Source organism: Hyperoodon ampullatus (genome assembly GCF_949752795.1).
Source record: "Hyperoodon ampullatus genome assembly, chromosome: 13".
NCBI lineage: Eukaryota > Metazoa > Chordata > Mammalia > Artiodactyla > Ziphiidae > Hyperoodon > Hyperoodon ampullatus.
This window is the reverse complement of record NC_136926.1, coordinates 16,072,106-16,194,001: the sequence shown is the minus strand read 5'-3', so window position 1 is coordinate 16,194,001 and position 121,896 is coordinate 16,072,106. Positions and strand designations below refer to the sequence as shown.

The 121,896-nt window shown below is 42.6% G+C and overlaps 1 protein-coding gene across 1 annotated transcript; it reads left to right on the top strand.

The window, feature by feature from the left end:
• Positions 1-940: 940 nt before the first annotated feature.
• Positions 941-75,290, top strand: PTPN11 (protein tyrosine phosphatase non-receptor type 11; the record flags this gene model as incomplete). Its single annotated transcript, XM_079717059.1, has 15 exons — positions 941-1,019; positions 19,621-19,743; positions 25,543-25,737; positions 27,768-27,960; positions 31,025-31,141; positions 31,797-31,910; positions 49,388-49,484; positions 51,915-51,994; positions 52,121-52,279; positions 56,707-56,838; positions 60,951-61,105; positions 62,198-62,265; positions 62,765-62,916; positions 73,110-73,222; positions 75,221-75,290. Exons 1-15 carry the CDS (start codon positions 1,006-1,008, stop codon positions 75,288-75,290), a joined length of 1,782 nt encoding a protein of 593 aa, XP_079573185.1. The 5' UTR covers positions 941-1,005.
• Positions 75,291-121,896: the final 46,606 nt, after the last annotated feature.

Sequence of the window (121,896 nt, the reverse complement as noted above, 5' to 3'; positions counted from 1 at the left end):
TCTCTGAGCTTTAAATGTTCTTCCCCTAAATTATTCCCACTGACTGCTCCTTTACTCAAATGTCATCCTTAGCGAAGCCTTCCATAACTAACCTATTTAAAATAATATAAAGGGCTATGGAAAAAAGAAGGGAAATGAGGACTGGAGTATTATCTTGTGTGTTTTATTTATCTTGATTACTGTAGCTCCTCCCATGAGAACACCAGGATTTTTGTCTTTTCAGTTCACTGTTGTATCCCCATAGTCAAAAATCAGTGCCTAGCAGATAGAAAACACTCAGATGTGTCCTTCTAATGATATTTAATACAGCTAATAACCACAAAGCACTTATTAAATAGGCCAGGCCTAGTTCTAAACATTTTACGTATTTAATCCTCCCCATAATCCTACGAAGAAAATGCAATTACTATTTTCATTTTACAGAAATGAAGGAATGGAGGAAACTGAGGCTCAGAGAAACCAAACAACTTTCCAAAGGTTACACAGCTAGTAAGTGGAGCGACTATTTGTGGAATGAAATGAATGAAATTCGACTTGGCGCCGGGATGGAAATTGACACGGTGGGAGCGGATGCGATCAATTCACGCGAGTGCGTGCAACTTGAGCGCACAATGCACCGCCTGACGCCAAAATCTAAAAGAGGATGAGAGGGTGCTTTGGAAACAGCGCGGAGAAGGCTCCAGTGAGCCACCGAACTGCCATCACCAGCCACCGCTCAGTCCACGGCGGCATGGAAGCAGGAAGTAGCGGCGGGCGTCGCGTGGGGTGACGTCACAGTGGCGCCGGCAGCGAAGGGCGGGGGAGGAGGAGGAGCGAACCGGGCTTGGGGGGCGGCTGCACAGTCTCTGGGATCCCCAGGCCTGGAGGGGGGTCTGCGCGCGGCCGGCTGGCTCTGCCCCCCGTCCGGTCCGGAGCGGGCCTCCCTTGGGCCAGCCCGATGTGACCGGGCCCAGCGGAGTCTGAGCTAGGAGCGGGTCCGTCGCGGAGCCGGAGGGCGGGAGGAACATGACATCGCGGAGGTGAGGAGCCCCGAGGGCCCGGCGCGGGCCTCGGCCCGGCCCCCGCCGCTTTCGTTCAGCCCCGCCCGGGAGGGGGCGGCCCGGCTGGGCTTCGGACTCCCGCCCGGGGTCGCGGGGGCAGGCTCTGTCCCAACCCCCTAGCCCTCCCGGGCCCGGGGGTCCGACCCCACCGCGCCCCCACCCCTCGGGTCCCCATTCATTTCCTGCCTCCCCGAGTTCCGGCTCCCGCAGCCCTGGGGATGCCCGTCTGGACGGGGCAGGTAGAACCGCCCGGGGAACCGCGGACGCCAGCGGCCCGGCTCGGCGCCGCATTCCTGACCCATTGCCTCATGAGAATTGCCTCATGGTGATTCCGAAATAACCCCGCTCACTTGGGGAGGCTCCTCGGCCTGGGACGCGGGAGGGGAGAGTAGGGGCCAGTTGCGCGGGGCCAGGCCCCCGACGGTCGAGCCGCTCCGGGACTCTCTGCTTCTTGCGCGCATTGGGGGGCTTTACTCAGGATCCCTGACCCCTTTATATCCCTCTTTGCATCTCCTTTCCCCCCCACCCCTCACGTGCCAGAAATGGAAAAACTGACTGTATCTGCAGCTATTAGAAGTATTTCCTTCCTCTGCGATCTTCGCTTTGGGAGATGGGAGGGAAGGGAGCTGTATGTCTAGTTATTTAATCCTTCACAACCTTAAAAGTCAGGTAACATTAATCACCCCCGTTTTACGGATGTGGAAACTGAGGCTCAGAAGAAACATGCTAGTAAATGATAGGATTTGAACCTAAGAGTCAGAAGGAAGGTTAGTGAATTAATGAGATCCTTTAAAAGCTCAGGGTAGTCATACTACTAATAGCTAACATTTATTTAGCTCTTACTGTATGCCAAACAAGTTTAATCCTTGCTATAACTCTATGAGGTAGGTATTGTTATCCCCGTTCTAAAGATGAGTAAAGTGAGTTTCAAAAGTTAGGCAACCTGGGCTTCCCTGGTGACACAGTGGTTAAGAATCCACCTGCCAATGCAGGGGACACGGGTTTGGGGCTCGAGCTGTGGTCGGGGAAGATCCCACATGACCCGGAGCAACTAAGCCTTTGCGCCACAACTACTGAGCTTGTGCTCTAGAGCCCGCGAGCCACAACTGCTGAGCCCATGAGCCACAACTACTGAAGCCCGCACGCCTAGAGCCCGTGCTTTGCAACAAGAGAAGCCCACGTACCACAGCAAAGAGTAGTCCCCGGTCCCTGCAACTAGAGAAAGACCGTGCGCAGCAACGAAGACCCAATGCAGCCAAAAATAAATTAAATAAATAAATTTAAAAAAAGAAGGCAACTTGCCTAAGGTCACTCAATCAATAAATGATGGAGCCAGAACCCTCTTGTTAATTACCAGGTTACTATTATTTTATAAGTATTGCCAATAATTTGTAAGCCTTAATTTTGTTGTTAAACAGTAGTGTGATCTACTGTTTTCAGATAATGATCCTGCTATTTTGTATTTCCACTCTTTATATACAATTCATATATAAGACCCATTGTTTAGACTTCATTGTCCTGTTATGGTCACTGTCTTAGACATTTGAGAAACTGTTTCAAGCTGTTGGAGTTATTTGAATGAGAGACTTTTCAAAATATTAGGAATGTCTTCTCAGAAATACCTGCACATTATTCATTCATGGAATGAAAAGAGAGAGAAAGAAGAAAACTGAAAACTTAGGAAGTGAGTGATTTGGACAGGTCTGTTGGCAAGTGCTTACAGATCTGGGTAATATATAATTGCATTTCAGCAAAACAGTGTATAGCCTCAAATGTTCTAATTCCTTAGGGAGCTTTTAAATAAAACAGTTGTCTATTTAATCTGTCAAATAGTCATTGAGCCTTTTGTTCCTTGTGTCTGCTCTTCCAGACAAGTAAGGATCTGCTTCTTTTAGGAAACAAAGACTGGGGGCTGGGAGTGGGGTAGGGGCTGGGTAGTAATAGACCCTACATTGTCCAGCTTGTTAGTTTAGAAGCCAGGAAGTGTGGGTATAGCCAAAGCAGCAAGTGGTAAAGATGACAGCTTGAAACGGAGTAATTCCTCCTCTCCTCCAGCCCTCCCTTACCTATTATGGAAAAGAAATGTGTGCCACCTAAAAAGCAGATTATGAATGTAACACACATAATTGGGGATTATTTATTATTATTTTTCAGATCATAGGTCTATTTTATTATTTTAACCCAGCTTTATTGAGGTATAAGTGACATGCAACAAATTGCTTATATTTAAGTGTACAATTTGATAAGTTTTGACACGTGTATACACTCGTGAAACCATCACCACAATCAAGATAATGAACATATCCGTCACTCCTTTTGATGGCTCCTCGTGCCCTTTATAATCCCTTCCTTGTTGCCAGGCAAACACTCTTCTGCTTTCTGTTACTATACATTAGTTTGCATTTCCTAGAATTTTATGTAATTGGACTTTTATGTGTGGCTTCTTATGCTCAGCAAAATTATGTTGAAATTCATCCATGTTGTAGTGTGTGTCATATAGTTCCTTACTTTTTATTGATTAGTAATATTCCATTTTATGGATGTACCACCGTTTATTTATCCATCCACCTGTTGATGGATGTTTGGGTTGTTTCAGAGTTGGGCTTCACAAATAAAACTGCTCTGAATGTTCATGTACAAGTGTTTGTATGGATGTATACTTTCATTCCTCTTTGGTAAATACCTATCAGTGGTATGGTTGGATCACATAGCAGATGTATATTTAACTTTTTCAGCAATTGCCAAACTTTTTCAAAGTGGTTATACCATTTACATTCCCACTGACAGTGTATTAGAGTTCGGTTCCTCCACATCCTGGCCACCACTTGGAATGGTCTGTTTTTAAATTTTAGCCATTTAAAGGGTGTGTCATTGTATCTCATTGTAGTTTTTTCCCCCATATCAGCACTTTTTAATTTTTTAATTTTACTTATTTAGTATTTTAATGGAGGTATAATTGGCATAGAACATTAGTTTCAGGTGTACAGCATAATGATTTGATATTTATTCATTGTAGTTTTAATTTGTATCTTCCCTGGTGACTAATAATGTTGATCATCTTTTCATGTGCTTATTTGCCATCAGTATATCTTCTTTGGTGACACGTCTATTTGATTAAATACTTTCCCTTTTAAAATTTACTTGTTAAAAAAAATAAAATTTACTTGTTTGTTTTCTTATTGAAATTTGAGAGTTTCTTATTGATACAAGTCTTTGATCAGAATTGCAAATATTTTCTTTTAGTCTGTGGCTTGTCTTTTCATTTTTTAAAGTGTCTTAAACAGAGGTTTTTGGGCTTCCCTGGTGGCGCAGTGGTTAAGCGTCTGCCTACCGATGCAGGGGACACGAGTTCGTGCCCCGGTCTGGGAAGATCCCACATGCTGCGGAGCGACCGGGCCCGTGAGCCATGGCCGCTGAGCCTGCGCGTCCGGAGCCTGTGCTCCGCAATGGGAGAGGCCACAACAGTGAGAGGCCCGCATACCGAAAAAAACAAAAAAAAAAACAGAGGTTTTTAATTTTGCTGAAGTCCACTTTATCAGTTAAAAAAAAAAAAGGATCATGCTTGTGGTGTCATTCCTAAGAAATTTTTGCTTGACCCAAAATGTCTCAAATGTTTTCTCTGTTTTCTACAAGTTTTATAGTTTTAGGTTTATGATCCACTTTGAGTTAACTTTTGTATGTGGTATGAGGTGTGGCTGTATCTTCTCTATTTTGCATATGGGTGTCCAGTTGTTCTAGCACCATTTGTTGAAAAGACTGTCCGTCTTTATTGAACTTGTACCTTTGTTGAAAATCAGTTGTCCATTTATATGTGGGCCTATTTCTAGACTCTCTTCTGTTCCATTGATCTATTTGTCTTTCCTTATGCCAATACCACATGATCTTAATCATTGTAGCTTTATAACAAGTCTTGAAATTAGATAGTGTTAGTCTTTGAACTGTGTTCTTTTTCAAATGATTTTTAACCTCAGAATTAATTCATTCAACAAGTAGTTATTGAACCAGGCAGGATGAAGCAGTAGAATAGGCAAAGATCGTTGTTCTTATGGCTGAGAGAGAAAGTGGACAAACACATGAATAAATGAGACTATTTCAGGTAGTAATAATTGCTGGGAGGGAAAAAAATAAACCGACTGTGGAGAACGTGGTTAGTTTTGATAATGGGTTTAGGAAAAGTCTCTGAGGAGGTGATCATATGAGCTGACTCTTGAATGACTAATATTCTGAATTTTGTTTTGTTTAATTATCAAAGTAATTCTTTTTGGTTCATGGGTTTAGGGTTTAGAGTTTGTATGCATTTAATAATTACAATGTCATATATTCAGTATGCTGATACATCTCAACATCACAGGTAAGGAAAGGAAGGTATGAGCAATTATATGATTCTCCCTCCCACCCAGGTAATATAGCAATGCTAGTGCTGAGTTTAGATTTTGAGATTGCTTGGCTGCCCTACTCTGCCTTGTTTAGCTGACAAAACTGGCTGTATTCTTCAGCATCTGGTGCATCTTTTGCATTTGCTTTTGTTCCTCTGGAAGGTAGTGTCTGAGGGCTTGAACTGAGAGGGCCAGGAAATTTAGCTTGTTCTCAGACTAGGCTTTTGATTTATCTGATGCAGGTCAGGTACATTTGTCCCAGGCTCTCCTTAGTGGCCCTGTTTGTTTCTGTCCTGTGGGAGTAAATAAACTTGCCTTACTGAAAAATAACAGTTCTATGTCTTTCCAGTTGAAACTGGGTTGTCTTTATTAATGTCTTGCCCCGATGTAAGCTTGGGTTTTTGTCCAGAGCTGCTCAAATGCAGGGGCCACTGCTAAGATCACTTACCCTTCTTGCAAGTGGTCAGTGTGGCGAATGTTAGAGAGTCGCACCAGAGCTGGAAAAGCAGAGCCACCCCTTGTTTGTAATTGTTACTAGCGGGCCTTGGTGTACTTGGTTAGGCGGCTATGGAACAACAGAAGATACTGTGCTTATTCCTCTTTCCCTTTGGGAAACACAGACAGCACTTCCCCTCCAATGCTTTACCTTTTTAAGGAAGGGAAGGCAAATACTGATGTTTGGCAGGTTCTGTGGCAGTTGTGGCCTGCAACCAATGGTTTGAGACCCTCCCCGAAATGGATTCAAACACCCTAAAATGCAGCTCAGTTCATTACTGAGTTTTGGAGGGTTGTGTGCATTTAGCAAGCTTGTATAGGCTGTGATCCTTGGCAGCACTGAAATATGAAAGATACGATTCATGTTCACAAGGAGCATTGAATTTAGAGAGGGATCCGACTTGTAGGCCAGCATCAAATGAGTTTGATGAACGTAGTACCAAACTGAAACTGAAATTTGTCAGTATAGAGCATACTGTTTAGAATACGTACATACTTGTATACTGATATACACATTCATGCACACTGTATATATGTCTGTCTATATGCACATACATATACACACACGCAATATGTTTATTTTAAAAATAGTAGACTAGGGCTTCCCTGGTGGCGCAGTGGTTGAGAGTCCGCCTGCCGATGCAGGAGACACGGGTTCATGGTCCGGTCCGGGAGGATCCCACATGCCGCGGAGCTGCTGGGCCCGTGAGCCATGGCCGCTGAGCCTGCGCGTCCGGAGCCTGTGCTCCGCAACGGGAGAGGCCACAGCAGTGAGAGGCCCGCGTACCGCAAAAAAAAAAAAAAAAAAAAAAAAAGTAGACTATAGATCCAAGTCTGTGTCATTCCATTGACCCACCGTAATGAAACACTGACCCATTCATTCAAGAACTTGGGATTTAACTTATTTATCGTGGGATTACTAAGTGCGGGGGGCACTGTGCTAGGCATTGGGTGTTCCAGGTTTTAAGGAAACAGCAAGTGCGAGAGTGCTGAGGTAGGGAGTTCTTGGAGTGCTTGAAGGACAGAAGCGAGCACGTGGAGGAGCTGAGACTGTGGCTGTAGGTGGGAACTAGACCACACAGGGATTTTTAAGGTCCTCACTGTCACGTGGACCATGGAGAGGAGTTTGGGTTGTATTTTAAGAACAATGCAAAACTATAGAAGGATGTGATCAGGGGAGTGGCGTGAGCTGATCTATTTAAAAATATCCCTCTAGCTGCTGTGAAGGGAGGATTGTAGGAGGCTGGAGTGGACCTAGGGAGAGCAGACGAGAGAGAGAGAGAGAGAGAGAGAGAGAGAGAGAGAGAGAGAGAGGCTTTGAACAGGGTAGAAGCCATTTGTGGAAAGACTTTTGGAGGCAGTTTCCATTTATTGTCTTGTCATCAGAGCAGAGATGCTGACCAGTGAAACTCTATGAAAAGATAATGATTTATAAAGACATAGCTACCCACTACCATTAGAAAGCTAGCTGCCTTAACTTTTTTTCTAGCCTCTGTTACCTAGAATGCTTGTCCCTATCGACTGCCCCTCCCTTGTGACTCATCCTTTTCCCATAGAAAATTAAAATTTAATTGGAAAAGAGGAATATTCTTGTAATCTGCAGAAAGTACCAAACTCTAAACTTTCTCCCCAAGGACAAAGATAATGATTTTTCTGGAGCAGCGGGTAAGAAAGCTATACCCAGTATCACTTTATATTTAGGCAAGAAACTGAAATAATACTTCGGATCCCTAGTTTAAATTCCCTTCTTAGCATAGCAGCCTTGAGAATAAGTTCCTGAAATTATTGGCCTGCTTGACTGTTTCCCCACATCACTGGGGGAAGGGGACATAGATGAAATATTCAGCATCATTGTATTTTCTTTTTGGTTCATCAGCATTTTTTTTTTTTTTAAACTCACTTGACATAAATAAGGTCCTGGCGTCAGTGAGCTAAGCCTTTGCAGAATCTGTATTCACTAATGAAGGATTTAGATTTCTGGTAGGATTTCTGGGCAAATAGTTTGGGTTTGTAAACTCTCTTGGAGGCAGGGATTCTGTCTTTCCTTTCTTCAGGCCCACTCAGCACAGGGCTGATTTGATTTAGACATTGATTTGAGGCTCTTTTTTGCAAGTGTTGGTGTTGTGTGTGTGTGTGTTTTCAAGCTCTTTCTGTGAGATGGGTGGTACCGACCTGGACCATGTTATGACCTGAGAGTCTTAATAAATAATAGACAGTGCCAGAGGATGACCGATTAGAAGGGATTGTCAAGCTCTGGCAGGTTTGCAGGAGTTAGAATGTGCAAGAGGAGAATGCTCTTCCCCCGCTTCCCTGTGTGACTTTTTCGCTATGCCCTTCCTCTCTCTTTTCTCCTCCCTGGTTTTTCTTCATTCCCCGAAGTTAATTCAGGCAGCAGTCGTTCACCAAGTGCCCACTGTATACATGAGGAAGACTGAAAATTTATCTGTTTTTTCTCATCCTGTATGGACCCACCTTGTTGACAGACCCAAATGTAGATATACTAATTTGCCCTTTTCCCCTCCTTTTAGGTAATACAGATACATTTACATTACTTTTTGGGGAGACTAACCTCTGCTATTTGAATTCACACTAGGTGGGAGATGAGGACAGGGTTTAGAGATGTACAGCCTCAGTACCTAATATTACCAGTGTAATAATCCTTGAGACCAGCTCTATAATATCACATTAGTCCTATTAACTCCACTATTCTTCCTTACCGTCTCTCACTAAGATCTCAGGGGTTGAATGAACTCTAACTGCTCTGTGTTAGCGATAAGCATGTTGCAAATCACAAAACTGCCAGTAATTGCACTACAAATATTAAACATGTAATTGGGAAAGACTTTTTTGGTAAATACAAAGGCTTTTTGAAAAAAATAGCCAAGGAAGGAGAGTTTACAGTATATCAAAACTCAAGTGGGTGGGTTATGGAATAGAACTTTCCATTTCTAATTATATACTGTTTGAGATAATGTAGGGACAGCTCCTGAGCTGTGAAGTTCAGTTTTTGAAAAGGCAGTGTAACATAAATGATTCATATCTCAAAATGGTCTGTGTGAAACTAACATAATTATGCAGGAGAAGAATCTATCTGCATATCTTCCACCAATAATAATAATGATAACAACAGTGATAACAAATGTTTATTAAGCCCATACTCTGTCTAGCCTTTGTGCTAAATGCTGGTTACTAAGTTTCCCCTGTAAACATCACTCTCCTGTGTTCACTCTTTTGTGTGTGTGTGTGTCTGTATGTTCACTCTTAATAACATGATAGGTATAATTAGAAGTTGGAAATGAAATAATAATGGTTTATTTAATAAAGGGCTAAAGAGACCACCTGCCTTATCTCCTCTGCCAATCTACTTGATGGGTGCTGGTTGTAGTTACCTAGCATCACTTCAGCAGTGGAAGTCACTTTTATAATGTCCCTCAGCATCAGCAGGATACTCTACATAAGTGATTTTTTTGTAAAATATACAAAGGTGAGAACACATGGTTGTGAATGAAGACCATCTACAGTCAGAGTTCTGCTTTAGAAAGTTTTAGAAATAAATAGCAGAGTGTGATGGTTAAAAGTTTGACTTCTGGAGTCTACTTTGCACACTGGCACATGGCAAACAGTAAATGTAGCTACAATTTTAACCAGCCATAATATATAATGGCCAGTAAATTATTTTTTTCCTTGCTATCAGAGCTAGTTGATAATTGAGGGGGAAAAAGTGTATGTAATAATATAAGCATGGAGAAGTCTTTTCTATTTTATAATTTATAAATTTTTATTAAATATAAAATATTATTAGTAGTAAATAATAATTCTGTCTTCTCTTTGTCTCCATACTCTTTCTTCCCTCTTTTTTTTTTTTTTTTTTTGCGGTACGCGGGCCTCTCACTGTTGTGGCCTCTCCCGTTGCGGAGCACAGTCTCTGGACGTGCAAGCTCAGCGGCCATGGCTCACAGGCCTAGCCACTCCGCGGCATGTGGGATCTTCCCAGACCAGGGCACGAACCCGCGTCCCCTGCATTGGCACGTGGACTTTGAACCACTGCGCCACCAGGGAAGCCCTCTGTACTCTTTCTTGATGGAAATTCTCATCTCTGTCTTATTTACTTTCTTCTCCCAGTCATCCCCCCCTTTTCAGTACCTATTGCAGGGTCCTGTTAAAATCTGTGCCTTTATTGTGTTTTATTCTGACCTAAAACTAAATTCCTAGTTTCACAGGTGAAACTCCTTGGAGTTTTTTTCTGTGCTAAGCATTTTATATGTATTAATTTATTTCCATTTCACAACCGTGCTGTGGGTTAAGTTTTTCTGAACATAGCAAGAAACCCAGAAGCCATAAAGGAAAAAGCTGATAAATTTAACCATGCCAAGATGAATTTCTTTGGGGAAAAAAAATAACCACAAGCAAGTAAAAAGGGAAAAAAGCTAAGACAAGTATTGTCACATGTATAATAAAGGATCATTTTCTGGTTCTATCAAGAAGAGCCCCTTTAAATCAGTAAGAAAAAAAATCTAATAGAAAATGAACAATGACAAGCTGACAACTCACAGAAAACGAAAAAAAAAGTGGTCGGAAAACATGAAAAAGTGCTAGTCTCACATAGAAATGCAAACTAGAATGGTACCATTTTCCATGACTTAGATAAAAAAGTTTGGTAATGTATGTAGTATTGGCAAAACTGGGAGAAAACGGGCTTTCACACTTAATTCATGGGAGTCAAAACTGGTACCTTCTTTTGAGTGTGGTTTGGCAAATTTGTCAGAGTGAAAAAAAAAACAACTCTTGTCAAAGCAGTTTTATTTCTAAAATTTTAATTTACAGATATACTTGTAAAAGTGTATAAAGATGATTATAAAGGGTGTGATATGCTGCATTATTTGTAATGACAAAAATCTTTGAATAATATAAATGTCCTCTCATAGGGATTAAATTATGGATGGTACATTCTTATAATGGAATAGTGTATAGCCATTAAAAAGAGTGCTCGGGGACTTCCCTGGTGGTGAAGTGGTTAAGAATCCGCCTGCCAATGCAAGGGACACGGGTTCGAGCCCTGGTCCGGGAAGATCCCACATGCCATGGAGCAACTAAGCCCGTGTGCCACAACGACTGAGCCTGCTCTCTAGAGCCTGCGAGCCACAACTACTGAGCCTGCGTGCTGCAACTACTGAAGCCCGCGTGCCTGGAGCCCGTGTTCCGCAACAAGAGAAGCCCCCACAATGAGAAGCCCGCGCACCGCAACAAAGAGTAGCCCCCGCCGGACGCAACCAGTGAAAACCTGCGCGCAGCAACAAAGACCCAACACAGCCAAAAATAAATAAATTAATTAAAAAAAAAAAAAAGAAGAATGCTCCCACGGAAAGATCTTTGCGTCGTAGTAAGTGAAAAAATTGGGGTGTAGATAAGGATTTCATTTGTGTATGTGTGTGTTCCATACAGGCTGGCATAGAGAGAGTAGTGTGTTTGCACACATGCACACGTAGGTAAGTATATTTATGTGTATGCACGAGACATTTCTCAAAGATTAGGAAACTGCTAACTGTAGTGACTTCTGACAATGCAAGGGAAGCTTGGGCTTTTTCTCAGAATTTCATACCTATCTGTACTGTTTTAGTAAATGAATTTTAAAAGGTTTTAGAAAGTTTATGTTTGTGTTCTCAACAAGATTCTAAAGGACATTGAGTCTATAAAAAATTAGAGCTGCCTGAAATAGTTGGCTCAGATAAGGAAAGATGAAACGGGAATGAAAAGCAGGAAGATAAACAAATAAAAAGATCTTGCTAGAAGCAGTAAAGAGTGCCCTTGAGGCAGCCCTCCCAGTGGTGAGGTTGAGGACAAACCTGAGAAATTCTTCTAGAATCTATTTTAAAAAAGAAAGAGGAGATAACAGTGGTGACAGTAAGGAAACAGATCCCCCATAGGTGGTGGCGGCCCAGGCTGGATGACCAGTATTTAAAAATGAAGCGACCTCTGAGCCCGCAGTATTTCATTTAATGAAGACCAATAATGGAGGAAGATGCTGGGAGAGAGCTGTAGAGGGGAGACAGAATGGTTTTTCCCTTCGTTCACTTCATTAACCTGATCATAGTAGGTTTAAGGACTTTTTTTTAAAAATACTGCAGTATAACCATCATTATAATTTTAAAATAATTAGAATCTTATTAGAATTAGGAGCAAGGTGTCTGCCTTCCGTATCACTGAAGTAGCTGTCTTTATGTGGTATAGGTATCCGTGTTATATTTGCTTCATGAAAGGAAGTGGTACGTTTTCCTTTCCTTTTGACTCTCTGGAATAATTTATAGAGCAGTGGGATGGTCTGGTCTTCGAAAGTTTGATAGAATTCCATTTTGAAACCATCTGGGTTTGGTGCTTTTCTGTGGGGTAGTTTTAAAATTGCTTTCTCTATTTTTATATAGAAATTGGTTTGCCTAAGTTTTCTCTCTAATGGACTCAGTTTTGACAGTCTTTATTTCCCTAGATAATTATTCACTTCATCTAGGTTTTATAATTTATTTGCACAGCAGTCTGCAAAGCAGTTTCTTTAAAAAATTTTTTTTCTTCTGTTTCAATGCTTATTTCCCCCTTGTCATTTCTTCTTTTGTGTATTTGTGATTTTTTGTTTTTGTTTTTGTACTCCTGAATAAGTTAACTAGTGGTTTGTCTATTTTGTTAATTTTAAAAAGCAGGATTTTTATTAATTAGATCTACTACTTTTTGTTTTCTTTTCCTTTGATTTTTGCTTATTTATTTATTTATTTATTTATTAGCTGCGTTGGGTCTTTGTTGCTATGCACGGGCTTTCTCTAGTTCTGGCGAACAGGGGCTGCTCTTCGTTGTGGTGCGCGGGCTTCTCACTGTGGTGGCTTTTCTTGTTGCGGAGCACGGGCCCTAGGCGTGCGGGCTTCAGTAGTTGTGGCTCACGGGCTCTGGAGTGCAGGCTCAGTAGTTGTGGTGCATGGGCTTAGTTGCTCCTCAGCATGTGAGATCTTCCGGACCAGGGCTCGAACCCATGTTCCCTGCATTGGCAGGCAGATTCTTAACCACCACACCACCAGGAAAGTCCCCTGCTTTTATCTTTATAAAATAGTTTTCCTTCCTTGTGCTATCCTTTGTCCTTTTTCTAGGGTTTTTTGTTTTTTGTTTGTTTTTTTGAACTGGGACTTTATTTTTATTCTTTTATATTTTTTATTAATGTTAGTTGTTTGTGTAGTGAATTTTCTACTGATAACTCCATTAGCTGTATCCCATAGTTGCTGATATGTAGTGTTTTCATGGCCATTATTTCTTTTTTAAATAGAATCCATGATAAACTTTATTTATTTATTTATTTATTTATTTATTTTTGCCTGCTTTGGGTCTTCGTTGCTGTGTGCAGACTTTCTCTAGTTGTGGCGCACGGGCTTAGTTGCTCTGCGCCATGTGGGATCTTCCTGGACTAGGGATCAAACCCCTGTCCCCTGCATTGGCAGGCGGATTCTTAACCACTGTGCCACGAGGTAAGTCCCGCCATTATTTCTTACAAATTGTGTAATTTCAGCTTGTATTTCCCCTTTTACCTAAGAGTTGTTTAATGGAAGGTTTTAAAATTTCCAGGTAGAAGGGCCTTTCTGTTTTTTGCTTTTGTTAGTGAAGTTCAGGTTTATTGCATTGTGATATTGTTCTGTGTAATAGTTCTACTTATAGGGGTTACTGTTTTCCTTGTGACTGTATATATCTGATCAATTTTTATGGAAATGCTCTGGGCGCTTGAGAAAAATGTGTAATTATTATCAGGGTGTGGAGTACAATATATGCACATAAGATCTACCCTATTTATGTTATTTAGATTTTCTATCTCTTTACCTGTTTTTTTAGTCTATTTTATCTTGTATTGAGTGTGGTGTATGAGTCTCCTATTATAGGTGTGTTTCCATCTGCATTTCCTTGCATCTCCTGTAGTTTTTGCTTCACAAAGGTGATTTCTGTGTTATTTGATACATAAATATTCATAGGTTTGTTGATTTCTTTTAATAGACAGCAAACTCATCCACATTTATTGTTATGACTGATAGGTTTGGTATCAACTCTATCATAACATTTTTAAAAATAAATTTATTTATTTATTTATTTATTTTTGGCTGCACTGGGTCTTCATTGCTGTGCATGGGCTTTTCTCTAGTTGTGGAGAGTGGGGGCTATTTTTTGTTGCGGTGCGTGGGCTTCTCATTGTGGTGGCTTCTCTTGTTGTGGAGCACGGGCTCTAGGCGCACAGGCTTCAGTAGTTGTGGCTTGCAGGCTTACTTGCTCTGTGGCATGTGGAATCTTCCCGGACCAGGACTTGAACCCATGTCCCCTGCATTGGCAGGTGGATTCTTAACCACTGCACCACCAGGGAAGTCCTCTATCTTAATGTTTTATACTTACAGTTGACCCTTGAACAATGCAAGTTTGAACTGCATGGGTCCACTTATGCACGGATTTTTTTCAATAAATACATAGTACAGTATGATACAATCTGCCGTTGGTTGAAACCATGCAGTTGGAAGCAGAACTGTGGATATAGAGGGCTGACTATAAAGTTATATATGAATTTTCAGTTGCGCAAGGATCGGTGCCTCTAAAGCCCATGTTGTTCGTGGGTCAACTGTAGTGTTTCCTTGCATTGTTTCTCACGAGATGTGTGTGTGTATGTACATGTGTGTGTATATATATATATATATATATATATATATATAATATATATATTATATATATATAATTTTTTTCTGAGATGTATATTTAAAATTTTGTTGTTGAAAACAGTTTTTTGAGAGCGTATTTAGGAAGGTTTGTATTTTTTTTAATCTAGTACTTACACCTTTTTGAATGTCCTTAGTCCTCTGTTTTGTTATTTAACTTTTATTATCAGGCTTATCAGATTTTTTTCATTACCCTTAAACACCCATCTATTGCCTATTGCCTATACAACAATGAGGTTTTTCCTGTTTTCCTTTTCCCATTTTCTAGTTGTAGTAGTTCTACTGTGTCACAGTATATAACTGTTGTACATTAGTTTTCTACTCTCATTCCCATCTTTGTTTTAGTCTTACATGACATTTATAGATTATTAAATGCTCACCATCAGTTATTTTGTCAATGTTGCTTGTTACCGTTTGGTTAGATAAAGTTTATCCTCTAGTAGATTCATCAGGAAAGACTGATAAGTACAGCATTCCCTTAGTTGTTGTATGTTGAAACTTGTTTTGTCTGTAGCTCTGATAGTTGAAGGATAACAGCTGGATATAAAATTCTTGGTTTACCCTTTTCTTTCATTGAGTTTTTAAAAAATGCTTGTTCATTTATCAACTTGCTTTATATGTTGGCTTTGAAAAGTCAGGTGCTAATCTAATTTGTTATAGTAAGTTATTTGTTTTTCATGGAGGCTTTGAAGATTTTTTTCCATTTGTCTTTATTTATTTTTTATTTTTTTATTTTTTTGCCGTATGCGGGCCTCTCACTGTTGTGGCCTCTCCCGTTGCGGAACACAGGCTCCGAACGCGCATGCTCAGCGACCATGGCGCAGGCTCAGCAGCCATGGCTCACGGGCTCAGCCGCTCTGCGGCATGTGGGATCTTCCCGGACCGGGGCACGAACCCGTGTCCCTTGCATTGGCAGGCGGACTCTCAACCACTGCGCCACCAGGGAAGCCCCTCCGTTTGTCTTTAAAGCGTAATAGTTTCATTAGAACAAGTGTCAGAGCGATTATTCTGGGCTTATTTTCCCAGGTACCTGATGGACCCTTCCAATGTATAGATTCACATCTTATTTTATTTGTTGTCTCAATTTAGGTTTAAATATTAGTTCTGTTCCATTGTGTTTCCCCCCTCCCCTTCCCCCAATTATATGTATGTTGTTTCTTGTTTGCTTTTCTTTCATATTAACCATTTTCTTTGTGATCTCTTTTATTTCTTTTTCTTTTTTTTTTTTTTTTTTGCGGTACGTGGACCTCTCACCGTTGTGGCCTCTCCCGTTGCGGAGCACAGGCTCCGGACGCGCAGGCTCAGCGGCCATGGCTCACGGGCCCAGCCGCTCCACGGCATGTGGGATCCTCCCAGACTGGGGCACGTACCCATGTCCCCTGCATCGGCAGGCAGACTCTCAACCACCGCTCCACCAGAGAAGCCCCTCTTTTATTTCTTTCTTCATCATATTTTATTCTCTTCATTGTTTTCCTACCTTTCTTTAATGCCACTTACTAGATTTTCATTTGAACTTATTCTCCTTTGGGCGCCTAGTAATTTAGTTTTCATTTCTGAGATGATTTTCTTTTCCTTTTTCTTTCTGAGTTTGATCAACTCCCTCTTCATTTTTTCCTACTTTTTGTCCATTTCTGTTTTTAACTTTTAAATTTCTTATTCAGAGTGTTTGTTCATATCCCTAAATCTTGTTTGAGTATATTTAATTCAGATTGGAGTGTTGTCTTATAGTTTTCTTCTGCATCATGGGTGTTTGTCTGGGATAATTTTCAAAAGCTGACTGATGTGTGACTCTTCTTTTTTGTAGTAACTTTATATAGACTTATTCACTTTTTTCCTATTTATTCTGTGGCTCTTAAATATTTTAAAGGTTCCTAATTCAATGGCATTTTCTTCTGTCAGTATAGAAAAGTCCAGGTTTTTTTTTTTTTAGTGGATTTGTGTATGTATTTGTGTTTGTGGTAGGGGAGAGGTTATTTGTCCTCTGGGTTTTTTGTTTGCTTTTTTGTTTGCAGGTAAATAAATTTCCCCTTTCTACTTCCTTTCCTTTTTGTCACCTAATTGCCAAATGGATCCTGTCTCTTTTTTGCCTTTTTCTTCCCCAGAGACCATGCATTTCTAACACTAACCTTAAATCATTCCCCTTTCCTATAAATAGGGCTCTGATCTACAAGAAAACTTTTTCAGTATTTTCACACTTAGGGTGGACTTTCTCTTTCTGGAGGTGGTTTTACAGCAATTTTAGGCCTGCCACTAGCTCCCCTGTTCTCTCTGACATGCAGTTTTCCTAAGAATGCCCTTGGCTTGGCACAGAGGGTTACAGTAAGAAGATGAGAGATCACTACTGAGATTTGGTATGTCTTCTTTTTTTTACTTACAGGTAATTTGGAAGTTTGGGCATTCTCTGTCTTCTACTTTTGTTGAGGGCATGGTTAGGTTATTGTGTGGTTTTACTTGTTCTTTTTAAAAAATTCCATATTTTAAAAAAATTTCCCCTTAGTTTTTAAATTTTTTAAATTATTTATTTATTTATTTATTCTGGCCACACTGTGTGGCATGGGGATTGAACTCACGCCCCCTGCATTGGAAGCGTAGAGTCTTAACCACTGGACTGCCAGAGAAGTCCCCTGTATTGTTTTTGAAGGATATGTGGGAAGATGTGAATTTAGGCAGTCATCATTGTCCTTGGCTACCCTGAAGTCCAGGCACTGTTATAGACACTTTATAAATATTAACTCACTTTATCCTCTCAACACCCTATGACACAGTGCTGTTGCTATTCCCATTTTATAGATGAGTTAAAACAGTTTAAATAACTAGCCTGGGGTCACACAGAGCTGGGATCTGAACCAAAGTAGTCTGGTTCCAGAGTCCGTGCTCCTACCCATAAAGCTTTGCCACCACATGCCAGCGATTCTCAGCTTTTTTACTTCTGGGGTCTCCTCTTTTTTTTTTTTAAACCATAAACCCAATATTCTAAAGAGAATTGTTTCCTAACCTGTATTTCATCATATAATAATTAGTTTTCCCTTTTTTTTTGTAGAAGAAAACATATATGCCACTCAGCTTCAGACTACCACACCAAGTAACATAATTGTTCTGTAGCCAAAAGCAAGAGAGATTTGACATTTTAACTAGCTTATACAGGTAGACAAATTGAAGATTAACATAAGATTTTCACTATACTTTTTGAAAAGTTAAAAGTAACTGGAAGCCTTCTGTTATTGCTCTTTGATTCCCTAGGGCTGTGGGGACTCAGGTGGGAACCATAGATTAAAGAAGCTGTGGACAAGATTTAAAAAAAAAAAAAAAAAGGATAGTTTAGTAATCATACTGTATGCAAAAGTATTAGATGCTGGAATGATAGGTATCTTATAAATTGAGGTTGAGTTTTCCCTGGGCAAAATTCTGCCTCGATCTTCTGACAAGCTCTCAGAGGGAGTAAAAAGCAAACTAATATTTTTTTCCTTTTGATCTGAACCCTGTGATTTTTCTCTAGGATAATCAGAATGATGTTTAGATTTTCCCCAAAATGCTAGTAAAATGCTATAGGAAAAATTAAAAAGAAAATACATTTCAGTTAATGTAAACAACAGGAATGTTGATAGACTATGTCTAGATTCTTGCCTTTTCTGATTACTTCTTGTCAGAACAATCTTATAGTTATTGTCATGATTGTCAGTAATATCTAACCATTAGTGCTTAGTATGTACCAGACACTCAGATGATTAAGCACCTCATATTTAACATGTACCAGGGCTTCCTTCCCTGGTGGCGCAGTAGTTAAGAATCTGCCTGCCAATGCAGGAGACATAGGTTTGAGCCCTGGTCCAGGAAGATCCCACATGCCACGGAGCAACTAACCCCGTGCGCCACAACTACTGAGCCTGCACACCTAGAGCCCGTGCTCCGCAACAAGAGAAGCCACTGCAATGAGAAGCCCGCACACCACGACGAAGAGTAGCCCCCACTTGCCGCAGCTAGAGAAAGCCCACACGTAGCAACGAGACCCAATGCAGCCAAAAATAAATAAAAAATAAAAAATAAATAAATTAAAAAAAAAAGATTTAACACGTACCAAATCTAACACTTGATTTTTCCTCTCCCCACCCTTTTTCCACATCTCGTACACGGTACCGCCAACCTTCCACTTGCCCAGACATGATGCCTAGGAGTAGTTCTTACTCCTTTCTTTCTTTCCCATCTCATATGTAATAAGTTAGGAAATCCTGTTGGCTACCCTTAAAATATTCCCAGTTGTACCGTTTATCACTACTCCTTCCGCCACCTTGGTCCTTGGTATCGTCATCTCTTGCCTGGATTGTCACAATAGCTTATTTAACTGATGTATGTGCTTCTACCCTTGCACGATAGCTTGAAGATGATTTAAAAATATAAGTCAGATCACGTGGCTCCTCTGCCTAAAACCCTCTAGTCCTTTCACATTTCACAAAAAATAAAAGCTGAAGTTTTTACAGTGTCCTCCGAGGCCCTGCATCATCAGGCTTTTCATTACCTCTCTGGCCTCATCTACCACTCTCTCCCTTGCGTGTTTTGCTCCAAGCATACTGGCCTCTTGAGTGCTTGAGCATGTCAAGTACGGTCTGCCCCCGTGCCCTTGATCTTGTTCCTCCCTCTGCCTGATATGTTCCTTTCCTATATGGCGGCATGTTGCTGCCCTCATTTCTTCCGGGTCTGATCAAATGTTACCTTATTGCTAAGGCCCTCCCCACCACCCTATATAAATAGCATCCACCTCAGCCCCAATCCCACTGACCATGCCCCCAGCCTCATCTACTGTGCTAGCAGGATCCCAGGCTCCTACCATGGGGAAGACAAGGAGGAGGCAGTGACCAAAGAGAGGAAGGGAAAGGGGTTGGGTTGGTGTTTTTATTTGCTACTCTACTAATAAGCATTTTAGCTGTGACGGTGTGGGAAGTAGTGCTGACAGAGTCCTTTGTTTTTCATTGGTCTATTTCTCTCTCTCTCAAGATGGTTTCACCCAAATATCACTGGCGTGGAGGCAGAAAACCTACTGTTGACAAGAGGAGTTGATGGCAGTTTTTTGGCAAGGCCCAGTAAAAGTAACCCTGGAGACTTTACACTTTCTGTTAGGTAAGTTGGAAGAAAAAGAGAGAATCCTGAGAGTGTTTTCCAGGGGGGAAATGTTAGGACCACATTTGGACAACTTGCGACCCTCATTTAGAGTCTGAAGGTCTGAAGGTCTGCCTGCTGCCCTGTGGGTGAGGCCTTGCCACTGCCCTGGCCCACAGATCAGGTATGATTCAGGCCTGCTGTGGGGTTCAGGATGTGGCCTCCTGAGAGTGAGAGGCTTGGGGAATCAGCAGAAGGGGCCTGAAGGTGGGCTTTTCTCTCTGGAGAGACCACTGAGGATGAGCTGGAGCATAATATAACAAGTTCTTAAAGCCTGGGTCGATCCTGGTTCAATCCAAAACAAGGCTCAATCCTTGTTCCCTGCATTTTTCCTTTCCCATCTGTTGATTACTGAATGGGAAAAATACTTTCTGAGAGTTTCTTCAAACAGCCTCACAGACGTAGAAAACAAGCTTATGGTTACCAAAGGGGAAAGTGGGGTGGGGGAATAAATTAGGAGTTTGGGATGAACAGATACACACTACTATATATAAAATAGATAAACAACAAAGGCTTACTGTATAGCACAGGGAACTATACTCAATATCCTGTAATAGAAATCTTAGGAAAGAGGGAAAAGAATCTGAAAAAGTATATAACTGAATCACTTTGCTGTACACCTGAAACTAACACAACATTGTAAATCAATTATACTTTAATTTAAAAAGAAAAAAGAAAGAAAGAAGAAGAGTTTCTTCAGATCACTTTTCTTTTTCAAGAAATAAAACATCACTGAGGAAGTTGTGGTCCCGTTTGTTCCCCTGCCCAGTCCCATTCCCCTCCCTCTTTCCTCAGAGGAAACCACCATCAAGAGGTTGGTATATCTCCTTCCTGAACATGTTTTTATACTTGTACTGCATTTGTACTATGTGTGAATGATATGAGGTTGGTTTGTGTGTTTTTAGAATTCATATCCATGGCTTTATAATGTATGTATTCTGAGACTACCTTTAAATTTTTTTTGAGTTCTGTGCTGATACATATAGATCTAATTATTAACTTTAATGGCTATATAATATTCGAAGGTGTGCATATACCACAGTTTATCCCATCCCCTATTGTTGGACACTGAGTTGTTTTTAGTTTGTTTAAAATTGTTTTGAACAGTATTGGCAACATCTGTTACATGTCTCTTTGAACACATGTGGGAGAGTTTTTCTAGAAATTGACTTTCTCTTATATACTCATTCTCCTTGCTCTAGCTCATTCCAGGAGCCAGAACTGAACTCTATGAATTTGCTTTTATTATTATTATTTTTAAATAAAGAAGTAAGGAAAACATGTTCTGAGGACCCCTTCGGGATTTGGGAAGTCCCTTTTTGGTATCGATTAGTTTCTCAAGGAGCTCACATTGTTGGCTTTTACTTCCCTTTTGCTACAAGGAGAGGGCAGAAGCCTTCATGAATTTTCCCAGGCTTATCCTAGCACAGACTTCTAACCTACAGTTGAGTGACATTTGACCTGTAAGAGTTTGGATGGAGATTATATAATAATAATGATGTTGAGGAGGAGGATGATAGCAGACGTTATTGAGGGCTTGACATATTCCAGGCCATCTTGCTAAGCACTCGCCACATAACATTTTATTTAATCTCTCCAACAACCTATGAATAAATACCACTATTATCTTCATCTTAGGGGTGAGTAAGCTGAAGCACAGAGGTTAATTTACAAAGCTGGTTTCATAGCTAGTAAGTGGCAGAGCCGGGACTACAGAACTGTTGAGGTTTTTTTTTTTTTTTTCTTTTTCCTCACCTTTTTATCTTGAGACATTTCAGACCTATAGGAAAGTCAAAAGATGAGTACAGTGAATACCCACATTCCCTTTACCTGTTAACATTTTGCCATGTTTGCTCTTTTGCTCTGAGTGTGTGTGTGTATGTGTATACTCTCCCCTCCCCCAACCTTTTGAACATAAGTTGCAGATGTCAGGATGCTTATTTTTACCTCTGAGTACTTCAGTGTGCATGTCCTATGAACAAGGACATCCTGTATAACTACAATATCATTATTATATATGAGAAATTTTAAGTGATTCCATAATGTTATCTAACACACAGTCCATATTCAAATTTCTCTCGTCATTTCAATAGTGGATTTTGAAGCCATCCCTTTATTTCACATCAGGAAGCACATAATGTCTGTTTGCCCCATCTTCTGGAGTGTCATTGCTTCTAGGCCCTTATAGTAGACAGAGCTGGGAAATAAATACTTATATATTTAAAACCAAAATTTAAATATATCAGTATCAATAAATATATAAATATATATCAGACAAGTCTGATAGCTCTAGTTCAGCCCAGTTTCCTTACCTTTTCCCATTCCGTATTTGTGTTTCCCTTCTGTAGAGAGAACCGTGTTTCACAGCAGCATCAATGTATGACCTCATTTGCCCAATCTTCTAATACAAAGATAGTTTCAGAATTACTATACCATTATCATTTCTAATTACAAACCCCTTAAGTAAAGTTCATGATTTCTCTGGAGTGTTTCTGTTCACAGCATATATCCCACTACGGGTGTATAATCTGTACTGTGTTCAAAAGCTACGGGAATTAATTTTCTGTGTAGTTACAAACTTACTGCAAAGTTAGAGTCATTTCTTTCTTTCTGTATTCAGTTTTTTGGTTTTGTACTCATTTTTTTGATCCTTGTTGATTTTATTTTTTGAATATGTGAAACACAAGATTTAAAAGTCAAACTGTATAAAAAGGTAAATTCTGACAAATTTTATTCTTATCCCTACCCCGTGTACCTTATTTCCATCCCTGTAGGTAACCAGTTTTATTAATTTATGGTTTATCTTTCTGTGTTTCTTTTCACACATGAAGTGGAATACTAAATTATTTCTTTGTAGTTTACTTTTTTCACTTACAGAAATCTTTTAGTGATCTTTCTCATTTTTTAAATTAACTGCATAGCATGTAACTTTATACAATTTCCTAAAAATGGGAATTTAGTTATTTCCAATATATTACAATGATAAATAATACTGCATCTAATATGATAACATTTTGCATATGTTTTGTGCTTTTGGAAATGTATCTTCAGAGGTGAGTTCCCGGGAGTGAGATGACTGGGGCAGAGAGTCAATATATATTAGTATAGGTTTTCCAAATTCCCCTCCACAGTGATTGTACCATTTTGCATTCTCACCAACAGTGTCTGAGGGTCCCTGTTTTTCCACAGCTTCCAGTTGAGTGTTGTCAAGCTTTTCACTTTCGTCAACCTGATAGGTGAGAAATGGTATCTCAGTGAATTTTAATTTCTCTTATGATTGAAGCTGAACATATTTTAATAAGGTTAAAGGTCATCTGTATATCTTTTTGGTGAACTGTCTTAGAACCAGTGCTTTTAACAACTCTTAAACTGCCAAGTTTCACTTTATATATGTTTTCTTATGTATATGATGTATATTATAGACACTGAGATGCATGTGTGTGTGTGTGTGTGTGTGCATGCATAAATGACAAGTTTATTGTTCTAGTTTTCTACAGGTGATCTAATCTTTTTGTTATGTGTCCATGCTGAAAATTTGATGATTAGGTTGCCTTAGTTAGTCAAGGAAGATCCCCTTTTTTTAATTTTGAGGGAAAAAAATACAGAAAAATACAAAAAATTATGTCCAAGTACCCATATTGTATTTATTGCCAGTCATTTTTTTCTTCAAAATAAAATATAAAAAAAAGCAAAATTTCCCTTTTTTCACCACCCTTCCTGCTGTTCTTCTCTTTGCCACAGAGACAGCTACTTTCTGAGTTTGGTGTATTTCTTTCTAGTTCATTAAAAAAAAAGTACAGGGCTTCCCTGGTGGCGCAGTGGTTGGAAGTCCGCCTGCCAATGCAGGGGACATGGGTTGCAGCCCTGGTCCGGGAGGATCCTGCATGCCGCGGGGCAACTAGGCCCGTGAGCCACAACTACTGACCCATGCACCACAACTGCTGAAGCCCGCGTGCCTGGAGCTGCTGCTGTGCGGTGGGAGAGGCCACCGCGGTGGGGGGCCTGCGCACCTCAGTGAAGAGTGGCCCCCGCTCGCCGCATCTGGAGAGGGCCCGCCCACAGCAACAAAGACCCAACGCAGACAAAAATAAATAAATAAAATAAATAAATTTATTTTAAAAAAGGACATATAATATAATAAGTAACATAACATAAAAGTAATATAATAATAAAATATATATGTATGTCTGTGGTCTGTATCATGAATAATGTATAATATTACTTGTGTGCATTCTGAAATTTTCATAAATGGTACATGCTGAGCATATCATTCTGCATTGTGCTTCTTTCATGCAATATCATGTTGTTTTTTGGCTGCGCTGTGTGGCTTGCAGGATCTTAGTTCCTCAACCAGGGATTGAACTTGGGCCCCTGCAGTGAAAGCGCTGAGTCCTAACCACTGGACTGCCAGGGAATTCCCAGTATCATGTTTTTGAGATCCATCTATGTTGCTTTATAGTCCATACCTGAAATATCTGTTTTTGTGATATGTTAAGTCAAGGTTAGAGATAGAAAGCTGAGGTGTTAAAATAGAATCAGGTGTAGCTGGAGGAGAGAGACCCAAAGTGCCTTTTTTACCCACTGGAAAAGATTGTAACCAAAAATTAGAAGTAGATATTGTTATTAACATTGTAGGACAATTTTTCTTACTGCGTTTCCATTTTCCTTTATCTTTAGTAGAAGTGTGTTTATATTTAACAGAGGCTTCATCAATAACACTATAGGGTCAGACTGAAAAATAAATATAGGTCAGTGATTACCATTTTGGGGTTGCCAGACCCATTGGGTCCACAAAGATGATTACGGGTGTCCTTGAGATGTACTTAGTAGTACAGAAAACCAAATGGAAATCATCAAGCTGCCTAGGCTAACTAAAATACCAAGTTTTAGAAACTTTTGGCCAGTGTTGTCAATTCATTGGGTTGACATACTAGCTATCTCACTTTGGAAACTCTGTTAATTATATGTCTTTAAAATGATTTTTAAAGATACAATTATGTGTAGTATCTTAAGTGTATAGTGAGATGAGTTTTGACAAATGTGTTTATCAATGCAATGAGAACTCTAATCAAAATCTTAAGTATTTCTATCACCCTAGAAAGTTTCTTGGTGCCGGTTTCTATTCTCCCTCCCCCTAAGAGGCAACCACTCTTCTCTTTTTTATCCCCATTGACGAGCCTATTCTACAATGTCATATAAACGAAGTCATACAGTATATATTCTTTTGTGTCTGGCTTCTTAACGTAATGTTTTTGAGATTCACCTAAGTTGATTGTATATATCAGTGGTCCTCTCTCTTTTATTTAAATTGCTGTGTGATATTTCATTGTATGAGTATTTGTGTATCCATTTTGGCCATAAATATTTGACCTTTCAATTTTTTTCTACTACAAAAAGGCTGCAATGAATATTCTTGTACAAGTCTTTTGGTAGCCATGCAGTTTCATTCCTTTGGGGCAAAATACTAGGAGTGGGTTTACTGGATTATAAGGTAAATGTACGTTTAATTTTAGTGATATTTGTCTTGATTAATTGATGAGAAAAATGATTGCCACTTAATATATGCAGAGCCCTTTGTGTTGAAATGGTTGACTGTGTGGTTATTTCACTCACTGCATTTGTTTAGGAAAAGTGTAAACTTGCACATTCCTTGGGTTTGTTTCAATGTTTAGGTGAAATCTGATAATGAATATGAGATCCATTTTTACTAGTAGCTCTTTATTTGTCTTTTACCCCCACTTTTCTAATGGACTATTTTAGAAGAAATGGAGCTGTCACCCACATCAAGATTCAGAACACTGGTGATTACTATGACTTGTATGGAGGGGAGAAGTTTGCCACTTTGGCTGAGTTGGTCCAGTATTACATGGAACATCATGGGCAATTAAAAGAGAAGAATGGAGATGTTATTGAGCTCAAATATCCTCTGAACTGTGCAGATCCTACCTCTGAAAGGTCAGTTACATTTTCGTAACTGCAGAGTCTGCATCTCTCCCATGCCATAGGTGTGAGGTGAATGCATTATGGGGGTTTGACTTCTGTTTCTCAAACTGTAATCTTAAAAGTGTTACTAAAGTAAGGGCTTCCCTGGTGGAGCAGTGGTTGAGGGTCCGCCTGCTGATGCAGGGGACACGGGTTTGTGCCCCGGTCCGGGAAGATCCCACATGCCGCGGAGCAGCTGGGCCCGTGAGCCATGGCCGCTGAGCCTGCGCGTCCAGAGCCTGTGCTCCGCAACGGGTGAGGCCACAACAGTGAGAGCCCCGCATAAGTGTTACTAAAGTAAGAGTAATAGGATCAGATTATTCTCAGAGTGGCCTTTTCTTGCAAAAGCTTCAGTTAGTGTTACTTACACTCGTTCTACAGAAGTCTCAGACTATTCCTGTATATACTTGATACACGCAATAATTTTAAGATTATTGACCTTGAGCGTTATTGAACTTTGAGCGTTAGGAGAGGAAAACAAATGATAATGGGAACACCAAAATAGCAGTTCCCTGTAGTAGCTTCTGACCAGCTATTCAGCAGTGCCACCAACAGATGTCAGTTTAAGCTCAGAAGTGGGAAAGCAGAGAACTCGGTCAGATTTTTCATCAGTTCTTTTATGTTATATCCACGAATGTGTGAGAATGACCCTAATTAGAGGGAATCATATTATTTCAGAGATCTTTCCCCAGTGTTGGAACTAAGCTGATGAAAGCTGGGGCTTGACTTAACTTGCGTTGATTTTATTGGTTTTCTGCATTCCCAGTCTCTTCTCTCTGACTCAGTACCAAATCAGGGTCTCTTAATTCGGTTTGAATATTTTCTGTCTTCAAGTAGGTTTCTTCTACTTACACCTTCATGTCACTGGTATTTTATGCTGATAATTTGTTTTCCAGCCAAATTATTAAGCAAAAGGCTGTCAGTCAACTCTGTGCAGTTTATTTAATTTTACTCTGTTCAGTTGAGGGTAGATGAAAACTACCTCGAAGTATATTCCTTTAGTGTTGAGCCATTAGCACTATGTGCTGTGATCATGCTTGTTTCCTCACCAAGATCCTGAGGGAAAAAGCCACATTATTAATATGACTATGTTAAGATGTTTTCTATAGTAACTTAGAGTAGCAGTGTTTCAAAGTCTGACCTCAGACGGCCTACATTAGGACTCTGGTGTGCTGGTTAAAAATGCAGATTGCTGTGCCCCATTCAGACTTAGCGTATTGGTATCTCTCATTGTGAGGCATGGGAATTCACATTTTTAGCAAAATCCCTTGCCTCTACTCCAAGTCTTACGTGCATTAAAATTTGAAATGATAACCCAGTAGATAGTCCAAAGATGATGACAGCAAACTTGGAGGCTATTGAAGTATAGATTGGAAATCTGGAAAAGCTTGGAATGCTTGAACTAATTTATAATGAAGATCCTTTTTAATGTAGTGTTTGCATGCCAAAGCAAGGGCAAACATTCAAATGATTCTCTGTCACTACCATAACTCTCTATTATAACTTCTTTAAATGACTGTAATTAAATAGTTGGTCCTTTTAGCGTTTGGCAGTGGAGAAATGACAAACTGGCTTTTTAAAAGATGGGGGATTTAAAAGAAAATAGGAAAGATTGAGGATATTTGCCTCCCAATGATTGTGGGCTCATTTAAGGAGTTTAATGTTCATTCTTTTTTTTTTTTTTTTTTTTGGCCGCACCACGTGATTTGTGGGATTTTAGTTCCCTGACCAGGGACTGATCCCGGGCCATGCCAGTGAAAGCCCGGAATCCTAACCACTAGGCCACCAGGGAACTCCCCTAATGGTCACTCTTAATATCTTTGTCATTTTTCCTGCCTGCTTTCGGATGCAAATTCTGTCTTATGTGGAATGGATCAATCTCTTGGAGGAACGTGCCTGTTTTTAATTGTGTTGAGTAGAGATGACTATGTATGGTAGTTTTGTGAAAGAATGTTGTGAACGCATGGCAGAACTCAATTGATTTTTCATTAAAAAAAATTTAGGTGGTTTCATGGACATCTGTCTGGGAAAGAAGCAGAGAAATTATTAACTGAGAAAGGAAAACATGGTAGCTTTCTTGTGCGGGAGAGCCAGAGCCACCCTGGAGATTTTGTTCTCTCTGTCCGAACCGGAGATGACAAAGGGGAGAGCAATGACGGCAAGTCTAAAGTGACCCACGTTATGATCCGCTGTCAGGTAAAACCCGGATTGAACTGTGGGTCTGGCGAAACATCATCTTTCGGTGGTTTTTCTGCTGGGAGAAGACCGACACCATTACTTCCAAAGTCATTTAGTTAAGGGCTTCTACACTTTTAGTACCTTGTTAGTTATAACTGTTTCATCATTTCCGAACTTTATTAAATTACTTATTTCCTCTCTATCTCTGGCAGATTAAGTCATGCCTCAGTATGTCACCTTCTTCCCTGCAGTCTTTTTTTTTTTCTTTGGCTGCATCACGCAGCTTATAGGATCTTAGTTCCCGACCAGGGATTGAACCCGAACCCTCGGCAGTGAAAGCACGGAGTCCTAACCACTGGACCGCCAGGGAATTCCCAGCCCTGCAGTATCTCAATCTGTGCTTGGTTACAGCTGGAGTCTGCCTCTGTCTCAATTTCTAAAGTGATGGCCTCAGCTTCTCCCTTGGGTCAGCACAGTCTAGCCTGTGACTACATGTACTTTCATATTATAGAATTCTGGTTAAGGCTGGGAGAACTGAACTCACCATTTCTTGTTTTTAATGCGATGGCTAGACCAAGGAGGTTGGTTCTTGGTCAACTACATCAAACTTTGTTTTGACATAGTTTCCTAAATAGCAACTGTCTATTCACTTATTGCTTCGGTTTTTCAATAAGATTAAAAAAAAAAACCCCCAAAAAACAGCTTTATTGAGATATAATTCACACACCATACTATTCACCCTTTTAAAGTGGACAATTTGGTGGTTTTTAGTATATTCACAAATTATGCAGCCAACAACGTTAATTCCAGAACCTTTTCATCACCCCAAAAAGAAACCCTGGGTTCATTACCAGTCCCTCCCCATTTTCCCCCTCCCCCCAGCTCTTGGCAACCACAAACCTCTTTGTTTCAATGGATTTGCCTATTTTGTATATTTTATATAGATGGAATCATGTAATATGTGGCCTTTTGTGACTGACTTCTTTTACTTAGAATGTTTTTCAAGGTTTATCCATGTTATAGCATGTGTCAGTAAACTCTTTATTGGCAAACATTTTGTTGTATGGATATATACCACATTTTGTTTATCCATTAAAAAATTAATGGGCATTTTGGCCCATTAATTTTTATGAATAATGCTGCTATGAACATTTATGTACATTTATGTACTTATCATTTTGTGATATTCTCTTTGATGAGACATCATGTTCATATTTTCTTTTAATTTATAGTTTCCTTTAGTTCTTTGAATATATTTATACTAGCTGGTTTAAAGTCTTTGTCTGGGCTTTCTCAAGGACAGTTTCTGTTGAATGCTTCCCACCCTCCCCCCCACCCCCAAGTACGGACCATATTTTCTTGTTTCTTTGCATGTCTCATAAGTTTTTGTTGGAAACTAGGCATTTTAAATAATATAATATAAATCCTTTGCCCTCCTTTCTGAGGCAGCATTATTTGTTGTTGCTACTTTTTATGGTTCCTGTAGTTGTTGTTGCTGTTTGTGTGTTCAGTGACTCTCCTGTCTTTGTCTTGCGTGGCCACTGAAGTCTTTGCTTGGGTAGCTTAGTGATCAGTTAATGATTGAACAGAGATTTCCTTAAATGCCTTGAAACATTAAATCTCCCAGCCTTTGCCAGGGAGGCTCTGTGTGTATGTGTGTGTGTGTATGTGTGTGTGTGTGTTGGGGCACGACTGCCTTCAGTGCTCTGGCACCTTAAAACTCTACCTTAGCCTTCACTTCCTACTTGCACAGAACCTCAGGATCAGCTAGAGGTAAAGATTAGGGCCTTTTTGGATCTTTCCTGGACTTCACACAGCCATGCACATGCACATGCACATGTCCTTCTAGATTCTCAAGGATATGTTGGAGGTTTTCAGAGCCCCCTGTGGATGATGTCTGGATTTTCCTTTTAAGTTTTTGATCAATCTCTTATTTGCTCTGACTGGTATTGCTGCCTTAGGCCACTGTGATATTAAACAATTGCTGCTAATTGTTTTTGGGAGATCCCCTGAAGGCAGGCTGAGTAAGCTGTAAGTCAATCAAATAAAGACAAGCTCTGAAAATAAGGCTTTCCCAGGGAGCTGCTAAACAGACCAGACAGTGATAATTGTCTAGGGATAGGTCTGGAAAGAGCTCCAAATCCATCTGTCTACTCCAGTTATGCTAAGCTGCTTTGTTTTCACAGCTACTGTGGTTATGAGACTATTGGTTTTCAAGGCTACCAAGAAGCTGGGGAGAGGTAGGTGGGAATAGGGCAAGTTAAAAGGCCACAATTTGTTGTTCTCATCAAGGTTCAATCTTTTTCTTGAATAAATGCTCCTTGAACTTTATTGGTTAATTTTCAGAGTTCTGAAAAAGTTGATGACAATTTTTGCCAGGGTTCTTGTTACTTTTGTGAAAGAGCAGATTTTCAGAGGTCCTTACTCTGTCATTCTGAAAGTGCTGCTTCCCTCCTCGCTCGATTTATTTTTAAATAAAAGGTCATACCCAAATATCTTCATGTATCATTTCTAGGGTTTTGTATTTTCTAAGTTTAACCATTTTCCTGTTGTTTTCCTGAAACAGCCTATTCTGGTCTCCTTGTCAGAAAAAATTCCCTGGTCTCTGTTTATAATTTCCCTTTTAAATTTTCATTAGAAGATGAAAGAAAAGGCTTGTATATTGGGTTTCAGTGCTGCCTCACCAGCCTTAGAGTTTGTTGTGTTTCAGAGAGAAGTAGTTATTTATCTTCTGTTTGGCAGCCTTGTGTATAGTCACTTAGCCTAGAGTATAAGTAAATAGTAAATATGGTTTTTCTTTTTTTTTTTTTCTAGCTATTTAGTGAACCTATGAGAGAGAAACTTTTTTGTGGCCTAGTTAATGTTGGATACTTATTTAGGGTTTCTCACACCTCACAATGAACTCTTTTACATTGGATCTGCTTCTCCATTTTCATCATCTTTGTTGCTTCCCTTTCTTTGTTCTCTTACAGCTCTTCAATCTTTCCATTATTGGGGGAGAGTTAGTCTCTGTACTTGAGTTGGGAAAAACAGTAATTTAACATAAAGGTCATGAACATAATTTTTTTTTTGGTCTTGAAAGGAACTGAAATATGATGTTGGTGGAGGAGAACGGTTTGACTCTTTGACAGATCTTGTGGAGCATTACAAGAAGAATCCTATGGTAGAAACATTGGGCACAGTACTACAACTCAAGCAGGTAAGCATTTTGGAAAGCTAAACTCCCCCTCCTTATAGAGTTTAAGAAGTCCGAACATAGAATATTCCAAACAGACAGAAGTAGAATAGTATCGTGAACCTCCGTGTACCCATCACCCAGCTTCAATTACGATCAACTCATCAAATCTTATTTCATTTATTACTCCACTCACTACCTTCTTCTTGTAGTATTTGGAAACAAATTGTAGATATTACATCATTTTCATGATTATCTCCATATGTAATTCTAAAAGGCCTTATGGAGTTTTTAAAGCAAAGTTTTTATCAAATTTTCATTGTAGATGCACCTTTGGTTACCTTTAGGTGATCATACCTTTACATTTTGGAGTTATTGCTGTTTCAAAGCTCACACTTATTACTTAGTGGCAAATGATACCATCTCTAACATTGTGGTCTATTTATAAAGAAAAATAGGTTTGAATTTATATCAGCAAAGTGTGTGGAGATTGAAGAAAGATATATTTCCTGAAGGAACAGAAAGGAAAGTGAAACTCTATTTGAAAATTTTACTGTGAACTTCCTGTCCTTGCCTCTATGAACACCAACATAGAAGTCTTTTTTTTTTTTTTTTTTTGCATTAACACTTTTTTCTGTAATGCTTTCTTCATTTCACACCAACCGCTGAATTTGATTAGCCCCTCAACACAACTCGTATCAATGCTGCTGAAATAGAAAGTCGGGTTCGAGAACTAAGCAAATTAGCTGAGACCACAGATAAAGTCAAACAAGGCTTTTGGGAAGAATTTGAGGTAAGTTATTAAAAAAAATTTTTTTACATGATTTATTAAATCCTGTTCTTAATGGAAGAGAAGTTGGTTTCACGTTTGGGATTGGATCTGAAAGGCTCGGATCTGCGTCCTTTCTTAATTTGGCCATTGATTGACGTGGAACAAGTTGCTGAGGGGGCTTTTTCAAATAGAGCTGCATTATGTTCTGGGAGAAGGGAGTTGGCAGTTAATATTAAATGGATGAGCCAATAGCTCCATTTGGGTCTTTTGGTTTGGACTGCTGGCAAAACCCCAGAAAAAGAAAAGAATCCAGTTCTTCGGAAGATTTCCAGCATTGGCTGGGGTCTTTAGAAAGAATCTATAGCTTTACTGCTGTGAATAAGTGAGAGACAGTTATCTCATGGTGGCTTTAATCTGGGAGTTGAAATTTATATCTTTGAGAGGTTAAGTGAACTGATTTCTTTCCTGAAACCAGCTTGAGTAGGAGAATGTCCCCAGTAGGAGTGGGCTGTGTTCCTGTTGCACTGAAGTTTGTCACCTGCCAACTCATTGTAATCTTATTCTCTCCGTTATCATCCCTGTGACAGAAAACTTCGTCAAAAACAATTTTGTGTGTGTGTGTGCCATATTTACCTTCATAGTTATTCTTAGCATGTAGCACAGTGCCTGGTACATAGCAGAAACTCCATAAATGTTTGTTGAATGAGTATTTACATTTAGCTAATATTTATGTTATTTTATTAATACTACTCTGTTTATGGGAATGATTATTCCATACTTTTTGTAGGACTTTAGAATTCATAAATATTTGTGGAATGAATGAACAAATGAATGGCCACATGAAGCCCTTTTAACCACAGTATGTCAGATCAACTTGGTGAGATATTATTTCCATTTTACAGACGAGGAGCCTCAGACTCAGGGAGGTTAAGTAAATTGTCCAACTTCTGTACCACAAATATTGATTGAATTGCAGCACTGAGGATGTGTACAGAATAGAACAGTCATGGTCATTGCTGAACATTGCTAACCAGGGACTTGACCTCACATTTATTCTTTTATACCAGCATTGGGTTAGTCACCAAAGACCCCATGGTGAACAAGATGGACAGGGTTTCGTCTTTAAGGAGCTTTGAGTTGAGAGAGGGATAAGTACAGAAATTTTAGAAATCTTACATCAAAATTTGAATGAAAAGCTAAAAACTTTTTATTATGCAAAATTTCAAATATATACAGAAGCAGATTGAATTGTATAATTATAGCAATATATACCTGTCACTCAGCATTAACAATTGTTGATATCTGGCCAGTCTTTTTATTTATTTTTTATTTTTTATAAATTAATTAAATTAATTAATTAATTTATTTTTGGCTGCGTTGGGTCTTCGTTGCTGCGCGTGGGCTTTCTCTAGTTGTGGCCAGCAGGGGCTACTCTTTGTTGCGGTGTGTGGGCTTCTCGTTGCGGTGGCTTCTCTTGTTGCGGAGCACGGGCTCTAGAGCACAGGTTCAAAAGTTGTGGTACATGGGCTTAGTTGCTCCGCAGCATGTGGGATCTTCCTGGACCAGGGATCGCACCTGTGTCCCCTGCATTGGCAGGCAGATTCTTAACCGCTGCGCCACCAGGGAAGCCCCTGGCCAGTCTTTTTAAACTATACCCCACTTAACTCCCCTAGCCCTGGCTTATCTTAAAGCGAATCCCAGATGTTATTTCATCTGTAACTATTTCATTAAAAAAAAATTATAACCAGAATATCATTATCACTCCTAAAACTATTAACAATAATTTCTTAATATTAACACATATCAGTCACTGTTCACATTTTCTTGATACACACACACACACTTGCAGATTGTTTGAATTGGGAAGTGTTTTTTCCCCACTTGATTATGAAAAAAATTTGAATTTAAAATAGATTTGTATAAAGAACCCCCATGTACCATTATCAGTTTCACAAGTTACCCCAGATATCACATGAAATATCATAAATATTTCAGTATTCATGGAATTCTTAAAAAATTAACTGAAACACTACTACCACATCTAAAAAAAGATAATAAAAATGCATCAAATAGCTAGTCATTGTTCCAATTAGGCTAGTTGTCTTTTTTTTTTTAATTTGTTTGTTGTTGGATAATTTTTCAAATAAGTTCCCCATGGATCTCTGTTTTTAAACTCTGTTTTTTTGGTTTTGTTTTGTTTTGTTTTGCCATGAGGCTTGTGGGATCTTAGTTCCCCAATCAGGGATCGAACCTGGGCCCTTGGCAGTGAAAGTGCAGAGTCCTAACCACAAGATCGCCAGGGAATTCCCACTGTTTTTAAAATCTTAAGCCTCTTAATATTCTTACTCTCCTTTCAGCCTCTCTATTCCATCCTTTCCCCCTCCCTTCCTTTCTCTTCCACTCCCTTTTCTTCTCACTCTGTATTAGTCCATTCAGCTGATATAACAAGATACCATAGACTGGGTGGCTATACACAACTGAAATATATTTCTCAGAGTTCTCCGAATTCTGGAGTTCTGGAGGCTGGATCTGAGATCGTGGTGCCAGTATGGTCCGGTGAGGGTCTTCTTCCAGATTGGGAACTTCTCATTGTATTCCTTCCTGACAGAAGGAATGAGGGAGCTCTGTGGGCCTTCTGTATGAGGGCACTAATCCCATTCATGAGGGCTCCACCCTCATGACCTAATCACTTCCCAAAAGCCTTACCTTCTAATACCATCACCTTGGGCATTAGGATTTCAACATAGGAATTTTGGGGAGACACAAACATTCAGACCATAGGACCCTATTTTTTGTTACTGTTTTTGTTATTGGAGAAAGCAGGTCCTTTGTCCAGAGAGTTACTTACGATCTGGATTTTTCTGAGTGTGTCTCTGTGGTGGATTTTAACACCTTTCTCCCCTGTATTTCTTGTAAGTTGATCTATCTAGACAATTTGTTAGATCCAGTTTTTCTTTGGCAAGACTGCATATGAGATGGTGTGTCAGGAGGTGCTTATGTCCTGTTGCTTCTCTTTTTATTTTCTAAGCAGCAACTGGTAATTATTGCCTAGATCCATTCACTTATAAGGTGTGTAATAACTTTATCATTCGTCATTATTAGCTGGAATATTTCTATAAAGATAAGCTTTTTGTCACCAAGGCAGGATATATGCTTGATTCTTTCCTGTATACTAAGTAGTTTTAAAAATAGCATTCTCCAGGGCTTCCCTGGTGGCGCAGTGGTTGAGAGTCCGCCTGCCGATGCAGGGGACACGGGTTCGTGCCCCGGTCCGGGAAGATCCCACATGCCGCGGAGCGGCTGGGCCCATGAGCCATGGCCGCTGAGCCTGTGCGTCCGGAGCCTGTGCTCCGCAATGGGAGAGGCCACAACAGTGAGAGGCCCACGTACCGCAAAATAAATAAATAAATAAATAAATAAATAAAAATAGCGTTCTCCAAAAAAATTTTTTTTATCAATATGTACTCATGGGTTTTTTAAACATATTTAGTGTGCTTCTGTCTATGGCATTTATCATTTCTGTTGCTCAAATTATTTTAGCTTTGACCAGTGGGAGCTTCTGCAAGCTGGCTTCTACTCCTTCCTATACAACTCTGGTAGTTTTTGCTAGATTCCTTACTTTCTGGTGTAATAAGTTGTTACAGTGTAATACATTTCCCATGTCAGAACTGGAATCAGTCATTTCTCCAAGGAGTGAGTTAGCTTTTCTCTCATTTTCCTCCCTTTCTTCCTTCCTTCTCTTCCTTTCCTGGGAAGTGGTATTTAAAGACTACAGTCTGGGAGCCAGAAGTGTTTATTGTTGTCAGGTTGGTTATTTCCTTCTCAGTGGGTGGAGCTAGAAAAAATTGTTTTCTTGAAATAAATTATGAGTCCAAATGATACTTCCGATTCAAATTTAGGACTCAGACTAATAAGACTTCTGCTACCCCCAATAATATCATTACTGAAAACAGTTTAATTTTTTTTCCAGCTTTTATTTTTTAATCCTTAGGGTAGATCCTTCAGAGATGTATAGTCAAATTACTGTGCTTTCAACTCATTTGTAATAGTTCTTCTCTATGTGGTTATATACTAACTGGATATACAACTAGGTTATTTGTTTCATTTTATGTTTGGATTTCAGAAATTTCTTTCTATAAAATTTTATTTACAATTATATAAAATATTGCCTTTGATTCTAAAGTCAAATATAAGAAGTACATTCAAAGAAGTTTATCTTCTGTCCCTGTCTTTTCATCCTTATATTTATAGCCATTTAAAAAAAAGTTGAAGTCCATCATTACCTTTCAAAAAGTATAAGCAAATATATATCTGTAAATTCATAACCCATCCTTTCATGGATAAATAGTAGCATAATTGTACATACTTTTTTCCAACTTCTTTTTTTTATTACATTGGAGATCACTCCACAGTAGTATCTACAGATAGTCTTCATTCATTTTTACTGCACGGTACTCCACTGTGTGGATGTACCATAGTTTATTCAACCTATTGATGAGCATTTGGCTAGTTTCCAAATATATTACAAAGAAGATACAATGGATAGCCTTGTGCATGCATATTTTTCTCTTTTCGCTGATTATTGTTAATATTAACATTTTTTTGATATTCTGTGTTAAAAAAAGTGATGATTGTTACTCATCTTTAACTTTTTTTTTTTCTTTTTTTGGCCAGGCCGTGTGGCTTGCGGGACCTCAGTTCCCAATCAGGGATTGAACCCAGGCCACAGCAGTGAAAGCGCCGAAACCTAACCAACTACACCACCAGGGAACCCCCTACTCATCTTTAATTTTTATTATATATCCTACATAATTTTGGTTAGCATATTTAAAGTCTGAAAAGTATTTTTACTTAAAATTAAAAGATATCAAACCTTTTTGGTAAATATAAGAAGTGAGCTAGGGGCTTCCCTGGTGGTGCAGTGGTTAAGAATCCGCCTTCCAATGCAGGGGACACGGGTTCGAGCCCTGGTCCGGGAAGATCCCACATGCCACGGAGCAGCTGGGCCCATGTGCCACAATTAATGAGGCTCAGGCATCTAGAGCCCATGCTCCGCAGCAAGAGAAGCCACCACAATGAGAAGCTCGTGCACCGCAACGAAGAGTAGCCCCTGCTTGCTGCAGCTGGAGAAAGCCTGATGCAGCAACAAAGACCCAAAGCAGCCAAAAATAAATAAATAAAATTTTTTTAAAAAGTGAGCTATTTTTTAAAAATTATTATTTATTTATTTATTTTTGGCTGCATTGGGTCTTTGTTGCTGAGCACGGGCTTTCTCTAGTTGTGATGAGCAGGGGCTACTCTTCATTGCGGTGTGCGGGCTTCTCATTGCGGTGGCTTCTCTTGTTGCAGAGCACAGGCTCTAGGCGCACGGGCTTCAGTAGTTGTGGCTCGCGGGCTCTAGAGCACAGGCTCAGTAGTTGTGGTGCACGGGCTTAGTTGCTCTGCGGCATGTGGGATCTTCCTGGACCAGGGCTCGAACCTGTGTCCCCTGCATTGGCAGGCAGTTTCTTAACCACTGTGCCACCAGGGAAGTCCCAGTGAGCTATTTTGTAATCTAGTCCCATTTTTATGTTACACTTCAAAATAGCTGAGGCCATCATTTGCACAGACCACTTTTCCTATAAAGTGACTATGAACTTTAAAAAAATTACAGCAGCAAATTGGGTACCTGGTGCACTGGTGGATTCTTTAAGTTCACTTAGGCAATGCTTAGAGAAACAAAGTCAAACCTTCCTACAGCTTGTGGCAGTAGGGAGTTTTTTATGATCCCTTTGGCAGGGTCAGGATAGAACTTAGAAGGAAATCCTAGCCTGACTTTTCTGGCCATGGAAAAAGGTTGATTCTAAACGCTGACCTGATAGTTTCAGTCTGTGACATCTGAAATTCAGTTCATCTTTTATACATTATTAACAACAAAATGGGGGAAAACTGAGCTGGCTTTCAGGGGAAATGGGAGAAAATAAGATCACATCTGTACTCTACTAAGTCCTCTGTAGATGTCAGGCTGGGGTGATAAATTGTCAGGCACTAAATCAGGGCATTAACGTTTCATTTAAACTGAAGCTAGATCCAAATAGCTGATGGCCTGCTTTCTAGATCTCTTATGTACCTGCTTCTTAAATCCAGTCAGTTTTCAAAAAATTGCCCTTTAAGGTTGGGGCCAGGGGAGTAAAGCTGAGAACAGAATGAACCATTATAGAAGAACTTAGGTATGTGGAAGCAGAGACTCATTAAAATCTAAATCCTCTGAAGCTGAAGTTTGATTCAACAGCAAGGCATTATTATTTTAGTGGTTGTACCTTAGTTGTTTCCCAGGAGGTGATAAATTTGGGATCAGTTCCTTCTTACTGTGTGTTCTGATGGTCTTTAAAGTGAACCAAAGCTCTAAATTGCAATGCCACTGATCATTTAACTCTGATAGCTATGTTTTGTTTGTCTGTGTGCCCGGCTTCTCGTTTTCTGTGAAACTCTTTGTGTTCTTTTGGGTAATTTTTCCCTAGAAGACACTTATAAATTACTTCCGATTTTGATGCATCTTAAAATACAAAGTCTCTTGTGAAGCTCTTTGGTTCTTTTCTCCTTTGCTCCTGAAATAAATTCAGGTTGGTGGTTTTCTTCTAGGATATGTGGTATGGTCAAAACATTGCAAACCCAAGTTTTTAATTTTTCCTATAGAGTCCCCATTTTTTTTCCTTTCTTTCCCCAATTTTTTTTTACTGTGGTAAAATGAGATTGTCCTTTTCTGTAAACATCTTTTGTCTCCTGCATATCTCTGCCATGACTATAAAGAAGTGGAAAGTATTTCTAGATTTGTTGAAATGAAGTAAAGTTCTGTCAAAATGAGATGGACACTAAATAACTGATGAGGCAGGTTTTGATCCTGCAATTTTGTCCCTGCGATGTGCAAGTTACCCGAAACCTGAATTCAGCCCTTGTGTGTCACCGTGAGAGGCATATCGCCTGGCTACACTTACAGGGTATCTGCCCTCTCTGTGCCTGTTCTTCCCTTTTGAGTCTCTAGACCTGAGTTGCCAAGGGGCACTGTGAGCTGAGCCTGGACATCATCTGACTGCAGGACCCAAGTTGAGGATGGAAATCTTGCTGTTGATAGTCCTTTGGCTGCCAGTCTTTGCCTTCACCCTCCTCTTCCATCTCACTGCCCCCTCTGTATCCAGAACCCCGGCTCTCCACACACCTGCTTCATTCTTCTTTCCCTGCAGAAGGTTTCTTTGCTTCTTGACTTACGAACTTTACTTCTTACCCCTTTCAGATATTGAAACTAGCAACTTTCAGTCATTGTATCAAAGTCTCAGCGATTTTCACTGGCTCAGACGCCATTCACCTCTGGTCCAAGGACACCATCACGTAGAACAAAGACATCTTCATGGACCACTGTGTTTGGGGAAAAATAGTTCTCAGATGAAGGTTATAGGGAGTTGGGCAGACATCCCCAAAATATCTCCCCCAAACAGTAGCCATTGGTGGTGGCGGTGATTAATTTGTTCATTCATTTAACAAATATTTAGTAAGCACAGACTCTATGCTGGAGTCTAGGTTCTGGGGATGTAGCAGAGAACATGTCATAGTCTTTATCCTTGTGGAGTCAATTGGGAGAGACAGACAGTAAACAAAGAAGCAGGTAAGTATTCATTATGTGAGACGGTGATAAATGTTGTGAAGAAAATAAAGTAGGGGAAGATAAAAAGGGTGTGCTGATGGGGGCATCACCATTTTACATAGAGCTCTCGGACAGAGTGGCATTTGAGTGGAGACCTGATGGAAATAATGGAGCAAGGCATGCAGATAACCTCAGGAGGAACATTCCAGGCAAAGGGAACAGCGAGTGCAAAGGCCCTGAAGTGGGAATGTGCTTAATGCACGTGGTGCACAATCAGCAGACAGGCCAGTACTATCAGAGAAGGGTGAGCAAGAGGGAAACGTAGGTGGAGCCATAACGGAGGGGTCAGATCCTACAGGGCACTGTGGTCAGGGTAAAGCTGTTGGCTTTTACTTGGAGTAAGATGGAAAATCTAAGGAGAGTTTTGAGCACAGGACTGAGGTGATCACTCAGGTTGCCACACGGAGGACAGTCTGCAAGGGGAAGGACAGAAGCAGGGAGATGGGCAGGGAGGCAAATTGCAATAATTTGAACAGAGACATAATGTTGGCTTTGACCAGGGCAGCAGCAGCAGAGGTGCTTGAGAACTTGAGACTTTTTTGAAGGTAGAATTGTCAGTATTTGAAGGTAGAGTTGATAGATTGTATGGTTAAGACAGAGGTGAGGCAGGATAAGGTGAAAGTTTTTGGCTTGAGCAATTAATTAGTAGGATGGAGTTACCGTTTGCTTAGATGGGGAAGAATGGAAGGAATGGGTTTGGGGGAGACTCGGAGGGATGAGTTTTGGGGGAAACTGGGAGGGATGGGTTTTGGGGCAAGTGATCAACTTCCATTTTAGAGATGTTAAAGTTTGAACTGCCTATTACATACCTAATGGGAATATGATTCTTCAGCTAATTCAATTGTGTTACAGGTGGGATTGTACTAGAATGTTCTTCCTTCCTCACTTCACCTTGCTAACATCTCTTCACTCTTCAGTTCCCAGCATCAGGGTCATTTGTCATTTCCTCAGGGAAGCCTCCTTGATCCCTGTCCCTATGCCTGGATTGATTCTTCCTGTTATATGTGCACATAGCAGCAGATCCTTTCCTTTGTAGAGTTTACCATCCTTGGAATTCATGAATAATTTGTGTAGTTATTGGTTTAATGTTTGTTTCTTGTCACTGTGAATCCACAGAAGCAGATGGCGATACGAGGTCTGTTGGAATAAGAAGAGGTCTTGTTCAAATGAAACTGTTGGTGAAAAAATGAAGAGACAAACTTTGATCCTGCTGTTTTATGTCTGCTGTGTGCATATTATCTAAAAAATAGTCCGGGTCAGTCTGTGGGCCTCGCAAGGACAGATAGTCCTGTTTTGTTCACTGTAGCCCCAGAATCCAGCAGAGAGCCTGGCACACAGTAGGCACAAAATAAGTATTTGTGTTGTGTTGAATCTGAGCTGTTTTCCATAGCAAGAGAGACTTGTATTGGCTTCAGACCCTTTGCTTATATTCAATAGGGAACAGCTTTCTGATGCTTAAAAAGTGTGGAGGAATGTTCCAGGCTTTGCTTTGAGATGTTCCTCTTTATTCCCATGCAGTTTTCATTTGGAGCCCCTGTTTGAGGCTTGGTGAATGCACATTTTAGTCTCTGAGACCCCTCTACACACTTGCTTAAAAGGATGTCATTCAGGGTCGCAGTAATGAATTTCAGGCAGATTTTAGTTTTGAACCCTCTGTTTCTGATTTAAAAAGAAACACAATACACACAGACAAACCTTCCACAACACCTTTTAACTGGGGTTCTATTTTCTCAGCTCTTTAAAGCTTATTTTCCTTAGTAATTGGTTTTTTTTTTTTTTTAAAGCCCAGCCTCCTTCTGTTATACAAGCCTCTCTTCCCTGTCGTGGTCTGAAGCTGTGCTCCATTTGCACGGGCATCGCAGGCATTTCTCTGACAGCCACACAGATGTCCTGGATTCCACCAGCAGCTCTGCCAACCGACAGAGGAGCTAGTGCCTTTCTTCAAACCCACAAATTCTACTTGGAGATGGTTAGGTTTTATGGAGACAAGGCTTTAACTGCACCCCAAAGCTGTGTCTCAAAAAATAATTCTTGCTGGTGATCTCAAGCAGAAATCTTCTGCATGGTGACTAAGCAAAGCCATATTGAACAGCTACCCCAACCAGGGCTCCAGCCTCATGATTAAAAATGCTCTGGGAGGGCAGCCTTGAGCTGTCACCAGGCTTTTCCATCCAGGCCTGAGCTCCCAGCTGCTTAATAGAAGGGCTGCTACCTTCTGGTGGGCAGAGCATCACAGTGGCTAAGGGGTTTTATTCCACAAGCTCCATTCTGGAGAAATTCCTTTGTTTCCTTTGAACTATTTCTCTTTCAGCCCACTCCACCGCCCCCCCACCCCTTGCTTTTGTTCTGTGCCCCTCCAGTGTCAGGTTTTTCTCTTTAGAGTTGTTTTCATTTGCTGGAGATGCTTGACATCTTTACAGAGAATTGAAGAACCAAAGGTGCTTCCAGGTGCTTTCACATCTCTGCTGTACCTTCCCCTTTGCCTTTGAACCAGCTTGCTGCTTTCCGCACTATGGGCCTGTGCTGCAGCCTCCATTTCTTCTTAGCCCCTTTCTCCTTTAACCTTGGAATGTGACAGCCCACAGTATGCTGAAGTAACACTTTGAGAAGACACCAGTGGCTTTCTTATTAAGATTAGAAAATAGTCTTTTCTCTGGCCTCTTTCTTCCGTGAGCTGCTCTTGAGACAGCTGTCCAGTTCCTCATTCCCACCATTTTCTTGTTTCTCTGATCCTCAGCAGCATGTGCCTGGTTTATTCCTTCCTCCCCTCCCTTGTGCTCTTCTTGCTGTTCGTTGCTTTTTCTTCTCCCAACCAGTTAACTCTGGTGGTTCTCCAAGACGTGGTCTGGGCCCTCTGTTTATCCTGCTTTAAACTTGCTCTTCACTGAGAAGCGCGTCCATTTTCACCCTAGTCTGATTACCACTAAGTTTGTGTTGCTTCCGGGCTCTGGTTCTACCTTTCTTTTTTTTTTTTTTTGCGGTATGCGGCCCTCTCACTGTTGTGGCCTCTCCCGCTGCGGAGCACAGGCTCCGGACACGCAGGCTCAGTGGCCATGGCTCACGGGCCCAGCCGCTCCGCAGCATGTGGGATCTTCCCGGACCGGGGCACGAACCCGCGTCCCCTGCAACGGCAGGCGGACTCTCAACCACTGCACCACCAGGGAAGCCCCTCTGGTTCTACCTTTTGAATTGTGCCTTTCACACTTCTTCTTGGCTGTCATAGCTCTTCAAACTCAAGCATTCACAACCAGACCTGTTATTTTGTTGTTTTCCCCTTCAGACCAAATACCCCCTTTTACTTCTCATCTCTGGTGGTTGTCCTGTGTATTCTCTGACCCTGTAGGCTGGAATCCTCAGAGCATCCCTTAACTCATCTTTCTCTTCTTTCTCCCATACCTTGCCATTCACCAGGTCCGGTTGATTTTTCTTTCCTAGTTGTCTTTGTGGTCTTAGAGGAAGGAAAGAAACTAGCATTTATTGTCCGCTTGGTGCTGCATTTTGGGCTAGGGAAATCATCTCATTGCATCCCCAGATCTTATGCGGTAGGTAGATCTTGTGTCCCTGGGTGCTCCGAGAGATCAAGGCACCTGCCCAGGACCGCCCAGGACCACCCAGGTGGGCAGCAGCAGAGACGGGAATCTCTCCTGATGCCAGGGGTGCAGGCTCTCATCGCCTCACAAGACGCCAGCTGCTCTTTTACTCTCGGCCTCTGCCCTTCCATTCGCCCTTCATGCTAATCTACTCTCAGCATTTCTCCTGTCACTCTTCTGCTCAGAAACCTTCAGTGGCTCCCGATCTCCCACCAGAGGCATAGCATTTTCATTTTGAAGATGAAGACACTGAAGCCCAGAAGAAGGGAGAAAGTTGTCCCCAAGGATGTGGCTAGCAAGTAGTTGGCTGCCGTTTGAACTTCCAGAACTTCTGACTCTAAGTCTACCATGCTGTGCTGCTCAGCCGTTGAAGATCTCCTGCCCAGTTCTCAAGGCCCCCCATTTCCCCACCTAACCTCATTTCCCACGCTGACAGAACTCAGCTTCCAGACTCTTTGACCAGTTTCCTTCACCCTAACTCTGAGGCCACTAACTCTGGCCTCTTAGCCACGTTTGCTTATGTCCCTAACTTGCTGGGATGTTTTCCTTCCTTCCTTGTACCCATCTTAGCCCCTCACTTGCCTCAAGCCTCACCTCCTCCCAGAAACCTGCTTCACTTAGTTTTCATGGATCTCACTCCCTAAATTCCACACCACATAATTACACGCTTAATCATAGATTATTAATGATAGATTTGTCTTGTACTGTTTGCTGCTGTTTCCTATGTCAGAACCTGTTCTCCTCTGGGGACCGTGTCTTCTAGATTTGTTTTTCTGCTTCACCTTGTTGGAGGAAGGAGGTGACTTAACTTCAAACAAGCACCTGGAAAGGAACCAAATCTTGGATTGGTTTTGTCCCTCACGGTGCTTTGTAAGTGCTTGCCCATCACTTGGGACCTTCTCTGGTGATGAGAATCTCCAGCTGCCCTTTCACTCCTGGATGATGCCGCGGACTCATTGGGGACGAGCCTCCCCAACTCCACTGTGGGGAAATGGTGACAGGCCGTGCAGCGTGACATCTGGAAGTGGGGGCTCTCAGCCTGTTACCAGGCTGCCGGTGGTGCCTGGTAACACCACAGAGTTTGCAGTAAAGAGGACGGAGTGAGAATTCCAGTGTTCCTCTGTGCGGAGGGCAGATGCCAAAGGGAAACAGAAGTTCATTCAGACTGGGAAGAAGGCCTGGTCTGGCGCCTGCCTACGTGGTTACTGCTGTCTTATTATTCGTGGCCCCCACACCAGAGAGGCCATCTGCCTGACAGACGTCCTCAGCCCTCTTTCTCTCCTTCAGGTGACCAGCCATGAGTGGGGCAGGGGGAGAGTTAATAGGAGCTTTTACATTTTTATCTTTTTATAATTTATAAAAACCTTTTGTTATTGAAGTTTTCACACACGCCGAAGTCGAGAAAATAGGATGATGAACCTTCTTTTTCCCAACACTCGGCTGTAACACTTATCAGTATTTTGTTAATCTTGTCTCCTCCCCTTGTAGCTTCATTTTTTTGTTTTGTTGTTGTTTGTGGCCACCCCGTGCAGCATGTGGGATCGTAGCTCCCCGACCAGGGATCAAACCCGTGCCACCTGCAGTGGAAGCGCGGAGCGGAGTCTTCACCACTGGACCGCCAGGGAAGTCCCTGTAGCTTTGTTTTTAAAAATACTGTACAGTTTGGTCTGGCCTTAATGGTTAGTGGCGTTATTTTTTTTTCCCTTAGCAATTTGTCCCTGTTGCTCAGAGCAGTGCAGGCAAATGGTTCTCAGGCCACTGTCCTGGCACATGGGGCTGCCTGGCTCTGCCCGTTCATTTGTTGTTTGTCTGTCTTTCTTTGATCCTGTTTCTCCACTTGCATTCGTGACATTCTGGTCAAGAGCCGGTTCCAGTGGTCTTTAATCAGAGGACTTTGGAAGCCTGTGAGGGTCTCTTTCCGTCGTCACAGTGACTGGGGATGCTGCTACTGGCATTTAGGCTGGAGGCTGGCAGGGGTCCAGGTGTGGGGAGCACAGATATTCAACAGCCATAGATGTGAGGGACCGTTCTGCATTGTGAACACCTGTTCCATCCACACTCGGTCATGCTGCTGGGCACGCCTAATGTACAGTGTGGATTGGGGATTGCCTTTCTCTTCACGCCTTTTATAAAGGCTTAAAAGTTTGATATAATCCATTTGTTGATCACCGTTGATTCATGTAATCAGGTGACTGTAACTAGCCTCTGGTCCTTTCTGAGGGTTCATCCTTGGTTGCAAACCCTTTGGTTGTTTTACTTGGGAAAATGGGGTATCTTGCAGCCTGTGCCCCAGCTTTCTAGTTGCCTGTCCCACGCCTTATCACTGGCATCCTGCCAGGCCCAGTGGAGAATGGGGATGGAGACAGTGACATTCAGCCGCAGGTCATTCACAGCTTTTGGTGCCCTGGGGGCAGCTGAGAGGGAGGTTGTGGAAGATCAACCTTGAAGAGATTGTAAACTCCTGGGGGCAGGGCTTGTTGGCTATTCTCCTGCCTCTTCTGGCCATCAGCCTGCTGCTGGGGAGGAAGCGCCCGCCCCTTAGCAGGCGGTAGCTGATTATCTCGGGTGCAGTCGGGGAACCTCTGCAGGCAGAACATGGAAAGTGATAACTTCTGAGTTCTTTTTATTTTCAGTCTCACTCGAGATGGATGGCAGCCTTCCACTGTGGGAAATGAAATGTGTTCAGGCAACTTGGGCCCCAAGCGCGGATGAGAATGGGCTAATGGGCACTGAGGAAGGAGCGGGGCTGGCGGGGGAGAGGCACACTGTTAGTCATTACTAATCCATGACAGCTGCCAGCCGCTGGCGGTTAGCACCCTACTGCGCCTGGGACACAGGGCCTCTGGGCCTGTCCTTTCTGGAACACTCCAGGGCCCAAACTGTCTCAGCTTGTGTGCTGTTCAAACCTCAGATCCGCATGGAAGAAGCAATTGGTAACTTAATGCAGGATGAGGGAAGCCAGAGGCTGAGCTGAGTAGATGGTCCAGCCAACATGCTATGGGTATCGGTGAGGATTTCCCTGGCCTGGAACTCTGGATTATTCTAGCAAAGTGTTCTTGGCGTGTGAGGTGATTTTCGGTGGCACCCCATCACAGTAAGATCGAATTAGCGAGTGAGGAAGGTTTTTCTCTTTTTAACCCTTACCCATTCCTTTTGACGTGACTTAGGAGAAGGTCTGAGTACAGTTTTAATATGCCTCTAACACCTACCTCTAACACCTGCCAGTGTCCCTTTTCCTTTACAAAGTCTCAGGCATGCTACAGTGTCCAGGTAGAATTTGACAATATTTTGTTTTTATTATATTCCTTTTTCTGGTTACCTTCCATATATGGCAAGTCATACTGGTTTTCATGTGTGCTAGTAATATGCAGTTTCCTTTTGAAATCCATTTTCTGAAGGGGAAAAAAGAGGCTGTTAATTTAAGAAAACAACTGATATAACAGGTGATGTGCTGAGATGGCACAGCATCTTGAAGATGCTTTTCAAATGACTAAAGATCGGGAAATGCTGTTTTAATATTTTGCCTACGTGGTTTTTCTTTATGTTGAAGGCCAGGCCGACAGTGTCAGCATGGGATGCTGAGTGTGGGCCCTGTAGTGCCGAGGCCATCGCCATGATGGTCTGTGGTTTGTATGTCTCCCTCCACCCCCTTCTGTATTTATTTGTTCATTCAGCGGATACATTTTGAGTGCCTACTTTGTGCTGGATGCTGTGCTGTTTGCAGGCAAACAAGGGTGGTCCATGCTCTCTAATAGAAGAGACAAGATTGTAAAAACGTAGCTGGGATTCAGTGTGACGAGTGTACTCACGGAGGGAGGTGCTGCAGCCCTTGCACTGGTATTGTGAGCCACAGGGAGGTCATGCTGAGTGGGTCAGGAGAGCTTCCCAGAGGAGGAGGTATTTGCGGTGGGTCCTAATGAGTAAGTAAAATGTAACCATTCATGGGTACTCAAGGCAGAGAAAGGGAATTCTAGGCAGAGGGGATGGCATGAATAAGAACATGAAGGCCTGAAGAAATATGGTGAGTTCGAGACCCTTGTGTATATTTGGTGTGGCTAGAGTGTAGACAGTGCGCCTTAACTCTTAACACCAACCCTGTGGGGTAGGTAATTAGGATTAGCCCCACTTTACACTTGAGGACACCGAGGCACGGACAGGATAGTAACTTGGCGAAGCAGAAGCTGAGGTTAGAGACAGGCCTCCATTAGCTCAGAGAAGGTTTCCTGAGTTGTTCTGAAAAGCGTGCATTTGATCTTGAAGGCAGAGGGAGAAATTGAAGGTGATTAAACAGGGTGGGACTGGGTGAAATTTGCCTTTTCTAGAGATTGCTCTGGCAGTGTGCCCTCCACAAGTGAAGCATCACTTGAAGTTTGTTTCATAAGTGAACACTTGAATGCTTTGCTGTCAAGTTTGTTTTGAATCGAGCACCTAGTTATTTCCTAGCATGTGTCCCGCCCTCCCCCCACCCCATTGTAGCTTTTGTTGATGTTGTTTCTCTTCAGTTGGTTAAGTGATTGATTCAGTTCATAGTGTTTGAACCTCACCTTAATGTCTAATAATCAAGATCAAACTTTCTTCCTAACACAGCAATATTGCACGGTAAGGCTGGCTCACAGTTCAGAGGAAATGCCAGCTCCAAGAAGGCAAATGGCTGTAATTACTTAAAGTGAACTCATTTGAGAATTTTGAGTGACCGTTTGATTGTCAGAGTTCTGCATACATTGTATTTTATTTCTGTCCAGGTTTCCACTGGCTAAACACTTTGGTTATGAGCTGTGTGTCAAGGCCAAATATTGCATTTTGAAACTGAGAGTCAAACTAGCAATTTAAACTCCTGACTTTCATACCTGTCTGTGAAATTCAGATAAATGAAATGGAAATCTAACAGGGCTGCTGTGTTACAAAATACTGACTGCCTCTCCTTGTAGAGAAATCTCTAAGGGAAAATCATTTTAGCATATATAAATATATTAAAAATATATAGAACACGCTTTTTCCCCCCACTTTTTTAGTCTTCCTTTCGCTTTCTTGATTTGCCCCATTTGTGATTTCCCATTCAAATTAGCCTTGTTTGAAACTAAGGGTCCCTTGAAGAGGCACTTCTGGTAATTTTGAAAATGAAACCTACTCCTTGAAAATGCTTCAGCCTGGCTTGTCCACCTTCCTGTCTGTTTCTGCAGCTGGTGCTTCTCACCACTTCCCCACATCCTCTCTTCCCCTGGGGCCAGCTCCGCTGTGGCTGCCTGGTTTAGGCTCTTGCCCTGATCGCGTTCCCCACCTCCTTCACCTGCAGAGGTGTCCTTCCTGACCCCTCGCTTTGGGAACCCGAGAGTCCTCCTCCTCCGTCTCTGGCTGTGGAGAGTATAGGGGCCACCTCCTCTCAGAGCATAGGAGAGCGGGTGTCTGTGCAGACGCAGGCTGGCTGCCCAGGGCACTGACATGGGTTTGAGGCATAGGAGGACTCTAAAGCCTTGCTAACAAAGCTTGCATGCCCATGATCTAGTGGTACCAGAACTACTTCTACTGTCCCCCAGGATCCAAATTTGAGAACTGACTTTCAGCTTGCTCTGAATTAATCGATGGCAAAAGGCAGATCATAAAATCCTCAAGAACATGGATCACATGTATTATTTGGATGCTGTATACCAATGCTCACTGGCTTTCAGTCTTAATAATTGTTATTTTAACAGGTTTCTCTTCTTATAAATATTTATTTATTGTAGCAAATTTAGGCAAAAAACAGTTAAAAAAGAAAAAGAAAGAAAAGAAAGAGAAAAAGCATAATCCCACTGCTCCGAAAAAAATAATCCCCGTTACTTTTTTGGTGTACATCCTTCTGCGATTTCTTACATACACAGGTGCGTGCAGACGTATGGGCTTATGTAATACACTGTTTTGGAAGTTTGACCTGCTTTTCAGTTAATACTTACTCTGATCATCATTCCAAGGCATTCAGTATTCTCCTAGGATATCTTTTAAACGTCTGTAGAACATGTTTTGTATGGATGAACGAAAGTGTTTATTTAGGCAGCCCTTTCTGGTTGGACATTTATGTTGCTTCCAGTGTTCCTGCCACTCTTGATATAGCATTAAGGTGAGCTTTCTTGTAGCTATTGCCCACGACTCTTGAACATTTCCTAGGATAAATTCCCTAAAGTGGAAGTGCTGGGTCAAGCTTTTTTTTTTGAAGCTTTTGGTGCATAATAATATTTACTTTTGTTTCTCTCTAGACACTACAACAACAGGAATGCAAACTTCTCTACAGCCGAAAAGAGGGTCAGAGGCAAGAGAATAAAAACAAAAATAGATATAAAAACATCCTGCCCTGTAAGTATCAGTATATTTCTCCATAATAGTCATTCTTGGAGGTTTTGATTCCCAGTGTCTCAGTAACTTTTCTGGGGGCCATGTGCTTTCTCAGCAGATCCAAGGCCTTAGCTTCTTTTAATTGTAAGTAGTTTCCAAAATAATCAGCTGTTTTGGGGATGGATGGCCTCTTTCACTGAGTTCCTGTGATGTTGATTACGGAGTAAAATTGCCACTGGGAGGCTTAGTGTGTGGTTGTTTCCTTCTGTTAATTAATTTTGTCTGCCGTAGGAGAGATCATCTCAAGGCTTGCCATCTCCCAGGGTCTCACCATCTCCCAGGGTCTCACCATCAGGCTCAAGGGTCCCAGGCTTGTGTCCTTGCTTTGCAGTGCCCAGCCCTTGGGTCTTGGGGATGGCACGCCTCCTTTCTGGGGCTCCGTTCCCTCATCTGGGGAACAGACGAGCTCCTCCTGGGGGTTCTTCCAACTGTTCCCTTCATCTTTTCCGACATCCCTCATCCCTTGAGCTCGAACTACTGGAGATTCAGGTGCATACCTATGCTTTGCTCAGAAGCAGACCTTGTGATATTCATAAAGCAGTACCTCCTTTAACACCCAGATGCTGCCAGGTAGAGCCTGAGTTGAACGGTAGTGAAAAAGAGGCCCAGAAGGATGTAGGCCTTGGGTGAGGATCCCAGAAATGGCACCACGCAGTTGTGATAGCTCACCTCCCCTGAGTGCTGTCTCTGTGCCAGACTCTGAGTCCATATCTCACTGAATCCGTATCCCATGCACACAAAGCAGGAGTTCTTATTATCCCCATTTTAGGGACTATTTTATAGCAAGGGCACAAGTGGGAGTGAGTGGGAGAATTGGTACTGGAGCCCCCAAAGTCACTGCTCTTAGCCCTGAGCTCTAATGCAGGGTCTCCAGAGTGGGCTGGGTAAGGCAGTCTGCTATAGGACAGGGAAGGAACATTTAGAATGTCTCTTGATTTACATTCTTTGTCTACAAAAAAAAAAAGAAAGAAAGAAAACTTTAAATCTGATGTGCAGCTTGATGGCAGAGCGTGCATAATGTTTTTACCCAATTTAAAAATAAGGCTTGTGTGTATCTATAATTGTATATATATTTCAGTGTTCAAAAACTTTATTACTGAAGTTTTTTGGGCAGCATGATCAGATTGGAGAGCACTGCTGTAATGTCTTCTCAGGCCAGAGCTATTTTGTCAGATACTGTAAACCCATCCCATGTGTGCGTGTGTGTGTCTGTGTGTGTGTGCGTGGCATAGTCTTTCTGTATACATAGGTGCGCACACACAGTGTATATGTATATCACATCCATATAGATATTTGTAATGTGTGCAGGTGAGGATGGGAGAAAGTGGAGGCATTTCTAATACTGAGGAGAGACAATGAGGAATTTGTAGAGAATCATTTTGAGCCACAGCATGGTCCTAATGACATTAGGGAAGCATTGCCCTCTTTATGTCTTAAGTTTTCATTTCTGCTCAAGAGGTCTAAATGGTACTCATTAGTAAGATGTGGGGATGTAGGAAAAGATGAAGGGAACAGTGGTATGCAGTATCTATTGATAAATAGAATATTATTGCCCTTTCCTCCCTTAAAGATCCCAATCAGATGTTTCTTCTGATTAACATCATATTCTTTAAAGATGGGGAGTCTGAAGCAAAAGAACATTATTCTAGTAAGACATACAACTTTATTACTATTTCTCAGTGTAAAATGTGTTGCTTAGGTAAAACACTCAGATTTTTTTAAAATCAGTAATGTACTTTTGTATAAAATTTGGTCAGTAGATACTATCATCAGAATCCTGTTGTCTAGATACTGTATTTAATTCTACTTCATTAAAAAAAAAACACCCTTTTTATTATGGAAAGTTTAAAATATATTCAGAAGTAGACAGAATAGTGTAAAGAACCCACACATACCCATCACCCAGCTCCAACAATTGTCAACTCCTGCCCAATCTTGATTCATCTATATTCTGATACACTTCTCTTCTCTCCCCGAACTGTTTTGAAGCAAATCTCAGACATCATGTCATTTACCTGTAGTTTACTCTTCCTCTAAAAAAAAAACCCAAAAAACAAAAATACCTTTTGTTTTGAAATAATTTTAGACTCACAAGAAGTTACAAAAATATGTAGAGGGTTCCCATGTACCCTTTACCCAGCTTCTCCCAATGATAATATTCTATATATCCATAGTACATTATCAAAACCAGGGAATTGACATTGCTACTTTATTCTCTTAAAGAAAGCATTATGAGGCACCATATTCAGATTATTGTTTAGGATTTAGTTTTTAATGTTGTTTTATCATGAAATGAGCAAAACTTGGACTCGTTGAGGATGCACTGATTTGAACTGGTTTGTCCTGAAGAGGCCTCAGTACCTTAGTGACCATGGTCTCTTTTTCTTCCAGTTGATCACACCAGGGTTGTCCTACACGATGGTGATCCCAATGAGCCTGTTTCAGATTACATCAATGCAAACATTATCATGGTAAACTTTGTTTCTCGTGGTGTTTTCTGACTGTATATTGCTAGCCAGTTTTTGTATTTTAAATCCTTCCTCGTGGCCTGAAAGCAGTTTTCAAATGTTTGAAGTATTTTCTTCCTAAATTTCTAGCCTGAATTTGAAACCAAGTGCAACAACTCAAAGCCCAAAAAGAGTTACATTGCCACACAAGGCTGCCTGCAAAACACCGTGAATGACTTTTGGCGGATGGTGTTTCAAGAGAACTCCCGAGTGATTGTCATGACAACAAAAGAAGTAGAGAGAGGAAAGGTATGCTATATACTCTACTTTTTTGAAGTATTGGACGTGTCAGGTTGAACATGTTAAGAACTGAATAGGGACTTCCCTGGTGGCGCAGTGGTTAAGAATCCGCCTGCCAATGCAGGGGACACGGGTTCAAGCCCTGGTCCGGGAAGATCCCATGTGCCGCAGAGCAACTAAGCCCGTGCGCCACAACTACCGAGCCTGCGTTGTGGAGCCCATGTGCTGCAACTACTGAAGCCCGCGCGCCTAGAGCCCGTGCTCCACAACAAGAGGAGCCATCTCAACGAGAAGCCTGCGCACCTCAACGAAGAGTAGTCCCCGCTCACCGCAACTAGAGAAAGCCCGTGGGTAGCAACGAAGACCCAACACAACCAAAAATAAAATATAAATAAATTTATTAAAAAAAAAAAAGCTGAGTAAACACAGTAAGCTTACTCTGACCCTCTGGAAAGAAGAGAGTAGGAGAAATTTGAGTATGACATACTTTGGCGTAGTTTTCTTTGTTTCTTCTTCTTAGGGTTCATGGAGCTTCTTGGGTCTGTGGGTTTATAGTTTTCTTCAAATTTGAATAATGTTTACTATTTCTTCACATATGAACTGCCAACCCACCCTGTCCTGGGATACCAATTGCACATATATTAGGCTGTTTGAAGTCGTCCTATAGCTCACTGAGACTTTCTTCATTTTTTTTTCAGTTCACTTTTTTCCCTCTGTGTCTGGGATAAGTTAGATAAGTTTCTTTTGCTGTACGTGTTTCAGTTCATCTTTTCTTCTGCAGTGTAGAGTCTGCTGTTCATCCCATCCAGTGTAATTTTCACAGTAGACATTGTCCTTTTCATTTAAGTTTTATTTGAGTCTTTTTAATATATCCTATGTCTCTCTTCTTAATATGTCCATCATTTACTGTACCTTTTGAACATATGGAATATATTTATAATAATTTTTTAAATGTCCTTGTTACTAATCCTATTATATATGTCATTTCATTTTTCCATTTTAGTGGTTTAAGGTAGGAGAGTAAATCCAGTCTCTGTTACCCCATTGTGTCCAGAAGCAGAGGTCATAAAGGGAGTGTAAGAAGGCCTGTGTGGTACCTTCAGGGGATTAGAGGACTAATCAGTAAACATTGATTTCACTTGTCATGTGAACTATACTTAGGACTTCTAAGCATTTAAAAAATTAATTTGAACTATCCAGACAATATATTCAGATAAACATTCAAACTCCTTACAATTAAAATTACCTTTGTCACCATCCCTTGTCCACCCAATTGTTCCCTCCTCCAACATAAACTCTCTTATCAGTTTGATGTGTATTCTTCTACACTGTCTTCTTGGCATTTGCACATGCATGTGCGTAATAGGCATTATATACCTACATTTGCACATGTACATGTATTTACACACATACGTGCACCTACAGAAATATATAGTGCTATTTTCGGACAAGTACTGTATGAAAAAGTGCTGTCATACAGTAACTTTATTGTGTATCTTCGTTTTTTCTCCCCACTAAATGTATGTTCTAACTTCTTTTAGTACATATTGGCCTATCTCATTCTTTTTAGTAATCACATGGTATTCCATGGTATGGATGTACCACCATTTGTTTAACCGTCATATATTAGGCATTTAAATGTTTCAGTTATTGCTCTTATAAACAGTGCTGAAGTGAACAATCTTGTTCTTGCTTTTGTATGTGGTAAGTGTTTTTCTAGGTTAGATGTCAAGAAGAATTGCTAGGTCGTAGGGGGTGTGCACGTTGTAAATTTAAAAATTTTTTTTTAATTTTTCTTTTTTTCTCTTGTTTTTCTTCCATTTTTGAAATTTTTGTGTTTATTTTTTCTTGTTTATTTATTGTTTTTGCTTTTGCATGTTGTAAATTTTAATAAATTCTGCCAGCTACCCTCTAGAGTGGTTGTCCCAGTGTATGCTCCCCCCAAGCAGCATATGCCTAGTACCCATCTCCCTGCACTCTTCATGACACTTCAGGTTTTTAAAAATTATAACATCCCACACCTATAGAGAAGCAGACAAATCTCACTGAGTGACAGCTCTATGTGTTATCCCAAAGTGAACCCATCCATTGTGGATTTTTTAATATGGAAAAGTTGTCTGTTTTTGTTTGTGTTCTAGTCAAAGTTCTTTTTTTTAGATATACTTTAACTGGTTTATGTAAAAGTTGCATGGAATGTAGCAGTCATACCCTATAAAAAGACAGGTGGGTGATTTTGGATTTTAGCCCTTCTAATGTAATTTTCATATCAGTTGCGAAGGGTGATGTGATTTTGTAAGATTTTCGTTGTTGTACTGCTAGTTGTTACACTTCTGAATACCTTTGAGGCCAGGTCTGGTCATTGTGAAACAAAGGCTTCCGCTAGCAGCTGCCTGCAGTAGCAGTAGATGTTCTTGAATTAATGGACAAGTTAAAATGTCTTCATAGTTTCTGCTTCAGGTGAGTGTCACCTGCTCTAAGTATGGAAAGGAAAACTGAGCCCTCCGTCCTGCCTGTTGCCTGATTGCAGTTGTAGGAGGCCACCTGTTCTCAGAGGACTTGGGGGCTGTGAAGAGAGGGTTCTCGGGTCACTTCAGAGGGATCAGGATTGGTCCCTCTCAGAAGAGCTGCCAGAAACTCCTAGAATAGACAGACGTTGGGCCAAGTCACTCTGCCCCCTGCTCCTTACCTCCTTCTCCCGGCCTTTGTCTGTTTTCTTATTCTTCCTCTGTACTCTGCTGCTGGAGAGGAGGACATGATGGGCTTTCAGTCTCCCCGCGAGCGTTTCTGGTAACTTGTTCTCTTGGTATCCCCTCCAATGCACAGAAGAAGAACCAGACTCTGAATTCCCTTTGATTCCTGGGCTTTAATTTAAAAGCTAAAGTATTAGCACTCACATTTTATTTTTTATTTTTTTTGCGGTACATGGGCCTCTCACTGTTGCGGCCTCTCCTGTTGCGGGACACAGGCTCCGGTCGCGCAGGCTCAGTGGCCATGGCTCACGGGCCCAGCCGCTCCGCAGCATGTGGGATCCTCCCGGACCGGGGCATGAACCCGTGTCCCCTGCATCGGCAGGCGGACTCTCAACCACTGTGCCACCAGGGAAGCCCAGCACTCACATTTTAGAATTTGTTTGCCAAGGTTTACATCAGAGTTGGGGAAACTGGGAGGAGGGCACAGTAGATTGCAGACATGCAGAGTCAGCTACAATGTTAGGAGTTGTGATTTAGTTTGTCTTCTTTTGAGTGACCAGCAGTCCTCAGAATTGATTGGAGAGTGACAGCATTGAATACATTTAATAGTCAAAGTGTTTATTTGGGTATAATAAAAATTGTGTCAAATCTGTCAAAGAGGTTTTTGGATCTACAGAATCGTGGAGGGAAAGCTGAATTCAGAATAATACATAAAAGACCACATAAGCCATGCTAAGCAGAAAAATAAACACTGTCCATTAATTCTTCTGTTGACCTTTCCTCCTGCCATGTTTTTTTTTCTTTCCCTCAGTCATTGACTGTGGGGATGTCTGCAGCTGCTCTCTGATTTCTTGTTTTATAACAGTGAATGTCTCTGTCTTCCTAATGTACAAGGTAGATTTCTCTTGCTGATATTTGTGTCTTGGTTGTTGTTGAAAGTGAGTGGTGTGGGTGACTGCTCCCAGGAAAAAACAAGACACAAAGGCATTCTCTGCCCAGGACACATCACCAAATATATGCAGAGTCATCTCTCATTGAGCAAAATATCTTCCTCTTTGGCAGCCAGAATGATTCCCTTGGTGCTATATTCTCCAATCTGCCTGCTGTGAAGCCAGCAGCTATTGCAGGCTTCGCGTTCCCAGGCACCCAGTTAAACGAAGGTGACGTGTGTAGCAGGTATCAGATGGATCTGGATATAGAAAAAGCAGCTGGTTCAAAACCCCATCAGCTGCCTTTCTGTGCTGGAGTTATTCACACTTGGGTTAGATAAGGCGGGGAGACCTCCTACACTGGCACGGAAATGGACCAGACAGTCTGGCTCGTTGGGCAGCCCATCCACCTCCAGAGCCCCTGCTTGCCTTCCCTGCAGAGTGACTGGCAGATCTCTGGAATTCAGAACTGAGTGCATGCTAGGCAGCACCCTCATACTGGGTAGTCTCCTTCTTTCTGCCTCTTTGGTTCTTTAGAGAGAAATAAACAAACGCTGACTCTCCTTGGACCTGTGGCTCAAATTAGACAATTTTGCAACAGCGGCTTTCTCTTCCCACTTCTCCCTGGTTCTCCACACACTTGCTTTTCTTTTTGAATTCTTCTTTCCTTCTTTCAAAACCCAACAGTTGGATACCAGACAGGCCATTTTCCATGTTAGTGGTCATCAAGGAAGACTTGAACATTGGTTTTCTTTTGGTTTCGGCTTTCATGTCAGAGTTCACAGAGATTAACTGTCTTTTCTCTGATCCCTTCCAGAGTAAATGTGTCAAATACTGGCCTGATGAGTATGCGCTAAAAGAATACGGGGTCATGCGTGTTAGGAACGTCAAAGAAAGTGCTGCTCATGACTATACATTAAGAGAACTTAAACTTTCGAAGGTTGGACAAGTAAGTATATTGTCGTACTTTAGAGACTTTGGTAACGGCGCATGGTGTGCGCTAATCCAGGCTCGTGCGGTTACTCCTGTCTGCATACCTTCAGGCATTCGTTCACTCATTGAATAACATCCATCTATCAGGCGCCTTCTATGTGCCAGGCACCGTCAAGGTACTACTGATACATCGCAAACCAGACCGGCACAGTCCCTGCCCCCACAGAGCATAGGGAGGTGGAAGGTTAAGGAGTGAATAACCAACTAAGCTTTCCGATTGTGCTCCAGCTGTGAAAGCCACAGGATGGTATGTTAGAGAGTGACTGGGTACCCGAGTTGGAGTAAACAGGGAGGGCCTCTCTGAGGGGGTGCCACGCAAGCTGAGACCTGAAGGTGGAGCAGCATCCAGAGGGTCAGGAGAGGAGTGTTCTAAGCAGAGGGAGCAGCGAGTGCAAAGGCCCTGAGGCCTATTCAGTGACCAAATTCCATGGCATCAGCTTTTAATTGCTTGTAGTTCAGGTCTGTCCCTGGGGTGACTAACTTTGAATCCAACAAGATTTGGATTCATTTTAATTTCAAGGTGAGAGGGGCTTACTTTTTCGAAGTCCTTTGGGGACACAAAGGTAAGCGAAATAGCCTTTGTCCTCAGGGAATTGCAGTCATGTAGCCGAGAGAAGTCACGTATACAAAGTCCTGTGCTGTCGAGCAGGCACCGGCTGTCACACCCGTCTAAGGTGCTGGGGTTCTCCCGAGGCTGGGCTTCCAGCCGGGGCATCAGGGAGACCGTCTCAGAAGAGGGTGGGCCTTTAGGTCGGGGTCTCTGTGGTGGAAGATGGTGGAGGGAGGGCCTCCCAGATGAAGTGTCATTGTCAGCCAGGGTTCTGAAGTGCCAACATCAAGGAAATGGGGTTTACAGGGAATGAAGGCAAGTGGGGAATTGAGGGAGTAAACTTGGGTTGAGAGAGGTTGGGACCAAGTTGGGAAGAGCCTTAACTCTCATGTGAAGAAATGTAAATTTTAGGGACTTCCCTTTTGGTCCAGGGCTTAGGACTCTGTGCTTCCATTGTAGAGGGCCCGGGTTCAATCTCTGGTTGGGGAACTAAGATCCCACATGCCGCAGGCATGGCCAAAAAAAACAAAAAAAAAGAAATGTAAATTTTATTCATTGGCTGGTGTAGGACCCGTGATGGTTCTTGTGCCAAGTGGACACATGTGTGGAGACAGGTGCCAGGAAGGTGTCCTACAGCCCCCCGAGGGAGGAGTGGGATGAAGTGACTCCAGTGGCCAGGACGCCTGTAACCAGGAGGGCTCCACAGAGGCTAGGTCTGATGGCCTCTCTCCACGTTTTGCTTCTTTTTCCTTCCTTTGGAAATGAATATGATATAAAATGCCAGAATAAACTCTAGAAGAGAAGTGAGGGATGTGAGAGACCCCTTGGGGGGGGGGTGAAGTCTGCAGGGTGTGTAGGGATAGTTTGGCTGTTGGAGGAGGAGGAGGAATCAGACATCGTAGGGTTCTGAGTCTGAGTGGACGGTGGCACTGTGGCAGAGGTCTGAGAAGCTGGAAGGTGTACAGGATGGTAGGGCCTGAATCGTTTGGGTAAAAGATGGTAGGGGTGATGGAAGGAAGGGGACCGACGGGAGATAATTGTGGATGTAAATGTGAAGGGATTGATGATGGCGTGAATGCGGGGCGAGGGCTGCAGCAGGTTTGAGGAGGGAGGGAGGATGAGGCGCAACCTGCTGGACACGTAAAGCTTGAGATGCCTTTGAGACGTCAAGGCGAGGATGCCAGGGAGGCAAGGGTGGAGGCTGGACGAGGAGGGGGATGGGATCTAGAGCATCGTGGATGGGTCGGTTTTGATCGATGGGGATAGCACTTCTTGGCCACAGGAGGGAAAGAGGAGAAGGTGGCCACAGGTACAGTGAGGGGAGCTGACAGGGATTTGCTCTAAATTCTCTATCAGGCCCGAGGCAAGGCCATCCATTGACGTTCAAAGGGAATAAGAAGAGGCGAAATGTTTGAGGAAAGTGGGGAAAGGATGAAATAGTCATTGTGTAGCAAAGCAAGAAATCCAGTAAACTTCTGGGCAGTGCTGAGTGCCCATTGAGGTGGTGAAGATGAATATTCAGTGATACCAGTCACCTGGTGTGAGTTTTCTCCAAGGGCACTCTGTTCATTGGGTACAAAACAAAGGAAGTGGGTGGTTAGGTTCGTCCAGGCTTGGGGCTTTGCTGGGGCGGGGAAGGGTGTGTGTGTTTGTGTGTGCAGTGGATGGAGAGAGGGTGGAGGGAGCGGAGGTCTATGATGGAGAGTGGCTGTCAGGAGAGTGCGTGGAATCTGAGCTCGGCAAGCCAGCAGCAAGAGCAGGAGGAGGCAGGCGGAGGGTGGAGGAGGGGCTCAGTGGTCTGGTGAGTTCCATGGGGTGGTCGGGGGACTGAATTGAGCTGGAAGCCTCTGCAGTTGTGGTCCAGGGTGGGATGTCAAACTTCTGATGTCAGCGGGGGTGCAGTTGTGGGGAGAGGGTGGAGGTTCGACTGCAGAGACTGAGAGAGGAGTTGTCCAGCAGAAATGAGACAGAGATTTTGAGGACATCGGACAAAGATTCCAGATAGGTTTTTCTTCAGGTTTAGTGATAAATTACCCATCTTTTCATTATCAGGTGTTTCTCAGTAGCAGGTGGATTTTTCTTCAGTTTTAGTGATAAACCATCCATCTTCTTGCTATCAGAGATCTGGGAGGAGCAGGTACGGGAAATGTTGGCGTTTGGGTTTGTGTTTTGCACCCTCGGATGCAGGTGCTGACATGGGACCGATCATTTCTCCAGAATTGCTGGTCACAGGTTATCTGCTTTTTTGTAGAGCTCGTTCCATGTTTTCTAAAGTGCTATCACATGATCTCATTTAAGCCTCCTGATTGCCTGGGAGGGAGGGGTGGGAGCAGAGACCTCAGTGGCCATTTACGAAGGACAAGGAGCAAGGATGCTCCGGGCGCTGGATCTGTCTCGTTGCCTGTCCTTTCTGTGACCCCGGTAGCCCCCTGATCTTCAGCTCACTGGTAACATCCAGAAAAATCTTTTTCTGACTCAGCAAATTAAATGCATATAATTCAAGAAAGGATCTTGATTGTGGTTCAGATTCCCTGGATGTTCTGAAGGTTACTGGTGGTGGACAATGGTCTAGTTACTCTCTCTCTCTCTCTCTTTTTCTAAATCCCCTTTAAAAATGTTACTTAGCTTGGACTGTCTCCAGATATGTAGGAAGAAGATGTAGTGACGAATGGTGCTGTTACAGTGATCTAATCTGGGTAGACCCAGAACACGATGCTTTTTGGTTTTTTGCGGTCTTGGTACCCTTGTCAACCTTTATTAACGTCAGTCCTCAGAAGAGCACCAGTGTGCTGAGTCTCTTAACTGTCTCCTGTGCAGTGGCTGTGTGTTTAATTGACGTTGTTTAGTCCTCACAATGGTATTGTGACCGAGAGATTCTTATCTCCATCGGCAAATGAAGAAGTTGAGGCTTAGAGATGTCCAGGGGCCGCAGTGAGTGTGAATCCTGAAATTTGGGCCTAAATCCACCCATCTGATTGCAAAGCCTGTCTTCTTATCTGCTTTGCACCAAACAGAGGTTTAAATATCATATTATAATAAAAGTGTGTGTTGGGGGAGGGGAGGAGGGCCAGCTACAAAAAGACAAAGAGGAACAAGGGCTTGAGGGAATACCTGTTTTCTCACCTGGTGGGAGGAGAGCCCTGAGTCCCAGAGGCCTCAGTTGCCTGCCAGGCAGAGCTGCACTTGGATGAAGAGGATCAGGGACCTCATCTGCCCCTGGCTGAGGATTCAGAGACGGATTCAGGCTGTAGTTTCCTGAAGAACAAATAGCCGTACGAGACATCTTGGTTCTTAGGACAGAGGCCAAGCAAGGGTTGCCTCCAGGATTGCTCAGCCAGACCCAAAAGGAGGAGAGGTCTGGGAAACTGGTGCAGGGGACCTGTAAACAGTGTGTGAGGCGGCTCCGTGCGGGCCCGGTCCCCTGGCTCACGTAGGGTCTGGGGAAGATGGGGACCCGACGAGTCCTCAACCCCTTGATTTATTTCATTCTTTTCTGGTTTTTCTTGGCTCTACTCCAGGGGAACACGGAGAGGACGGTCTGGCAGTACCACTTTCGGACCTGGCCGGACCACGGAGTGCCCAGTGACCCCGGGGGCGTGCTGGACTTCCTGGAGGAGGTCCACCATAAGCAGGAGAGCATCACGGACGCGGGGCCTGTGGTGGTTCACTGCAGGTGACCACCCCTCCCACCTCCAGGGCGCTGCCTGTCCTGTGTCCTGACGCCCGGGGGGCTTGTTGTTCCCTGCCCATCCCCAGCTCTTTTTTAATTTTTTTTTGCGGTACGCGGGCCTCTCACTGTTGTGGCCTCTCCCGCTGCGGAGCACAGGCTCCGGACGCGCAGGCTCAGCGGCCGTGGCTCACGGGCCCAGCCACTCTGCAGCATGTGGGATCCTCCCGGACCGGGGCACGAACCCACGTCCCCTGCATCAGCAGGCGGACTCTCAACCACTGCGCCACCAGGGAAGCCCCATCCCCAGCTCTTTAACTGAGGGAAAAATTTAATCTCTGTTTGAGGCCATTAAGGGACCACTTTGACCCAAAGTACATTTCTTCTACATCCTACGGGACCACCGTGTACCTGGGGGTGGTGGGGCACAGGGTGGTAAACACAGGCCTTAATCTCAAGGAGCCCTTAGTCTGGTAATGTTTGCTTGGTTTTCTTTGTTAATATAATAACTTAGGATTCATCTCTTTGATTGTGCTTCTGTTCTCTTTTTCCACGGAAATAAGGTATATTTTTTCCCCTGACAATATACTTGTTTGCTTCAGAAGATTCGGGCTGCTTCCCATCCAGGCTTCTAGAAGCCAGGCCCATGGCCTCTGCACCAGAGTTCGCAGGCTGCTGGTGCCCAAGCTTAGGTTTCGTGATTATACTGGGGAAAGTTTGGTTTCCTAAATCTCTTTCATATGCAAGTAGATGTGTGTGACACGTGCTCTATACCAGCATCTGAGCTCAGTGCTTTTCATCCGTTACTCATACTTGATCCTCACAACAACCTATTTCACAGATGAGGAAACTGAGGGTCAGAGAGGTTAAGGGAGTTGCCTCAGACACATTGTGCTGGAGAAGCTGGACTCCAAGTGTAGGATGGACTGAGTCCAAAGCCCTGTGCTCTTTGCTAATATATTTGCAAAGATAAATAGACAATCTTATAAACACTCCCAAGAGCAGACATTGTTTCTGTTAATATTAATACCTTGGTTTTGCATATAAAACCCTCATGAATGACTCCGTTGTCCTCGCTCTCCATCCTTCTGCCCACAGTGCTGGAATTGGCCGAACAGGGACGTTCATTGTGATTGATATTCTTATTGACATCATCAGAGAGAAAGGTAGGTCATCCGGAGGACAAGAAGCTACGGTTCCTGTTTTCAGTTTATGGAAGGAAAGTGCTAGTGAAAATAGCTGTAGAAGAGAATTGAATGTTAAAATATTTTCATAAAAATCTAGGCCGGAGACTTCAGCTCTCAGTATGTTTGCCAGAGAACAGAAGTGATGCTGTTTGAGCTTTTGGCATAAAACAAAGCCTAGGAGCTGTGGGTGCCACTGCTCTGGTCTTTTGTTGAACATGCAGCTGCCTAATCCTTGCTGATGGTATGAGACGGTGCTGTTGGAACGTGAGGGACCCCTCACTGCTGACCCTTTACGCTGTAATCTTCTAGGATCCTTGGTATTGGTCAGAAGGCCAGTGCTGTAGCCCTTGGAACATGTTCGGTTAGAACATTAAAGACTAAATTTGCTTTATGTCTGAGTCTGCTAACAGTTGTGCATTAAACCACTTCACATTGTCTCTGCAGTTTATCCTGATACTCCATGGTGCTTGCTTTGTAGGTGTCGACTGTGACATTGACGTTCCCAAAACCATTCAGATGGTGCGGTCTCAGAGGTCAGGGATGGTCCAGACAGAAGCACAGTACCGATTCATCTATATGGCCGTCCAGCATTATATTGAAACACTACAGCGCAGGATTGAAGAAGAGCAGGTACCAAGCCTAGAAGGCTGGCGTGTGGATTTTCAGTGGTTTTTCCGGGGCAGCTTGGATATGCTCTCCTTCCATGCAAAAGGACAGGCTCTGATAGATAACTGTCTTTCTTTGAAAAGGAGAAACAAGTTCCCAACCAGGAAGGGCCTCTCTGGAAATGAATTATTCCCTACTTCACAGCTCTGATTTTTCAGTATGGAGTAGCTCAGGAAGGGGCACCAGGCCTGACAGATTGGGGAAACAGCCCCAGAAAAAATTGGGATTTTCCCAGGCTCACATGGCAAGCTTAGAACACAAAGCCTCAAAGTTTCCAGCCTGTTCCACTTTTGGTCCAGGCGATATTCATCCTGATTCCATCTCTTAAATGAACGCCTCACTCACGATAGCACATGGGGGTTTGAACCACCAACTTGGTCGAGTTGGAAACAGTAAAACTTCAATTTCAATAAGCCATGCATAATGAAGAACAATGTGGCATTGGTGCCTTTCCATTGGAAGCTATTCATAACAGACACAAAGCTGAGTTAAAGAGGATTGAGGAGACTGCTCTTTTGGGAGGTTAGGCTTATTACCCTCCCCAGCCCCAGCCCCAGCCCCATTGCTGTGCTGCAGACTGGATAGTGTCTAAACATCAACAGTATTTGCCTGCTTTATTGCCTTCCAGAAAACTCAGCTTCTCAAAATAGGACCTGCCACCTAATTGAAAGATTTCTAGCCTAGCAGCATAGCAGCCACGTTATCAAAGTGTGGTTAGCCAAAGTTAGTTAGTCAGTTTAGTAGGTTCTCAGTCCACACAGAAATACTCACTAGATTGTTTCGTTGTACAAAAACATCTTCAGAAGCAGTGTGTGTATAGAAAGCTACCGTCAAATAGTTAACAAGCTACTGGTTTTGAACTTTACTGCTTTAAGTCTGACTCTGTGTTATATTGTAAGTGCTATGAACTGTTTAGATAGTTACTGTAGGCTATTTTATATTTGTCTTCCAGTTATATTAATTTGGGCCAGGAATACTTAAAGCATAAAGTTGCCCAAAGAGAAGGACTCCTAATAAATACAAGAGAGTATAGTCCAGTTGGTACAAATGGGAAGTTATTCGGGAATATCTTGGAGAACATAATGTAGTCTTGTTCAGAAAAGCTGGGGGGAAAGCTCTCTATTTCACTCAGAAGCTTTGGTTTTTCTTCTTGTTTTGGAGAATTTAGGGACTTTCCCTCCCAGCTTTTCTGGCACTTCAGATCTTCCCAATACCATATATGGTCCCTCTGACCCTGAATTTGAAGTTGTAATTTGGATTTAGGAACTACTTAAAAAAAAAAAACAAACCTTTATTGCTGCTCTTTTATTGGAGGTGAGGGGTAGGAGAGGTAGGATGTAGACAGAATGTAGTCTACAGAATGTAGACTACAGAAACTAAATATCCCTGGTAATCCCATCCCAAGAGTACTAGAATGCATGCATGCATTCATCCACTCAGCCAATACTCTTTTGGTGCCAATATGTGTCAGCACATGAACTACTATTTGGTATATGAGCCTTTGGATTTATGTAGCCTAAATATATGTAGGCTTAGATTATATTTATTTTTAAAAATTAGATCCCGTGATATGTTGTTTTCTGCATTGTATTGTTTGATTCAGTGTAGGAACTTGCTACTTGATTTAGTGGTAAAGTAAGAAGTACTTACTTTATTTTAGCAGAAGGTTTAAGTGGCAGACTTAAGAACATTAAAACCACCTGATTTTTAAATTAAGCAAAAGAACAAAACTCATTTAGGATAATTAATTATTTTGAAATACAGTCATTTCCAAAATTATGAAGCATTAAGGACCTTTGAGAGTGGAAGAATGTGCTAAGAGGGATAAATGAAAAAAAGAAAAGGCAGTAGAGAAACAGACAGCATTGGAAGGAGGAAACGCAGAAACAGAGGTGGGAATCTAGAGTAAATGCAAATGAGCAAGACTGAGAAAATTCTCAGCTCTTTATAACTGGATCTTCTCACACTCCACTGTTTACTTGGAAGTAGATTTCTTTTGTTAACTTCCATCTCAGAATTAAAACAATTTTTTTTTTATTTGCAGAAACAGTATAATGGAATTCCCTTCACCCACCTTTCCTGACTGTTAACATTTTAACACATTTAACACATCACTGATTCATATTCTCTCTCTCTCCATATGTATATATACACAACACACATATATAAATAACTTTATATATACCTATATAATTTTTTAAATGAAACGTTTGTAGGTTGCAAACATTAATGTCCCTTTGCCTCCAAATACTCTGATGTGTATTTCCTAGAAATAAGGACATTCTCTTATATAACCATAGTAAAATTATCAAAATCAGGAAATTAGCACTGTTACAGTAACTATTTTCGAATCTATAGACTGTGTTCAGATTTTGCCAATTTGTCCTACTAATATCCTTCGTGTGGTTCAGGGTCACGTGGTGCATTTAGTTGTCATGTATTTTTAGTCTCCTTTAATCTGGAGCAGTATTCAATCTTTATCTTTCATGACCTTGACATTTTTGAAGAGTTCAGACCAGTTGCTTGGTAGAATGCTCCTCAGTTTGGATTTCTATGATGTGTTCTCTTGATGAGATTCAGGTCATGTTTTTTTTGTTTTGTTTTGTTTTTTGCGGTACACGGGCCTCTCACTGTTGTGGCCTCTCCCGTTGCGGAGCACAGGCTCCGGACACACAGGCTCAGCGGCTGTGGCTCACGGGCCTAGCCGCTCCGTGGCATGTGGGATCCTCCCGGACCAGGGCACAAATCGGCAGGTGGACTCTCAACCACTGCACCACCAGGGAAGCCCAGGTCATGCATTTTTGACAGGACGGCTGCAGAAGTGATGCTGTGTCCTTCCTGGTGCATCACATCATGAGCTCCCTCTTGGTTTGTTTCACTCCTGGCGGTGTTAACTTTGATCACTTGATTAAGGTGGTGTCTGTCTGACTTCTCCACTGTTAAGTTGCTGTCTTTCCCTTTTTAATTAATATTTTGTAGGTAGATACAAGAAACTATATAAATGAACAATTTTTCATCATACTTTTTGCCTACCAGTTTTATATTCATTCACGATTCTTGCCAGGAAAAATTACCACTGTGACATTTGCTCAGTGGTGATTTTCTCTTTCCACTATTCCCTTTTCATTTATTAGATGGAAGCCTACTATAAGAAATAGCTTTCCCATCTCCCTTATTTATCTATTCATTTATTTATTTATGTCAGAATGGGTTATATTCCATTACTGTTACTTATTCTGTTGCTTAAACTGTCCCAAATTTGCCTAGTGGGAACCTTTTCGAGTTGGTTCCTGTGCTTTTTCGATATGTTCCCATTTTTGATTACTTCCTTACTCTTTTTGACACCACAAGATGATCTAGGTTCATCTTGTACTTTCCCAGCCATTTTTCTAAGGAGCCCTGATTCTTCTTATTGAAGAGTGGTATTTTAAAGCCAAGATCTGGATACTGGGTATGTTTGTTTGTACTGGTATAATATTCTTTGAATTGCTAATTAGCAAATTAATTACTCCTCTTGTCCAGCTCTCTCTATATAACCCCCCCTCACATATATATGTGTGTGTGTGTGTGTGTGTGTGTGTACACACATATATGCATGAAGCCATGCCTCCATTTGTCCTGACTATTTTATTTGTTTCCCTAGCCTTGTGCTTCTTCACATATCTTCCATAATCTCCTTGGTTCAATAAAAAGGTGTTTTCACATTTGTTCATTTGTTTATTCATTCCTGCATTAATTAAAGTCAGTTGTATTATGTGCCAGGCACGGTGCCAGATCCTGGAAATATAAGTAGTCATGTTCCTGAAATGGAAATAAATCCGTATGATGGAGTAGAAGGAGTTAGAGGGAGAGCATGGGGCGTGTTGGGTGAGATTAGAAAAGTCAGCAGAGGCCAGATTTCGAGGGGGTGGGTCTTGCAGGCCATATTGAGGATTTAAAACTTTATCCTATGGAAAATGGGAAATCACTGAGGATTTTGAAGCAGGGGAGTGACATAAAAAGATCCTCGGGTTGGGCTTCCCTGGTGGCGCAGTGGTTGGGAGTCTGCCTGCCGATGCAGGGGACACGGGTTCGTGCCCCGGTCCGGGAAGATCCCACATGCCGCGGAGTGGCTGGGCCCATGAGCCATGGCTGCTGAGCCTGCGCGTCCAGAGCCTGTGCTCTGCAACGGGAGAGGCCACAACGAGAGGCCCGTGTACCTCAAAAAAAAAAAAAAAAATCTTCGGGTCTTCCCTGGTGGCACAGTGGTTAAGAATCCCCCTACTAATGCAGGGGACATAGGTTTGATCCCTGCTCCGGGAAGATCCCACATGCCGTGGAGCAGCTAAGCCCATGCGCCACAACTACTGACACTGCACTCTAGAGACCTTGAGCCACAACTACTGAGTCCGCGTGCCACAGTTACTGAAACCCATGCGCCTAGAGTCCGTGCTCTGCAACAAGAGAAGCCACCGCAGTGAGAAGCCTGTGCAGCGCAACGAAGAGTAGCCCCCGCTCGCCACAACTAGAGAAAGCCCATGCACAGCAACGAAGACCCAACGCAGCCAAAAATAAATAAATAATAAATAAATAAATTTATGGAAAAAAAAGAGATTGTCATTTTAAAAAGAGGGCCCTGGCTTAAGAGGGAAAACTGGGTGGGCATGAGGCTTGAGCAGCTGCAGGGGGACCAGCGTCAGTGAGAACCGATGGTGGTTTGGACAGGATAGCAGGGGCTGATAGTGAGCCCAGGGAGAGTAGAACCAGTAAGATTCTGTGATTAGATGTGGAAGGAGTCAGGGTGTTTGTAATCCTGACATTTGAGCCCAGAGCACTCTGGATGCATCGTCTTGTTGCTCCATAACTTAGACAAGAGCATTTTCATTTTACTCTCTCCCTGCTCTGGGCTTTTGGGCTTTTTTGTAATTTAAGGTTTAAGAATAACTGGGGTTACTCACATGGAAAGATAGTTAATACCAGATGATTTTAGAGCCTCATGGTTGGTTCCTCCTTTCAACCTTGGCTGTGTGTCAGTTGACAAGACCGTAAGATTTATTATAAACATTGCAAGAGACTTGGTAACCATGCTATGTCATTGAATTCCAGTGGAGGACAGATCAATTTCAGATCATTTTTTATGATCTGAAATAAAATCTCCTCTGAAATAAATTTCCCTCCACTCCCCAAATCAAAACAAAACAAAATGAAACAAAACAGCCCCTACCCCCTGAGAATTTTTCTTGATCTGTAAGACAGCCTGGGCTGTCATGGTTTCGAGAAACAAACCCATCTGACTTGTGAATCAGTTTTATTTCTTGTTTTTCCAAAATAAGCTAAAAAGCTCCAGCATTTTAATGTTATTCCTCGAGCTGCTCTGATTTTTAAAAATAATTCCTGTTCCATTTGCATTAATTATTCCTCATTGGAAAATTCTTTTGTCATCACTTCATGTAGAAATATTGATTTTGATTTTCAAGAAAGTGTGTAGTAGGGAGAAAGAAAAGGGGGATGGAGTTTCAGTTATGCAAGATGAAGAGGTTCTGGAGATCTGCTGTACACCAATAGCAAGTGGTTAACAATATTATACTGTACACATAACATTTTGTTAAGAGGATATATCTCATGTTTTATTTTAAACCACAATTTTTAAAAAAGTGTTAAGGAGAAAACATCTTTATGCTTCAGTTCATTGTATATTTAAATTTTTTCTTTAAAAAAATGAGTTAGGATTTTAAAACTTTTAAGTGATGTTCTCTGTCAATTCTTCCAGCTAATATTTAATTTTAAATTATATTGTATCTTTAAAAAAATTACTTCTTATGTAAGTCAGCATTTCAGTGCTAAAAAGTGTGTGGCTGCTACTCAGAGGTGATTATTCACAAGGACTTTAAATTTTTAAAACCAGTTCAAAAAATTCAAATACTATATAGACTCAATGAAACATTTTCTCCTCGGATTTCTTTTTTGCAACTTCTTCCCTAGACTATAAGTTCTGTAATGACTGCAATTTATAATAAATTGGTTTGGCTACTTTAACAGGCTAAATAATAGTGCCTTAAACAAGATGGAAGCTTATTTCTCTATAGGAAAATCCAAGCTGGCAGGTAATTTGGGGATCAGAGGGTATAGGGCGGGGACCTAGGTTCATCCAGGGACCAAGGTACATTCGGTCTTGTCCCTCTACTGTCCTTTAAGATGTCTCCTTTTCCACGTGGTTGCAGAGAGTAGGAGGAAGTGGAGGGCAAGCAGCTGCCTGTTAATGTAGGAGTTAGACTTTCTCTGTCGAGGGTCAGACAGTGAGTCTCTTAGGCTTCCCAGTTGCATATGGTCTCTGTTGCATACTCTCTCTCTTTTTTTACAACCCTTTAAAAACTATTAAACTTGTGATGAAGTAACTATTCTTACAAGCCTTGCAAAAGGCCTGGGCTAGATTTATCCCATAGGCCATTAGTTTGCCAACCCCTGTTTTAAGGTTATGACTAGAAATTGCACACCACTTCTTCATCTGTTAAATATGGCTGGGACTTCCCTGGCGGTCCAGTGGTCAAGACTCCATGCTTCCACTGCAGGGAGCACGGGTTCGATCCCTGGTAGGGGAACCAAGATCCCCCGTGCCATGTGGCGTGGCCAAAAAAAATAAATAAATAACATAAATAATAAATAATGTAAATAATAAATAGGGCTAATAATAGTATCTATTTCAAAAGTTGTTATGAGGATTAAAATTAGATAATATATTCAAATAGTGCCTGACACAAAGCCAGTGCTTAGAAAATTTTAACTGTTTTTACTGTAATAATAATTGATATTTAACTCTGTGAAAGAGAATTAGCACATTTTTCTTTTATCTCCTGATTTTTGTCATGGTTTATGACATTTATATCTATAATTATGTCAGTTCAGTGTTAGTGCTGTATTTAGATCAAAACTCTAGTCCTTTTATCATGGTTTCTGTTTCTCTGAATTCTTTGATTTGATTTTGATTTATCTCTTGGCTAGATTTCATTACTAGCTGTTTTTTTTTTTTAAGATAATTGCATTCTAAGTTTTTGCATGCTTAAAGATGTCCAAACATTGGTTTTATATCTAAAGGGTAACTTAGCAGGGTGTAAGATTCTTGGTTTTTTTTTTTCCCCACAGGATTTTTTTGAATTATGTGGCTGTGTTGGAGTCTAAAGTCAATTTGATTATCCCCCCTTATATGTGACTGACTTTTTCTGCCTGGAGATCCAATCCAGGCATATTCTTTATCGTTGATGTTTGGGAGATTGATTGTGAAGTTTTTCCTTTTAAAATGCAGATTCAAAAAAAAATTTTTTTAATGCAGATTCAGATTTTTTTTTCCTTTGAGATTTCAGGAACATTTTCTTGCATTATGTCCTAGAATATTTTTCTCTGTTTTATTTGTTCCCATCTTCAGGAATTCCATAATATATATCAAATCTCTTAATAGCTTTCTCCATCACTTTTATGTATTTTATTAATAGTTTAAAAAATATGTTTTCCTCTAGACTGTTTACAATGTCCCTTTCTATGTTTTTAGTTATTTTTTTGCTACCTCTAGTTAGATTTGAACTTACTATATTTCATGTCTTTCGTCTTTTATTTCCTTTTGTTGCTTCACCAGCTTCCTTTTCATCTCCTCTGTTGTCATATAATCTCTTATTTACGCTCTTTTTTAAGAAAGCTCATGTCTGTAAAGTCTATGATATTAAGGCAGAACTATTTGTGTTCATCTTTTCTTCTTTCTTTGTTGAGGTTCCTTTTTGATGTGTTTTCTCCATCTGCCTTTTGCTCCCTTTTTCCTTTTTGTACCTTCCCCCCTTCTTTTTTTTTTATTATTTTTTAAAATTTTATTATTATTTTTTTTTGCGGTACGCGGGCCTCTCACTGTTGTGGCCTCTCCCGTTGCGGAGCACAGGCTCCGGACGCGCAGGCTCAGCAGCCATGGCTCACGGGCCTAGCCGCTCCACGGCCTGTGGGATACTCCCAGAACGGGGCACGAACCCGTGTCCCCTGCATTGGCAGGCGGACTCTCAACCACTGCGCCACCAGGGAAGCCCCTCCTCTTCTTTATATAGGTTATGTGCTGACCCCTTCATTATCGGATAGTCCATAGCGAGGGGAGGCAGGGTGGCTGAGGAGGTCCACAGCTTTGCTTGGGTTTGTTGTCTCAGTGCCCTGTTACCTTTGCCCTGGGAGCACATCCGTGTGTTGGTGTTTAGGGGGTCATTCTGACTCTTTGCAATGCCTGTAGAGTCAGAGGGGTTAATAATGCTCCCTCCTACCCTGCCTCTCCTCTAGGCCACCTCAGCTGGGAGGGTGGCAGTGGACGGCAGAAAGGGCTCTTCAGACTGTGGGCCTTTCTACTGTGTTGAACTGGCTCTTGACAAGGCTTCCCCCACTTCTCCTATGGCCTGCTGTGGCTCAGCCCCAGGCCTTTCTCTCCTGGGATAGCGACATTCAGGGGTTTCTTTTTCCTGCTGCCACCTGAGGGGTATGTGTTGCTTCTCAGCTTCCTTCTTATTTTGGTCCAGTTTTCACAGTACTATATCAGAGACACTTTATAGTTTGTAGATTGGAGTTGTAGCATTCCCTTGTTTTATGTGTAGTAAGATTTTCCATTTTTTATTTAGCTGTTGTTTATGGTGAGTTTTGAGCAAGGAGAGGAAAAAGAAATTCCACTGGTGGATTTAAATTTCTTTTATGCTTTACATTTTATTTTGAAAAATTTAAAGCATTCAGTACCACACCCATAATAGACCATTTCCTTTTGTCACATTTCTTTCAAATCTTTTTTCTTTTAAAAGCAATCAAGTGTAACCGCTATATGGCTGAGATTCCATTTGACATCCACCCCCAGGGCCACCCCTCATCTTCACCCTCGGAACCCCAAGGCAGTAACTAGCCTTGCAGTCTCTTTTTGTATTTAAAAATTTTAAATACAAATATCTGTATACAATATATGACATTGTTTTTATGTTTAGAATGTTTAGCAAAATGATATACTGTTTCATTGTTTTGCAGTTTGTGTTTTTCCACCTAACATTGTGTATGTAATCTGTTTTGATACACATATACACACACACACACACACGCACTTTTCCTCTTCACTGTTGCATATTATTTCGTGATATGAACATGAGGTATTCATTGTGAGGTAATCAGTGTTCTCTTGGTGAACATTGTTAGGAATAGCACGTCACTGGACATCCTTGTCAGCTCTTTCTAGGCTTGGGTGTGTGAGTTTCTCAAGAAGTAAACATTCAAGGTTGTAAAATATGTGTGCCTTTTCATCATTACCAGATACTAACTAGTTGGTACTATCAGTTGTGTACCAGTGATGGCACCAGTCCACCCTCTCAACAACAGTGAATGAAAGTCACTGCTATACGTCAGTATTTGATATGGATACTCTTTCTAACATTTACCATTCCTTGAATAATCCTGTAATGAAGGCAGCATTATATAATGAAGATAACTTGATGGATTAGATTTTCGGAATTGGTTGTTTCTGGGTGAATTTAGGAGGAAAGAATGATAAATCATCTAACTAGGAGTCCTACCTAATGCAGTTCATTCTGTATCTGAGATGAGATTACATTTTACTGGTTTTCTCTGCCTTTTTTCCCCCAGAGTATCATTAGGCTGAAAGTAAAGTTTTAAATGTGCTAGAGTTTTTTCTGGAGTGGGAGTGGGGTGGGGATGATATGATAAAGTGTATTATTCTGCTAATAGTGCTGCCATCTTTTGTACCTGTGTGCAGTTTTTACTTGGAGTGCGTTTATTTCTGAAACTCTTTTCCCACATGTTTACTTGAAAATCATTAAATGTGTTGCAAGTGAACTATGAAATGATTAGATGCTAATGTGTCAAAGAACGTGTGAATTCTCTCTTAGTCCAGAAACAGGTACATTTCATTTAATACAGTAAGTTGTTAATGCATGACTCTCTGCTTTTGAATTGTATGGTCCAAAGGTCCTTTTCACCCATATGATGTATTTACATGAAGGAGGTGAATTCCCTGACATTTGGTCAACATACCAGTATTCAGGGTCCAACTTGGCTGTCTGTCAAACTCTCTCTCTCTTTTTTTCTTTTTAATGAAATGCCTTTTTGACTTCTTCATTCCCTCAGAAAAGTCACAGTTCTTCATATATGCAATCTTCACTTTTCAGAAAAGCAAGAGGAAAGGGCACGAATACACAAATATTAAGTATTCCCTGACGGACCAGGCAAGTGGAGATCAGAGTCCCCTCCCGCCTTGTACCCCAACGCCGTCCTGTGCAGAGTAAGTAGAAATGAAGGAAAATATTTTTATCTGAACATAATCCTATAGAAAAGCTTAAAAAAACGATACGTTTTTGCAGCACATGCCTTTCCTTGGTGCACATTATTGTTGCCTAACTAGTTCTTGAGTGTGCCAGTGGCTATAGCTAAACTAAATTTTAATTGACCTAAACTGAAGGCTGCTTGCTACACTGGCTAGGAGTCTACGGGACTGTACAGATATCAAGTGCTGGTTCTCCAAGGAGAATCTAATTTTTAAAAAATATTTTTTTTTATTTATTTGGTTGCGCTGGGTCTTAGTTGCGGCAGGCGGGCTCCTTAGTTGCAGCTCGTCGGCTCCTCGGTTGTGGCATGCAAACCTTAGTTGCGGCACGTGGGATCTAGTTCCCTGACCAGGGATCGAACCCGGGACCCCTGCATTGGGAGTGCGGAGTCTTAACCACTGTGCCACCAGGGAAGTCCCAAGAATCTAATTTTTCTTTTGATGGGGTGTGGCTTGTTGCAGAGGTAGGTAACACCCTTTTTGATGAGTCAAGACTCTTTGCTATGTAAAAGTAAGTAAATTGACCATCAGTGTGTCAACACAATCATGGTCTAATTTTCCACAGTCAGCAGAAATCTACTGTGGATATTTAAACCAGGTTAGCAAACTACAGCCCCCAGGCCAAATCTGGGCCATGGCCTGCTTTTGTACAGCTCATGCTTGGTCCTTAAAGGGTTATTAAAAAAAACACACACACACAAAGAATAATACATGACAGAGACCGTGTATGGCCCACAGAGACTACATTATTTTTAGTCTGGTCCTGTACAGAAAAACTTTGCCAACTCCATGTTTAAACTAAAACATGTGATAAGAAAATATTTGTTAAATCGACTATGTGAAGAACAATTGTAAGTTTTTTTTTTCTGTATATCCTAAAGTCACTCTCTGGTATAACATTTACTTTTTATTTTCCCCTAAGAGTCTTATCCCTGTTTGCTTCTGATGTGGATTTTTAAACCCCTGTTGGCTTTAATACTCTATATAAACGTTTTTGATAACATATGTGAGGCTCGTATTTACATTTGCTTTCTATTTAACATTGAAGTGAAATTATATAGCAAAAGTATGCTCTCCACCAAGCTGCCTCTTCCTTCTGCCTGCTTTTTTCTTTCCCAGTGGACTGATGGGGAAAGTTGATTTTAAATTGCTATCTGCAGTGATTTGCAGTGGAAGCAGCGCGTCAGGGCTCCGAGTCCTTGCCAGAAAGCTTTCCCCACATGTTGGCTCAACAGAATTAGCTCTGACGACTCCCTTTTTACCAGTGGCCTGCCTGTGACTAATAGGTTCTCTGCCTGTCTGTTCCCGTTGTCCCCCTTGTAGGGTGCAGACCCAGGAGACCCTGGCCCCTGCTGCTTGTTTCAGCTTGTTCCTCTCTGACCAGCCCAGAGCTGCTGGGTTCCTCGTCCCCCTGGACTTTTCTGGTCTCCACTCTGCTCAGCAAAACAGAGTCTGGGCTCTGATGCATTGGCCCTGCACCCTGGGGCCCTAACCTGCCGGTCAGCTTCACGTTCACCTTCATGTCGCCGGATTGGGGGCTGAATGGATCTGTAGTCCCTGCCTGACCATTCCTACACTTTGCCTTTACATTGCTCTGGCCCATTCAGATCCTTCTGCCCACAATACCATTCCTTTCTCTATGCACATGTCCCACCTCCCTTCAAGGTCTAACCCAAAGCCTCATCGTACAGGCCTGCCTCGCTCCACCCTCCTGGAAAACAGCTCTCCTTCCGCCAAACCCCAGGAGCACAGGGACTCGAGGCTCTTACTTCAGAATTATTTTGCTGTGTGTTGTGTCCGATATCCTCTCCTATAATGTCAGCTCCTGGGGGCAGGAGCTATGTCTGTGCCGCATACGGTCCCCAGAGAACAGAGTACGTGCATTATAACTATCATGTAAGGTTAAACAGTATGTCTGCGTTTTTATTAGTGTCGTCTTCTTTTTCTTCTTTTCAGAATGAGAGAAGATAATGCTAGAGTCTATGAAAATGTGGGTCTGATGCAGCAGCAGAAAAGTTTCAGATGAGAAGACCCGCCAAGACTTCAAGCACAGAAATAGGTATTTCAACAGAAGTGCTCTGCTGGTTAATTGTTTACATCATTTGTGGCATTTTGAAGCAGGCAAATAGTTTGTGACTGTTTTAACAAAGTGAACCATAACTGAATTGAAAAAACCAGCCTCTTTTTTCTTCTGCCTGTATTTCTTTTTCCAAGCTGGATTCATTAAACATTGAAATTAAATACAGAATTAATTCTGTGAAGGGCAAGGTTAGCACTTACAGAAAAGTGGTTGATACTGGTGATGAAGAGCAGGTATCATCATTCCTGCAATTTTTATTAAAGTAGGTTAACCCACGCTGTGCTGGGAGATGGTCTGTAGGGACCTAGGGACTGTGGGGACCTGGCACTGGATGGTCAGAGTCAGGATGCCTGAGTTTTCACCCCAGTGGGCCTCTGACTGGCTGGCTGTATGACACAGGGCACTGGACTTCCTGGGCCTCTGACTGGCTCAACTCCACATCCCTTCCAGCTCTGATGCTGAGAATTCGTCTCCCTTGTATGTCTCCTTCCTTCCAATCACCTTTTTAGACAGAGACCCAATTGTGTGATTTATGTTTAAAAGGTAAGTTTGTAGCATTTCATGTCGAAATTCCCATTTCAATGGATAGTATATTTAAAAGCTCTAAATCTACTTTAAAATGGTTTACTGCCTTGCCAAACTTTTAGATGTATGCTCCTTAAAAATTCTAACTTATTTCTTTGCCAGATGTGGACTTTCACCCTCTCCCTGAAAAGATCAAGAACAGATGCAAGAAAGTTTACATGAAGAGTGAATTTGAATTTGGAAGGCTTGCATTGTGGTTGACTACCTTTTGATAAGCAAAATTTGAAACCATTTAAAGACCACTGTATTCTAACTCAACAATACCTGATTTCCAATTACTCATGTCCTCAGATAAGAAGAAATCATCTCTATGATGTAGACAGTGTTATATTTTACGGAATTTTATTTTAAATTGAGGAAGCAGTTAAATTGTGCTCTATATTTTCCAGATGATGGTGATTCAAATTCTAGTTATTGGCATTTTTTTCTTTTGATAACCTCAACAAATTTAGTTTCCCCCCTGCTTTGTGGGGGATGATAGGGCACTTGTAAGAGGAAAAATGATTGGGGATAATTAAGTAACAACACCCTATAGAAGTGAGAACAATTTCATTTATCATCACATATCCAGTAGTGGATAATTCATTTTGATGGCCTCTTATTTTGGCTAAATAATAATTAAGCCAGTGCCCCAGACTGTCTCCCCTTGCATTGCCATTAAAAAATCATGGGGGCAGAAATCATGGGAACTTAGGATAAAAGGCATGGTTTCTTCTTAGCAGTTGACCAATTACCATTCAGCCTGTTGACTGAGAAACTCGTGGTGGGAAAACGTTTGTCATCTTTTCTTTTCATTTGAGTAATTGTCTTGTATTTAGGAAAAAAATGCATCTATGGATAACCAGTTTTGGGTTATCACTTGTTGCTGACAAACCACCTGAAAACTGAGTGGCTTAAAACAACTTGCTTTTCCCCATCTCTTCCAACTGGGCTGGGCTCAGCTGAGCGGTTCCTCTCCTTGTCTTGCTGGTGTCACACGTGGTTGGCAGGATGGCTGGGCCTCTCCATCTGCATGCGGTCCTCAGGTCTCACCTTCTCCACGTGGCCTCGCCCGCAGGGTAGCTGGACCACATTTATGGCAGCTCAGAGGTCCCGAGGGTATAAAGCAGTAGTGGCCAGGTTTAAGACTTAAACCCAGAACTGTCACAGCATCACTTCTACTGCCTTCTATTGATTAAAACCAGTCCCAGGCCCAGCCCCGATTTGGGAAGAGGGGACTGCACGAGTGCATGAAGTGGAGGTGAGGTTCCTTGGAGGCCCCCAGTGTAACAGACTGTCAGAACCAGTGCCATGGAAAAACAGCTAAAAAAAGAGGTTAGCAAAAGTAGAAGCTGCTAGTGACCTTGGGAAGCTGAAGCTGGTTATGATAGCTGCTGTAAGCTGGAAGTCAGGCAGAAACAGAGGGCCTTCAGCGAGCTTCCTGAACCAGTTCTGCTGGCTCTTAGCATATGTTCTGAACCATCGCTTTGGGAAACTGGTCTCTTAAGGATGGGTGTGTTCGGGAGGGCAGAGCATTTGAAAGCAGAGCCGCCTCATTGCCCTGGCTGCTGCAGAGGGAGGTGAATGGGGTGCTTTCTTCACGCCCCTGGCTTCAGTCGGGCCCCACACCCATGCATGCAGTCAAGGCTGCAGTGAGGAGGAGCAGTCCTCATGAGGCCACTAATCAGATTGAACTAGCAGTAGCTCATTTTTGTTTTAACCAAGCAGTAGGATTTGCTAATGTTCTACCTGAAGTGCCTTCTCCAAAGACGTCCCTCTTTGCCCTGTGTGTTGAATCATCATTCAATGAGTGTATTTCAATTGAAGCCTCATTGGTGGACTTTGTAAAGATAATAAAATGCCACGGCAGCTTTGCCGTTAAGTCATGATCTCCTTAATCGAATTCTTCTGGCTTTGTCTCCAGAAAAGGAAGGGCTAGCTCCAACCCTGTTAGTAGCTCCTTTCTGAGGCCTTTACCTCCTTTGAAACCCTGAGGTTGTTTGAGGAGAGCCTGGCTGCCATTTTCACAGACAAAACTACATTGACTTCCCCACCTCCCCTCCCCCCATCCATTGAACTTAGAATTGTTGAAGGTAATTACCTTCTAAGAGGAATGTAAATGACTGCTGTCTTCTTGTCAAGCCTGTAAAGAAAGAGATTCCAGTTCAGTACTTGCAACAAGGATCTTGAATCCTGTTATTTGTATTGCACTGTCACATTGAATGGTTCTCATTTTTGCGATAATGTTTTGACTCTGGACTTTGGGGGCAAGGTCTTTCACCAGCATACAAGGATTTGATTGTACAACGTATCTGCTGCATTAACGTCTCTGCCTGTAGCTTAAGATCAGTTGTTTTTGCACTTGGAAACACCTGATCCTGGCCAGCTTCGTTTGTAATAGGACATTGATTTCATTTAGATTTCCCTCCACGAAGTCGGCACCTATTATGTGGTGTAAACTGATGCCAAGACAAGATTAATAGTCCCTAGGTTGCCTAGGTTTGTCGTGTGTTTGGTAGAGGTGATTGCAGGTTCTCCGGTAAGATTACACGGGATGGATTCAGGTGGAGGGGCTGTAAAGATGGGGGAGGGGGAGGGGAGCTCGAGGTGCGGGTGTAAAAAAACAATGGAAATGGAAGTTCCAAAGAGGTGGTTTCTGAGGAAGTCAGAGGGCCTGGGACCACAGCAGTCAGTAATAGTTGAATCAGGTTACCTGGAAAATAAGTGTGATAGCTACACGTCTGCAGTCTGCTTCTGGGTTGCTGGTAGACATTAAATTTGCACAATATTCCCATAGCTGGCTAAGTATTTTAAAATTACAAGCATAGGATTTTATATTTGGGGTGAAGAAATTATCTGGCATGTGGTATTGGGTTTTTTTTAAAAAGCCAAATTTCAGAGTCTTAATAGCCTGGTTTTTTTTAAAAAACAAAACAAAACAAAACAAAAAGACACCTTGTATCCAGTGTGTGGTCCTCCTGAAAATTCTGGTCATCTCACCCTTTGAAATCAGTGACTTTACAAATGTGGCTAAATGGGGATGAGGAAATACATATACTACTTTCTTGGTGTTCATGCATTCTTTACGGAGCCCAGTTGCTTTGGAACAGCCAAGAAAATCGTCAAGATTATTTTTAGGGGTGATTAAGGGGTTACTAGGGTTTTTAAGAACTAATATAATGTCCTGGGTTATTCCTAGTTCAGAGGAATGTGGAAAAAGGTATGCAATTGTGAAGTGTTGTGTTGTAGCTTGTTAATCCGAAAGGGAAACTTAGACTGTAGACGTAAGTACAAACCCAGTGCAGTTTTTGTTTTCTGTATGTTGTTGGCGGAATAAAGTTTTACATCGTAAGCACATGGCTTCCCTGATTTCAATATGCCTTTATTAGGATCTGTATTAGCCCTTAATTTCGTTAAAATCTTTTTTCCTCTTCCTCTTGAAAAATAAGTTCCAAAATATAGTTTATTATATCTTCCATCCTTAAAAAGTTTGTTCCTTTTTTACTATGGGCAGTTCACATAAGGCAAAAGTATTAAACAGTTGGTTTTAGTGTGTTGTATAACTTTGCTGTATATCAAACTAATTTTTACAAGTTTTCATCCTAAACCTCAAATCATGTAATTAATAATTTGCCTGTTTATTTATGACCTAATTGTGATTCTTTTATTAATAAAAGCTAATGGAAAAGGATCCTTTATTAAGTCGATGACTAGATCTACAGTTAATTTTCCTGCAGTATATGAAGTATTGTACCAGAGTATTAAAAGATATGTAATATTTTATTGATAAATCTCTCCTTTAAAAGGAATACGTTTTAGGATGTCATCATTTTGATGTGAATCATGTAAATGTTGATAATATGCACTGTTTATTATACATTAGTGTTTCAAGAGATTCACTTAATTGCCTTTTTGCCCACGTATATTATGTAGTCTATTTGCAATTGTTTTAAAAAAATGACATTAAAAGAATAGTTTATGTAGAGAAACATTAGTGGATGTTAATTGTCTCCCCACCTGTATTTATGGGTGTTAGTTCAACTGCTTTGCTAGTTGCAAAGCCGTATTATCGGAGTAAAAGTGTATTTGTAAACTGTATGGGAACTAAAAATTAGGAATAAAACCATTTTCTTATATTATGGTATTTGTCATTTACTTCATCTGAAATGTCCAGGAAAAAACTGGGATTACAGGTCCCTCAACCTCTTACACTAGCCAAATGCTGACATTTTGCAGCTCTTACCTAGAAGGGAACCTGGAATTCAGAATGAATGAATCAGTTCCTCAAGCATTTATTGAGTGCCTATTTTATGAGTAGCTTTGGGAGACAGGGAATTTTATTTGGAAGAACTTATGAGTAAATAGCGAGTAAAAAGTATGTCTGTATAACGTATACAGGACATGATTAGACTTCCCTGGTGATCCAGTGGTTAAGACTCCATCACGCTCCCAATGCAGGGGACCCACGTTAGATCCCTGGTCAGGGAACTAGATCCCGCATGCCACAACTAAGAGCCAGCATGCCGCAACTAAAGAATCCCACGTGCCACAACCAAGACCCGTAGCCAAATAAATAAATAAATAAATAAATAAATATTATATATAAAAAAAGAATCTGTGGGTGGTTTATGGACAAAGAAATTCATGTGTTGCTCAGACTTCGTGTCTCTACCTGGTAAGGCCATAGGCCGTTTTGGGTACAAATTCTCTTCCATTCAGCAAAGATTAAATCCCCACTAGAGGCTAGGGACTGGGAAATGGATGAATAAAACAGTTATACAGGTAGTTATAATTCGATAAGAGTAAACAATAAGGGTATTAACTGAAATTGATGGTTACATAGAGGAGTGAATTACAGGGAGTTAGGATTCAATGGTGAGGGTCACTTAAGCTTATTCTTGACCAGTGGGGAACCTTGTGTGTGTGCATGTGTATGGAGAAAGAGGGAAACTGTCCTTTCATTTTCTTATGGGTTCAGTCAAGGCCAGTTTCTTTGGATCTCTTTTTAGAAATGAACATGCAAGGCAAATAGCTATTTCTCTGTTCAGCTCTTGCTTCTCCATTCATCTCTGAACAAAGAATAACTCTCTCTGTCATGATCTATACCAATGGCAGTTCTAGCACTCTTTTGGACACATTTTGCAACAAAATATAGCACATATTTATGAGTGTCTTTATTCTCTATCCATGCATCTATTTACTGCATTTTTAACCATTCAGTTCTTGATGAAATATAAATTCACTGTTTTAGATGATCTAGGCCAGTTTTGCTAGGACTTCCTAGTATAGAGTATAAAATATGGTTTGGAATGAGCCGTTTCATTCTGAATGTAATCATTATTGAGATAACATTTTTCAAGGGAAGTATCAGGTTCATGTCATAAGGCAAAGGATTTTTTTTCCTGCATTGTAAATGTTTTCATATAAATTTACAAAGTCAATAAAGTTACATTGTAATTTAGTTTTACAATTAACGAATCATCCTTTATTAAGAAAGATAACATCTGTTCATTCAGGATTACCCTAGATAACTCAGGTGATCTAGGTCTTCCAAGTGATGGTATTTTTTTTTTTTTTTGGCCACACTACGTGGCTTGAGGGATCTTAGTTCCCGGACCAGGGATCGAACCTGGGCCCTCGGCAGTGAAAGCGCAAAGTCCTAACCATTGGACCACCAGGGAATTCCCGGTGATGGTATTTGAATGTGGCCTCATGATTCATGAGGTCTTGTGTGCTTGTCTTTACTTTGTTTAAAAAAAATTTTTAATTGTAAAATATGGGTAACACAAACTTGGCCATTTAAACCACTTTTAAGTATACAGTGCAGGGAATTCACATTATTGTGCAACGTTAAACCATGATCTGTTGCCAGAACTGTTTTCATCATCACAACTGAAATTCTGTACCCATTAACCAATATGTCTGCTTAAAAAAATTTCCCCCCACCCTTAGGCTTAAAGCTCTTCTGAACTTAAAAATTGTGTGTATTTTTTTTGAGTAGGTAATACGTTCACTTAGAACAAAGTGTAAAAGGTTCAGAAGAGCATACGGTGGGAAATCTCCTCCACACCTGTCTCCCGTGAACAGTCTTTCTCAATATCCCCAAGGACCAGGAGCAACTTTGAACATATGCCCCACTGTAAGTGCTGGTTCCCAGGGTTTACATTTGTTACTTGGATGTAGAATGTTGAATTGTCCCCCAGTGAGGCTGACCCTAGTTATGTAGCCCTACCAGCTTCTTTCCTCACACCTTTATCAAACTACCTTTCAGACGTGAGCCCTCATCTGTCTGATAGGTGAACAAAGATAGTTCAGTGTAACTAAATTTGCATCTCTCTCAAGAAGGAGTCCAAACATCTTTTCAAATGCTTTGTGTATGCTTTTCTGTGAACTCTTTAGGTCACTTGCCTTTTTTTTTTCTTTCAAGTTCTGGGTCTGTCTTGTTTTGAGTTTAGGAATAAAGATACTTAATTCTCCATGACTGACTGATGACTGAAATTACTGAGTCACCAGGATCAATTTCTATAAACCGCTCTTTAGGTGCATATGGGATACACCTGTCTGTGCATTTTGGTTTGGGCCTTGCTGTGATTGTCATTCTCAGTGGGAAAGAGGGAAAGCATCCTTGCCATCACCAGGATGCTAAAGCTCTATGCCAGCTACCATGGGAGACTGGTCTTCTTAATTATCTGGGCCAGTGAGTTGAGAATTACTTCAGATTTTCTTCAGATTCAAAAGTGCCAAACAATAATGCATACGTGCATCCATTCAACCACTTTTTTTTTTTCTTTTTTGGCTGCGTTGGGTCTTTGTTGCTGCACGCAGGCTTTCTCTAGTTGCAGCAAGAGGGGGCTACTCTTCGTTGCAGGGCGCGGGCGTCTCATTGCAGTGGCTTATCTTGTGGAGCATGGGCTCTAGGCGTACGGGCTTCAGTAGTCGTGGCACACGGGCTCCGTAGTTGTGGCACATGGGCTTAGTTACTCCACGGCATGTGGGATCTTCCTGGACCAGGGCTTGAACCCGTGACGCCTGCATTGGCAGACGGATTCTTAACCACTGCACCACCGGGGAAGGCCCCTCAACCACTTTTTAATGAGTACAGTGAGCCATTGACTAGGTGCTGGGAGGAATACAAAACAAGTATCTGTCTTGATCCCTGTCTTAAATGACTTGTTGGCCCATTTAGGGAAAGGAGAGACGCACAGGCTGAATACAAGATGGAAAATAAAACAGCTACGGATGAGCCCTGGATCAAGCCTAAAAGAGTAAAAGGAAATGATGATACCCTTCATTTACTAAATGACAGTTAAATGTGCCAAACACTACCAGGAGATGATTTCAAAACCTGCAAGGCAGGTACCCTCCCCCATCTGTTTTGCTCACAGCTATGTTCCCAGTGCCTAGCATGGTGCCTGGGTAGCTCAGCATTTGTAGGATGAATGGCTGATCCCTATTTTACAGATGAGAAAACTGAGGTTCAGGGACACGAACTGACTTATCTGAGGTCCCACGCAGTAAGTGGGGAGCTAGGATTTGTTGAGCCCAGGTGGGTCTGACTCCAAAGTCCATGCCCCCTCCTTTTCACCACACTGGCCCCTGAGGAATCCTGGGAGAGACCGAGGGCTTCACACTTAGCTGGAGGTGGGACCCAGTTGAGCATTCCTGGAGGTATGGCGGGCAGACAAAGCCACAGAACAGAAGAGCACATGGTTGGGGGCAGGGGAGGGGGAGGGCTCAACTTGGCTGGCGCCCATACCTGGAGGCGGGAATGGGAGGTAAGGTTGGAAAGGCAACCTGGGGCCTCGGCCAAGAAGGGTGGCCTTTTTTGTTTTTTGTTTGGTGCAGAAGATGGACGACTTTTTTTTTAACTGCTTTTTAAAAATTGAGATGTAATTCACATTCCATACAATTCACCCATGTAAACTGTACCATTCAGCAGTTTTTAGTATATTCACAGGTATATACAACCAGCCCCACAGTCAATTTTAGAACATTTGCATCACCCCGAAAAGAAACCCTGTTCCCTTCAGCCGTCACTCCCCAGCGCCCCCAGCCCTCTTATACCTAGGCAAAAACCCCCCAAAGCCTTTTTAATCAAAAATTTTGGGTTAAATCATAAGATTTCAGGGAGACCTTCCCCATCTGTCTTAGGTCAGGTTCTCGAGAAGTGGAGCCTGTGACAGGAACTCCTGGGCAAGTGATTTGCAGAAGAAACGCCCTCCGGAGAAGGGGAGAGAGGGAGGCAGGGGAGGGTGGGGAAAGCAGGACTTGGTCGCAGGTGGAGGTAGCTTCACTCTGATTCCCTGGGGGCAGCTGTGAGCTCTGAACAGTCACGCCCAGCGCCAGGGGAAGGCTGCGCCTGCCCCTTTAAGATCTGGGCCGGCAGTCTCAGCATCTACTCCACTGGTGCAGGACCTGGCATGGCCACCACCCTGTTATTTTGGCCAGAAACCTAGGGATCATCCCTGACCCCTCCCCCATGGCGTGTCCAACCCAGCAGACAGTTCTGGCCACTCTACTAAAGTATGTCTATCCCTGGCCTGTTGCATCTCCCTACATTTACTACTGCCATCCTAGTCAAGTCACTGCTGTTTCTGAAGGTCAAGGAGACAGTTCAACAGTATTCCTGGAACTGCTGGAAATGCAGAGTCTCAGGTTCCCCTTCAGCCCTACTGAATCAGAACCTGTTTTGTTTTTTTTTTTTTTTGCGGTATGCGGGCCTCTCACTGTTGCGGCCTCTCCCGTTGCGGAGCACAGGCTCCGGACGTGCAGGCTCAGCGGCATGGCTCACAGGCCCAGCCGCTCCGCGGCATGTGGGATCTTCCCGGACTGGGGCACGAACCTGTGTCCCCTGCATCGGCAGGCGGACTCTCAACCACTGCGCCATCAGGGAAGCCCAGAACCTGTATTTTTTTACAAGATCAGCAGGGGACGCGTGGGCACGTTTGGGATGAGCTGCGCTGGAGGATTTCCATGTGGAGAGAAAGGTCGTTGGAAATTATACCCGTGCTTGGGTCAGTTCACGTCTGCAGACAGAGATTTGGGAATCATTTGATATCACAAGAGTAGCCATGAAGAGTAAGAAAAATCCAAAGACTGGCTCTCAAAGAACAAGACAAACGTCATCCCATAAGGTCTTGAAAACAGCTTCAGATATTCTTAGACATTGCACCTACCAAAACTGAGTCTGTGAAATCCCAAGCATATGTTAAATCCATCTAACTATGGGAAGAGAAGGGGAAAAAAAATGTAAAGGAAGCAAACTCTAAAATTAAAATCTGTTTGGGAGGTGACAGATGTCTGGGTCCAGATAGATTTCTCGACTTGTAAAAAGTAGTTTTTTTCATCTTCATTCATACATGTTTGATGGTTGCTTCCCCTATTATTGTTATTTTTTTTTCTCATACGAAAATCAATTTCCTTCTTTCTAAAGTGGATTCTCTCAAGTGCTAGTTTGTATGAAGGCTTTAGAAAATATCTAACAAAGGTTTGAGTTGTGGACAGAAAAGACTCCTGAGCTTTGGCCATACAAATGAGCCTCTAGCAGTGGCCTATTGTGAATTGATTCACTGCATTTAATACCTTTTCCACTTTTGAAAATGGACTAAGATCCTTGTTTGGGACCACATAATTCCTCTCTCTATTTTTTATTTATTTATTTATTTTGGCTGCACTGCATGGCATGTGGGATCTTAGTTCCCCTACCAGGGATCAAACCCATGCCCTCTGCAGTGGAGGCACGGATTCTTAACCACTGGACCATCAGGGAAGTCCTAATTCCTCTCTTTAGATATAAGAATAAACCATCAAGTTTCTGCTAAGGGTAAGTTAAAATATATGTTTTGATACAAGGTGTTAATTACATTTGAGTTTTAGGCTCCAGGAGGAGATGGAACATTCTGTTCTAGGCATGTTGATTTAGTGGGAAAAATCAGGGCTTTGGAATCCCACAGTCTTGAGTTTTTTTCCTGGTTTTGTCACCTCCTGGCTATAGGATCTTAAGACAAGTCAGTTCAAGCCTTTGATCCATAGATTCCTCTTTAGGAAATCTACCTTGTTGTGAAGGGTTGTTGAGAAGTTTAATGGCAGTGGGTGACCTGGCACATAGTAGGTGCTCAACCAATAAACATCTATGTTCTCCCTATAGGGCTTGGGAATGTCTTGCAGGCCCTTGACATAGCCTGTTCCTGTGTTATATGAATTTACCAGCTGATGGCACGTAGCAGGGATGATGTGAATGAAATTCATGGGTTGCATTAGAGTTTACACAGCCCTTCCAAGAGGTAACGGTTGAGCAAAAACCTTTCACTTTTATTATAGTCAATAAGTGGGAAATTGCTTCCATTTGGGAAGGAGGTTGATCTGAAAGAGCTGAGAATGGGGACGGGCTGACAGTAAAGACCAGGTCATGTGTTTTGCCCATGTGACTTTGGCAAGTAACTTAAGCTTTCAGAACCTCGCTGAGAATGGGGTGACAATCATAATATACTACCTGTGCAGATAAAATGAGCTAACAGACACATAAAAGAATGGTTGTTTGTAGGAGCAAAACAATGGAAGACCCTCAAATGCCCCTCTACAGAAGAATGGATGGGATCAATTGTGGTGTTTTCCATACACTGATGTGTAGGGAAAGAAGAGGAAAGGAGTGGATCATGTCAACATGGACGAATTGTAACAAAGGGACAAGCAAATCGTGGGAGAAGATGAACGGGATGAGATCATTTATTTTGCATGCTCAGCCACATGCAAAAACAAATAACACAGTGTTTGGAGAAGAAAATTATTTGTAGTCAAACTCTGAAGGAAAATATGGGGACGATAACCCCCACTATCTGGATAGTTGTTGCTTTGGCGTTGGAAAGGGATGAGGCTGGATGAGAACAGAGAGGGGCAAGTGGGGTTCCAATGGCTTCCAAGATGCTTATTTGAGCTGTTTTTTCATGTTATTAATTTGTATGTCTTATTATATAACCTGTTTACATTATAAGAGCATATGTTCCATATACTTTTGGATTTTATGACATTTTATAATGTATTTACACTATAAGATTATATGTTCCACATTTTTTATGGATTTTATAACATTTTATAATATGTTTATATTATATGTCCCATATATTGTTTTGAATATTTGAAATATTTCAGGGTGAAACATTAAAAAGATTACGCTAATAAATGTGACAAGCACCTTGTGAATAGCGCATTGCTCAAGTCAGCGTGTGTAACAGCCAGTAGCTGCTGTTTGTTGAGTGATTGCCAGATGCAGGCACCGTGCCAATGGTTTGACCTGCATTCTCTGACTACATCCACACACCACCACACCCCATAGGTGCAGTTATTATCTTCATTTGACAGATGAGTAAATCGAGGCAGTTAGCCAACACACATCGACTGAGAACTTAAGTGCCAGGTCCTGTACTGTTACACTTGTGTTATCTTACTTCATCTTTTGGCAACCCTGGGAACTCCACTGAAAACACAACTTTGACCAGGGGTCAGCAAACTTCTTCTGCAAAGGGCCAGAGAGTAAATATTTTATGCTTTGTGGGCCATGCCATCACTGTCACGACTCTGCAGCTGGCGTACGACAGCAGCCAGAGATAATGTGTAAATGAATGACCAGGGCTATGTGTCAATAAAATTTTATTGGTGGACACCGAAGTTTGAATTTCATTTAATTTCCATGTGTCATAAAATTTCCTTTTCCTTTTGATTTTTTCCAACCATTTTAGAATGTAAAATTTTTCTTCACTCACGAGTTATTAAAAAACATGCAGCAGGCTGGATGTGGCTCGTGGGCTGTAATTTGCCAAACTCGGCTGTAGACCATCAGTTTCATGAGGGCAGGAAACTTCCTGACTTTATTCAGCATTGTACTCAGCACACCATCAAGTGCTCAGTACACATTTGGTGGATGAATGAGTGATACATGCTGATATCTCAAAAGTCAGTTGATGGCAATGTTTTCTCTCCACTTTGGGCAACCATCTTGGACATAACTAGGGTAAGCATTTTTTCAGGGGGTGCTGTTAATAATGATGTCTGTCCTGGTCAAACCAGGGTACATGGTGATCCCAGCGTTCCCCATCAGGGAGATGACTCTTTATCACAGTGACAGCAGGACACTGGCCATGTCCTATATGTGTGAGTGCTACTGATTTTTCCCACAATTTCTAATTTGAAGATTTCAAGCGTGCAAAAGAAATGCAAGAATAATAGATTGGTATAATGAACACTCACATAATTGTCACCCTGATGGTGCCATTTTTGACATGGTGCCACATTTATGCCATCTATCTATCTGTTACCTACCTACCTACCTACGTACCTACGTACCTATCTTATCTACCTACCCACCTATCTTTTCTATCTATCTACCCACTTACCTACCTATCTTTATCTATCTATCTATCTATCTGTCTGTCTATCTATCTCTATCACTATTTTCCCTAAGAATCAGGTACAGACATCATGACACTTCATCCTTCAACGCTGCAGTGCCCAAGTCCTAAAAACATCCTCATCTTTCTTCGTAATTACAATACAGTGTTCACCCTCAGGAAATTTAACATTGACACAACACCATTGTCTAACATACAGTCAGTATTTTAATTTCCCCAATTGTCCACCAAATGTCTTGCTTTTATGGGAAGCAGGATCCAGTCAAAGATCACGCATGACATTTAGCAGTCCTTTTGATTCAGTCTCCCGGAGTTTAGAACAGTTCCGAACGTCCCTCTTTCTGTCTTTCACAACATTGGTGTTTGAAAAGCACAAGCCATTTGTCTTGTACAAAGTCTGTCGATTTGGATTTGCTTGATTGTTTCTTGTGATTAGATTGGGGTTAAACATTTTTGGCAAAAATGATGTGGGCAACGTTGTGTCCTTCTCGGTGTGTCCCATTAAGAGGCACATGGTGTCATTTGTCCTGTTATTGATGATGTTAACCTTGATCACTTGGCCAAGGTGATATTGTCTAATTTCTCCCTTGAAAAGGAATCTTTCCCCTTCATAATGAACATCTGCCATTTTTTTAACTCAAGGGAAATATCATTCAGTAGAAGAAATCACTGAAGAGTGTAAACAGGAAAAGACAAACAGGTACAAGGGGTCCTGTCTAGCAGACAGTTTGCCCAGCTTTCAAGTTCTTGCAAGCCCAGGTGTAACTGAATGTAACTGGTGCATAGCTCCCGGCTCCTTGCTTCGTGGCTATATGTATGCACAGCATCACTCTTCGCCCAGCAGCTGTGGATTTATTGATTGTGTTAGCTTTCCACGATTCGGTGGTTTGGGAGGGCTGCTGGGGGCGGCAAATCTTGCCTTGGCCGTTACATTAGTTTTCACTTCATGTAGCTAGAAAGATAGAGCACGTGGCCAGCCTCCCTTCCTCTCTATGGCCTTTCCAAGGGCAGCTGTTTGGACACGTGCCATCATGTTCCAGGCCACCCTTTCTCTCCCCTGATGATTACAGTAGTCCCCATATGGTCCCTCCAACATCTGCCCTGCTCTCTCCCTTACCCCAGTCCATTCTCCTTCAAGCAGCCCCAGTGAACTTCTCAAAATTCAAATCAGATTATTAACCTTCTCCTTCTTTAAACTTTGCCTATTGTCTTTAGAATAAATATCTAAATAGTTACTTTGGCCTACGCTGGATGGTCTGGTCCTTACCTTTCTCTCAGAACTTATTTTCTTCCACTCTTGCCTATCCCTGGTCTCTGCACCCCAGCCACAATGGTTTTCTTTCTGTTTCACAAAAATGCTTCTGCCTCAGGGCTGTTGCATATGCTTCACTGTTCTGCCTGAGATATTCTGCTTTCATTCTCCCACTAAGGTAACTACTTGTGTTGTATGCTCACTAGAGACTGGCTTAATTTCTGGTATGGCTGGATCCAGAGGCTCTAGTAAAGTCACTGGAGATTTATCTCTTGACTCATTGTTGGCTCTATTCAGGCTGTTTCTTTCCTCATGGTGGCAAGATAGCTGCCAATATCTCCAAGCCTACATCATACTCCCTCAGCAAATCCTGTGAAAAGAGAGTACCTCTTTCCTAATAGTTCTTATAAAAATTATGGCTTTATGGTTGGCTTTAATTGGATCACCACAGCTCACATACCCATTCCTGAGTGAATCCTTATGGCCAGGGGGATGGAATACACACACTCACTGGTCAGACCTGGGTCATTGGAAGGGGGTGTGTGTTGGCCTTTCCTAAGCCTCATGGACTGAGAGTGGGGGTGATCCTCAAAAGAAAACGGGGTGCCATTACCAGAAGAAAGGGTGTGGGTGCTGGGCAGCAAAATAAAAGGTGCTCATTACTGACTGTTGTAAGGATTTAAAGAGATCATATTTGAAGCACCCCTAGTCCATTTTTCTGGAAGATAATAAGCATTGTATAAATAAAAGCAAAAAGAAATAACAAAATGAGAGTCAGCAAGATTTGGTGTGCTATGTGGATGAGTGGGATGGAGATAAAGTACTTGGAGGCCTCAAGTCTGGAGTCTGGGTTCCTGGGAGGATGGACAACCTTCAACTAAGAACAATGTGGGAAAGGGCTGGGTGGGTGGGAGGAGCAGCTAGTTTGCCCAGTTAGAGCTCGTGTGTGCATGTGTGCACACGTGTGTGTATGTGTGTGTGTGTGTGAGGTGTAAGTGGCAGTCATTAGAGGCCATTAGTTTTCTTTTTTAATTGAAGTATAGTTGATTTACAAGGTTGTGCTAATTTCTGCTGGACAGCAAAGTGATTCAGTTATAAACATATAGACATTCTTTTTAAAAATTCTTTTCCATTACTGTTTATCGCAGAAGATTGGATATACTTCCCTGCACTATATGGCAGGACCTTGCTGTTTATCCATTCTAAATGTGATAGTTTGCATCTATTAACCCCAAGCTCTCAGTCCATCCCTCTCCCTCCGCCCCGCCCCCTGCCCTTGGCAACCACAAGTCTGTTCTCTATGTAGAGACCATTAGTTTCAGTTCCCTGTTTTTTCAGGTGAGGAGCACAGACCCTGTAAGACGGAAAATAATTGGTTCACCTCCCACAGCAACAAACTCTATCACCTGGTTTCACTCCCCCAAGCCTGACGTTTTTATTTTTATTTTATTTGTTACTTTCCCTTTGTCTTGAGGGATGCTCATTTGAATTTATTTTGAAAACCAAAGGAGAATATCGCAGGCATTTTCAGTGGTGAAAAGAATTACATTTCCTGAGGCTAACTGCGACACTGAATGCAATCTACCAGTGTTCACAAGCCCTGAGGGGGTTGCTAAAATCTTCACGTTTATGGCTGTCTTTTTCATAAGGGCAGTTTGGAGAAGATGAAAATAGTTGAAGCTTCTGGAAATCATTTTGTGTAATGGCCATTGACTGCTTCTCAAGTTTTTTTTTTTTTTTTTTTTTTGCGATACGCGGGCCTCTCACTGTTGTGACCTCTCCCGTTGCGGAGCACAGGCTCCGTATGCGCAGGCTCAGCGGCCATGGCTCATGGGCCTAGCCGCTCCGCGGCATGTGGGATCTTCCCGGACCCGGGCACGAACCCGTGTCCCGTGCATTGGCAGGCAGACTCTCAACCACTGCGCCACCAGGGAAGCCCCTGCTTCTCAAGTTTTTATGAAATTTTATAAAAGCCTTCTTTTACATTTCAGGGCTTTCCATGTCCAGCGCCTGAAGATATGAACCCACTTAACAGAGCTGAACTGGGGCTGTTGGTTGTGCACATCTAGGAGAGAGTCCAGACATCCTTATGTCCAAAGAACCTCCAGCTTGGCTGGGAATGACATCTGTATCAATTTGGCTGTGCCCTTGGGCAGGCCATCCTCATGACCTCTGTTCTCCCCTGTCATTGGAATAGTGGGTATGATACGAAGGATAATTTTAGATGATACAAGTTTGGAGCTTTAAATATCACCAGATCACCTGGTTAAAGTGTTCTACCTTGTTCAATTTTTTTTTTTTTTTCTTTTGGGCCGTGCCCCAGGGCTTACAGGATCTTAGTTCCCTGACCAGGGATTGAACCCGTGTCTCCTGCAGTGGAAGCGTGGAGTCCTAACCACTGGATCGCCAGGGAATTCCCTTCCTTGTTCAATTCTATTTCAGTCTTTTCCATGAAGAAACATCCAGCTTGGTGCTAATATAGTTTTAATGCCTGGCATTGGCTAGTTTCTCTAACAAAGAAAATTTAATAACATTGCTTTTTTTTTTCTTTTTAAAAATTTTATCTTTTTAAATTGAGGTATAGTTGATTTACAATATTATATAAGTTTCAGCTGTACAAAATACACCCCTGCCAATGCAGGAGACACAAGTTCAATCCCTGGTCTAGGAAGATCCCACATGCCTCGGAGCAACTAAGCCCGTGCGCCACAGCTACTAAGCCTGAGCTCTAGACCCTGTGAGCCACAACTATTGAGCACACATGCTACAACTACTGAAGCCCACGAGCCACAACTACTGAGGCCTGCATGCCTAGAGCCCATGCTCCGCAACAAAGAGAAGCCACCTCAGTGAGAAGCCCCTGCACTGCAACAAAGAGTAGCCCCCACTCACTGCAACTAGAGAAAGCCCATGTACAGCAACGAAGATGCAATGCAGCCAAAAATAAATAAATAAATGAAATAAATTTATAAAACAAAAATAGTGATTCACAATTTTTTTTTTTTTTTTTTTTTGCGGTACGTGGGCCTCTCACTGTTGTGGCCTCTCCCGTCGTGGAGCACAGGCTCTGGACGCGCAGGCTCAGCGGCCATGGCTCACGGGCCTAGCCGCTCAGTGACATGTGGGATCTTCCTGGACCGGGGCACAAACCCGTGTCCCCTGCATCGGCAGGCGGACTCTCAACCACTGCACCACCAGGGAAGCCCTGATTCACAATTTGTAAAGGCTATACTCCATTTATAGTTATTATAAAACATTGGCTATTTTCCCTGTGCTTTATAATATACCCCTGTAGCTTATTTATTTGATACATATTTTATACATAGTAGTTTGTACCTCTTAATCCCTTACACCTATGTTGCCCCTCCCCCCTTCCCTCTCCCCACTGGTGACCACTAGTTTGTTCTCTATATCTCTGAGTCTGTTTCTTTTTTGTCATATTCACTAGTTTGTTGTATTTTTTAGATTCCACATGTAAGTGATATCATACAATATTTGTTTTTCTCTGTCTGACTTATTTTACTGAGCACAATACCCTTCGAGTCTATCCCTGTTGTCGCAAAATTTCATTCTTTTTTATGGCTGAGTAGTATTCCATTGTATGAATATATATAATACATATATAATATATATAATACATATATATATTATATAATACATGTACAATATATAAAATACATATATATAATATATATAATACATATATATTATATATATATAGTATTTGTGTTTTCCTTTTCCCTCCGTCTGTGTAGCCAGTGAGAACTAGTTTTCCATTTATTTATAACACTAGCAACCACCACCACTAGCATAGTGCTTACTAATTCCAGGAACTTTTCTAAAGATTTTACATGCATAACTCATTCAATTCTCTTAAGAGATAAGTTATTATGCATAACTCATTCAATTCTCTTAAGAGATAAGTTAGTATTAGTATTCCCCACTTTAGAAAAGAGAAAATCAAATCACAGAGATGTTGAAGCACTTGCCCAAGGTCACACAGCTAGTACGTATCAGAGGGGGGATTTGAACCCAGGAACTCCGCCTCCAGAGTCTGTGCCCTTAACCATTCTACTTTGCTGATGCATGACATAATGTTTCCTTTTAAAATGTATGTACCAAAAAAAAGGGGGAAGGGGAGGAGAGAGTCAATTATATAAAATAGATAATAAAGCATGCATGACAAGGACACAGTAAAATTGTGACCATGGCTTTGAATAACTGAAACTTGGGAAATGCTGAACACTCTAGAAACCTAGAATTCTGTAAACGAGGAAAATGCCTGCATCAGGGAAGAAGCCAGATGGGGCCTCCTGAGTATATTCTAAGCCACAGCACTGGTAGCTCACAAAATTCCTTGTAGAAAATGAGAAATGTCTTCCTTTCATAGCCACGGAGCCTGGTGGCGTCCACTAAGGGTGTCAGCCATGCCGGACTCCTTCAGTGTGACCTTGCTCGAGGCTGAGGTCTAGCATCCTTTCGTGGAGGTGCCAGCCGCCTCTGGAAGGACCATCATGTGGCAGCTGGTTCAATGTACTGTCTGTGGAATGAGTGTGGGGTGTGCCGGCTGACCTTCGGAAAAGTAATTAATGGGCATTAATTACTCACGTCCTCTTGGGTGGCAGAGATGGGATGGAGGGTTCTGCACACAGAGACAGCTGTGGGCAGAGCTCCTCACCTTATATGTCATCCCATCTCCCTCTGTTTTGTTTTTTTGTTGTTTTTTTTAAAGACATTTATTTATTTATTTGGCCGCATTGGGTCTTTCGTTGCTGCGCGGGCTTTCTCTAGCTGCAGCAAACGGGGGCTGCTCTTCGTGCGCGGGCTTCTCGTTGCGGTGGCTTCTCTTATTGTGGAGCACTGGCTCTAGGCGTGCTGACTTCAGTAGTTGCAGCACGTGGGCTCAGTAGTTGTGGTGCCCGGGCCTTAGTTGCTCTGCGGCATGCAAGATCTTCCCGGACCAGGGCTCGAACCCGTGTCCCCTGCATTTGCAGGTGGATTTTTAACCACTGCACCACCAGGGAAGTCCTGTCTCCGTCTGTTTTGCAAACAAACCCTAACACTGACCTTACTCTCACTAACCTCAACCCGAATCCTCTGCTTCTCCCCTGTATATCTGCTCGTTTATCGGCTCATTCCCTTTCCAGATTTACTCAGGTATAATTGACAAATAGAAATTGCATATATTTAAGGTCTACACCGTGATGACTTGATATACATATACATTATGAAATGATGACCAAAATCAAGTTAATTAATGCATTCGTCACCTCACACAGTTACCATTTTCATCCACTCATTTATTCACTTACTCGTTCATTTATTTTTTTCTCCTGTATTTATTGAGCACCTACTATATCAGCTAGGGTTTCAGCAGGAAAGAGAAGGCACACTTTAACTGGGTAATTGAGCAGAGTTTGGTAAAAAGACTATGTACAATAATGTGGGTGTGGTCAAGGGAATTAAAGAGCATATTGAGGCACTGAAGGGCTAGCAGAGAGAGGAGCGTTACCACCACTCGGGCAAAGGGAGGGGGTGCAGTTGGGAGGACCCAGCGACAGGTGGCGCTGTGGAGGAGGGGTCGCTGATAGAAGCAGGAGGTAAGGGTGGTTGTCAGAGCAGGGAGGGGCCAGAAGGAAGCACCTGGATCTCTTCCTCCTCCTGCCTTCCTGGCACATCCTAGATCACTTCCTATTGCCTCTCAAACTTGCAGATGGAGTGTCATTAATTGCCATGTATCAGCACATATATGCTGTTACAGTAAAGAGGAAACTAAAATATTTCTTTTACCTAATGCCCCTTCGAGAGGGGAAGAACAAAAGGCAGATCGAGAGGTCCTTGTCTTAGAAGCAGATGAAGAATCAACATTTTTCTTTGTGGAAATAATGCTCTTCCTAAAGCTTTAATGTGCAAATGATGTGTGACTGTGACAAAAGAATACTATCTAAGACATCGTTAGGAAACAAACCTATATGATTTTGCTCTATATTATGTCTGTAAGGCAGAGCTTACTCACTGTACTCACTGTAACTCACATCCAGGCTCAGAGAGGGCAAGCAGCTTGCTCAGGGATGCACAGTATGTTTGTCAACGCAATTCTGGAGCTGAACCTCAGGTCTCCTGCTTCCTCATGGTGTGCTTGTTCCATTTTGTCATCATCTGTGAAACTGTCTTCATTTGCTACCTCTCTCTGGGGACAAGCCCAAGTCCTCACAGTCCCTGGAAGAGAGTGCAGTGTTGTTATTTAATCTCCTCAGCTGCATTTCATCTTTTCCAAGTGTTAACGGCATTTCCCATGATGCAATGCTCCAAACAAATGCTGGAGAGTTCAAAAAATGGTGATTTTGTCATCTATCCCTGAATGAACATTTTCATTCTAGCTGCCTCTGCCACAGGCAGCTTGGTCAGATCAGAACCTGTCACCTCGCCTCCCTTCTTTGGTGTCACACCCCAACTTTCCCATTTGTGAGGGATGCCATCATCTACTCAGGCTCCCAGGCTGTCAAACCTCAGACTGGTCTTTTAATCTTTTCTCTTATTCCCTTTATCCAAGTCATTATGAACTCCTTTGCTTTTTGCTTTTTACTAAGCAGTATAGACTAGCAGTTTAAAAAAAAAAAAAGTGCATGGCGGTGGGGAAATGTTGGCATCAGACAGATCTCGGTTCAAATCTTGGCTCTGCTATTTGTCTATGTTTTACCTATGAGACGTTGGGCAGGTTCCATAACCTCATCAAGCCTCAGTTCCATGTGCCACCCAGATCCCCATTCAATGGAGGGCTTGTTGCCCTCACTGCTGGGGGGTGCTGACAGCCGATGGCCCTCAGCTGTTAATCCCTTCAAGGATCCCTCAGCTGCAGAGCCACCTTGCTCTTTTCCCTTCCCGGACCAGCCCACAGATCAAGGCATGAAGACCTGGCCATCTAGACCCAACTTTGAACATTACCAAGAAAGGAAGGAAGGAAGGAAGAGAGGGATGGAGGGAGGGAGGGAAAGAAATAGAGAGAAAGAAAGAAAGAAAGAAAGGAAGGAAGGAAGAAAAGAAGGAAGAAAGAGGAAAGAAAGAAAGAAAGAAAGAAAGGAGACCCTTTGCCTCTCAGGCAAAGGAATGGGGTTCTTATTAAGGGTATTGGCGTCCACAGTAATAATAATGGAGCTTGGTCTCTGTTGTATCCAACATTTTGTCCTTTCCCCATTTATCCTGAAAGCTAACTTTTTTTCAGGTTGTCTCATTTTTACAAGACACCCTGCTGGGAGGGAATTCCAACATCTGAGGCGTGCATTTCCTGTGATTTGCAGGGTAATGACTCAGATTTTTGCATATTTTTAGGAGAGAGTAATGCACAAGCAAACCTAATGTACAAAGACCCATCCCACTATGGATCATCCCAGGCTTTAGTTCCCTCGAGCAGCAGGGTCCTGATTATCGTGCTTCCTTCCTCCTGCTGCTCCACAGAGTGGCCTGCCTCTGCTCCCCAACAGGTTCATCCAGTTGAGAGGATGATGTTTACATGATTTGAATAATAATTTTGCATAATAGAGACTCTCATTTAAATGATGTAAATTTCCTCCTGTCCTCTGTCTAGATTATTTTTCATCCATTCAGTGAGATCACTTTTAAGGGATGTGATAGAAATACTTACAAAAGACAGAGAGTCAAGTGCGGAGGCTTTAATAATTTCTAGCAAAAAATGAAAAAAAATGGTTTTGCTTTGTTTTGTTTGATACATTTGAGGGTGGAGGCTGCAGCTGAAGGCGTAACCTTTTTATGAGACTCAGTGGATCTTAACGCACTGTTTGCCCTGAGTCAGTTGGTGGGGAGTGGGGAAATTGGGGATGGAGGATCCATCTCAGTCTCTGGATACTTCTTGTGAGATGTACCTGAGGGTTCCCTCCTACCCTCCCCTTCTTCCCTCTCTGTATCTTCTATGTCTTCTGTGGATGCAGACCTGGTGAGTATTTACCTCCTATTCTAATGGAAGGAACAATGAATTTGGGGTTGGGCATACCTGGTGTATATCTGTCCAGGTTCTTTGGTCGTAAACAACAGAAACTAACTCGGGCTCAGTTAAGTCAAAGGCATTAATCAGAAAGCTCAGGATGTAGACTGTGGGAGATGGGACATCCAGTCAGCCCAGCATGGGTTCCACGCTCACTTCTTGGCTTGGGGTGATGGCGGCACCCCTAACATTTGCAGGCCCCAAGGCAAGAGTGCAAAGGGAGGCCCATATATCATTTATTTGTGTATTTGAAAATTATACATCAGGCAAATAAACTTAAATAAAATATGAGCTATCTTTATACCTTGGCACATATATGGGTTTGAATTTAGAATCTTGGATTCCTGAGAGTCATGGGCCAGAATGTGATGACTCAGGAAGAGCTCATGGCCCACTCTCCCTTCTCTCCTAAACTTTGGCTCTTTCCCACACCCCAAGGGCCCTCAGGTAGATCCCCAGTCCATGCATCCAAGCTCTGTTTTCTACCCCCAACAAACAGCTTTCCCTTGGCCCAGGCAGGTGATGTCAGTGGAAGCAATGGCCTTCTTGGTCCACCTTTCGTGTCCTCACTCTTGACCAGCCAGGGTCCCATCAGGAAACAGCTGGCAGACCCTCATCAGGATAAGGGTTTAATAAAGGGACTATTTATAAAGGTTCGGGCAGGCTGTAGGAAGCCAGGATGGATAGCGCAGAACATCAGGGCTAGTACAGTAGAGCTGTAACCACTCCTGCATCCAAAAGACTGGGGAGGGAGTGGTTCTGGAATCTGGGATGGAGAGGACCACATGGGCAGGAGTTGTGGCCTTCAGAGGAGGGTTACAGTCAGTACTAGTGACCCCACAGGGAGAGAGCCAGTAAAATAAATAATACAATCACATGCTCTTTCTGCCTTCTGATCTCCTGTTGGCACCTCCCACTGGCCACACCCAACTGAAATCCAGAGGGCATGGGAGCCCATTGGTGCCCCCCACAGTCTCAGCCTCTGGAGTGTGACACACGTGAGTACAAACAATAACCTAGGCATGATGGTGGATGTTGATGGCTTCCTGCTGTTAGTGCTGGGAAACAATGGGGGGCGGTGGGATGTGGGGCAAAGAGGAGTGTGCAGACCTCTTTTGAAGATGGGAGCTGCAACCCAGCTCTGGCCAATTATCACCCTCAGGGGTGTGGGCTAGTATTGCCAGGTGCTCTGAGTTTTGACAGCAGCAGGTAATCCAGATTTTGAAAATATGACATTTAAAGATTTAAATGCATTGGCAACTAATTTAAAAAAAGATTTTAAAGCACAGTGCAGGAGATATGGGGATATATGTAAATGTATAGCTGATTCACTTTGTTATAAAGCAGAAATTAACACACCATTGTAAAGCAATTATACTCTAATAAAGATGTTTAAAAAAATAAATACAGCACAGTGCAGGCCCAATAAATCCCATTCACAAACCAGATTTGGCCTGTAGCTGCTCTAAACAGAAACTAATTTGAGGCTTTTGTCTCCAGTCCAAATCCCCAGGAGGGAGAGACTCTATTTGACCTATTTTGGTTCAGTTGTCCCTTGCTTGGTCCAATCAACCACGGCTGGGGATGGGTCATGTCCCCACTGCCCACTCAGCTAGGGACAGAAGAGTCTGTCTGAGAGCTGGGCAAGTTCCTTTTAGGGCAGTAATGATTTGTGGATCTACTGCAAGGATTTACTCCTGAATGATCAGGAGGTACGTATTTGTTTCTTTTTGTAGCTGTAACAAATAATCAGAAACTTAGTGGCTTAAAAAACACAGATTTATTATTTCACAGTGTTGGAGGCCAAAAGTCCAAAATGGGCTACAATCAAAGTGTCAGCAAGGCTGTGTTCCTTTCTGGAGCTCTAGGGGAGAATCCATTTCCTTGCCTTTTCCAGCTTTTTGGAGGACAGCTGCATTCCCTGGCTCATGGCTCCTTCCTCTGGCTTCAAAGCCAGTGGTGGCTGGTTGAGCCTTTCTCATGTCACGTCACTGACACTGACTCTCCTGCCCTCTTCTTCCACATGTAAAGGACCCTTGTGATTACATTGGGTGCCCCCAGATAATCGAGGAGAATCTCTTTATTTTAAGGTCAGCTGGCTTGCAAACTTAATTCCGTCTGTAACTTTAATTCCCTTGTCATGTGAAGTAACATATTCACAGGTTCCAGGGATTAGGATGTGGACATTTTAGGGGGTCTATTTTTCTGCATATCACAAGGTGGTATCTGCACTTTGCTGGTCATCTGTAAAATGGGGATAATTTTGCCTCCTTCGTGGGTTGTGAAAGGGTTCAGATGAGAGAACACCTAGCTCATTCCTTGGAACATAGTAGGCACCCATGTTGGTCCCTTTCCCTTCCCCTTCTTGAGCTATTAGCTTTAATCTGGATCAGCCTCAGTGTCTTCATCTGTTACATGGCAAAGATATACCAGTCCCACCTACCTCGAAGGGTTGTTCCCTCATTCATTCATTCACCCACTCATTCAGTATTTACTGAGGGCCTACTATGTGCCAGTCACTGTGATAGGTGCTGGGACAGAGCAACAAATAAGGCAGACATGAGGTTTATTTGCAGGTGGAGGAGAAAATATTAAATAAGGAAATAGATAATCATAATTTCATATAGTAATAGGAGAAAGAAGACAAATAAAATAGGATAAAGGAACAAAAAATAAAGGAGACAGTGGTGGGGGGGCAGCAGGATGCTATTTTTAAATACAGAGATCAGAAAAAAACATGTCTGAGCGACGTGTGAAATGACAGAATGTTTGTTGATTGACTTAATGACATTATGCTGATTTCCAGCTTGATTGTGGCAGAAGTGGATAAGCTGGGTTTTTTTCTTTTTAAATTTATTTATTTATTTTTGGCTGCTTTGGGTCTTCATTGCTGCACGCAGGCTTTCTCTAGTTGCGGAGAGTGGGGACTTCTCTTTGTTGTGGTGCGCGGGCTTCTCATTGCGGTGGCTTCTCTTGTTGCAGAGCACGGACTCTAGGCACGCGGGCTTCAGTAGTTGTGGCTCGTGGTCTCTAGAGCGCAGGCTCAGTAGTTGTGGCACACGGGCTTAGTTGCTCCTTGGCACGTGGGATCTTCCCGGACCAGGGCTCAAACCCGTGTCCCCTGCATTGGCAGGCAGGTTCTTAACCACTGAGCCACCAGGGAAGCCAGATAAACTGATTGTTGGTAATCTGTGTGAATTACATAAGGTTTCTTCCATAAACATTTTAAGGTTTTCTGGCTTCCTTTTTCTGTGCTGAATTTTACCATTTTTTAAAGAAGTGACCCAAAGGGCAGATTCATCCATCCTTTTAGAATGGCATGGACATTTTTCTGAATTAGCTCATGTTCCTCCTGGAGGGCTCTTAAAGCAGCAGAAAGAGAGACCCTGACAGCCCGGTCCATGCTCTGTCTGTGACCTGCCCTCCATGCTCAGCTGCTGGGAGCCTCGACAGTCTCATTAATGTTGGAAAAGCACTTTGGGTTCCCAGCTGAAAGATACCAAGAAAGGCAGGGCTTAATTATTTTGTTTTCCCCACATCTTCAGTGTGCAGAAAGGCCATCAGAGGCAGCCAGAAACTTCTCCATCGAGAATAAGAGGCTGCAGTTAATGGAGGGAGGAGAGGAGACTGGCAGAGGCAGAGAGAGAGGTGGAGCCCAGAAAAAGTATTTCCTGGCCTCTCGCTGAGGACGGATGGGTCATGTGCTGGTCAGTCCCCTCCCTCCTATGCCTGTGACCCATCACGTTTCTAGGCTGCCGGTGACATCAGCTCCTTAGGGTCCATTCTGGTCAGACCCATTTCCCTTTTCCATATCAGAACATGGCTCTGTGACCCCACCCCCCCCCACCCCAGGGGTCTCTAAGTCTTTCTGGGGAGGTCAGTGTAGCCACGAGGAGATGGACACTGGCTGGAGTAGATGAAAATAACAGCTTTGAGTTACTGTGCACCAGCTCCCTCACTGACTTCTCACCACAGTCCCCCCATGGGAATGATTATCCCCATTTTACAGATGCGGAAACTGAGGCTCAGAGAGGATAAGTGATATGCCTAAGAGAGTGGATGAGCTGGGATTTGAACTCAGCTCTATCTGGATTCAGCATAATCTGTTGGCTCTACTTTCAAAATAAATACCTGCCCACTTTTTCCCAACCCCACTGCTATCACCTGGTCCAGCCACTATCACATCTCAGTAGCCTCTGCCCTGGTCTCCCTGATTATGTCCTCCCCACCACCTTCTACCCTCCAGTCTGTTCTCATCCCAGCAGCCCCAGGGACACTAAGTCCTCCTCTGGTCAAAACTCTTCTATGGCTCCCATCTTACCACAGTAAAAACCCAAAGCCTCACCCTGGCTGACAAGCCCCCTACGTTCCTTCTTTGTCCTCATCTCCTGCTCTTTATCCCTTTGTTCATTGTACTTCAATCACACAGGCCCTCTTGCTCTTCCATAATCATACCAGGCACACTCCTACCTCAGGGCCTTTGCACAGGCTGTTCCCTCTGTCTAGAATACTCTTTCTCAAATAACCACCTAGGCTTGTTTCAAGTCTGTGCTCAAAAGTCACCTCACTGACCTTTCTCTGACAACCCTTTTAAAAATTGCAATTTTTTCCCCACTACCCCTGATTTCTCCCTCTTTCCTTATTTTTCTTCCTGGCAGTTCTCATTATCTAACACACTCTATCTCTTACTTATTTTTTTCTGTTGTTCACCCTTCCCCTCTAAAACGTCAGCTCCATGAAAGCAAGGTGTTTTGTCTGTCATGCTCTCTGCTGCCTCCCCAGCATCAAGAACAGTGTCTGTCACACAGTAGGTGCTCAATAAATATTTGTCGAATGAACGACTCCAAAGCTATCATTCTGTCCACCACACATACTGCTTCCCTAGACTGGCTTCCTGTCTGTAAGAATTCCACATCCTTGCCAATACTTGCTATAGTCAGACATTTCAGTTTTCTCCAATGCTTGGGTATAAAATACTATCTCACTGTGGTTTTCTCGTGCATTTCTTGATATGTCTGGGAACTCAGGTGTCAACATGACTGAGGAACGGTGGAGCTGTGTCCCCCACCTCGGTCAAGTCCAGACCTCCAGAGTAGACCATCTCTCGGGATTTCTTTCTTTTTTTTTTTTTTTAAGAAAGAAATGGAAAATTTTATTTAAGCCAAATTAGAGGATCATAACCTGGGAAGAGCATCTCAGAAAGCTCTAAGAACTGTTCCCGGGATTTCTTGATAAAATGGGAAATGGGTCTTTGTTTTGGGTTATAATAAGACAAGTGACTTATGTAAAACAAAAGTCAGCATCTGCTCTGCACACTGGCTTTAATATTTAGGGATAATTTAAACCCAAGGAAAAGGCAGAGTTATTAATAACAGTTGAGGGGAAGTGTGAAGAGAGAGTATGTAAATCTTTAATTGAAAAAGCTACTGTAGTTAGCATCTAAAATAAGACCCTGCTTAGCATGCCGTTCTGCTCATTTGCAAATTAAGAGATGTATTGTTTTAAAAATAATTAAGTCTAATTTTGGATGTTTGGGAGATGGCTCTCCACTGGCTTAAAAATCTTTATTTATTTGCAATGTTCTGAATATAGTTTAATCTCCAGCGCTAAGTTAAGCATTTGCTGCTTTATGTACTCTCAAATGCTCACCGAGGCAAAGCTGGTATCGCTAGAGGAATGATGTCTGGGGGCCTTGGAAGTTATATTTTGGGGCAGAGCACGGATCTTAGCAACCGTTGAGTCCAGTTTTCCTCATTTTACATGTAAGGAAATGGAGGCTCAGAGAGGTGAAGGAACTTGTCAAAGGCCACACAGCAAATCAGTGGCAGAAATGGGATTAGAATGCAATCCCCTTCCAGCCTCAGCAGTTGTATTTTCCACTAAGATTGTGTGTTCCACACTTCAGTCACATTTTTTAACATATCCATGTACCTTCTGTACTATTTTCACTTAATGTTTTTCCCTTTAAATCAACTCACTTTTAAAAATGTAAAGGTGTTTATTTAAAAGGAAATCACTGAACAAGTGTAAATGGAAAATCTTATTACTCAAAAAAATATAAAATAAATGACAATTAAAACAAGACAAGCAAAATCATGTTATAAAGCTCTAGTAAGGCAACTGTGATAGGACAGCAACTCATGTAAAACAAAAGTCAGCATCTGCTCTGCCCATCAGGTTTAGTATTTAGGGATATTTGGGGCTACTCAGAACTCTGGGCTGAGACCCCCCCCCTCTCTTTGTTAAAAAGAGGCAATAGCAAGTGTGAGAGTGGCGTACAGAACCTGTGGTACCAACCCGAGACTTTCTCCTTGTCATGCTCAGGATTGGAAGGGAATGGAAAAGGGATGAATTTCTGCCAAGGTGATTATGTACCATGTAAAATCACCTCAAGCACCACCACAGTTCTCACTTTAGATAAATGTGGACTGTGAGAGCTTCTATCTCTTTCCTTCTTTCTCTCCCCACTTTGCAGTGAGACGAGGCCCAGTAGCAGACGTTGTTAATAGGTACAGGGTGAGCACTCAGCCATTAGCTTGCCACGGTTACCGCGAGACCATGAGCATTACCGCGAGACCATGAGCATTACCGCGAGATCATGAGCATTAATGCGAGACCGCTGGCACGAGAGCCGCCCAGCAGAGGTTGGAGGTCTCCCTCTGCCGACGCTCGGCCTGGCTGGTGGTGGTCCTCGCGGGGTAGAGTGCGGTAAGAGGCAGAAGGCGGCCTCCTCCCCGGGGCCCTCCAGGCTCTCCGGCCTCAGGGCTGGCGGGTGAGCTGGGGGCCCCGGGGAAGGCTGAGGGCTGTGTCCAGCAGAGCTCCAGAGCCCTCGCCACGGCCGCCCTTTGGCTGGGCTCAGGCCTTGAGGCAGCAGTGGACCTCTCTCGCATCCCCGCCTCTGTAGCTTAATAGCGGCGGCAGCGGTCTCCGTGGGACGCAGCCTGTGGAGTCCTCAGGAACCGGAGTATACGGACACTGCCATTAAGGTAACAGCTTCAACCAGCTTCAGTCTCTCTGTTCAAATTTCAAAAACTGGTCCAGCTTAGATCAGTTGTCTACCCCTAGGAGGTGGCCAGAGGTCAGGGTTAAGTTGCCAGGACATTGCACATCATTACTTCAGGTCCACCTCTGTGGTTGTGTTGCAGGAAGGGGGACCCCTTGCAGGGCCGGAGAGGGGGCTCTTGTCTAACACTCGGACATGAATTGTCTGAGGAGACACGTATGCTGACAAAGCAAGAGACTTTATTGGGAACAGGCGCCCAGGCACAGAGCACAGGGTCAGGGAACCCAGGAGAACTGCTCTGCCACGTGGCTCGCAGTCTCGGGTTTAATGGTGATGGGGTTAGTTTCCGGGTCGTCTCTGGCCAATCATTCTGACTCAGGGTCCTTCCTGGTGGTGCGCACATCGCTCAGCCAGGATGGATTCCAGCGAGAAGGATTCTGGGGGGTTGGTAGGACATATGAACTGGCGTCTCCTCCCTCCTTTTGACCTTTCCCGAATTCTTCTACTTGGTGGTAGCTTGTTGGTTCCATGTTCCTCACCGGGACCTCCTGTTGTAAGATAACTCATGCAAATGGTTACTATCAGGCCTGGCCAGGGTGCGCAGTTTTGGTCAATGGTTCCTCTAACAGTTCGGGCTATTCTCAGAGAAGGGCTATTGGAGTGAGCTGGGAAATAACCCAGCTGGTATTTGCTACAGGTATTCCTATTGATCCTATACAAATGACTCTATTCAGTTTAAATGAAAAGCCTGAGGGCCAGCTGGGTCCTGGGCCCCTGGCTCCCTCAGTGATAACAGCTGGGCAGGATCTGGGGACCTGCCCCTGAGGGCGCCACCAGCTGAGATCTGTCTCTTCATCTGGGCCTGGGCACTGGCAGGAAGACCGAGACTGGGTGCTGGACTAATGCTCCCGGGCAGGGTAACTGGCTGGTGCAGGGACCCCCTCCTCTTAGCCAGGCCCTGGACCTCAGAGGGCGAAAGTTGAGCCTCGGGACCTTGCCCTCTCTTGTCAGAACAGAGAATAACTTTTGTTTTGGTGGAGGTTTACAGGAAGATGGTGACCTGACTGTGCCCTGACCTCAAGAACAAAGGGTCTGACACCAAGAAGTTTGTAACAACTAACCACGCCCCTCCCTCACCTTTCCTATAAAAGGGCTTTGCTGAAAGCTTTCAGGGCGTTCGGGATTTTTAAGGCATGAGCCACCCATCTCCTTGCATGGCCCTGAAATAAACGTTTCTCTGCTCCAAACTCCAACGTTTTGGTATTGTTTGGCCTCACTGTTTGTCGGGCACACAAACTTGCGTTCGGTAACAGTAGATGAGGTATAAGGGGAAGAGTCATGTAGAAGCTTTCTGGAACCTTCTTAAAAAGACAACCATTTGGACCCTTTGCTTTTATTTCTTCATCTTTTCCTTTTCCCGTTGGTTGGAATTTGGTTGTGATCACTGGAATTAGGCAGCCATAATGGACAATGAAGTGACCATGAGAGTGGAGTCTAGTGGAGCAACAGGTGAGTCTGGCCTCTTGAACCTCTGGATTTAGTGCTTGATTAATTGATTGATTTGTAAAAGAGAAATGAGCTCCCATCTTGTTAAAGTTCCTGTTACGTTGGGTCTTTGCTGTTCATAGTCAAAGTTCATTCTAATACAAAAGGAGAACGAGCGAACTCTGGATTACTAACTAGATGACCTGGATTCTAGTCCCATTTCTCCAATTCGTATTCCATGCAAATTTGGGGGTGAAAAAATAGGCTCTACTTTACAATCCTCAGCATTCATTTTAAGCTTCCAATGGGCTTCACCCCTTGGGAACTCTCAGTTCTGCTCAGAAGTGCCGGGTATTTCTATTCTGAGGCAGTGATGTGGGCAGGGTACCCAGGGAAGGAGCAGGGTGGGGACTGGTTCCTGCCTGAGTCTATCTTAGATGTCACCCTGTTGAGTAGGCGATCGAGGTAAAATTGGGACCCGGGGGTGTGAGAGCATTCTGTGTTAGAGGGATAGCAGTCCTTGATAGCTGCTAAAAGGCGTCACACAGGGAGCACGTCTGTCCTTGAACTGCCTTATCTTTTTCCTTCTGAACCACACCAAGCATGTATCCATAAATGCACAAACAGCCCATTCCTCTCTTCCCCTTATAACATCCTCAGCAGCTGCACAGTTGTTATGTATTTTAAATAAAGCATTTAAAACCTCTCAGAATTTAGCAACAATCACCATGGATACTCATCACTGAAATCCTTTGTTACCATGGCAACATTCCACCCTTTAACCCCACCCCCCACCTCACCCCCATCTTGCCTGTTTACCCTGAAACTGACACATTGGTTATGGTGAATGATAGGAAAAAAAATTGAGAGGAACTTCACTTCCAAGGTCATAGAAGCATGAAATATCTTGCCAGAAAATAGGTATTTTTCCATTATTGTAATAAGTATGTTTCATTCTCCTATTTCATCACGGATAAATGACTACTATTGTGCAGGGCAGAGGAAGATCAGTGATGAATTAAAGCTGAAAAGATCCCTTTGTCATATCCTGTAGGTGATTTTTAATAGCTGTTCTTGCTATATTGAAAACGTGGTCAATAGCCATCCTGGAGTATTAAACCATTGATAGCATTTGACCCACTTCTTGCAGTTTTCAAAAACACTCCAAGACAACCCTTTAGAAGGAACAAACAATCTTTCCAAAGCTCTCACAGCAGCCTTTATGCAATGGTAAGAAAGGAGAAACAACCCCGTGCCTGATGTTTGGGGAGTGGTTCCACTAAGCAATCAGAGCGTGAAGCAGTGTGATCTTTTGTAGCATTTATGAATGACACATAGGCTGTGACTGTATATACACTTGCTGGTTCTGAGAAATAATGTTGAGCAAATGGAGCAAAATACAGTTGATCCCATGATTATAGGCAAGTGCTCTGAGAACGTTTGTATGCTCCCTAAACAACACTGGGGAGAATTTGGAGATTCTGAACTCCTTTTGTGTCAGTGACCTTTTTAAGAAACTGAGTATGCCTTGGGCCATCTCCCCAGAAAAACCCCCAGACACACAACATTTTACATGTAATTCTAGGAGATTCGTTGGTCCCTTGATGTCCATCAGGGGTCACCCCCCCCCCCCCACAAAGGTCCGTCACCTCCCGGTTTAGAGCATCATGTTCATTTAGTTCAATCCTGGCCATTAAGTTATTTAATTCCATTAAAAAGCCAAAACCCAAACTAAAACATGTTCGGAGATTTCGGATATACTACTTATTGCTCTCTGTTCCCCCCACTAGAATGTAAGATCCATGAAGGCAAGGGTTTTTCAAGGTCCTGTTTACTGTCTGTATCTCCAGTACCTAGGACAGTGTCTGTTCTGGGAATACTACTCAGTATTTCTTGAAATTATTTAACAGTATGTCCAAATGCAAAGTATTATTATTAGAATCATGACTTTGTATGGGAAGCATCCGTGTTATTGCATGTTGTTGTAAACTATTCATTTACATTGCTGTACAGTGTATGATATTCCATTGTGTAAATATACCACAGTTTGTTCAGTCATACTACTATTGGTGGGCATTTGGGTTGTTTCCAGTTTCTTTGTTTTGATTTTTTGTTGTTATGAATAGCACAACCTTGAACACTCTGCACATGTCTTTTAGCGAACAAATGAATGCGTTTCTCTTTGGAATATGCCTAGGAATGGAATTGCTAGATTACAGTGTATATGTATGTTTAGTCCTAATAGATATTGCCAACCAGTTTTCCAAACTGGTTGTACCAGTTTGCACTCCTGTTCAGGTAACTCTGCATGTCTCTCCATCTCTAAGTCTATTGCATCATTCCATGGCCCCGTATTCCCTGTAAAGCCGCTTGTGGACATAGTCACTGCTTTTTCTGATCCCCTCAGTGCAGTTTCTTTCTTTGTTTTGAACAGTTTCATCTCCGCCCATATGATTTAGCTCTTGAGAAAGCTCTTCTTTCTCTCCCAGTTCCTTTGAAATCGATGCTAATGTTTGTTGGAATACGTGAGTGACTGATTCAAATCTTCTGGAACAAATCCCAAATGTTTGCTCTCCCATGTTTATTTTTGGACCATGTGTTAAGAAGAAAACTCTGAGCCATTTGAAAATACTGAATTAAAAGCACATTGCCAGCTGAAAATGACCGCATCACTCTTAACACTCAGATTATGCCATAATTGCTGCCAATCAGGAAAAAGATCTGCCCCTGGTATAGTAGGACCAAAGGTGATTTCTGGAATCTGCTTCCAGAACTGGGTTGGGATGTCACATGGAATTCCAGTAACCTGCCAAGGTGAGCTGTGAGGTTTGTTTCTGTTATCTGTTATTTCCCAGAGTTTAAATGTTTCACTCATTGTGGGCCCCAGCAGGCTTTGATCTTGTCTTCAGAGAACATGGGAGTGGGGGGAAAAACACAGAACCATACCAAGTGCCTAGCATAGGGAAGGCCCCAGGTTAGGTGCAGTCTCCTTAATTTAACCCAATTCCACAATAATACCAACATCCTCTTCTCCAGTTCCCTCTCAGAGAATAGCATCTTCATTCACCTAGTTGACAAAGCCAGAAACTTAGGAGCTATCCTTGATGGCCCTCTCTCTCTCATCCCCATATCCAGTCCATCACCAAACCCTGCAGTTCCTACTTCTGAATATATCTCAAACCTTCCCACTCTCTCCACCCCCACTGCCACCATCCTGGTCCAAACTACGGCCATCTCCTGCGGGGACCACTGCCAGCAGGATCCGAGCTGCATTTGTGCTTCCACTCCTGTCGCCTACAGCCTGTTCTCCTCCCAAAGACCAGAGTGAGCTTTGAAACTCACTCTGCTTAAAATCCTTCAGTGAGTCCCTGTAGCAGATGTCGTGGGTGCCCTGCTCATATCTGCTTGGCACACTCCATTTTTGGGCATGCAGACCTGAGAGCTTCCAACAGCTGCACCTAAGATTTGTAGGCGAGGGCTTTATCTGGCTATTTACAGGGCAGGCTAGAAGTGCCAGGAGTTAGCACCCCTCCCTTCTCCTGGAGCACGTATCAACCCAGGACTGGTGATAGCTGGGGGATAACAATAAGATCCCAGATCCCTTGCTCCTTGGTTGAGGATACATTGAGTGGGGATTTGAGCTCTGTTGCCCCAATGGCAGTCTGCTCAGTGATGCACTTTTATTTGCTTCCTTCCATTGCCTTCCCCTCTCCTCTACCAGTGCTTCCTGAGGCCACCTCCCCAAATAATTTATTTGCACTCACATTTTTGTGTCAGGGTCAGCTGTTGGAGGAGGTCATTGAGAGGCCGTGACCACCGGTTGGTGGCCCCAGGCAATCGGAGGCTCCTCACCCCCTTCCCCGACCTTGCAGTGTACATTCTGCCCACTGTTCCTGCAGTGAGAGCCATTCTCAAGGACAGCCCAGCCTTGAGAGAGTAGGTGTGGTTGAGACTGTCTGGACAGTATATATAACTGAGCCCAACTGTGGCCTTTATATAAATGTTTCAGGCGGGTGTGGAGATCTCCCCCAAGAAAAGCCTCGGGAGTAAGTTCCCTTGCTTGTTAAAACTGCCACCTACCAGCCTGAATGCTGTGTCCTCCCAAAATTCGTTTGTTGAAATCCTAATCCAAGATGTGATGGTATTTGGAGGTGGGGCCTTTGGGAGCTGATTAGGTTAGTGGGGCCTAACTAGTGGCAGGATTAGTGTCCTTATAAGGAGAGGGAGAGACAAGAGGTCTCTCTCTCTGCACGCACCCAGGAAAGGCGACGGGAGGACAGAAGCAGGGAGAGGGTCCTCATCAAGAACTCCACCATGCTGGCACCCTGAACTCAGACTTCGAGCCTCCAGCACTGTGAGAAGTAAGCGTTTGTTGTTTAAGCAGCCTAGTCTATGGTATTCTGTTAGAGCGGGAATTCAAAAGGCATGGATTTGTCCTCCAAGGAACTCACAGTCCTATTCACCTCCAAGGACTAAGATAAGGGCTGTAAAAAGACCTGCAAACACCCAGTCGTTCACTAACTTACGACTGGATCAAGAGAAAGTGTTATCTATCCATACAATGGAATATTATTCAGCCATAACAAGGAATGAAATATTGATTTGTGCTACAACATGGATGCATCTTGAAAACATGATGCTAAGTGAAAGAAGTCAGTCATGAAAGACCACATATTGTATGATCCCATTTATATGAGATGTCCAGAATAGGCAAATCCATCAAGACAGAAAGTAGATGAGTGGTTGCCAGGGGCTAGGAGGAGAAAAAGGAATGGAGAGTGACTGCTTCCTGGGTAGAGGTTTCCCTTTGGGGTGATGAGGGGCTTTGGAACTAGATAGTGGAGGTGGTTGCACAACATTGTGAACGTCATTGACTTGAATCCTTTAAAATGGTTAATTTTATGCTAGATGAATTTTATTAAAAAAAGAAAGGCCTGTGAAGAGAAGAATGATCCCTCATGGGGATTATTCCAGCTAATGCCAGAGACCTTTGCTGCTGGTGCCTAGTTCCATGTCTCATGAGGGGCCGCTGTGTTGCCCAGTTCCAGGGACGCCATTTACATGGTATTTATTCTACATGAGTGGCACCCCTTAGAGTTGTGAGACGTGGCAGCTCCGCTTTTGCGGTCAGAAATGGATCTGATGTGCTGGAGTCCCCAAGCCTGTGGCTTTCTTCTTTCGCCAACAGGCTCAGGAACACAGCTCTCATGATCCTGACACCAATTAGGAAAGCAGCATTAGAGACTGGAGCACAGGTGCCTGTATGTGGCTGGTGAGAGTCCCCAGACAACCCCGGAAGGATGGCTTCTTCGCTCCTTACAGAACCTCTATCCCAGGGTTGTTGGGCTGGTTCAAAGGGCAGAGTGAGGAGTGCTTGGTAATTGCATTGAGCCAGGGAACTTACTTCCCAGTTACTGGGCATTTGAATTTATTTGATGTGGGAAAAGTGTCTGCACTGCCGAACTGCCTCTAAGCTGCAGTGGGAACAGAGAGAGCACAGGCTCCGCACTAAGATGGACTGGAAGCCAACCAGAGACACCTCTCTGTTTCTTTTGGTGTTAGCCATTCCCTCCTGGGCACAGCTGGGCCAGACGGGCACTTAAAATTAATCACCCTTGGGATTTCCCTGGTGGTGCAGTGGTAAAGAATCCGCCTGCCAATGCAGGGGACATGGATTCGAGCCCTGGTCCAGGAAGAGGCCTGTGTGCCACAACTACTGAGCCTGTGCTCTAAAGCCTGTGAGCCACAACTACCGAGCCCGCGTGCCACAACCACTGAAGCCTGCGCGCCTAGAGCCCGTGCTCTGCAACAAGAGAAGCCACTGCAATGCGAAGCCCATGCACCGCAACAAAGAGTAGCCCCTGCTGGCCACAACTAGAGAAAGCCCACGCGCAGCAATGGGGACCCAGTGCAGCCAAATATAAATAACTAAAATAAATAAATTTATTTAAAAAAATCACTCTTATCAAACTGTCATTGTTGTGCGATAATGCTAAAAAGAATCAGCTTTATGGAGGTGTGATGTCCGTGTAACAATGCACCCATTTTAAGTGGACAGTTTGATATGTTTTGACAGATACCTACATCTGTATAACCACCACTTAAGCAAAGATAACAGAACCTTTCATCACCCCAGAAACTTTCCTTATATCCTTTTGCCCTTAATCACCACACCATCAATCCCTGACAAACATTGACTGATCTGCTATCTATCATGACAGATCCCTAGAATTTGATATAAATGAAATCATACAATATGTAACATTTTCTATCTGGCTTCTTTTGTTCAGCATGTTTTTGATATTCATCCACGTTGTTGAGTGTATCAGTGGCTCATTCCCTTTTCATCACTAAAGAGTATTCCATTATATGGAAGTGCCAGAATTTGTTTATCTATGCATATATTGATGGGCATTTGGGTCACTTCTAGTTTGGGGCTATTATGAATTGCACTGATATGTGGAAATCTTTGTATAAGCATATGCTTTCATTTCTTTTGGGTAAATGCCCAGGAGTGGAACTACTGGGTCGTTTGATAAGTGTATGCTGAGCATGCTGAGCTTTATAAGAAATTGCCAAACTTTTTTCCAAAGTTATTGTACCATTTTGCATTCCTGTCAGCAGTTCATGAATGTTCCAGTTGCTCCATATCCTCACAAACACTTAGTACTGTCAGTCTTATTAGTTTTAGCCCACCTGGCAGGTGTATAATGGTTATCTCATTGAGGTTTTAATTTGCATTTCCCTAATGATTAATGCTGCTGAACACCTTTTCATGCACTTACTGGCCATTTATATACCTTCTTTTTTGAACTGTCAGATATTTTGTTCACGTTTTAATTGGGTTATTTGCATAATATTGAATTATAAGATGATATATTCCAAAGGCAAGGGATAAAGTTATTCAAGATTCTCAGTGTGATGGGAGGGGTTCCTAGCCTCCCTTTCTCTCTGGGATCCGGCCAGGATAACTGAGAAGGGAGCCTTTGGTAATGTAACTTAAGGTGGAGAAAGAGAGATTAAAAGCATAAATCTCTGTAGCATAAAGCACTCAGGATGAGGTTAACCTCAAACTTTAATATTCATGAGAATCACCTGGAGGGCATGTTAACAATAGATTCCCTGGGAGCCTCACCCCGAGTGTTTGACTCAATAGCTCTAGGGAAGAGCCCAGGAATCTGCATTTCTAACAAGCTCCCATGTGATGCTGATGCTGCTGGTCTGGGGACCACACTTTTGGTTACCTTAAAGATGCTTGAGGCTGAAGGTAGACCACAGTGAGGACCTCTTACTCCTCCCTTTTTTCCATTTGTAGTCTCTGGAGCCCTTCCCCCCTCCTCTGTCCAACCACCCATCCCACACTGCAGAGCAATTGGACAGAATGGAATGACTGACAGCCCACATTGTCAACCTATAGAGGATCAAAGTGGTCCAAGGCCTAAGGAGAAGAGCTTTCCCACTGACCTCATAGGGGTAGACACACCTTAAGGAGTGCCCTAAAAGTCAAGAACAGAAGGCATAAACTAGCTGATTCTGGCCTGGATATGTGTCTCTCTTTTGGGGGCAAGGGGCTTGCCTCCACTGTGTTTAAGATTCTTCTGGATTAGTTATCAACATGCATAAATTGACAATAAATGGAGGATCATTTTTTTTTTTTTTTTTTTTTTTTTTTTGCGGTATGTGGGCCTCTCACTGTTGTGGCCTCTCCCGTTGCGGAGCACAGGCTCCGGACACGCAGGCTCAATGGCCATGGCTCATGGGCCAAGCCGCTCCGCGGCATGTGGGATCCTCCCAGACCGGGGCACGAACCCGTGTCCCCTGCATCGGCAGGCGGACTCTCAACCACTGCGCCACCAGGGAAGCCCTGGAGGATCATTTTTTTAGGGCCAGTGGTTGCAACCAAACTCTCTAAAACTTTCATGTGAAAGATAAAATTATGCTTATTAAAAAAACTCTTAGTGACTTTGGTGTTTAATTTTAAGATCTATAAATACATTTGGGGGCAGTGATACCTGGAGAGACACCAAGAGCCTGCTAGGAGGAGTGGGAGTGTATATAGATAGGCGGGTATGTGCACAGCACACATTTTTTCTTATATGTGTGTTTATTGAGCTAAAAGACCACACAACCCTAATTGAAAACTTAACATGAAATACACTTTGATTTTGAAAATTTATAAACTACAAAGAGTAAAATATAAATAAAGAAACCAAAAAAAAAAAAAAAGAACACTTACGGTTGCCAGTAATTAGGGATGGATGAAATAAGAAATATTTTCGTTATTAGTTAAACCTTTAGAAATTTTCCAAAGTGCTTAAATGAGAAAGAAAAAGGAGGTGGAGTGAGTGTGGGAGAGGGCACTGCCAATTCAGATGAAGCTAAAAATTTAAATTCTTATTAAACCCCCAAAATTGGCATTCCAACAGGCTGTTAATAAAAATGCTCCTTTCAAAAAGATGGTTTGGTGTAAAGCACTTTTCCCCCTATATGCTTCCCTTTACCCCTCAGGCATCTGGGATATAAAAACTGGGTTCTAATTTCAGTTTTTTTGTTTATTAGCTGTGTGACCTTGGATGATTCACTAGATCTTTCTGATCCTCAGTTTCCTGGGATAGTGAAAATTACTTCTTGGGGAAACTGGAGAAAACTCAGCATTAGACCTTAGGCTGAACTCAGAAGGTCCACAGGCTCCAAGAAGACCTTGTAAATGAGCGAAGTGGGCCTAGTGGAAACTGACCAGTTAGAAGAAACACCTGTTTAAAGGACTCACAGCTCCTGAGCTTCCTGCCTCCAGGAAAGTGGGCTTAGTATGGCTAAACTTTCTGTTTATCAAAGAGGTACTGAAAATCCCCATATTTATGTGCTCTCTTAGTTTTTAAGTGTTGGCAATTAATTCACTTAAACAAAACACTGACTAAACCAAACAGAACATATTCTGCGGGCCACCCTTGGCCAGTCTTCTAGTTTACATCACTTGCCTTAAACAGGAAGAGAATGAGATGATTTCCACACTGGCAAGATGTTCTTTTCCATTCCACCTTTGGGGATGGGTGTCTTGCTGAATGCAAGCGGGCAATAATAATAGCTGCCGTGATTGAGTGCCTACTGTGTGCCAGACACTTTTCTAAGCCTGTTACATAAAACAATGCATTTAATACTTCCAGCATCAACTCTTATTTCATTTGTTCAAAGGGGTTAAATAAACTGGCTCTAAGTGCACTTTAGGCAGTGTATAAGTCACTGATTAAAAATCTTGCTCATTCCAGGCAGCAGTTCCTTTTTAGACTAGAGATGACAGTTGACACCCCCACCCCCACCCCGCGCCACCTCTGTCCACCCCCACCTTTCCTGATTTTCCCTTTGAGGACCCTTAGGGGAGGAAAGTGCTCCTAGTAGAGGGACAGCAAGTGACGATCCCCCCTTCTGCCAGGGGCCGAAGACCACTGTGTATTTGGGGATCAGGAAAATGAGTGAATGACTGAACGGAAGAGGGAGGAGAAGGTGAATGGGTTGTGCCAGCAGAGAAATCCAACTGCAGAGACAACTTTTCTTGCACAGGCGGTGGTGGAGGGGGAGGGAGGTGGTCTCGATCTTTGAGCTTTACCCTTAATGAGCTTCCCCTCGTCCACTGCTCCCACATCTAAGGTCAGAGCACGCACGCGGGTGTGTAGGTGTGGGGGGGGGCGGGGGAGGGAGTTGGTGATCGAGGGTCACGCGCAGGTGGCTCTGCCGCGGTGGTGGCGGCGGTCGCAGAGGCGACAAGGCTGGAGGCGGAGGACGAGGGACGGCGGGCCCACAGTTGCTGCGGGCGGGTAAGGTGGGCAGGGCGGGGGCTGCGGGAAGCGGGGCGGGCCGCCGCAGGCCCTGTCTTCCGGAGCTGCAGCCCGCTCTGGGTCGGAGGTCGTGGGGGCGTTATCTGGGGGCGGGAAGAGGGGGGACGCAGAACGATGTCCCGGGGAATGGGGCTGCCGTAGCTGGAGGATGCGCTAAAACCGAGGGTTGGGGCGACGACGGAATTGGACGGCGGGGAGAAGGCTCAGGACTGGCGGGACCCGACCGGAATTTGGGGGGGCGGGTCCCTGAAAGGGTGTGTTAGTGGCAGCGCCCGGGCGCGGAAAACAGGTGGTCGCCAGCGCGAGTGGTGCCTGGGGCGCAGCGGCGGTGCCTCCAGTGGTGTCACTGTTTCCCAGATGGGCAGGGGGTTAACACCTGGTCCGGGTAGCCACGCGTGTTGGATGTGAGCCTTCTTCAGCGGTCCTAGGGGTTGCCTGGCATCAGCTGGGATACCTCCCTCCTTAGGCCTTGGTCAAGGGTCTTTCTAAGGGATAGGAAGAGGGGAGATGCAGAAAGTGCTGATATCTGGACACTTAAGAGACAGTGGGCATCTGCCCGTGTGTATCAGATTTTTACCCCCATCTTCACTTCTTACCCCGGGGATGGTGGTTTTCATAGTAAGAGGGGGTCTTCCTGGCCTTGCCCATTGACAGTGTTCTTTTAATTTCACCTTATAAACTAGGGGTTGCCAACTTGGGTGCATACAAGGACCAGGAGATAAATAATGATCCCAACCCTTACTTGGTCCCAGCTGGGAACCAGGCACTGTCTGGAGAGCTTTACACATATTCATTTACTTAATTCTCACTGTATGTCACTCCCATTTCACAGATAGGGAAACTGATGAAAGTCACTTGACCACAATCACATGGGTAGGAAGTACCAAGTCAGGACCGGATGGGCAGGATGGGTCCAGATTCCAGGCTCTTAACCACTGTGCTGTGCTGAGCCAATGGACTGTGGGGCCAACTGGAGCCCCACCAGAGAGCCTCACGTTGCCAGGCAGGATTATGGGCCCAGAATGGCCAGATCATCTGATTTCTTGAGAAGCTAGAACTTGGGACATTTATGTAAAATCACCTTTATATTTTGACAATTAATTTAAACTTAAAAACACTTTTTATAGTGAAAAATTTCAAACATACACAAAAATAAACTGGTATAGTAACATTTTGTAATTTTAAAAAATACTTATGAGTCAAATAAAATATGTTCAATGGCCACTTCTGTCCTAAACACTTCCAGCTGTTCACTGCTCTGATTTGAGCCCTGTCTATTCAAAGTGTGGTCCTGGTCTAGCAGCATTAGCATCAGCATCTCTTGGGAGCTGGTTATAAATGCTGAATCCCAGGCCCCACCCCAGACTTACTGAATTAGACTCTGGATTTTAACGAGATCCCTAGCTGATCCATGTACATATTAAAGTTTGAGAAGCGCACTGCTCTGTCTAGGCCTTTTTGCTTGGACAAGTTATATTAGCCTCCTTCCTGATAGGTCTTCTTGCCTGCAGGTTCACAATCTTCTATTGATGTTATAGTTGCATTTCTTGCCTTTAACACCCTAAAGCTCAGGTCTGGCCCCACATAATTCAGTGGAGGAAGCATTTTCTTTAGGAAGGTTTGGTTACATTACATAATAGAACTGGCAGTGTTCACACTGGTCTTACCCTCTTCAGGGCCCTGAGCTTTTTCCTTCTTGTAAATCTTACAGAATTGCTCTGAAGATGAAGTGAGGTAATATAAGTAAGAGTATTTGCATATATTTTTATTAGTCAGGACTTTTTCAGTTAAAAAAGATAACTTAAACCTGCTTAGGCAAAACAAACAGACAAACAGGGACTTGACAGCTTGAAGGCTCAGAAAAGACTAAGGGGGAAGATTTTAGGTATGACTTGATCTAGGGGCTCAAGCAGTGTAATTGGAACTTGATCTCTCTCTCAGGAAGCAATAGGGAAGTGGGGGGGGGTGAGGGTCTAACCTGGGCCAAATAGCTTGAGATTGGGAACATAGTGGTATTTACCAAAAAAAGTGGGAATAAACATTTGTCAGGAAAGATCAGGAAGATTTTGTAGTTGGAAACCATATTTGTTATCAGTCTTTGGGTTTTTGTCTGATCTCTCCTACTAGACTTCAAGTTCCTTGAGAACTGTGGCTGTGTCTTCCTCATCTTTGCATCCCCACAAGTCAGGCATACTGCATTTCACATAATGATGCTCCGGAAGTACTGAATCAAATGTAATTGACTCAAGTAAAGTAGAGATTCAGTCTCTTAGGCACCAGCCTCAGGCAAGGAATCTCTCTCTCTCTTTCAGTTGCAGTGGAAGTCACTGTTCTCAAGCTTGTAGTATAAAGAACATCACAGACTCTGGCTTGGTCGCCTTTGTTTTTCTCAGTGCCACCCCTCAATTCAAAGTCATTTTGTCCCTTTGCACATGTCAAGCAGTTAGGAAAATGGGCCCAGCATGAGATGATTTCAAACTGCATAGCATTTTATTATGGAAAGGTAACAGGGTTTTTCTCAGCGTGACCCCAGCAATAGTGGCTGTCTGTGATTGTTACCTCAGAGCTAGGGAGGAAAACAAAAGCTTTCAAATGTATGTGTCAATCAAAGGGAGCTACTGATTCCCCATTTTCTTGGAGGCCAAGATTCTTTTGACAGGCAAAATTATGATTGCCAGCAGCTAACAATTTGTTTTAGAAAAGCAGAAACCAAACCAAGAACCCCCCACAAAAAAACAAAAAACAACCCACCAATCCAAAAATAAAACAAGACTCCAAAATCAAACAAACAAAAACCAGCCAATGCAAACCAAATTAACAACAAAAATAGAATGCAGAGAAATCTGGGAAGGTCTACAGGAGTCTTTTAGAGGGAGAATGCTTGGAACTGGATTTCTGTTCTTTTGGTCCAACCTGAATGGGAGAGAGAGTGAGGAGTATAAACATTGTCTGAGTGGGACTCAGAAATATGTCTCCTATGAATTCCATCATTAGGGATTTTGATGGGCTCAATAAACTCCTATTTAAAAAAAAAACAAGAAAAACACAAAAGCATGCAAACATATCAGCCACTCACATTTTAGTCTGAACTAGCCACTTTCTGACAGGAGTTGCACACTCGACTGCTTACAGGGTTCAGGCATGAAATGTCAACAAGTGAAGCAGACTGGGCCAGGAAAATACAAGAGTGGTAGGATGTGGTGAGTTGGAGAACATATGCTCCATCTGTAGGTCTTACCGAGTCCAAGCTCATACTGCTCCCTGCACGACAGGCCAATAAATCGAGAGATGAGTTGTTGGGGCAAGGAATAGAGACTTTATTTGGAAAGCCATCAGACCGAGAAGATGGTGGTCTAGTGTCCCAAAGAACCATCTTAAATCACAGAAGGAAAGGGGAGAGAGAGTGTGCTTCAGAATTCTCAGCAAGACTTTGTTCCCTGAGGGAATTACTTGACAATAAAATTCTTCCTAGGGAAAAAAACAAAAAACGTCTTTCCTGAGTTAGAATTCAGGCTTCTTTTATGCTAAAAGGGGGTGTGGCTGGTTGCTGCAAACTTCTTGGTGTGGGAATCCTTTGTTCTTGCAGCTGTGGCATTAGATCAGGTCACCATATTCCTGTAAACCTCCAACAAGACCAATGTTATTCTCTGTTCTGCAACTTTTTATCTCCATATGAAGGATAATTGTTACACCTTTAAAGGTCAGAGCCTTGAGAATGGCCTATCCTGTATTTCAGGCTCTAGGCAGCATTCTTAATTAGTAGAAAAAGCAATAGAATGCAAAGGTTAAAGTAAAAGAAATAGATCCAGTATTGAGTCAGATTTGGTCTTCCGTATTACACAGGGAGCAGCTGCAACTCAGCTCTGAGCAATCATTACCACGAGCCATTACAGTGTTAGTGTTACTGTATTTTGGGGGACAGAAGTTGGAAATCTAGATTTTCACATGAAATCTTTCAATTTTTAAAAATATTAAAAAATTTACCTTGTTTATTTACTAGTTCCTAACCTTTCATCATAGCTTCCTTTGATAATCTGACCAAAGCCATAGAACCTGGGAAATTCACACATACTTTATTTTGTATACAATTTCTTAGAGGGCCTCTTTCTATTACACTGTGTAGTTCAAGGTCAGCACTGACTGCTAATTCTCGGTATTAGACTGTGGGTACCCAGATCCTTTGAAATGCATGGATTGCACTCCGGGATGCCTCCTCTCTGACATCCTCCCCTCCCCCTCCCAACTCCATTCTCTTTCCGTTTGAAAAACTCCTCTCCTTCCCTTTCATCTTTCTTCTTATATTTAAAAAAATTCCAGTAAAGTCATTACTTTTAATTTTTATGATTTAATTGTACTGACATAATACATACACATAGTTTTAAAAGTCAGATTATAACATATTTATAACAAAATATTAGTTTCCTACTTCTCTCCTAGTCCATCCCTTGAAGCAACTATTTTCAACTCTCCTAGCTGTTTCTTTTTTATATTTTTAAGATGTTATTTTTCTTTTTAAAAGCTAAAACTAAAACTTCACCATAAATGGGAACCAATACAATTTATCCCTCAGTTTTGCTTTAAGACTTTGTGTTCTTGTTTTCCTTTTCTAAACAATTGAAAATAATCTTTTCCTACTAGGTGTCCAACTCCCAGCTGTTTCTTATAGCATTTTCCCCTCTTCACATTTCTAATCTTGATTTTTAAAAAAATTAATTAATTAATTTTATTTAATTTATTTTCGGCTGCATTGGGTCTTCGTTGCTGCACGCGGGCTTTTCTCTAGTTGCGGTGAGCAGGCTTATTGCTGTGGCTTCTCTTGTTGCGGAGCATGGGCTCTAGGCGCATGGGCTTCAGTAGTTGTGGCACGCAGGCTCAGTAGCTGTGGCTCACAGACTCTAGAGTGTAGGCTCAGTAGTTGTGGAGCATGGGCTTAGTTGCTCCGCAGCATGTGGGATCTTCCCAGACCAGGACTCAAACCCGTGTCCCCTGCATTGGCAGGCAGATTCTTAACCACTGCACCACGAAGGAAACCCTCTAATCTTGATTTTAACGTATGTTTCTAGTTATTTCGTTCACTCTCTCACTCAGTAATTAAGTAATTTATTAATTAAATATATATACAAAAGAATACCTACTATGGGCCAAGGGCTCTGCTGGGTGCTGGGGATGGAGGGATGAGCAAAAAACAGATGCAATCCCTCCTTTATGGAATTTTTCACTAGCAGAGGTTTTGTGATTAATCAAACAATCACACAAAAATATGTGAAATTGCAACTGCAGTTAGTGAACCCAGGAAAGGTACATCATACTCTGAGAGAGCATAATAGAGGAATTTGACCTGGTCAAGGAAATGAGAGAAGGTTCCCCTGAAAAAAAAGACAATTGAACTGATACCTAAAAAGTAAGTAGACTTAAAAGAGAAGAGGGAACAGAGGAAAAGGAAAAGCATTTAGGTAGAGGGAACAGCATATGCAAAGCCCTGCTGAGGAAGGGAGCATGGGGGATTTCAGAAGCCATTTCTTTGGCCACTTGGAACTACATTCTTTAACTAAATGAACCTTCACAGCAGAGACTTGGAAGAGAGGCACTGTGGTGAAGAGCTGGGAAATGGGTCCAAATCTTGTCTCTCCAAACCATTAGCAGTGTGCTCTTAGACAAAACACAACTTCTCTGAGCTACAATTATCTTACCTAAAAAATACTGTTACTAAAACGCAAAGAGTTTTGTGGTGAGCATGAAATGACATAATTCTTGTAAAGTTTTGCCCAGTGCCTGCCACACAATCAGTGGTCAAAAAATGCTTGCTGGGACTTCCCCGGTGGTCCAGTAGGTAAAACTCTGCACTCCCAATGCAGGGGGCCTGGGTTCGATCCCTGGTCGGGAAACTAGATCCCACGTGCACGCCACAACTGAGTCTGCATGCTGCAACTAAGAAGCCCGTATGCCGCAACTAAGAGTCTGCATGCTGCAACGAAGATCCCGTGTGCTGCAACTAAAACCTGGTGCAGCCAA